This window comes from Ipomoea nil, unplaced genomic scaffold (assembly GCF_001879475.1).
Source record: "Ipomoea nil cultivar Tokyo-kokei standard unplaced genomic scaffold, Asagao_1.1 scaffold2921, whole genome shotgun sequence".
NCBI lineage: Eukaryota > Viridiplantae > Streptophyta > Magnoliopsida > Solanales > Convolvulaceae > Ipomoea > Ipomoea nil.
Window position 1 is genome coordinate 1,377,259 of NW_017619349.1, and position 102,576 is coordinate 1,479,834.

At 33.2% G+C, this 102,576-nt stretch overlaps 10 protein-coding genes and 1 long non-coding RNA gene across 11 annotated transcripts in view; 6 read left to right on the plus strand and 5 right to left on the minus strand.

The window, feature by feature from the left end:
• LOC109160919 (homeobox-leucine zipper protein ATHB-13-like) overlaps nt 1–2,298 on the minus strand; it is a 2,514-nt gene extending 216 nt beyond the window's left edge. The window contains exons 1-3 of the mRNA XM_019309181.1: nt 1,929–2,298; nt 1,162–1,550; nt 1–356 (exon numbers count right to left, since the gene is read on the minus strand). The exon at nt 1–356 is cut by the window's left edge and continues 216 nt beyond it. Of these exons, the coding sequence (XP_019164726.1) occupies nt 1–356; nt 1,162–1,550; nt 1,929–2,058 (875 nt within the window). The 5' untranslated portion in view covers nt 2,059–2,298. The remainder of the gene's footprint in view (nt 357–1,161; nt 1,551–1,928) is intronic.
• A 14,379-nt stretch (nt 2,299–16,677) lies between these two features.
• Nucleotides 16,678–21,084, minus strand: LOC109160802 (cytochrome P450 82A4-like). Its single transcript, XM_019309048.1, has 2 exons — nt 20,326–21,084; nt 16,678–17,514 (listed from the first exon to the last, which is right to left on the minus strand). The coding sequence occupies exons 1-2, from the start codon at nt 21,082–21,084 to the stop codon at nt 16,891–16,893; spliced, it is 1,383 nt and encodes a 460-aa protein (XP_019164593.1). The 3' UTR covers nt 16,678–16,890.
• A 10,808-nt stretch (nt 21,085–31,892) lies between these two features.
• LOC109160915 (protein kinase 2B, chloroplastic-like) lies at nt 31,893–36,191 on the plus strand. Its single transcript, XM_019309176.1, has 6 exons — nt 31,893–32,224; nt 33,345–33,691; nt 33,773–33,908; nt 34,438–34,574; nt 34,671–34,794; nt 35,512–36,191. The coding sequence occupies exons 1-6, from the start codon at nt 32,161–32,163 to the stop codon at nt 35,958–35,960; spliced, it is 1,257 nt and encodes a 418-aa protein (XP_019164721.1). The 5' UTR covers nt 31,893–32,160; the 3' UTR covers nt 35,961–36,191.
• On the minus strand, nt 34,978–35,315 carry LOC109160922. Its single transcript, XR_002050832.1, has 2 exons — nt 35,267–35,315; nt 34,978–35,029 (listed from the first exon to the last, which is right to left on the minus strand). It is a non-coding gene; the product is annotated as an uncharacterized LOC109160922 (long non-coding RNA).
• A 4,222-nt stretch (nt 36,192–40,413) lies between the features above and the next one.
• On the plus strand, nt 40,414–50,441 carry LOC109160918 (methylecgonone reductase-like). Its single transcript, XM_019309180.1, has 5 exons — nt 40,414–40,852; nt 43,072–43,315; nt 44,498–44,677; nt 44,795–45,022; nt 50,222–50,441. The coding sequence occupies exons 1-4, from the start codon at nt 40,533–40,535 to the stop codon at nt 45,017–45,019; spliced, it is 969 nt and encodes a 322-aa protein (XP_019164725.1). The 5' UTR covers nt 40,414–40,532; the 3' UTR covers nt 45,020–45,022; nt 50,222–50,441.
• LOC109160920 (methylecgonone reductase-like) lies at nt 47,688–50,397 on the plus strand. The gene is made up of 4 exons (XM_019309182.1): nt 47,688–47,906; nt 48,772–49,015; nt 49,154–49,333; nt 49,986–50,397. Exons 1-4 carry the CDS (start codon nt 47,722–47,724, stop codon nt 50,208–50,210), a joined length of 834 nt encoding a protein of 277 aa, XP_019164727.1. The 5' UTR covers nt 47,688–47,721; the 3' UTR covers nt 50,211–50,397.
• Nucleotides 50,442–51,727: 1,286 nt separating the features above from the next.
• On the plus strand, nt 51,728–79,694 carry LOC109160917 (methylecgonone reductase-like). Its single transcript, XM_019309178.1, has 7 exons — nt 51,728–51,885; nt 58,059–58,351; nt 59,427–59,670; nt 60,475–60,654; nt 60,903–61,149; nt 76,290–76,296; nt 79,684–79,694. The coding sequence occupies exons 1-5, from the start codon at nt 51,859–51,861 to the stop codon at nt 61,125–61,127; spliced, it is 969 nt and encodes a 322-aa protein (XP_019164723.1). The 5' UTR covers nt 51,728–51,858; the 3' UTR covers nt 61,128–61,149; nt 76,290–76,296; nt 79,684–79,694.
• LOC109160803 (oxysterol-binding protein-related protein 2A-like) lies at nt 64,459–66,906 on the minus strand. The gene is made up of 6 exons (XM_019309049.1): nt 66,865–66,906; nt 66,584–66,739; nt 65,699–65,866; nt 65,432–65,572; nt 65,032–65,247; nt 64,459–64,915 (listed from the first exon to the last, which is right to left on the minus strand). The coding sequence occupies exons 1-6, from the start codon at nt 66,904–66,906 to the stop codon at nt 64,823–64,825; spliced, it is 816 nt and encodes a 271-aa protein (XP_019164594.1). The 3' UTR covers nt 64,459–64,822.
• LOC109160916 (methylecgonone reductase-like) lies at nt 68,600–73,551 on the plus strand. The gene is made up of 4 exons (XM_019309177.1): nt 68,600–68,994; nt 71,204–71,447; nt 72,484–72,666; nt 73,173–73,551. The coding sequence occupies exons 1-4, from the start codon at nt 68,675–68,677 to the stop codon at nt 73,401–73,403; spliced, it is 978 nt and encodes a 325-aa protein (XP_019164722.1). The 5' UTR covers nt 68,600–68,674; the 3' UTR covers nt 73,404–73,551.
• A 7,375-nt stretch (nt 79,695–87,069) lies between the features above and the next one.
• LOC109160921 (methylecgonone reductase-like) lies at nt 87,070–90,671 on the plus strand. The gene is made up of 4 exons (XM_019309183.1): nt 87,070–87,433; nt 88,073–88,316; nt 89,561–89,743; nt 90,362–90,671. Exons 1-4 carry the CDS (start codon nt 87,114–87,116, stop codon nt 90,590–90,592), a joined length of 978 nt encoding a protein of 325 aa, XP_019164728.1. The 5' UTR covers nt 87,070–87,113; the 3' UTR covers nt 90,593–90,671.
• Nucleotides 90,672–92,420: 1,749 nt separating this feature from the next.
• LOC109161144 (intracellular ribonuclease LX-like) lies at nt 92,421–96,317 on the minus strand. Its single transcript, XM_019309494.1, has 4 exons — nt 96,135–96,317; nt 95,724–95,879; nt 93,751–93,943; nt 92,421–92,851 (listed from the first exon to the last, which is right to left on the minus strand). The coding sequence occupies exons 1-4, from the start codon at nt 96,231–96,233 to the stop codon at nt 92,592–92,594; spliced, it is 708 nt and encodes a 235-aa protein (XP_019165039.1). The 5' UTR covers nt 96,234–96,317; the 3' UTR covers nt 92,421–92,591.
• Between the last annotated feature and the right edge of the window lie 6,259 nt (nt 96,318–102,576).

Genomic DNA, 102,576 nt, shown 5'->3' on the forward strand with positions numbered 1-102,576 from the left:
CAGAACCCGGACTGGTCATCAATGCCACAGAACATGGTGGATAGGGTTTCTTCTTTGACAGATTGAGGGTGGAGATCTGAGGAAGAAGAAGGGGGCCTTGAGGAAGAAGATGGGTTACTGTGAAAGAGGTGGTGGGGCATCCCAGCTGGCCTCATAGTGTTGGGTGGGAAGAGAGATCTGCTGCCATTGCCAGTTAATGGAGGGTGGCTATCAATGGCTGTTGCTGTTGTTCTTGAGATGTCCAGCTTGATCTCTGAGCTGTTCTCACTTCTATTGCTGCATGATCCTTCTGTTTCTTTGTTCAGGTTTATGGACTCTGTGGGCTGATGATCCCTGCTGTTCTTCAGTGCCATTATCTGAGGAGGCCCAGGCCACCACTTTTGTATTATTTCTCAATTCACAAATTAACCATACATCATGTCAAAATTTAATTAAACAATACATACAAACCCCAAGTTGCGGTTCTGTATTTTATCAGCTTTAGAATTCCCGCCCACTCCATCTTTGTAATTTCTAAACGCGCCATTGATCAATAATAAAAACGTACTCTCTCTAGGAATTATTATTCTCTACAGAAGGGGGTAACCCTAGCCAAGATCGAAAAAGATCCACAGTTGTAACCATAAGGTCACGAGTTTGAATCTTTATCCTTACCGTCTTGATTTGAGCTGGTCAGCTATGCTTGTATTTCTCATTCACAAATCCATCTTTGTTTATGCTGCTAACTCTCAGGTAACCTAGGCTGGTTTACTTCTTTATGATCTTTTGACGACTGGAGTCACAAGTCAAGGTGTATATACACCCAAAAAGGGAAGAAAAAAAAAAAACTCTAGAGACAGCCCATCACTTTATCCCCTCAACTTACCTCTTATGATCAATTACTTTTAAATTAAACACAAGCTAGCTAACTAAGCTAGAATGGGATTGAACAGCCAAAAGATGTTATGATAACTCAATGATTATCATATTATGATTATTGATGATATGATGAGACTAATTATCATGAACAGTGTGGTCTAAGAATACTACAAATTATGTGACTTGAATTGATGTTTTAACCAACCCATCCAGGGCAATTAAATATTATAGAATTGATATATGCATAGATGGATAGATACCAATTAAGATGGTTTCAAGATCCAGAAAATGGGGATACCATACCTCTGCATGAAGCTTCTGGTTCTGGGCTTGGAGGGCATCATTTTCAGATTTGATGGCATCAAACTGTCTCTTAAGAACCTCATAATCTTTCTCCAACTGCTTAGTTTTCCACCTAGCCCTCCTATTCTGAAACCAAATGGCAATCTGCCTAGGCTGCAGCCCAAGAGCCCTGGCTAGCTGCATTTTCCTCTCAGGCTCAAGCTTGTTTCCCAGCTCAAAGTTCTTCTCAAGAGTCTTCACTTGCTCCATGTTCAATCTCCTCTTCTTCTCCCCTGCCTGTGACCCATCATCTGACAGATCATCCTCTCCACCATGCCCACCTTCTTCGCAATTCCCCGTCTCCACCCCCGAAAATGACATAGATCTCTTCCCTAGAAATGATGCCACTCCTACAACACAAAGAAAACAGATGTAAATCGTGAGATGTGCCTCAGTAACACAGTGATCTGAGTGCTGACTACCACAGTCACACTCAGTCTTTTGCCACTGAGCTATGCCCCGGGAGCTTTTACGCGTGACACTACTGAAAATTATGGAATTTCCGACTACCTGAAAATGATCTAGTCGAAAGCCTGATTCCGACCACTTTTGGTATCCGGAAAAATCTTTGTTGCTATTTCCGACCACTTTTTGCTTTCAGGTGGTCGGAAAATCATTTTCAGGTGATCAGAAAATTTCCAGTAGTGTGTGTACACACACACACACACATATATATATATATATATATATATATAGAGAGAGAGAGAGAGGAGTGAGAGAGAACTAACCATGGAAATCTTGAGGAGTGCAAGAGGGGAGGAGGGGGTTGAGAGAAGTGGAGGGTTGATGGTCATCTTCATGGGGAGTTTGGAGCATGAAATTGGTGGGGAAGAAAGCCATTTCAATGCAAGTACTCATGATAATCTTTGGCTTTGATTCATGCTTGGAAGAGTGATCAAAGAATCGAAGATAGGCTTATATACATACAGGGAACTTTGATCTCTTAGTTGCGGAAGCAAATAGAGAAGAGTAGTTTTCAAGAATATTTCTTTCAGTTAACATCAAAGAAAAGAAAAGAGAAAAAAAAATAATAATAATGGTGTTTGGGAATTGATTGGGAGCGGAGGAGAGAGTATGGATGGATTCAAGTTTTGGGTGGTGGATGGTTTGCTTATATACCTTATCAGCTTCAACAAAGACTTTTTCCCATTTCTTTACCTATATATATTTGGGTGTATATCTGTTTCTAGAGAGAGGTGAGTGAATTATATATTAATTTTAATTATTACCATTTTTACCATGCAGCCTAAAAGTAATTTTAGATAAGTTATGTTGTAGAGTAGGTATAGTATAAAACATAAAATATTGCAATATTATATTATAAAAATGTTTGTTTCTTTTGACGTCAGTACAATTTGGTTTTGTTTGTAATGACTCTGTGATGTGTTTCATCTCAATCAATTAAAAGTTATAATGAGAGTTAAATTGTATATTTATGTTATATAATTCATAATTAAGTGTAAATTGATCTTAACGTGCAAACATGCGAACTTCTGAAAGATTGCACTGCAGTTATTATATAATTGTACCACACCCGAATACGATTGCACTGCATCCGAATACGATTGCCCGCAAGGTCATCTAGGCATGTCTGGGAGTCATAGTGGTGCAATTTTGTAGTAGTTGCGGTGCAATCCTTTAGATTTCGCATGTTTGCAAGTTAAGATTGGTTTTCACCTTATTATGATTATATAATTGTTGAAACTTAAAATCTGTGAGTTAATATATTAAAGTGCGTGGGGTTTGTGCTTAATGTGCGTGAGGTTGTGCTTAATGTGTGTGAGGTTTGTACTTAATGTGCGTGAGGTTGTGCTTAATGTCAATAGTTGTTGAAACTTAAAATCTGTGAGTTAATATTTAAAGTGCGTGGGGTTTGTGCTTAATGTGCGTGAGGCTGTGCTTAATGTGTGGGGGGTTTGTACTTAATGTGCGTGAGGTTGTGCAGACGCTATCATTTATGTAGACGCTACTCATTTGTGTAGACGCTAACATTAGTGTAGACGCTATCATTTGTGTAGACGATGTGTAGGCGCTATCTTCTTCCCGACACGCGTTTTTTTTTTTTTTTAAATTTTTATTGATTTGAGCCGTTGATCTAAATTTGATCAACAGCTCAGATCTAACCGCACAACCGCACGGGAAGCTATACCCGCACCTGAACCCTTCCCTATATATATATATATATATATATATATATATATATATATATATATCCACCGATCAAATCCTAGTCTTCATATGCACACAAGTGATTCAATCCAGACCATCTAGCATCTTTACCCTCCCCCACACACTGTCGCCTCCAATCATGACTTTTAATTAAGTTAGGTGACGAACCAACTACGCTAAGTCCCAAAGGGCATGTTTTATATATTATATGTTCAACATACAGTCTCTCATGTGTGTGTATCGATTACCTTTTGATGGACTTCATATCAACATGTAAACTTTAGTTTTTAACATTTTGCAGGTGTATGACTTTGGTAGAAAATTGAATGATGTGTTTCGTCACACTTAAAATTAAAGTTTAAGTTGATAGTTGAATTTCATTTTTATATTTTATATATCAACATATATAGCTATTTATTTTACCAACATACATGCTTCAATTTTTTTATTTTCATTTCATATGATTTTATTTTATTCACTCATGAAAAGATTGAAAAAGTTCATATATAGTGAATAAATTCAAAAGACTGTGACAATGTAACATATGTCGTATGCTAATTGAAATACATTTTGATATAAAAATATATGATATATTTCATTTTTAGCGCTTGTTTAATTGTTTGAGAAAAAAATGGTAAAAATTATTATTATTGATCTAAATGGAATTTTAAAATGTCTTTATTTTTATTTTGGTTCAGTGACAAAAGTGGGCAGTGTGTAGGTTTCTGCATTGACAGTTGTCTTGACATTAAGATTAGGAGGGCAATTGATTCTTTGGTAACAGGGAGAGGAAAATGGTTTCATAAAATATGATTTTACAAGCAAAGTGGGTAAAACTAATTTTCCCTAATGATTTTTAAACTGAATTACATTTTTTTAATTAAGGTAATCCCAGTTTCGTCAGACTAATTCTAAACTCACAACTTTCTCTTAAAATTACTGCAAAGATAAATCGCGAGTCACGCAATTAACCACCGATTAGACCCTAATCTTCATCTGCGTATAAGGGATTCAATTCACACATTCTATGATCATGGATTTTAAATTATTAAAGTAAATAAATGTTTTAGAAGACTCATTAAGATAGTGTTTGCATGTATACTATGATGCATTATTATATGTATGTATAGCTTTTTCAATGTAATAGGTTTCTTAACAAGATTGAAAAATGAGTTGTCCATACCATCCATTTGCTAATAAGTTTATTCATTTAGTTATATATGATTGGTTACTCATTTAAATATATTTAAATCTAATTTTTGTTACTACTAGTGTTTTATGTTTTAATATAATAATGTTTTGATCCATTATATCTTGATCCCATCCTTATACAGCTACTCCTTTTTTATTTTTCTGTTTATTTTCCTATTGTTTTCCGATCCCATCCTTTTACACTTACCCTGCCCTTCATACTCTTATTTTACCCATGATTTAAGATATTGACCATGTTTGGTAACATAATTAATTTATCTGGTAACATAATTGATCACTATTAGCTGCTTGACTTGGTTAAACAATCAATATGAGTGTTTGATGAATTAGCTTTTTGTAACAGCTTATTGCTCTAAAATGCTAAAATTCAAAAAGTTGCTCAAGTCATTTTGCATGTAATCAGCTATCAGCTAACAACTAATTTACTAAACACTTTTGTACAACCAGTTAATATTATCAACTAGTTAAACTCATTAATCCAATCAGCTAACAGCTATCACTACTGGAAATTATGGAATTTCCGACCATCTGAAAGTGATCTTAAATCAAGTTGATACCAAAAAGTGGTCGGAAATAGCAACAAAGTTTTTCCGGATACCAAAAGTGGTCGGAACAAGACTTTCGACTTGATTTAAAATTATTTTCAGGTGGTCGGAAATTCCATAATTTCCAGTAGTGTATTTACCAAATACCCCATTGTCCACCAATTATAATTATTATAACTAGTTTAGTTGAACTCATAATCCTTCATAGATGTACCTATAATTCAGTGAGAGGATCAGTTATTGTGTTCGACAGTGAAAATTCTTAGTAAACAAAAAAAAAAAAAAAAAAAAAAATCCTTCATAGAAAATGAAAAATAAAAAAGAGAGAGAAAAGTTTCTTGAAGTCTCTAATTTTTTAAACAGAGAGAATGGTCAGGAATCTTGGGAATGGGTCCTATGGAGGGGGCAGGGGTTGCCAGCTAACCCACCAACAAGTATCATGCATTTAGACTTAGCCCTTTCCCACCCTTAGCTTTCCCCTTTCACCACCCAGTCATTCATTCACAAGGAAAAAAGGAATAGAAGCTAATCAACAAGGGGAAATAGGGAGAGGGGTTTTTGTGTTCTTGGAAAATGCCCAAACAACCAACCAACCATCCATCTTTCATTTCTTTCATAACCCTACAAACCTAGTCTCTTTTGTCTTTTTGCCCCCCTCCCAACTCTATCTCTTCTCTTTTTTTGAGTCCTCATTTTATATGTCATATCTTCAATTCCTCTCTCTAAATATTAATCTTCATCTTCAACTATTTATTTATTACTCCCTTCTCCCAATTTGTAAGAGATAATACTATTTTCAAATTTATCCTAGTGATTGAATAGTGATCCACATGAAAAAAAAAAATTAAAAGAATAGCATATTTGGTTTGCATAATAGGTCTCAAATGGAATATATGACATTCTCGAGAACAGGTCTATTATGTTGTTTGTTAATGTCTTTTATTTCTGGGAATAAATTATTTCACTTAAACCAATCAAATACTGAAATAATATTCTTAAAATCTATTCTCTCAACGAACTAAACAATAGATACAATTTATGTTATATTTATTGTCTATTTCATTCCTTATGGAATAGTGTTTCGATCTATTTCCTTAAAATTCGTTCCTTGAACCAAACCTGCTTAAAAGGTAAATTGTGAAAGTAAAATGTTAGTTGTTTTTAAGTAGGGAAGTGAACATTACTATTTTTTTTTTATATCAATTGCAAAGATTAAACTAATGCTTATAATTACACTAGAAATTATAACTAATAGCGAGTGTGCAATTTTATTTCATTATAGACACGTAGCAATTAGTACTATGTTTCGATGGCGGGATACTGAGTTTAGCCATCTGAAGCTTCACCCATAAATTACTTTGGGTTGGATTAAGATGGGGAGTAGGACATATTAAATGTGAGGACTGAGGAATCAAACTATATTTCTCAAATATGAACTAATTATCCACTCAAATTTATGAATATGAACTCGTGATACACAAGCAAGGAAATTTTGCATAACGTGTTATAAAGTGATTGTTCACCACACTATAAATTTGAAAATTGAAAAAAAAAAATGAGACTCTCCTATTATTGTTCCCAAAAGGTTTAAGTCCAACTCTAGGTTTCGACAGAACATCTGAGAGAAGATGTAAATTATGGTAACTCAGCTAAGCATAGAGACTAGACTTTTGCCCTCACTTTGAGAGGTTACCATTTGTGAGACTCAATCCTGATCATTATTTTCAAACAGTATTTCTGTGACCAACTAAGTTGTCTATGCGGAGGATACTCTCCTATTATTATTCAATTAATTGACTGACACGTACGCGGAATTGAATGAAAGTGAAACACATCAATTAAGCAAGCAAAATTTCTCGTAGTAGAAGAATACATATTAGCTATAGCCCCACTCTCTCTTCTACCACAAAATCAACTTTTTGAATGCCACAGCTTTGGACATGTCCTTTCCTTCCCTCTCCTTCCTCTCTCTTTCCTATCCTGCTGCACCTTTTTCTCTACTCCATTTCATTTTTTTATTAAATTCAATTTATTTCAATAAGGCAAAAAACTAGTGCGTCTCACGAATCTTTATCTATGAAATGGGTAGGATTGTAGACAACTGAGTGTGTAAGAATTACAATTTCAATTATAGGTATTAGTAACAATCAGTTTTACCATAAATAGTTACTCTATATCACAATTTCACATATAAGTATTATAATAATATTTTTTTTTTGAGTCCTCATTTTCTATATCACAGTTTTCACATATAAATATTACAATACCTATCATAAGTAACTGTTTGTTTATTTCAAATTGATATTTAATTTACTGTAATAAATATTATGATTCTATCATAAATAACAAGCAACTGTCTTATATTCCTATATTCGATTCGTCTCATACAAGTGTGACTGTTCAATATATATATATATATATATATATATATATATATATATATATATATATATATATATGCTTTAGCTCCCATATATTTCTACTAGCTACCACTATACATATATTGTTGTTGGTGTGACTTGTATCTAATCTAGTTCCCTAGCCTACAAACATGAGCAAAATTGGTTTTATCAAATCACTATCCATGTTAATTGACAACTGACTAAACTATTGATCAATAATTTGGAGGAAACAAAGATCAATTGCTTTCACAGTGCAACTGTCAAGAACAAGTGCTTGTGCTTGTGCTTGTGCATGGAGGAGAGGCCATGGGGATATGATAGCGAATTGAAGCACTCAATTTGTTCACTCAAGGTAGTGGGTGAGGTGATGAATGAATTGTCTTGTGGATGGGAATTGGCTAAATTCTTTGGATGAATTTTGCCCCATTTACAACAAATTAAATTTCCATTTACTATACGTGCACCATATATTTGCATTTTTTGCGTGTTAGGATTTTAGAACATGTATTTTCACAAACTAACTTTGTGTTACACTAATGCTCTAAAATCTAAATCACCGTGGAATGCTCAGATATGTATTTTATAATTATTAAATTCAGTTACCGAGAATTTCTTGCGTGAGGCATCCTCAAATATATATATATATATATATATATATATATATATATATATATGTGTGTGTGTGTGTGTGTGTGTGTGTGTGTGTGTGTGTGTGTGTGTGTGTGTGTGTGTGTGTGTACTTTGCCTCAAGTACGTCTCAGAGGTCCTTTGAGAACTCCTCATACTAATTTTTGGCGTAGTGGTAATTAAGTGATTAATTTTAATATTTGTGGCAAAAGGTATACATTTGGAGATTTTATTTTAATAATACCAAATAATCTGATACTATATTGTGTAGTTTAATTTTATTGATTTGTAATTAGAGCAACTAGTTCACATATAAACAATACATATAGAAATAATAGAGTATAATAGTCCATAAATATCATTTTTGCAATAGAATTGTGCCATGCATTACTCTTCCTTTCACTTCAAACTCATTTCAAAATTCAAATTTAAGTTGACCGGGGTGCATTTGGTAAAAATCATGTTATCACAATCTTTAAAATTTTGTATTACCTAATTTTTTGGATGATGAAAAAACCGTGCAATCACTACTCGAAAATGTATACTAAGTAAATTCGCTTTGTGATCCTTTTTTTTTTTTTTTTTTTTTTGAAAGCCCGCTTTGTGATCCTAGTTGACTTGAAAATTTAGATAAATGGGATACCAGGTAAGTGTGGGTAAAATGAACTATAAAATCAATTTTAAGAATCTCATGATATTACTTTACCTCTTAATAATTTTATACTCTCACAAACCAAAGAATGGTATATATATATAGCATTCCTTTATATGACATATTGACATGAGACCCTTAAACATATAATGTCAACTAAGCAGCCTCTTAGAGTATCTCCAACCAACACAACAAAATGTCAAAATGACAAAAAAATAATAATAATAATAAATAAATAAAGTATTTTTCACCTCCAATGAACACGCTAAAGCGTCATTTATTTTTAGCGGAGTGAAAAGTATTGCGCCAGATTTCGTGCTACATTCATTAAACAACAAATATTTAGATGTTTTAATTTCTGTTTTGCCCTTATTCTTTTCTATCATGTATACTTTTTTAACATTTTAAAAAAACACACACAAAAATCAAGAGTATAATAACCTTATGTTACACTAATACAAATTTTAGATATACATCCTCTTCACTCTTCCCTAGCTACACTTAATTAAATAAACTGTGGACAAACCTTCACTCTTCCCTCTTCACTCTTCACTCTTCCCTAGCTACACAAACCTTTTCGTATAAATTTAATGATTGATTTTTACTATTTATTTTTAATATTACATTCTTAATTAGCTTAATTGCGGCTGATTGGAGAGTTACCTTCACGTGAATGAATAGAACAATTGGCAACCTTAAAATGAGCAAAAAACATAGTAAAAGTTGGGGGAAATACAAAATAATGAAAAACCACGTCCCATGCCATAAGTAAACCCAATAGCCCAAGCAAGGTAAAGTTTTATTGAAGAGGTTGCATTACTCAAAGTGACAATTGATGTGCACCATTGCCATTAAAATTCAAGGTGGAGGTTACATGTCTCCATCACCACCCTCAATTTACGCCTAATGCTTTCTACCCTAATCTTCTTAGACTCCAATTTTTTATAAACTCTTCGAAAGGTTATGAACTGAACAAGTTTATTGATGAAAACGTACAATCAGACTTAAATAACATACGAGGGAGAGAGGATAGCAGGAAGTTAGCAGGATGTTGTAACAACCAGTCCGACACTGCTAGTCAATAGGAGCATAACTAGAACTAAAACAGAAATAAAAGATGCCAGCCACAGATATGCTTAACACCCTTGGCTTATACTATCTAGCTAGTTAAATAAAACTCTTCGGCTACGGCTCAGAGAGGCGAGTTCAGTAGGATCGGATTGTGGCGCTAACTACTACGCAAATATAAGGAAATAAAATTGTGTATGCATTCGTTACTAGCTATACCTTTTGATCGACGTAGTGATAAGTGCTTGATCTTACAATTGGTATCAGAGCCAACAGGTGCTGGGGGATTGTTGAGCTGAAACTCGAAGAGTCGAGTTTTGCTATGCAAGATACTACAAAAATTGTCTTCCAATAAAGTTGTGAATTCCAAATTTCTTAAATAGATAAAAGACATTAAAGAGCTCCTTCATATAAAATCTAGTTGTAGTTTGACGACATATTAGTTATTTAAAACCTAATTTGATTAATTATTGGATATAAAAAGTCCATACGCATTAAAATGGAATTTCAAAACCATTCTAAACTTTTAATTCTCAATTGCTTTATATATATATTTGGAGTGTTTCGTGTTTTGGATTTTGTTAAAAGTCGTAACGGACATAGGAATTAGGACCCATGAATGAAAATGAAAATTATTCGTATCCAACAAGGTGTCCCCAGTACAAAATTGGCCATCAGCATATGCTGCCAGAATTTTGTTGTTGATTTTAAGGGCTCGGCCATTATCCTATCAACCTTTTAGTTAATTGATAATTCAATATCCATTTTTACTAATTAAAATTTTAATTTTCCTATATATATAACTGGTGTAGTAGCCTCCCCAAGTGCGAATGTGCGGACATATTTAGTACGTCCATCTAAACATGATCAATGACTGAAAATCAATAAAAATAGGGAAAACGAAGTGACATTTTTTAAAAAATGGTCAAATAAGTCATTAAACTTTATTCAAAAGTGTAATTAAGTCTCTGAACTTCAAAAAAGTGCAATTAAACACTAAAATTTGTCAGAATGAGTCAATTAAGTCTAATTTACCAGTAACCTAGGTAAAATTCTGACAATTGACCACTATTCACGACCGCTAAAAAAAATAAATAAATTTGTCAACACCTTTTTTGGGTCTTCTCCACCGGATGACCGACTGGTCGTCGACAAGATCTTGTCGTCTTCTTCGACCGGTCACGGTTGCCGATTTTTTTTTTTTTTTTTTAATTCAAAGAGTCGCTGAAAATTTTTATCGCCAGAATCTTGATTATAACTGGTTATTCAGGTAAATTACTTGTGATTGTGTTTAGATGCACTAAAATGATAAGTTTGAGTGTTTAATTGCACTTTGTTAAAGTTCAGGGGTCTAATTACACTTTCGAGTAAAGTTCAAGGGCATATTTGATTCTTTCCCGACATTTTTATAATTTTCTGTAATGCTGGTGCATTTAGAAATGCTTGATGGTGAATTTGCATATAATTCAAAGTGCATTTAGAAATGTTTGACGGTGCATTTAGAAATCCTTGACAGTTCACTTGAAAATGCTTCGAGTGCACGGAAGGCGCTACGTGATTCCCATCACCTTCCTCCCTCGTGTTATTACGATATGATTGTGCATCTAAAAATACTTGACGGCGCATTTAGAAATGGTTGGTGTTGCATTTGAAAATGCTTTGAGTGCGCGGAAGGCACTACCTGGTTCCTATCACCTTCCTCCTCTGTGTTATCACAAGAGTTTCTAAATGCACGGTCAAGCATTTCTAAATGCACCGTTAAGCATTTCCAAATGCCCAATACTGATTCTCATCAACTTCATCTCTCGTATCATTAGAAGAGTTTCTAAATGCACCATCAAATATTTCCAAATGCATTGTCAAGCATTTCCACATGCATCGTAAATTCAATCATAATTATGAAAAATTACAAACCTACCACCACGTTTTCTCCCATTTTATTGAATTTCAACCTTTGATCATGTTTTAGATGGACGAATCATATTTGTCTACACGTCCACACCAGGAAGTCTGTCCCCAGTCCCAAATCTCTCTGTGTGTATGTGTGTGTCTATATATATATATATATTATGGCATAGCTCTAGTGAGAACGGGCGCATATGAGAGAAATTTGAATCAATCATAGTCATCCCTCTAGAAAGATCTAACAGATCATATCTAATTTTTATTTTTAAAAAATGTGATGACATTTTTGCAAAAAAACTTGAAGTTTGAAGTGTAAGTAACACGCGTTAAAAGTGCAAGTGTGCAAGTAAAAGGTACAAGTAAAATCACTTAAAAGTGCATCAATTTACACTTAATAGTGCAAGTAATTTATCTTTCACATTGGTGCACTTAATGATAACCATTGGTGCAACTAATGATAACGTTTGGTGTACATTAGATTGTTGTACATTTAATACATTTTACTTGCACTATTGTTGCATTTTATGAAACTGTTATTTGCACTTTTATCACAATTTACTTGCATTTCAAAGTTTAAATTATTTACAAATTAAAAATGTTACCGCATTTTTTTTTTAAATTGTTTTCTGGTCTCTTCCATATGGATAGTTGTGATTAATTCCTAGTTCTGTCATATGTGCGCATTCTCATTTGATCTATTTCCTCTGTGTGTGTGTGTGTATGGGAGGGTTGAGGGAAAAATATACTCTCACGTAAAATGTGTAAACTTATCAAATATAATTCATCAATTTGATTTTCAAAAAAAAAAAAAAATTCATCAATTTGAATAGTTCAACGAGTGAGTTGCTTTTCTTCTTCCTAACTGAGAGTGTTTATTGTCCTTTTATTTAGCGTTTATTATAATATAATAGATTTTAAAAGAGGAAAAAAAAAAACTAAAAGTAGAATAAAAATAGCAGTAAAATATAAATATTGGAGTAGTGTATCTAGGGGAGGGAAATGAAATGAAATGAAATGCAGGCTAGGCTAACTAATAAATGGAGTAAACAAGTAACTAGGAGTAGGAATACTAGGTAAATTATACGGTGGACCACTCACATATGATAAATTTTCAATATACTCAAAATACATGACTTGTGTATTGAAAGTTCATTATTATTTGATAATATACTAAATTATAAACTTTCAGTACTTAAATAATGAATATTCAGTAATAAATAATGTATATTCAATATATTAAAAATATAAATTATATCAGTAATTTACTTTACAAGATGGATCTTACTCCATATTATAATGATTAGAGTATCTATCCGATCCGCATGGACAGCTCAGTTGGTCACATAGATGATGTATAAAAACAATGATTCGGATTGAATCTCACCAGTAATAGAGTGGGAGCAACATATCAAAATGAATAGGGTTCATTTTACATAATAAGCAAATGTGGCTCAGATCGAGACGTGGAGGTCATTGTGATTAAGAATTTAACCTTTTAGATACAATGATTGTAGCATCTACATAAAATTTCCATCTGAACACAAATGAATGGTGGGACCCACCAACCTGATGGGGAGAGTGGTGTGGGTCCACCCAAGTACCAATTTTATACAACCCCAAGACAAGGCAGTATCGCAGCATCACATGACTTTATTAGTTGGAAGATGAAGCCATGTTCTGCTATCCTCCTTACACTCCTTGGATTTATTTTATTTTATTTTATTTTATTTTTTAAAATTTTATATAATATTTGTCTTTTATTTTCTGAAAAGAAATCTCTTTATTGGATAATAATAATAATAATAACAAATAAATAGAATTATTTTAATTAAACAATATTTTTTTGGTATAAAGAAAAAGAAAATTAAAGAAAGTGGATGGCTGAATCTTCTTCTCCACATGCCTTCATGTTTCTGGTGCGTTCAGCTTAGGAAACTGATCTCCATGTGGCCCTTATATGCTTCACGTCACTCTTTTTCTTCTTTTTTTCTTTTTATTCCTCTTTTGAAAGTGATTTGTCAACCACTTGGCTTAATATTTATAATTTTAGAGTGCGTTTACTAACTTCATTTTTTAAAAAAATTAACTTTATTTTTTTATTTTATTTTTCATTTAAAAAAAAATAAGTGCAAATTCTTTTAGAACTATTTTTTCGTCTAATTTTTTTTTTCTAAAAGTTTCAAAATGAAAAACTATACAAAACGTTATCTATAATCAAGTAGTCATCATTGTGATTATTCTCAAATTTTAACTTCACTTAATTATCTATCAACAACTTTAACCATCCAATTATCCGGACTACCTCTAGTCCGTCCATCGACCGGGCACGCGAGAAATGCTAGAGATTTTATGTGAAAAACTGTTTTCCTTTCTAGTTTCTACCTTTAAAATCTATTATATATCATCATTTTTTTTTAAGAAATATGGCAAGCCTATTATTGTATTGGGCCCAAAGGTGCTAGTCTTTAAAAAACCCAAAACTACCCAATATTCATTTATCAACTATTAATGTATTAATTCAATATCGATAACTCTTTATTGATTTCTTTTAAAATTCTCAACATCATCAGGAACCATTAAGTGTGACCTTCTAGGTTAATAGTCAAACGAGCAACGAGTAATATTTAATAAACTCATTATTAAATAATTAGTAAGTCATGAGTTACACCAGTATCTCATGACTACCTAATTGACAATGAAATATATATATATATATATATATATATATATATATATATATATATATATATATATATATATATATATATATATATATATATATATATGAACATTTTCATTACAAATATCATGCAACATTCCTTCCACATAATACTTGTTCCGGACCAGGTAAAGATCATGGTCGAACTTATCAAATTCATAAATCTGATTTAAAATGCCTATTCAATATTCTTAACTTGAAGTCCAACTTCATTATATTCTGGCCAAAGATTCTCATTGTAAGATTATTGAATAGACTATAACAATCTTGTTACCTCAAGGCAGTAGATCTTGTATTGAGCACACACATGTCTCCTTACAATACTAAACTAGGCCATCAAGTACACTGAAATATGAGCGCTTTGTTTTGACTGACATAAGCATAAATGGATACTTTTTCCACCTTCATCAAGCACTTTGTCATTCATTTAAAAATTTAAGCACAATCATAATCTCTTCACTTTTTTTTTAATCATCTCATGATCATATCTCTCCCCATTTGAATATTGTTTATTATACCCTCCCCTGTTAACATCATAAAAAAAGAATTCCAAAAAATAAAACATAGATGACGTAGATGGACAAAAAAAAAAAATGGATATGATATGATACTAATGTCATAAAAATTGATATTAATTGAAAGAAGTATATTTAAGGCAAAAGATACCAATTGAAATATTTGTCCTCCCTTAAGCATGATGATCATAAGATTTAACAATAATTGAAAACTAACTATGCCATATGGAATTTCTTGCAACGAAGCACATAAGGATAGAACAAATTAGGCATCAAATGGGCTTTTGCATCCATATTCTTTGGAAGTGGTAGATTGAGAGTGTTAGTAGAATTTAGAAGAGGAAGTTACAAAGTTGCTCCCAAACAATCAATGTGAGAATCCTTATATGACCAATGCTATCTATGAGACTGTAGTTCTAAAAATGCAAGAGAAGTAAGGGATGAGCAGAAAAGAAACACTAACTACAAAATTATGGACATTTAGCGGCATTTAGTTAGCGGCGACATGACAGAACCCTCGGTTCTCGCTAAATAAGTGTATTTAATGACGGCTATATCAACCGCTGCTATTTTAAAGATGAAACTTAAATCATAAAATGTTATTAGCAACAGTTTTGATTGATTCCCTTTTTTGAAAAAAATAAAAATAAAAAGTTAAGTGTATCTCGAGATTATTCCTTTAAATTTTGATCTAAGAAAGATGTCAATGGTTACCACGGTTCACCATCAATGTAAGGATGAGAATGACATAGCTTGAATTCCTTGTACATAACCACCTTCATGTAATCCATTGGGGAATGTTGTCACTTTCTTGATCTATCCTTACCTTGATTGAGGACAAGCAAGTTCTAAAGTGTGTAAAAGTTTGATAGGTGTTTATTTGTTATACTTTGTAATGTATATTTTGGTCAATTTGGATATGAATTGCTTTAATATTGTCTGAATAGACCAATTATGTGATTCATTGTATATGAAGAAGTAAGGTTTTGGTTATGTATCAAGGTTTGAAAAAAAAAAAAAAAAAAGAGAGGATAAAATTTAGGGCAATTTGGACTCAAATTGGACAAAGTAGGATGGAAGCCAAATGAGGAGTACTATTGTCACAAAGGTTGTCACGCCTATGAGGCTTGGCGTGAAACACAATTTCAAAAAGTAGATTCTGCTACTACGAAGGGTATCATATATGTGAGAAATTTTGTGAGGCCAATTTCAGAACACGGACTTTGCTATCATGTTGGATGCCACACATGTGAATGCTTTCATGAGAAGAGACATCATAGAAGTAATCCAATTCATCACGAGGCCTGTCACGCTCGTGAGATGCTTTGTGATATGCCAAAGTCAAGAGTATATATAATGGAGAAAGTTAGACATTAATTTGAGTTGGTAAACTAAAAGCCTTAGCAACCATCTATATATTACTTTGCGTCGTCGTGATTTAATTTTAGTAGTTTAGTCTTTATATTTTTAAAGACATTTAAAATTTCATTATTTTAATAATTTTTTTCAAATTAATCCTCTCATGGGACGAGGCAAATTATTCTGTGGACCCGGAATTGCAAGCTAAGGTGGATCCGAGTCCAAAGATACACAATTTACATACTAAATGTTTACAATTTACCTTTTAAAATTTATAATTTATAATGAGTATTGTATTCACAAATTTCCAAAACTTATAAACACAATTTATATTTTAGAAGTTCACAATTCCAATACTAAAAATACAACATTTAAAACCAAGGTGCACCTTGCAAGGGGACCATCGTCCATGGTATAACAACTGATGGGACGCTACATGGACTCAACTCCTATATATTACTTTTACTTATATGACTGGTGCACTTGTCAACATATATCATATTTCTTTCTTATATGTTCAACCATATAAATTTGAAGCCAAGCGTGGTATGAGGAGGGCTTGTAGTGGAGTGGCTTTGATATTAGTCACTCCACTACTTTCAGTCATCTCAATTGGCTCATTTGACAACCTTCTTGTATCAAAGCTGTGAAATAGGCTAGCTAGTGTCAATTGCATAGTTTGTAACCCTAGAGAAACTCCTGGGCATATCCTCCGTCCACTACTAAATGGAATCAACTCGAAATTATTGCCCTTAACGTCAATATCTTTGTGACTAGTTAAAAATCTCTCAGGTTTAAACTTATCTGGCTCTACCCACACCTTTGGGTCACGATGGATCTTTGCAATGTTAAACAATATTTGTGTACCCTTCTGGATGTGGTAACCTTCGATAGTGCAATCTTCCATGGCTTCATGTGGTACCAAGAGTGGGGCTGGCGAATATAAACGCAATGTTTCTTTAATGACAGCTTGTAGGTAAATCAATTGACTTAGGTCAGATTCCTCAACGCATCTTTGCTTTCCAACATGGGTGTTTAGCTCATCTTGAATCCTCTCCAACACATTGTAATTATTTAATATTAAGCAGAGAGCCCATGTCAATGTTACAATACTTGTTTCTGCGGCTCCAATCAAGATGCTCTGCAAAATGTATTACCACTATTTAGGAAAGGCAAAAATTTGTGTGAGACCGTACTTCATACCATGAGGTGGGTCGGGCCAAGATGAAAATGTAATACTTATACTCACGAATGTAATCTGTACTAATTAGAAATAGAATGTTTATTACTTATTTAAAAGTATTACATTTTTCTCAAAAGATATTTTTCTTTATAAGTAACGAACACTTGCCAACATTACTTATTAGGCAAAATGTAATACTTTTTATGAAAAATATAATACTTTTATATCAAAATGTAAAGGTATTACATTTTTCCTTATAAGTAACAAACACTTTATTGTTGATTAGTGTTACATTTGACCATATAAGTATGACATTTGCACGTTGACCCAACTCGACCTGACCCGACTCACAAATAAGGATCCATGAGACGGTCTCACACAAGTGTGATTCAAGTATTACATCTCATTTTGATCCGACCCGTCTCACGGACAAAGATCCATGAGACGGTCTCACACAAGTTTTTACCTAACTAAAAATATCTAAACCATAAACCTATGAAGTTTAACCAAAATCTAGAAAGTAATTTATATTTCAAGTTTTAACTCAAATATTACAAATAATATAATGTTAACATTAAAAAATATAAAAGTAGAGTATATTGAGATAAATATATGGCCGGGCAAAAGAGAAACCGATGATGGTGGGTCGATTAAGAAAAAATTGGCAATAAATGTAGCTATAGGAGTGGTATGGGGGTGGTACGAATACATAGATAGATAGTAATGATAGATAGGGGTTGGTGGGGTAGATAGACATGTAAAATTAGTAGATAATGAAATTTGTGATTACATGCATATAAAAATTGAATTTAAATGTAGCACGTTAGCACTACTCTAAATTGTTCCGTTTTGTATTGTGAATTCTAATCTAAAATGACATTCAGATTATATATATATATATATATATATATATATATATATATATATATATATTTTGGTAGTATATGTTTAAACATACTTTCTTAACTTAATGAAGCCCAAAGAGTCAACAACGCCTTTATTGAGGCTCAATCTCATAACCTCCCACATGGGAGAGGTCACTACATGACATCTGAGCACAAGGTGTTTGGCTAACGTATTATGTATTTGTAGTTGACTGATTATGTGTTTGTAAAATAAATTGAAAGCACACAATAGGTTAACTACAACATATAATATATAAACTGCAAACACGCCATCTAAATGTCATTTTGGACCAAGATCACAATGCAAGGTGGACCCTAGTTAATGATATAATTTGCCAAATGAATAAATCTTATAGTGTAATAGCCCGCAAAAATATACAGGAAAGACAAATTGCAATAATAAGAACCTATGAGTTTTTTTCCAATCATATATGTTGGGTGGAAGTCGATAAGGGTCAAGTCCAGCACTATGTGGCTAGGGAATTGCTAGGAGGAGGCTAATAACATGTAGCTCTTGAAAATGTGTGGGGTATAAGGAAATGAACATTCACTACTAACTATAATTTTGGCTAGGAAAGGAGATAGGAGAGACCAGTATACACTATTAAGTAAAGCTAGCCAAAGTCCAGGCCCAGTCCGTAATTTATTATATTGTTTCTTTTGTTTTAAATATATAATTTTTTTTTTATAAATTGATATATATATATATATATATATATATATATATATATATATATATATATATATATATATATATATTTAGAAATGAGATTTGAAACCTTAACCTCCTAGTCTTAATCTTAGTTATCAATTTAAGTTTTTTCCAATTAAGCTACTACAACCTCTTAATACATTAATAATAATTAATGTATATATACACATTACACACAGTCACACACTTTTCTAAAATTAATAGTTTTGTTATTAATCTCAAAATTTAAAATTAACATGATTTTTTACTAAATTAAAATTTATAAATGACGTTAAATAAATTTTAACTTGTAGTCTTGTACTATTAAAACTTTATATAAGACTTATTGACTTAATATTATTTGATAACTTATAAATATTATAAAATGTAGTATAGTTTATAAAGTTCATTTGATTTTTACTCACAAAATTATGTTAGATGATAAATTAAAAATTTATAAAAGACTTTTAAATTGGGTTTGCTTTTAATTTATGGAGAATTGTTGTGAGTAGAAGTAAGAAAGTGTCGGATTAAGAATTTTTGTGTGATAAAAATAAATTGGATAAAGAGTATTTATAGGGTAAAATGGTAAATAAAAAGAAGAAAAACAAAAATATTTATTTGTTGCACTGGCTAAGAAGCGAGAACATGAGTAGCCTCTACCAAAGGCCAAGCCTAGTCTAGCCTCCGATAGAGGCTACATGCAACGGCCAAATATATTTGGCAGTTTCACGTTGCAGGGATGAGTAATAAATCTAGCTGCCACAATCAAAATTAGTAATTTTTTTTTAGAATTTTAGGCATTTAGCCATGGAACCAAAGCTGACATGCTTTAATGCCATGGCTATGTTTGCCCAGGCCTAGTCGGGCTCGTGCCTGGGCAGGTTAGGGGCTTGGGTCATGGGCCGATTCCGTGTTAGTCCTTGAATTTTTTTTAAAAGAACCTGAAAACTGGCCCTTAACAAGGCAATTCCGATTCAAGCTAAACTCAGCTCAGGCCCAATGAGAACCAGACCCACTTTTTTTCGGGCCGATTCAAGGTTGGTTCGACCTTGAACCGGACCGTGACCACCTCAACTACTAAGCCATACTAACAAAATCTATAACTAATATATAAAGAAAATTAAAAGTAAATAGTACGCGCTTTCAAAAAAAAAAGTAAATAGTACGTACCAGACAAGTAGATTTGATTACAACATCAGTATCATATCCATTGGGAAGACTTTGATTGGATGCACCATCAAATAAGGATAACATGATGCCCATGAAATCTTCTTCCTTAGCATTAAAACTATTCCTTTTTCTTCTGTGCTCCTCTATACACCTCTGTGCGAAGCTATCCATTTCCATGGCGGTCTGCTTCATAGCTTTCTCATGTCCCCCGATGTCCAACCATCTCAGCCACGGGAAAAAATCCGCAACCACGGGCTCCGCGAACAGCTCCATCATTCTCCGAATGCCCTCATGAACTTTGCTTTCTTCTTCTTCAACTTCTTGCTCGCCAAAAATCAACGATATTGTTAGGTTCATGATCAGCCTTCCGAACCACTGCTTCATCTCCACCGTCACGCCGCCGCCGCCGACGGCGGCGGCGGCGGCGTCCTTGTTCTTCAGCCAGTGGGCAAAAGTTTGTTTGATGGATTTTCTCACGTGGGATTCCCTTGTGGGTCTTAGCAGCTCGATTCTAGAACTCGACAGCAATTCCTGGAAAAGTATCTTTCTTATCTCGCGCAAATACGGGCCGTAAGGTGCGACGGCGAGAATGGTGTAGTTGAAGCCGATGATTTGAGAGGCTAGTGATTTGGGGCGAGTTGCTAGGACCTTGTCGTTTGTTGTGAAGCATTCCTTTGCTATTTCCGAGCTGCTCACGACCAGGGTTTGGTGCGTTGTTCCCAGTCTGATTCGGAAGATAGGGCCGAACTTGTCCGCCATGGATGCGAAGATCAAGTGCGCAGGCTTTCCGCCGCCCATGAGAAGGTGGAGATGGCCGATTAGTGGTCGGGAAGGGAACCCGGTAGCTCCAGTGGCTGCGGGCTTGCGTTATGTCCATGGCGTTTGTGTTTTGCAAGCGACAACTTGTATAGAAAGAAGAGAAGCACAAAGGTGCATGCTAAAGTAGAGGATGTGATATTATTGCACATGGAGAAAGGAAATCCATGGCTTGGTATTCACAAAATATTAGCATACCTCTTGTTTTATAAGCAAATTGGATAGACTTGGACTATTAAATGGACAAAGACCCGGACCACATTGTAATTTACATAAAATAAAAAATAAAAAAGCAAAATACTAGTTGAATTTTCACCAAAAAAAAAAAGTACTAGTTGAATTTCCAACTCATCTTTTTTTTTTTTTTTTTAATACAAAAGTCAAATAGGTCCTAAACTTTATAGGAGAAGTCAATTAAACACCTAAACTTTTAAAAGTTGCAATTAAATCTATCAACATGTTATTTTCATCGTGGGAAATTACTCCCCCGGTGTGTATCCAAACTCTTCTTATTTTGCCAGTTTAATATTTTTGTAAGTGTACAAATGATACGCATGTTTCTAGTATTAGATTGACAAATTATTTGTCAAAACATACTTTGTTTATTTAGACTGTTTTAGGATCAGTCTTACAGTCTTGACCTACGATAGAAGCTGTTATAGTTAAGCCTGGATCTACGTTAGAAGAAACTATCTCTGAGTCAGTGTGTACATCAGTTTGGGCGAAATTTTCTAACACATTTCAGTTAAGTGGACAGAGTTTTCCGGCCGTTTATAAATTGAATTGCAGTCCACATTATAAGGATTTTCAACTGCTAAAGTTTTGAGTTGATGGTTAGAGCTCTTACACTATAAAAAGGCATGAAAGGAAGCTTTGGAAATTGAACACTCATGCTCAAAATATGCTATATTAAGACCATCCACACTAGAAGTTAATGGAGAGTTATTTCTACATTAATTTTTTTCAGAGCAAAGCTAATATAAGAGTGAATTATTTGAGAAAGAGTTGGCCTTCAACAGCCCCAAATAATGTCAGAAATTTTTTATTTTTTATTTTTTTTTTAAAAAAAAAAAGAGAAAGGAAATTGATTTGAAATTGTATTACTAATTAAAGATAAATTGATTGCTACTTATGTGACAAATTGTAATACTTATGAAAAAATGTGATGTTTTTAAGGAAAAATGTAATATTTTTAAATCAAAATATAATATTTAGGTGTTCAAAAGTTACTTACCAGAAAAAAATGTAATACTAATGAGGGATAAATTGATTGAATGTTACTTATGAGGAAAAGTGCAATACTAAATATGGATAAATTGATTCTTCCTTAGGAGAGAAAGTGTAATACTTATGAGAAAATATGTGATACTTTCGAAAAAAAATGTAATACTTTTAAATCAAAATGTAAAGTATAAGAGTTGAAGAGTTATTTATAATTAAAAAATGTAATATTTATGGTAAAAAAAAAATATAATACTTATAAGAAACCCTACCAATTTGAAGGATGAAAATTTGTGAGATAGTCTCATATAAATTTTTGTTTTATATCTTATATATTATTTAACTAAATATGTACTTGTATATTCATATTTTTTAATTTAAATTATAATTGAGTATTAGCAAGGGCGGAGCTAGAAATTTTTTTCAACGTGGACAAATATTAAAACAAAATAGATGATTTTTAAAAAATAAATAAAACATATAGGAAGCATAGTTATAAATATTGTTGGATATGGACAAAAAAATAAAATACATCAAAACTTTATAAAAATAATCATAATAAAATATTAAACATAATTACTTTGATAAAATTATTCGAATATAAAACACGTTATAAATCACACATCTCATTATTAATATAAATATATTTAAAAAAATAATAATTGTTGAATATGGTGAAAAAAAATATCATTGTTGGATATGGGTGAAAAATAAAATAGTTAATAAGTAAACTCAAAACCTCTATCAAATTACATGCATGCCTTACCAACTGACCACCTCATCTTTTATTTACATTTATCTATATTTTATAGTTATACCTAAACATGTACTATATATATGAGGTGGCGTGGAGGGATGTGGGTGACTGTCCCCACTATATCTCCGCCCCAGAGTATTAGGTTGGTTTCTTGTGCTTTACCTTATGCATTATTTAAATAAATTTGTACTACTATATTATTTCTATTTTTTTTATTTAAATAAGAAAGCAATGTTAGTTTCCCTTATATATTTTTTTTATTTGAATAATAAGCTAGTATTAGGTTGGTTTCTTGTTCTACGTACACCTTATGTATTATTTAACTAAATATGTAAAAAATATTATTTAGTTTTTTATTTAAATAATAAATTAGTATTAGGTTGGTTTCTTGTGATTTACCTTGTGGGTGACTCTCTTTTAAGACCGTCTCACGCATCATTATCTGTGAGATGGGTCGGGTTCGAATGCATTTTTTTTACTTTCAAGTGTACATTTTTGTTCTTCAAGTGCACATTTTGTATAGAATTTTTTTAAAAGAGCCATTGATCATGTTTATCCACACTTTCGCACCTGATCATCCTATAAGTCAAGCAAGCTTAACTACAAAGTTTTTTTTGTTATCTGGTTGCCATATCCTTTTTAAAACCAATTGGTGATAAGTAGGTAGACATTAACCATTTAATCACATTCCTCCCTGGTAAGCCAAACGCCACGTATCAAATCGAGTAGGGGTTGAACTCGGGCGGCCCGACTCACACCCAACATTGTACACTTGTGCAGAAGTTTACAAGTTCTCACCTAACACATAGTTCTAATACAGTAATATGAAAGCAATCCGTACTATATATATATATATATATATATATATATATATATATATATATATATATATTCAAAATTCATATTGATTACAATCGATTTGAAATTCAAAATGCGAGTACAAAAATAACTATCAGAGAATGCTTGAATATTTGAATATTTAAATAAAGGACTTAAATTTGTTGCTTAATCTTCATTAGTATGGACTGTCTCAACCTAATTATGCACAAAAAGTCAACAACGTCTACATAGGAGAAGTTACTACATGTATGTCATCTAAGCACAAGGTACTTAGTTATTTAAATTCGTTATTTAAATTAAATTATATAAGTTAAATATATGAATATCCATCAATTGTTATGTCATGGACCCTGTCCACCTTGCAAGGTGGACCCGGGTCCAAAACAGTGTCGCTTTGCTTCAAAACGACGCTGTTTGAATTTTTATTTTTTGAAGAATTGGTTCCTTCCTTGCCGTTTGTCTTCAGAATTTGTTCCTTTATATTCATAATTTTTGAACTCTATATTCACAAATTTAGAACTGAATATTCACAGTTTTAGATCTCAATATACAAAATTACAGAACTCAATATTCACAATTGCAGAACTCTATATTCACAATTACAGAACTCTATATTCAACAATATAATACAATTTTTGAATCTATATTCACAAAAAAAAATATCATTAGTTGAGCAAATGGTGCCACTAACGGCACCGTTACTCTAGACGCGCGTCCATAGCATAATTTGCCAATCGTTATACAATGCACCAGGGCGCACATAGCAATGTGCGCCCTGTGCCTCCCAAAACGACGTCGTTTTGATGCATTGTTCAAAAAAAATTCTCTGTTTCGAATACACATAAACTCATAACAGAATACACAGAAACTCATAACTGAACACACATAATCTAACATGATACATAATATACGGAAACTCTTAACTGAATAATACACAAACTTTTAACTGAATACACAGAAACTCTTAACTAAATACACAGAAACTCTAAACTGAATACACAGAAACTCTTAACTAAATACACAAAAACTCTTTACTGAATATACAAAAATTCATAACACAATACACAAAATTTTTAACTGAATACACATAATGGAATTTTGGCCGTTTGGATAGACGGAGTGATGTCAGCAATTGAAACGATATAAATAATATCCACTTGTTGGGCCAAGCATGACTTTAAACCAATTGGACATTAGCCCATTAATCCATTATTTATTGGGCTTCAGCTAGCAATTCCAATCAACATAATTTGAGCCCATCAGTCTAATTTAATTGGACAATTTAGCCAATCTAATTGGGCAGTTCAATTAATCCCAATAAATCCATTTTTTTTACAACTTCTACATACAAATTAATTCATTCTTCGCCATTAAATTCCCACTTTCTACCGCTTCTTCTCAGCCTCAACCTCCTGAGCAACAGGAGCAGGTGGTTGTTTGGTGTGAGGATAAGAAAAATAAATGCCATCAACTTTAATTGGCACCAGTAAACAGTCTTGATATTTTATTATTTTTATTATATATTGAATGAATAAGTCTTATATAAGAGATATTTAATATTTTTAGTCAAAATATTAATACTTAATTATTTCATTATATTCTATTTTTATATCTTGTTCAGTTAAAAAGGTCTGAAGTTATTTATAATTTAATTTTTTTATAATATTAAAATTTTTTAAGAATAATATTAAGGTTAGTATTAATATATAAAATTTATACATTTAAAAATATTATTAAAAGTACTATTAAATATAAAAAAAATAAAAATAATAAGAAAATATTAAAGAAAATAAGTGAAGAAGAAAAAGTTGTTATCCTTTGCCAGCTGTAATCCGAAGAAGATCCAATGCACATCTTTGATAGTAGCGCTAGTTTTTCTCGTCATCCAAAAACCAATTATTTTACTCTGAAAAAATGGATTTACCCAGAATTTCTATCGTCGGACAGTGACTAATCCCTACAGATTTAAGGCTACTCCATTCCCAGGGATTGTTTATTGTCCCATGCATTGGTTGAAATCTAATTCAACTTTAGAGTTTTTTTTTTTTTTTGAAATACTTATGATTCTCTACAAGATAGTATATATACTTTCTCAAACATTTTCAGTTCAAAGGATCTAAACTCCACTATCGAAACTTGAACCTTTGATCATTCACTTGAATAGATAATCAGGATGTTATCACATAAATGGTAGTTGACAACTTTAGCGTTTCTTTCCATCAAAAAAACTGTATATCGAGTCAACCATCTTTTTACTTAGAATTTAAGCAACTTTATGATGGAATAAAAGCCCTAAAACGTGATACAGGGAAAAAAAAAAAAATCTAAAATATGATATACACCTTCGGGGAAATGTATGTTGACTAGGTTGAAGGAAAAGTGTCTTTTCTTTTTCTGGAAGCAAGGTGTCGGCCGGCCTACTTTAATTCTATCCTTTGTCCATCTTTATTTTATTTTATTTAAAAATTATAGGTTATTTTTTAAAAGAAAAAAACAATCATTGAGCAATAAACTGTTGTGACAACTAGCAAGACTAAAGCCTTTTCTTTTTTCATTTAAAAAAAAAAAGGCCTTTTCTTTAGAATATTTTCCCAAAATAAACGACTGGTATTTTGATATTTAATTATCAATTTTTGTAAATATAATTATCATTATGTTATACAATTGCATATTTAGTTCTCAATATTACACTTTGCATATTTCTATGACTGTTTTATAATGTCTCTCATATGTCTTTGGATTAACATTTGTAAAATCACACTTAACCTAGACGGATTTAAGGAATAGTTTATGAAGCAAGCAAATTAAATGACAGGCATATGCAATAAATTCCAAACCGATAGATTTAGAAAATGATTAATGAAAATAACTGAAGATGTTAGAATAAATGACAAAAATGAAGAAAATTTGTAATATCGTCATACAACAAAGAATTTAAAATCATTATTTTTCTTACTAAACTTTTGTAAATGTTGTATACTTCATTTTTATTAGACAATTTTTCTTACTAAACTTTTGTTAAACAAAACTATTATTACAGCATTATACCTCTATTTAATATATAATAAATTCTAACATAAATGACTTTATTATCACTATTTCCATATACTACTTCATATACATACCTATATCTTTTTCCTATTCTTTGATTAACATTTTACTAAAATCTTCAATCATATAACAATTAATTTTATTTTATAGTAGATTATTCAATAATTAAATATCTATAATTGTTAAATCATATGTTTGTGTATGTGAGTGTTAGCTTAGTATTATATATACTTGTTAAATGTAATATTTGTTTGAAAATATAAATTTTTATGATAATTGTTATATTATATATTATTATTATTATTAAACAAAAATATAAATTCTTTCCTCTTTTGCTCTATTTTTATCAAAAATGATAATTAAAATTTACCACTTTAAAGAATTATGAAATATAATTTGAACTAAAATTTTATAATTATTTTTATTTATCAATATTTTAATATTAGGCATCAATTTTCACCATCACGTACAAAATACTTGTTGTATTTATAAACGTAGACAATCACTTAATTAAGTACTAAAATAACAAATCGTGCACAATATAGTGATAAAAGAAATATACAATTCTTATTATTATTATTAGGAGAAATTTCACTTCATCCACTTGATAAGGTTGGCCTACCTATTGAACTTCTGGCTTGCTACTTGATAATGGAACTAATTGATTGATTGATAAAGGGTTAGTGGCAAAGTTGGCTTTTTTTACTTCATATAATTCAATAATCTATTGTGACTTATAAACATAGTTATTCCATCATCTATTCTAACTTATATATACATGCGACAGTAAAGATTAATTATTTCATTATAAAATAGATCATATGTTAATTATGGATTCAATTTAGTTTCAAAGTATTAGGACAATTGTTGCAAAAATCGGCCTAGACAATTTCAGCCCTAGGCGGCTTTTAGTCAGCCGACCGACTAACTGGCTGACTAGGCGCCTAACTTGGCCGATTTGAGCGCATAATTCGGTCAAGTCAGGCGCCTAACTCGACCGAATCGGTGCCCAATTCAGCCGAGTTGGCGCTCAACTCGGCCGAGTGGTTTTTTTGTCAACTCGGCTACTCCTCTTCTAAATTTCTTCAATCATGTACTCAACTAACCATCTAACATATGCATTTGACTGGTTTGGAAAATTATAACAAACAGTCTAATAACTCCTAGCCCTGAGTGGGAAAAGTAAAGACAATATATTCGAATTACTTGACCGCCTAGGCGCCCCTGAAACGCCCGACTAACGCCTTCTGCAACATCGACATGTTAAGCATATATAGTGTATAAAATATAAAAATGCAATGCAATTATCAGTTTAAATTTTTTTTGTTGAAATAGAACCACGAACACAACTTTTAATTTAGTATCGGAAATAGATTCATGTGAGAGATCAGATGAAACATATGATATGATCCCTGTGATATTAAATATCTCTTTTCCAATGACGAAGACATTTCCCTATCACAATTCAAATAAACATGAAATTTGATTAAAACTCCAATCCTTTTCATTGAAAGACTTCTTTAATTTGGTCTCCGGCAAAAGGATCCAATGTTTTCTTCATTGCTATCTTCTCGTGACTCAATCACTTAATTCATGTGGCCCAGCACTGTGCTTCAATTTACGACTTGTACTTCACGTTCTCTGTTTTATTTTTATTAATTTTAAGGTTCATTTATTTTCACTATTACAAAATGCAACGTCAACTTTACACGTCTATAGTAACTAGACACATAAATTATTGTTAAAAAACAAATCTTGATAATAGCCATATGTTCTAACTCAAGTACAAACGCCTATTGTATTTATTTATTTGTTATTAACATTGATAATATGTTTGTACCCATTAGATACAAACGCCTATTTTATACCAAATAAAGGAATAGATATTTTTATTAAATAAATGAAAGATTTATTATTGAGTTAGTCCGTACATTGATAGCTTGTTGGTCAACCTGAGAATAATTTGGCAAAATTAATTGACTTTTTAGCACCTCAGTGTGAATATGTCACTGCGCATGCGGAAAAATATTAGGTCTACTTGCGCATTATTGTATATAGTTCATGTCTCTCTCTGCCCTGTCTCTTCTTATTTATATAATAATAATTTAAAATTTACCCAATAAATATTTATAAAAGGAATTAATTCTATTTTTTTTTATCATAGATTTATAGGTTCTACACACTCCTACTTTTATCATTCAGAAATCACCACTCCATTAGGGGAAGTAGTATTTTTCTATTTTTATCATAGATTTATTGGTCCTACACACTCCTAATTCTTTTTTTTTTTTTCTTTTTTTTTTTTTTTTTGGTGAGTGGCAAAATTATGTGAATTAGCATTTTTCTTTTGTTAGGGTGTATAAAGCTAAGTATATATTTTGATACTTTTATTTTTTTAAAATGTAATTTACATGCAAACTCAAAGAAATCCTGGTTAGATTAGAATATTTCTTCTTGCATTGAAAATTATAATTGTTAAAAAATATAAATATTTGATATTATTTTGTCAAGTTTTAAAGGTTTTAATATAATTGTTATGCATAGTTGTGTATAATTATCACAAAACATAAAAGTTTAAGTGGGTGTTTGGTAAATAGATGTTAGTGGATAACAATTAGCTGATTGGGTTAGTGTGTTTGACTAGTTAATATTATTAGCTGATTGTAGGAAAGTGTTTGGCAAATTAGCTAATAGCTGATTACGTATAAAAATAAAAATAAAAAAATAAAAAAAATAAAAAAACTTATCGAAAAAGCTACTTTGAGCAGCTTTTGAATTTTAGCATTTTAGAGCAATAGGTTGTTACAAATAGCTAATTGATCAAACACTCATATTAATTGTTTAATCAAGTCAAACAGCTAATAGTGGTCAAATAAGCCAAATTTGATTAATAAGCTAACTATATTACCAAACATGTCCTAATTCTTTTTCCCCATTTTAAGGTTTAGATATAATTGTCTTAAAGCACAAATGTTTAATTTTTTTATGCCAATAAGCCTTTATAAAATAATAATAAATACACTCCAAAAAGGATTATTGAGTAGATGAAGCGTGATTCTCATACCTAAATGTAACGGGTTCAATTCTTGCAGACACACCCTTCTTAGTTGAGTCATCTAATGCATATCCTCAAGTAGTGAGTGCATATTTCTTTTGTCATCCAATAATAATAAAAGTACGTGCAGTGATAGTTTTTTAAAATAATTCCTTAGCGATTAATATTTGATCCACATGTTTTTTTTTTGCCAAATATAAGAGAGAGGAAAATGAGGAAAAATAATAATAAATAAAATTAAAAATTGATAAGTTAAAGTATTTAATTGGAGTTTTTCTTATTTTAAGGGTTTAATTGCACTTTGACTTATAGTTGAAATGGTTTATTTGACGCTTATCCCAATTAAAATGACAGGGTAGGAAAAAAAACGGCGTTAGTTATCATTTAAGCACCTAAAGGGTGCGTGCATTACACGTGCCTGTTGAGTATAATTGGTGTGCGTTAAACGTGCACTAATAGAAAATTTTAAAAAATTTATTGTTTGGGATTTAAACTTGTAACATCCTGTTTAAAAGAATCACGTCTATGCCGCTTGATCAGAAAGTCTTTTACTCTGCTCTCTCCTCTATCCCATCTAAAAATTCACACCAAAAAAAAAACACTATCAATATGAATGGTCTAAAATATTATAGAGCTGCTTAAGTCAACTTGCCAGTCTTGCTTTCTTTTTGGAAGTAAAGATATTGGCGATATAAATAATGGGCTAAGTGTAACTTCCACTCATATATGGATAGGTTCAATGCACGAAATATGATTACGTCATTGCTAGAACATGATACATGTGAACGCTAGAAATTTTAACTATGCTTTAATTTCCACATTTAATAATTGAATGCTTATTTATATTAAAATAACATGAAATGCAAAAAGGGAAACTATGTGCCTTGACTTATTGAGTGGTAGCTGGTGATGATAAAAGATCCTTTTCCTAGTAGTTGTGACTTTGGGCAACAAAACATTCACCTGATCTTTACTTTTCTATTTCTATTTTGATAAATCATTAATAATTTCCGATGGAAATATTATTCAAATTAACTATTTCATTATGTAGTTTTAACTAAATATTTAACTTTTTATATTTATTGATTAACTATAAATTAGATAGAAAGTTAATATAAGATAGAGAGATGTCAAAAAATTTCATACAGAATATGTCCTTATAGGTAGCTTAGTTGATTTTCAGATAAAGATTGCACCCAAAGACGAAAGTCCAAATCTTGATAGTGGCACTGTGGCAGTATGGAGTTTCACCCTCTTATAAGGGTATCTTCTTTTGTGCATCAGATACTAATTGTCTCACTTGAAGAGAGGTTAAGTCATCATGATTTAACCTTTTCAAAAGAAATTATGCATTTTTCACCCGGAAAGAAAGAGTATCCCCAAGAGATTTTTTTTTTTTTTTTTTTTTTTTTTGCTGAAAAAATGATTTTTTGTAAGGCCCACTCCAGCGGGTCGCATTTAGAATATAATTTTCTTCTTTTTTTATTTCTTGACAATCTTTTTTTTTTTTTTCTCCTAATCATCCTATATGAAGCAAAAAAAAAAAAAAAAAAAAAAAAAAAAAAACCCACTCTTAGAATTTAGAAATGCTCTAAAAATCCAACAAAAATAGACTAAATCTCACCGTTCAATTATCTAAAAAAGGTGTAACCGTTAATTTCTGGTGTTGCCATGTTTGACTTGTCAGAGGAAGAGTGCGATAAATTCACGTGGCCGAGTGAAAACTGCAGAAATGGGTCACCTATGGTTGCGAACACGTTTTCACAAAGGACACAACTTTGTCATTTTCTGGCTCCTTTCCATTATCCCTTAACCAAACCAGAAAAATTTCAACAAAAAAATCACAAAGTAAATGTGTAAGGGAAGGCCAGAGGAAGCTAGCTAGCTAGTCTTCCATTTCCTTTTAGCCACTGCTGTGGGCTTTGTTTCCTCTCTTATCTTTCTGTTTTCCATCTCAGTTTACACCAAGAACCTAGCTTTTCTTCTAGATTTCAGTTTATGCTTATTTTCTTGAGACCTTCATATTTATTGCTAGATTTTTGTGGGTCTTCAAGGCTTGGGTTTTTCTTGGTTGGTGTGTTATTGTGTTTTCTTGATGGGTAATTGCGTTGGTTCCTCTGCTAAAGTTGATGCCACTTTGAGCTCTCACACCCCCTCTGGTACTTCTCATTTCTCCCCTTCTCTCTCTCCCAGTTATCTATCTCAAATTTATTCTTCTTTTTTCCTTTTAATTGTGTGAAAGGAACTTAGATTTATTACTGGCATTACTTGCTTTGCTCTATGCTTGGCGTTAATTGAATTGGTTTTCTGTTTTTTTCTCAATTTAGTTTATAGAGTTGAGATCTTCGTTGGCTTAAAGTTGATGTCTTTGAGCTTGGAAGTAACATTTAGAGGGTCTGGGTTGTAATTAGAAGATGAAATTTCTTGGTGGAACTATGTCAATTTTATTTTTTTTTTAAATTTTTGATGTCTGTTAATAATTCATGTATTCTGGGTTCTATTTGGATGGTTTGGTTCAGAGTTGGGGCTTGTGTTTGGATATCTCTCTTTTCTTTCATTGTGATTCTGCCCACCATTAATAAGTACTAAGGTCTGATCTTGGAATGAATTGTTGAGTTCAATCACTTTTTCATTCATACAATATAATCTTTCTATAGGGCTTGTCTAGTTTTTCTTTGTTGGGCGGAGGTCGGTGAAGGGCCAAGTCCAGGACCAGGTGGCTAGGGGATTGTTGGGCGGAGGTCTGAAGGGCCAAGTCCAGCACTCTCCTCTCGATTCTCTAAAATGTGGCGGATCAAGGAAATACGCACGGCTAAAAATTATGGAATTTCCGACCACATGAAAATGATCTTAAATCAAGTCGAAAGCAAAAAGTGGTCGGAAATAGCAACAAAGGTTTTTCCCGATACCAAAAGTGGTGGACTTGATTTAAGATCACTTTCATTTGGAAATTTCATAATTTCCAGCAGTGACGGTTGCACCTTCTATAGCTTTTGGCGTAGTGGTAAACGATTGATCCTAACAAGTGGTTCCAGAACCGGGACTAGTTACAGCTTTAGCACATTGTTTTACTTTATGTATTCTGAAAGAAAATTGATTAGCTTTCTCTACCCATTTCCTAATGAGTGTTTGCATGAATCTGAATCTATTTTGGTCACTGTTCTTGGCTTTTCTTCAATTTTAGGTATAACACATTGTACATATTGACGGGCACTTGAAACCCCTACTGTATCAAGCAAACAACTAATCCTTTCGTTTCTGTTTTTCTTCTTCTTCCAGCTGCTGAAGTGGCAAGAGTTGCCAGCAAAACGAGCAGCTATTCTGTCCCTTCCTCCTTAAGTATTCCGTCAAATGGTAGAAAAAGCAGTGTCGATAGCCTCCCGACTCCACGTTCCGAAAGTGAAATATTATTATCGCCTCATGTTAAAGCCTTTCAATTTAGTGAACTGAGGAATGCAACGAGGAACTTCAGACCCGACAGTCTTCTCGGGGAGGGAGGGTTTGGGTATGTATTCAAAGGGTGGATAGACGAGCATACTCTTAGTGCTGCAAAGCCTGGATTTGGGATGGTTGTTGCTGTCAAGAGGCTAAAGCCCGAAGGTTTTCAAGGTCACAAGGAGTGGCTGGTATGCTTCATCTCGATCTCCCCTGTTAATGGGTAATTTTTGTTTTTTGGTTCGTTTTTATTTATAGCCGATGCCTTGCAGACCGAAGTTAATTATCTTGGGCAACTTCATCATCCGAACCTGGTTAAACTTATTGGTTACTGCACTGAAGGTGAAAATCGACTTTTGGTGTATGAGTTCATGCCTAAAGGCAGCTTGGAGAATCATCTGTTTAGAAGTAAATTTTCATCTATACAACTCCGTCATTTCAATTTGCTCAATTTCTTTGAGTGGCAGGGATAACCCGTAGCCACTACCCTGCCTTGTGACCTTAGTCGGCAGAGGGCCACAAGGAGGTAAACCAGTCTAAGTTGTCTATAGCTGAGTAGCTGACTGACATAAACCAAAAAGGCCAATAGGACGCTCCCACTGGGAGTCGAACTTGGAACTTGTGGTTACCCAGCCAACAGCTGGGCTAACTCGGCTGGGGTTGCCTCTTTTGTAGGTTTCTTTTTTTTGGGTGACAGGGGAAACCCGTAGCCACTACCCTGTCTTGTGACCTTAGTCGGCAAAGGGCCATAAGGAGGTAAACGAGTCTAAGTTGTCTATAACTGACCGATATAAACCAAAAAGGCCAATAGGACGCTCCCACTGGGAGTCGAATTTGGAACTTGTGGTTACCCAGCCAACAACTGGACTAACTCGGCTGGGGTTGCCCCGTTCTTTGTAGGTTTCTTACTCATTGTATATGTGGCTTTGCTTCACAGGAGGGCCACAGCCTCTTAATTGGGCTACGAGAATCAAAGTTGCTATTGGTGCTGCCAGGGGCCTTGCTTTCCTGCATGACGCTAAAGAACAAGTTATATATCGGGATTTTAAGGCTTCAAATATTCTCCTAGATGCGGTATAGCTTATAAACCGACAAGCTTTCTAGTTTGTTAAAACTTAAAATTCCATCTTCTTAAGTGCTCATAAGGTTGAATTGCTCCTGGAAATGCAGGAATTCAATGCAAAGTTGTCCGATTTCGGTTTGGCTAAGGCAGGACCTACTGGCGATCGTACTCACGTGTCCACTCAAGTAATGGGTACACATGGCTATGCTGCCCCAGAATATGTAGCTACAGGTTAGTTCTTTTTTCCATTCTTTTACCAGATTTTAGTACTATTTTCTGTACAAAGACCGTGTTATTAAAAACGATACGCCCACTAATAATGGTGTTATGTTAGGATCTAGCGCTTACCACTACGCTAAAAGCTATAGTTTGTAGGGAAGGCGCAACATTGTTTCCTTATACTGTCACATTTTCGAGAGGCAGGGTGCTGGACTTGGCCCTTCAGGCCCCTCCGCCCAACAATTCCCTTAGCCACTTGGTGCTAGACTTGACCCTTCAAGCCCCTCTGCCCAACAATTCCCCTAGCCACTTGGTGCTGGACCCTCCGCCTAACAATACCCCTAGCCACCTGGTGCTGGACCCTTTGCTCAACAATACCCCTAACCACCTAGTGCAAGAGTTGGCCCTTCAGGCCCCTCCGCCAACAATACCCCTAGCCACCTAGTGCTAGACTTGGCCCTTCAGGCCCCTCCGCCAACAATACCCCTAGCCACCTGGTGCTAGACTTGGCCCTTCAGGCCCCTCCGCCCAACAATACCTTAGCCACCTAGTGCTAGATTTGACCCTTCAGGCCCCTCCGCCCAACAATTCCCCTAGCCACCTGGTGCTGGACTTGACCCTTTACTGGCCTCCGCCCAACATGTTATTTTTGCAACTATAGTTTTTAGAATGTCTAAAATTCCATTATTGCACTAAGGTTTGTGACTAATTCGCCTGCCAATTTAACAGGACGCCTGAGTGCAAAGAGCGATGTATATAGCTTTGGAGTTGTTCTGCTCGAGCTATTGTCAGGGCGTCGCGCAGTTGATAACACGAATGTGGGCGTGGAGCAGAACCTCGTGGACTGGGCTAGACCGTATTTAGGGGACAAGCGGAGGCTATTTCGCATAATGGACACCAAACTCGGGGGGCAGTACCCTCAGAAAGGAGCATTCACAGCTGCCAGCCTCGCAGTGCAGTGCTTAAGCCCCGAGCCTAAGCTCAGGCCATGCATGTCCGACGTCTTGGCTGCACTCGAGGAGCTCCAAGCCCCGAAAGGGTCTTCCAAACTCTTGCAACCGGAGCAACAACGCACTCCCAACCATCCTAGAATGTCGCCACTGAAGCAGCCGCCCCGATCACCCATGACTCCAACCCCCTCGGCCTCTCCACTGCTAAAGTCCCCGCGGGCAAGGTAGACAGACATTTTGTGCAAGCTAAGGGGTTTTTTTTCTATGTAAATTCCTGAGATTACATCAAATTTTACTATAACAACATGCTTCAATAAAGCATCATTTGGATTATTGTGTAGAATGTAGTGGATGATAAGTGAGTTATATTGAGATGGGTTTTTATAGCCTATTCAGCTTCTATCTGTAAATAAATATATAGCTTATCTTTCATGTAATCTGATGTTGCATTCCCTGTCATTCTAACTAGGTTAAGAATTTTTTTTATTTTATTTTTATTTTTTTATTACAAGGGAAACCCAAACTACTAATCGCCTTGATTGAGGCTTGGACCACAAGGTCCTTGGTGAATTAATTTATTTTTATCAACATATTTAGTTTTTGACTAAATAAAGTTCACGACTATTTATTGTGAGGGAAAATATCATTTTTAGTCCCTCGATTATAATACATGTATCAATTTTAGTCCTTGACTATTAACATTTTCAATTTAGGTGCATGTCTATTCTATTTTGTATTACATTTGTCCTTGACTATTAACATTTTCAAATTAGGTGCATGACTATAAGACTATTCAACATGTATCACATTTAGTCCTGCCGTTAAATTTTTCTGTCAAGTCACCGGTGACCGGCAAATTTATTTAATTTTTATTTTAAAAATTATTTTAATAATTTTTAAATTAAAAAAAAAAACTTAAAAAAAACAAGTCAGCCACCCCTGCACCTAAATTGTAAATGTTAATAGTGAAGGACTAAAATTGATACATGTATTATACTCATGAATTAAAAATGATATTTTCCCTTATTCGGTGACAATCCAAATTGTATTTTTTTTTTTTTTTGGTAAGAATCCAAATTGTATTCTTTCGTTGACTATTGTGCCCAAGGGCAGATTTAGAGGGGGCAATGTGGGTAGTTGCTGTTGAAGGTTGATGGGGCTTAGTTGGTAGTTATTTTTCTTTTTAATTATTATGACTTTCAATTTTAATTTCATCCCCGCTAGACACTTTAAATATATGTTTATTAATGTGAATGATGTGATAAAAATTATTTTAATTAATTAATTCAATTATGAAAATGTATTTTTTTTTTTTAAATGTACTTTTATGAGTTACTTAGTCAATTATACATTATACATCGTTTAGAAATTAGAACCATGGTCCACCTTAGTTATGGTATAACTGTCTGGCCAGATTCAATGGCCATGTTTGTCCTATCATTTTTTAGTGCCGTGATAGTAAAAAAAAAAAAAAAAGGTCCATTTTATCGTTAATTTTCATAATAAAAAATATTGAACCAGCAAGAAGCAAGTGTAATTATAAAGTGTTTTAACAGTAAAAGGATGAGAGAAAACCTTCAAATCTTTAATTGACCTGGAGAGATGTGTTTCAACTGACCTACACGTAAATAGAAAAATGTGTGTCAAGTCTTTAACGGTAGAAAATATATGCACACAATTATTCACAACAAAATCAAATTCATACCTCCTTTGCACTATATAGCAACTATCAAATCAAAATTTCTCAACTTATTTTAAGTTATGTTATCTGACCAGTTGAGATGCGCCTAGCATTACAAATAACCATTCTATTTCACACATTTCTTGTTTAGGTTATTATTGTTCTCAATCCCTGCACAAAAGAAATAGTGACTCTTAGAATGGATCAAAATACTTTTTTTTTTTTTAATGTTAAAACAAATAATAATAAAAAATCAATGTTACATCAATCTCTCCATCATGAACAGAAAGTGGTTACGTTGTGAAAGCAATGTGAAACCAATTCCAACAAAATTCATGGTGAACACGGTCCCAACGGTGTTAATGCACCATTATCTTTTTTTTTTCCTTAATTAATCGCGTGATTTTTCTTCTTCATTTTCACATTTCGCGGTTTCACTTTAATTTGAGGTGAGCGATGATTTCGGACATTCATAAATTATGAATCCATACCTGCACATTCACTTTGGACCCGTGCCTACACATTCCCGTCCGAAACCATGACTGCTGCCTGCACATTCACTTTGGACCCGTGCCTACACATTCCCGTCCGAAACCATGACTGCTCCTCTGTAGTGCAAGCTTCTTCAACATTCATAAATTATGAATTTTCTGTTATGAGATTATGAATTTTATGTTATGAGTAAATTCATAATCTCATAACAGAAAATTCATAATTTAATAAATGTTTTTCTTTTATGCGATTATGAATTTTCTGTTATGAGATTATGAATTTACAGTACATTCATAATCTCATAACAGAAAATTCATAATCTGATCAAATGCACGCCATTAACACCACATCCGCGAATTTTTTTTTATTTTTTTTTTACGTAAAAACGGTGTCGTTTGGACCCGTGTTCACCATTCACGTTTCCAGGGCATAATTTGGGCTGGGCTGGCATCATTCTAAATTCTAACTGAATGTGAAATATATCAAATCTTACAGAAAGCTATTCAGCATATATAGTAACCAGAGCCCCAAGGACCATGCTTAAATTGCTTATGTACCATCATTATAAACAAGTTAGTTGACTGAAAAATATTACTGGCCTTAATTAATATTAGCGGATGACTTATACGTGGCAGCTGATGAACCGTTTGATAAATTAATTATCTAGTGTTATTATGTAACATGTAAAATGGCTTGAAATGACACCAATATATTATATTATTATTGAGTGATGTCCAAATTATTTTTAATTTTACAAATAATATTCAAAATGTGTTGATTTTAATTTTTTTTATTATTGTTGTTGTTTATTATCATGCTTACTATTGTTTTTTGTTAATAATAATAATAATAATAATATGATGGTGATGGTGATGGCGATAGGAATGGTGAAGTTATTAATGAATCTACCATCTACTAATAATATAATTTAATAAGAACCAATAAAGTTAGGCTTATAACAAGAACTAAACAACTGTTTGTCCAATTGTTTGTTGAAATGATGAATGGTTTATATTATTTTGATTTTAATATTTTCTTTTTAATTTTCCTACTTTACTTTCAATTATATCATTTACTTTTTCTAAATATCTCTACATTCCGCGTAAACTTTAGTAATGGAATAATTTGATAACTATTTGCCAAGGACCTTGTGGTCTAATGGTACCAAGTTGCACTCCTATGTGGGAGGTAATGACACTGCTGGAAATTATGGAATTTCCGACCACCTGAAAGTGATCTTAAATCAAGTCGAAAGCAAAAAGTAGTCGGAAATAGCAACAAAGGTTTTTCCGGATACCAAAAGTGGTCGGAACAAGGCTTTCGACTTGATTTAAGATCACTTTCAGGTGGTCGGAAATTACATAATTTTCAGTAGTGTGAGTTTGAGCTAGCCTTGGTGGAGGTGTAATAGCTTGTATATTTGGGTATCTCCTTCCCTTGTAACAAAAAAGAGTTAATACCCAAAATCGTCCTCGACTATAATGGTTTTTCTCAATTTCGTCCTAAACGGCTTTGGTGACCTAATATCGTCCTAGACTTTTGTGTTTCGCTCAATTTAGTCCTCCATTTGTTATTTCGTCAAATTGGTGTTCAATAAAGAGATAATTCAGTAATGTCAATATTGATCTCTCTTTACTTTCAACTTGTGAAGTGCGAAATTCCTTTTTCTTGTACGAATTACACCCAGAATTACTCCCGGACCTGCAAATCAAATTTTATATTCGCAGTTTTAGGAGTAATTCTGGGAGTAATTCATAAAAAAAAAAGGATTTCGCAGTTCACATGTCTATGAGTAAAGAGATGCCAATATTAAAATTACTGAATTGTCTATTTATTTAACACCAAATGGACAGAATAACAAATGAGGGACTAAATTGAGCAAAAACACAAAAGTCTGGGACTAAATTGAGCGAAACACAAAAGTCTGGGACGATATTAGGTCACCAAAGTCGTTTAGGACGAAATTGAGAAAAATCACTATAGTCGAGGACGATTTTGGGTATTAACTCTAACAAAAAACTTAATAACTATTTATTATTCTTAACTTACTCATTGATTTTCATAAGGAGGGTCTTATTAGGTTCGAATCTTATCCCAATTAGAGTTGCATAATTGTTGAACATTTTACTATGAATATGTTAAATTGTATTAAAACAATATAATATAAATTTTAACATGAAATTTAATCAATTAATTAGCCAAACTATATACATAACATTCAAATTGACCATCAAACTTATGAATAAGAAACCTTGAAAATCATTTTCTTTCATTTTCTTTAAAAAACAAATTTATTGGGAATGACTTATGTCATTATGATACTAATAATTTTTGTCCGTATTTGTATAAAATGATACATAAATACCTATCCCTTTTGCACATAACCCAATCTTCTCTCACTTCCACAAGGAACTCCGAACCTCAAAAATCACCTCAAACACATGGTTGACCTGACTTGTTCTAACTTCTAACAAAAGCAAGATTTATCCCTATTAATTAAAGGTTGCATTATATTATATATTCATACCTATTAAGCAATAACATAACATACAGCTTCATAATTATATTATATAAATCAGTTTAGGAAGAAGAAGATGAGACCAGACCAAAACTAAGATCAGAGAGACATGGAGGAAGTGATTCAAGTCCCAAAAGCGAAGCTTAATTCGGGTCACGAAATGCCTCTTTTAGGCATGGGAAGTGGGTCTTCCTCGCTTCCAGAGCCGGAGCAGTTGACGTCGATCTTTATCGACGCCATAGAGATGGGGTACCGTCACTTCGACACCGCCGCCATCTACGGCAGCGAGGTGGCGCTGGGCCGTGCCGTGGCCGCAGCAGTCCGGCAGGGACTTGTTGCCAGCCGAGACCAACTGTTCATCACTACCAAGCTATGGTGCTCGGAGACTGACCGTCATCTTGTCGTTCCAGCCCTTCGGAGATCGTTGGGGTAATATTTCATCGAGTTAATTCCACCGGAAATTCCTTGTCTTTAATGACAATTAATCAATTATATGATTAGTCCCATACTATCGTTTTTACCATTTAATATCCCAAACTAATATTTTTTTTTGGACATTTTTAGTCATTCTCGTGATTTTTCTTATTTTTAAGAAGGGTATTTTTGTCTTTTTCTATTTTTGTATTTTTATGCTCTTGCTGAAAATAGAAAAGTCATGATAAAGACTAAAAGTGTCCAAAAATAATAGTCTAGAATACTAAATTACAAAAATGATAATTTGAAACTAAATTCAGAATTGATACCAAAGACAAGGAATCTCCGGTGAAATTAATTATATTTCATCCCTCTTGTTTTTCTTTTGCTTTTACTGTTTTTGTTTAGCAAAATGTTATTTTGACATTTGACCCGGCATTTGTAAACTTTTAATCATTCGTTACTTGCAATATGTTCCAAATAATTTGATTTTTTTTACTCTTTTTTTTATGCACCTCGCCACTTTTTTGAAAGATCCTCCTTGGTTAATATGTCAATGTCCAGGATTAATATTGAGATATCTTGTATGCTAGTTATCGTTTTTGAGAATGTCTTTGGTATCTTCTTGATTTGATTCCCTTGAGCATCCATACTAGTTTTGATTTTTTATTTTATTTATTTTTTTGATTTTTTAGATGACACCTAGGATAGAGAAGGGAGTGAAAGAAAAAAAGAAAAAAAAAACAAAAAAAAAAAACAAAAACAAAAAGCTGACTTATTTTTTTTTTTAAAAAAGGAAATATGTTTTGGCGTCAGAGTGGTCGCCAGCTGGGGCGTGCAGTGCGCGCCAAGCATGCCTGCTCTGTTTTGTTTTGTTTTTTTGTTTTTTTTTTTTTTTCTGACAAAATCTCAAGTTTTGCAAGAGAAAAAAATATCCCCAAAAACTACCTTCCACATATAAAAAATCAACTCCAAATTTTTTGACTGACAAAAATCATCTAAAAACCTTTGGTGTAGATGCTCGAGCATTCATACTAGTTTTGTTTTGTTTTGTTTTGTTTTGTTTTTTTTTTTTTTTTTTTTTTTTTTTGTGATTTTTTAGATAACACCTAGGATAAAGAAGGTGGAGAAAAAAAAATAAAAACAAAAACAAAAAGCTGACAAACTTTTTTTAAAAAAAGGAAATATATATGTTTTGGCGGCTACTTTGACGCAAACATGCGCCCGCTGGGGCGGGTAGTGCATGACAAACGCGCCTGCTTTGTTTCTTTTTTATTTTTTATTTTTTAATTGTTGACAAAATTTCAAGTTTTCCAAGAGAAAAAACATCCCAAAAACTACCTTTCACATCAGTAAAAAACAATAACTCCAAATTTTTGGTTGACAAAAACCATCTAAAAACTTTTGGTGTAGATGCTCGGCCATCCACATCTGTGGATGATGCATAAATTCTAAGAAAAAGATAGTCAAGTTGGCGGAGAGAGAGGGTTGAGGTTCATCTGCAAGAGAGGAAAATAATGGCAGAAAAATGGAACCCGCCAGAGAAATGGAGCAGTCGTGACAGCCTCGTGGCTGTCACAAGTGCGCCAAGCAGGCGTGTGCACTGCACGCGGGCGCATCAGGCACGTTGATAGCGCACCAGTGTTTATTTTATTTTATTTTTTTAAGATTCAATTTTTTTTCCTTTTCTCTATCCTCTCGCATATTCTCTTTCCTAATCACACTTACAAAAACCATAAAAAAACCCCACTATTATAGATGCTCTTGTTTGTGCTTTACTGTTGGCCTAGTCTACTGTCTTGATTCATTGTCTTCTTAATCAGTCTCTTCACGTGCTTTCGTAAGAATTACATCACCTTCTATGTCCTACTATTTCCTTTGTAATCTTAAGGTTAGCATACTACTTTTACTGCCTTTGCTTTTTTTTTTTGCCTTACTACTTATTTTGAGATACCCTTATTGTAGGACTTCTTAACTATATTTCTCAAATATGTCTTACTATAATACTACACATACTCTCATATTTTACTTCATTTTTTACTCCCAGCTTATGTGTCATATACTGAGAATACTTTTTACAAAGGGAATTTTGAGGGTTCTAAAATGCTGATGTAATTACAGTGCTACTTATCATCAAAATTTAATTTATACTTTATTCCTAGCAAAGAAAATATCCATATAAAAGACTTCTTTATGATTTATATATTTAACTTTAATTTTTATTTTTCATATAGGAGGTTGGGGCTAGATTATGTGGATTTATATCTAATACATTGGCCAGTGAGATTGAAAGATTCTGTAGAGGATGCAACGATGAAAACAGAAAATGTTGTTCCTTTTGATATGAAAGGGACATGGGAAGGAATGGAAGAGTGTTGCAACTTAGGTTTGGCTAAGTCTATCGGTGTGTCTAATTTCACATCAACAAAGATTTTACAGCTTCTCCAGAATGCCACCATTCCTCCTGCAGTTAATCAGGTATGTGTATGTGTGTGTATATATATTAGGAATTACTATCTTAGTGAGGGTATGATAGATCTTCTTAGGGCACTAGATCTAAGATCTATTGACAAAAATACAATTGATAGATATCAGTACGATGAATAATGAATGTCTTTTGAGAAAAAGAGATGTTGGGGACACTTCTCAAGGACTCTTAAGATCAAATTAAAGGTATGTTCAAAAAAGTTGTAGGGCGATTTTAGGGACAAATGATCTATTTCACTTAAAAGGTATCGGAGGAAGTCCGAAGATTAATCGCGTGTAGCAGAAAAGGAGGGGTTTGGATGACAGGTTTTTGGACACTTATTCCATCTCATAGGGCGCCAACAGAAAAATTCAAAATCGTTTGAATTTTGACTCCTCAACTAGCTCTATAAATAGGGCATTTCTTGAAGCTTTGAAAAAAGAGAAAACATTATCGAGTTGTTAAGTGAAAATTTATCTTTGAGCTAAAAGTCATTCTAAGTAATCCATGTTAAGCCTATATTTGCTTATTTATCAATTCTATTTACATTTCTGTAGACTAACTTAGTTGTCACATTATGCTATTCTCCTCCCTTGTACACTATTTATAGTGTGTAATTTCTTCTTCATTGAATACAATTAATACAAGTTCTCATAACCTTACATGGTATCAAGAGCCACTATCTCGTACAAAAGTGTTTTTTATTCTCTCCCTTTTCTTATCAATGGCTTCTCCTTTATTGTCTAGTGTTGTTGTTGCCACCAACGACATTGTTCATCTTACTACTACATTACACTTTCCTGTTAAACTCACCACCACAAACTTCCCAATCTGGTGACGCCAAGTTCAGTCTACACTAATTTGTTTCAACCTGCTTGGTTATATTGATGGTACTGTTAAAGAACCAGCCAAGTTTACCAACCATGCACAAACCACCACAAACCCAGCACATCTAATTTGGTTTCGTCAAGACCAAATCATTATTAGTGCTCTTCTAGGGAATTGTTCTAACACAGTTCAATCACTCACAGCTTCGGCTGCAACAGCTCATGACGCGTGGCAACGACTAGTTGCAAGTTATGCTAGTGCCTCCCGAGGTCGAATCATTTCCCTCAAGGCTAAGCTCACCGAAACCTTACAATCCAAACTCTAAGCAATTACCTTTAATTTTGTTGATACTATAATTTTGACAGGTGGAGATGAGTGTTGCATGGCAGCAACCTAAACTCTTAGAGTTTTGTAGAGAAAAAGGAGTTCAAGTTAGTGCATGGAGTCCTCTGGGAGCTAATGATGCCCCATGGGGAAACCCTGGCTTATTGGAGATCCCACAACTTAAGGATATTGCGATTGCCAAGCACAAAACCACTGCACAAGTAAATATTCTTTCTTATTGCTTCACTTGTTTATATATATATATATATATATATATATATATATTGGACTGTACATTTGTGATATTTTTAATTTATTCAAAACCTATATGTATATAGATTGCATTGAGGTGGATATATGAAGAAGGAGCATGTCCAATTGTAAAGAGTTTTAACAAAGAAAGGATGAAACAAAACCTTCAAATCTTCAATTGGGAACTTGGAGAAGAAGAAATTGGCAAGATTCAACAAATACCACAGCGCAGAGGATTTAGAGCACATATTTTCGTTCATCCAAATGGACCATACAAATCAGTAGAGGAACTCTGGGATGGAGACATCTGAAAAATATATATATGGCATCTTTCAATCATAATCAATAATGATTATATTATTATATATAAGTATACAAAGCTTAGATAAATTAAATTTAGTACATGATTAATACATAAAACATTTTCATGATTTTATGATTTCATGAAGCTTTTGTTACATAAACTTGGCTTTAATCTACACATATTGCCAACGAGCAACAAATAAAAGCCAACATTATGTAGAACAAGAGTACTTACTCCACTGGAATCGATGCCACTATCAAACGCATTCAAGTTTAAAATTGATTCTTTCATGATGAAGTCACCAACTGCATCTAATTGGTCAGCATCAGCTGTGACTTCATCAACCTTGTGGAGTGTTGAAGCAAACGTATGAGATGAGGGAGTGGCAGCAATTAGTTGAACCTCACCAACCAAGATCTTTATTTCCTAAGACATTTAATTGGATTGTAGTGTTTACCTCTTCAACCGATTCTATCACGATAAGTGGTGGCTCTTGCTTAATAACAACAATGTTTCTGGTTCAATCCCGGCCCCTCAGTTCTGTCAAATGCAAAAAGTTTAGTACAATTGCAGCTTCATTCAAACCAACTTTCAAGATTGATTCCTCTAGAGTTGGGGAATTTGTCGAGCCTTCAAGTGTTTTTTTAATTGGCCAAATAAGATTGAAGGTAGTGTGCATCGTTGGCTCCCTTTAGCTTATATTAGCTCTCTCGTGAATAATAAATGAAAGAGATACGTCGATGATATGATTTTTCACATTCTCTATCACTTCTTATGATATATTTTCAATATTATTCTATTTGTGCAAATAATACAAACTCATTCTTCTAACACTATTCATGTTTGTAACTCATACAACAAAACCACACCTTTAAATCTAGTATAATATCCAAAAATAAGGCATGCCAACTTGACCATTTGACATCACTCAGAGAGAGAGAGAGAGAGAGAGAGAGAGGAGAGAGAGAGAGAGAGAGAGAGAGAGAGAGAGAGAGAGAACTGAGTGTGATAAAATAATCTAAATAACATCTTCCAAATAAAAATCTTTGAAGACATTTTCCTCCAAAATGTGTAGTTTTGTTAAATTTATTTTATATTATGGCCCTGTTTGGTAAAATATCACTATTAATTGTTTGAGTTAGTTAAAATATCAATATAAATGTTTGGTTAATTAGCTTTTTGCAACTCCAAAATGCTAAAATTCAAAAAGCTACTCTAAGCAACTTTTTCAATTAGCTTTTTTAGAAAAGAAATTATACCAAACAGCTATCAGCTAACAGCTAATTTACCAAACACTTTTCTACAACAGCTAATGTTATCAACTAGTTATACCCTCTAATTAACACAATCAGCTAAAAGCTAACAGCTATCAGCAAACAACCATTTACCAAACAGAGCCTATATTCAAACATTGAAAAATATGAAAAATAAATTTTGAGGAGTCCTTTTTAAAATTTCTAAATTGACCATAGTTTGCCTGGAGTGGTTCACCATTAATTTCAATTCCCTCCAACTTATTGTGGATTTCAATATGAATTAATGAAACTAAATGTTTTTCTATAAAAACAAATTAAAAAAAAAAAAGAAAAAAAAAAGTGCCTAGTTTTATTAGGTTCTATCTAAGTTCCTTAATATAATTTATTTAAAGAAGTGTTAGTACACGTTGTACTGGATTAGTTAAATATAATATTGTAATAAGTATACAAAGCTTGATAAATTAAATTTAGTACATGATTAATACATAAAAAAAAAAATTAATGATTAATTTATGAAGCTTTTGCTAGGCTTTAATCCACATACAGATTGTCACTGAGCAACAAAGCCAACATTATGTAAAACAAGAATACTTACTCAGCTGGAATCGATACCACTGTAAAATTGATTCTTGCATGATAAAGTCACCAATTACATCTAATTGGCCCATATCTGCTGTGACTTCATCAACCTTGTGGAGTATTGAAACAAACTTATGAGACAAGAGAGTGGTTGCAATTTGTTGAGTATCACCAGCCAAGATCTTTGTTAGTTCCTAAGACATTCAATTGGCTTGTACTGTTGTACAGCTTACCTCTCCAACTAATTCAATCACGATAAGTGGTGGCTCCCGCTTAAAGAAGTGTTAGTAATACATGTTGTACTGGATTAGTTAAATCTAATATTATTATGAGTATACAAAGATTAGATAAATTAAATTTAGTACATGGTGGTCCACATGTTTCTGTCTAACATATAAGAGTAATAATAAACTAAAAGAGATCGAAGCGCATAGTTGACTTGAAATTGTTCTAACAAAAGCAAGATTTATCCCTATAAATTAAGCAATAATATAACAGCTTCATTCATTCATAATTATCTAATAAACCAAGCTAAGAAAACTATAATCAGAGACATGGAGGAAGTGATTCAAGTCCCAAAGGTGAAGCTTAATTCCGGTCACCAAATGCCTCTTTTAGGCATGGGAAGTGGGTCAACCTCGCTTCCAGACACTACTGGAAATTATGAAATTTCCGACGACCTGAAAGTGATCTTAAATCAAGTTGATATCAAAAAGTGGTCGGAAATAGCAACAAAGGTTTTTCCGGATACCAAAAGTGGTCGGAACCAGGCTTTTGACTTGATTTTTGATCACTTTCAGGTGGTCGGAAATTCCATAATTTCCAGTAGTGAGACCCGGACCGGTTGACGTCGATCTTTATCGACGCCATAGAGATGGGCTACCGCCACTTCGACACCGCCACCGTCTACGGCACCGAGGTGGCGCTGGGCCGTGCCGTGGCCGCAGCAGTCCGGCAGGGACTTGTTGCCAGCCGCGACCAACTGTTCATCACTACCAAGCTATGGTGCTCGGAGAATGACCGTCATCTTGTCGTTCCAGCCCTTCGGAGATCATTGGGGTAATATTTTATCGAGTCCCTTGTCTTTGGTGACAACTCCAAGTTTAGTGGCAGACTATGGTTTTTGTTATTTAACATCTCAAACTATTATTTTTAGGATATTTTTAGTTTTTTAGTAAGGGTGTTTTTGTCTTTTCATATTTTTCTTCTGTTATCTTGTTGGTTTCAACCAATTTAATTTGTTTAAGACTTTATGTAATCTCTGATTTTAAAAACCATATTTTTTAGAGTTAATGAACGATTTGGTCTCTCAATTATTAGCGAACTGTCAATGTAATCCCTCAATCGGTTATTCATCGATTTGGTCCTGGAAAATAATTAGTTTTAATCGATTTAGTCCCTCAGACCGTCTTCTGTCGTCGGCTGGATGGACTAAATCGACAAAAAATAATTATTTTCGGGGATCAAATCGGCGGCCGGACGGACTAAATCGACTAAAAATAATTGTTTTCGGGGACCAAATCGATGAATTAGCAATTGAGGCTACATTGGCAGTTTGCTAATAATTGAGGGACCAAATCGTTAATTAACTCTATTTTTTAACTTGTTTTTAGTAAAGTCCTAAACAAATTAAACCGGTTGAAATCAGAAAAAAATAACAAAATAAAAATATGAAGAGACAAAAATGCCCTTACTAAAAATAGAAAAAAATCGTGAGAATGGCTAAAAGTGTCAAAAAATAATAATAGTCTGGGATGTTGAAATGTTGAATGATAAAAACAATAGTCTGAGACTAAATTTAGAATTGACAACTAAGACATGGGATTAAGTCTATTTCATCCCTAGCTAGCTGTTTTTCTTTTGCTTTTACTATTTTTGTTTATGATTTATATATATTTAACTTTAATTTTTATTTTTCATATAGGAGGTTGGGGCTAGATTATGTGGATCTATATCTAATACATTGGCCACTGAGATTGAAAGATTCTGTAGAGGATGCAAACATCAAAACAGAAAATGTTGTTCCTTTTGATATGAAAGGGACATGGGAAGGAATGGAAGAATGTTACAACTTAGGTTTGGCTAAGTCTATCGGTGTGTCTAATTTCACATCAACAAAGATTTTACAGCTTCTCCAGAATGCTACCATTCCTCCTGCAGTTAATCAGGTATATATACATATATATATTATTTTTGGTGTATCTACTTATTCACCACTAACATATAATACTTCATATATTGAAGATTCATGTAATTCCATTCTAGTTTATACTTTAATTTTTTTGATAATACTATAATTTTGACAGGTGGAGATGAGTGTTGCATGGCAGCAATCTAAACTCTTAGAGTTTTGTAGAGAAAAAGGAGTTCAAGTTAGTGCATGGAGTCCTCTGGGAGCTAATGATGCCCCATGGGGAAACCCTGGCTTATTGGAGATCCCACAACTTAAGGATATTGCAATCACTAAGCACAAGACCACTGCACAGGTAATTTTTCATTTTTTTTTTTGAGTGTTACTGACCCTGTTACGTACAAGACCACCGCACAGGTAATTCTTTCTTGCTTGAGTTCAAATGAGGATCACTATATTATAGAGGACTGTGCGAACTGGTGTAGTCGTGTGCCATTAGTCTGTATATCGTGTGTCTGGCCTAATATAGTCGTGTGCATAGGTTTGTTAATTAATAGAGCCTAGGTTTGAAACCTGATATTTACATGTATTCTTATGTGTCATTGTGTATTAAATTGTGTGCATGATACTAATTTGTTGTGTGCCCGTAATCAATTCGCACAGTCCTCTATATATTGTGGTTCTCATGTGAACTCAACCCTATATATATATATATATATATATATATATATATATATATATATATATATATATATATATATATATATATATTCGAGCTGTCACCCTCAATTTTCTAAAATAGTACATATATTGTCTCTCCCGTACTGTACGAGCTGAGAGGAAAATTGAACGGCAACATTTACACTACGGGAGGAACAATATATGTATCATATTGAAAATTGAGGGGCAGCATTTACACGTATACTACTAATAATTCAGGAGTGATATTGATAATTGGCATATTACGATAGTGCATAAATTACAATATTCGAAACCTATGTATATAGGTTGCATTGAGGTGGATATATGAAGAAGGAGCATGTCCAATTGTAAAGAGTTTTAACAAAGAAAGGATGAAACAAAACCTTCAAATCTTCAATTGGGAACTTGGAGAAGAAGAAATTGGCAAGATTCAACAAATACCACAGCGCAGAGGATTTAGAGCACATATTTTCGTTCATCCAAATGGACCATACAAATCAGTAGAGGAACTCTGGGATGGAGACATCTGAAAAATATATATATGGCATCTTTAAATCATAATCAATAATGATTATTGGAAGAATAATAATTTTATATTTATATCTTGTTGTTTGTTAAATTGAACCACAATAGTGTTGTTTTCTTCTTCCAATGTCAGATGTATTAGCTAGGCGACAAGCCTAGCTACAAGGTGTTTATGGAGTTTATTTATTACTATAAATAATCTTTTTTAATGTTTTTTAAATTCAACCTTTTTAAAATCTTGAGAAACATTTTTTAATTGTTAAACAGTTACTACGTACGTACACTGATATGATCACATATTGGCTCCACAAGAGATTGTGGAGTGGTACTTTAAGCTTGGATCAAATTCTACTCTTGAGTTAACTTTTGTGGTAGAGTTAGGGTCTTGGCTTGAGTGCTGTATCATTTGATGCTCTTATTGAGAAGCCGAAATGTGGTCGGAAAGGGCTAAAGTCCACAATGAAGTCATCCAAAGGAGAAAAGAGCTACTTGGTACATGACCTAATTTTTGTGGTGGAGTTAGGTATTGGCTTAAGTGCCATATTATACACTTCTTATTTAGACAAAAGTTAATACGGAGTAACATTTTTTATTTTATTTTTATCAAACTGATGGAGAAGCCTAATTGAAAAAAAAAAAAAAAAAAAAAAAAACCCTCTTATTGGTCATATATTGGAACTTTTCTAGATAGAAAATATGGCAAGTATATTCTCCATTATTATTATTATTATTATTATTATTAAAACAATTTTTTTTAAACAACAACAACAACAACATAATATTTTAAAATTGATATCTAAAACAAAATTAATTAAAGAATAAATTAAGTATAGTTCAATAAATAAATAATAAATTTATGTTTTTTAAAGTCATTTTACATGTTATTCATCAAACATTTTTTTTTTTTAAAGAAAAGCTAATACCATCTACTTGTCAAAATAACTAATACAATTAACTTTTTGTTATATGCTAACATAATTAGCTATTTGTTATCAACTAATAGTTAGTTGCCAAATGCTGGTATCATATTTTGTTGGAATTTGTCAACTATGAGCTGCGTAGTACTTAGAGACAATTCAAATCAGCCAATAATGCATTTACTCATAATTGTCATAATACACTTTGAATTTAGAAATTGTAATGTTCTGTTATATAATCTAAACATATGACAACCCTTCGGTGAGAATTTGTAGACAAATTTAAACCTTTGATCAGCAAGATTTTATGAATGGAAAATCTAAGTAAAAAATGAACGGTATTATTTTCATAATCATAATTATTACAAAAATTTAAAATGAACGGGGATATTTTCATAAATATTACAAAGTTTGTTTATATATTCTCAACCGTTAGATTTACTACATCAATGGTTTGGATTTGTCCGCATGTTATTGCCTGAAACATAGTTCTCACCTGATTATGATATAATATAATTTTATTAATAAAAATGGTGACATTTCATCCTTATCATTAAAGATTACTAACTAATAAAAGAGAAGCACGTATATAGTTCATTTGACTGGGAGACCATTAAAGGTTGAATTCGCATAGTTCAAAGCTCCATTATCTGCAGCAGAAGAGAAGACTTTCTTATCTATCCCCTTCAGGCTTCAGTTTAGGCAGAAGATCAGACCAAAACCCAAAAGCAGAGAAATGGAGGAAGTGATTCAAGTCCCAAAGGTGAAGCTTAATTCTGGTCACCAAATGCCCCTTTTAGCCATGGGAACTTCTTCTACCTCACCTCAAGACCCAGAAAAGTTGACATCAACCCTTATTCGCGCCATAGAGATCGGCTACCGTCACTTCGACACCGCCGTCGTCTACGGCTCCGAGGAGGCCCTGGGCCGGGCCGTAGCCGCCGCAGTCGAGCGTGGACTGGTTGCGAGTCGTGATGAGCTTTTCATCACTACTAAGCTGTGGTGCACAGAGACTGATCATCATCTTGTTGTTCCAGCCCTCAAGAGATCGCTTGGGTAAATTAAATTTCCTTGCAAATTTTTTTTTTCTACTCCCTGCAAATTAGTTTTCGATTAGTTATATTCAAATTGTGAAGCTTTAGTAGTGTAAATTGTGTACATTCAGTATGTAAATTGTGAACATTCAGTATGTAAATTGCGAACATTTAGTATATAAAAATTATGAACATTCAGTATGCAAATTATGAATATTCAGTATATAAATTGTGTATTTTTATATCCGAGTCCACAAAATAATTTGCTTGCCCTTTTGACCCCCTTAGGAAACATTATTAAATTTATATAGAAATGTCAAAAATGAGTTCAACTCAACGAGTTGGATCCATCTAGCCCGCTTTAAGGTGGGTTGGGCTTGAGTAAATTTCGGCCCGACCCATTTAGCCTCAATTATAATTGTGTGGACCATCTTTTGTATACTGTAAAATAATGTACATTCAGTTCAAAAATAATGTATATTGTATTCAGGGGATTTACATTATTTTTGTATCGAGTGTACATTATATTTTATTATGTACGTTTAGTACAAAAATAATGTACATTTAGTATATTAAAAATGTACTTTTTGTTATGCTCCACATAACACTGTATGGACCATGGTTCACACAATAATTTGCGGTTTAGCGTGGGATTGAACTCACATAACTCGCCCCCATGCTATCTCCATTCTCCACTCAGGAATGTCAATTTTAGCCCAAAATCAATATGCTAACTTTTGCTAGTTTTGTTTTATAAAAAAAAAAAAAAAATTGAATGTTGTATATTTATTTAAACATTGAATTATTTATTTCTTTTAGGTGATTAAATGAAAGAACTATATAAAAAATATTTATCGTGAGTTATATGTAATAATTTGTATTTTTGTTTTAATACAGGAGGTTGGGACTAGATTATGTGGATTTATATCTGATACATCTTCCATTCAGAGTAAAGGATAGTATTGAGGGCTTGGACTTCAAAACAGAAAATGTTGTTCCTTTTGATATGAAAGGGACATGGGAAGGAATGGAAAATTGTTGCAAGTTAGGTTTGGCCAAGTCTATTGGTGTTTCTAATTTTACTTCAAAAAAGATTTCACAACTTCTTCACAATGCTACCATTCCTCCTGCTGTTAATCAGGTAATTATTACTTAATTAATTTGCATGTTCATCAATTTCACACACACACACACACACACACATATATATATATATATAGACCTTAGTTCAAGTGCAGCCGCGTCTTAACATGCGGTCAGTGCGCCGTACCAATAATTATACAAATATGCACAACAATGTTAGGAAATGCAAAAAAAAAAAATGCACCATTAGGTATGCATCACCAAAAACACATCATCATTGCTAGAAATTATGGAATTTCCGACCACCTGAAAGTGATCTTAAATCAAGTCGAAAGCAAAAAGTGGTCGAAAATAGTCGCAAAGGTTTTTCCAGATACCAAAAGTGGTCGGAATAAGGCTTTTGACTTGATTTAAGATCACTTTTGGTCGAAAATTCCATAATTTCCAGCAGTGATTAGGTATGCATAAAAGTATCACACAGTGTTCGGAGATGCACAATTAGGTGTGGGGAGGTATGGTGCATTTTTTTGGGTGTGTTGTGTGTTTTGTGGGGTATTTATGCATTTCATAGTTGTGTATTTTCCTAATACTATTGGTACCTTTTTTTAAGCAGCCGCACCGACAGTACGTTAAGGTGCAACCGCATTTGAGCAGAAGTATATAATTTTATTGACGGTGCACCGAAAATGATCAAAATATAATAATACTATGACCAACAAGGAATGTTCTTTAAAAAAAAAAAAAAAAAAAAAAAGATTAAAAGTAGAATCTCATCTATAATTTAGGGCAAAAATAGAATTAACTCTTTTTTTTTTTTTTTTTTGATAATATATAATTTTGACAGGTGGAGCTGAGTGTTGCATGGCAGCAATCTAAACTCTTAGAGTTTTGTAGAGAAAAAGGAATTCAAGTTAGTGCATGGAGTCCTCTGGGAGCTAATAATGCCCCATGGGGCAACCCTGGCTTATTGGAGATCCCACAACTTAAGGATATTGCAATGGCCAAGCACAAAACCACTGCACAGGTAATTCTTTCTCCTTCTCACACGCATAGAGTTTCTTTATAATTAATAATTTTGTTTAGGACACCATTTTTTTTGGTCAAGACCTGAAGTATCCTGAGCAAGTCCTAACTGTACGAGACACCTTTAAATCCGTATCATACTCAAATTAATCCCCAATCACATCTGACCGGCTCAATTAAGGGGCAAAGTGCTGGCTAGATTGATTTTTTCATACCAAAGAGGACACGGCCACTCACGCCAACCAAACTTGGTTTGGCTAGGACATCATTAGATACTAATATTATCTATCAAAATATCATGGTTGAAAAATTGCTAGGCGCTCCTCGAGCGTTTGAGGAACGCCTAGCGCCTAGGGCGCCAAGGCCCTCGTTTTTTTATTTTTATTTTTATTTTAAATTTGTTTTGTTTTTTATATTTTTTAAAGACTTGATAATTATAAAATATTTAATACTTTAATAGTTAATATTAAAATATTAAATATTAACCTAAAAAATATTTATAGTTTAAAAAATTTAAGGTTATATATTTCGCTCAAAATGACATCGTTTTGAGCGAAATAGCTTCTTTTAAAAAAAAAACAAAAGAAAATGGAACAATAACTAAGTGGCAATTAGGTGACCTACTCAGCTGCCTAGACTACCGATCATGATAATACATTAGGCAGTTGACCAGCGCGTAACACTTAGGCGTGATTTTTACAACACTGTAAAAACATTGGGAGTGTATTTTTAAAGTAAAATGCGCTAGAATCATTAGAAATTTAATGTATCTAATGAGTTTTACTAGGATAGACACTGCCTACGTGGTCTAGCAAGCTTAGTAGATATCCTAGTAATCTTGGTGAGATCACTAGAAGAGTAGAAGGGAATTGTAAGGGTGATGAGATAGTAAAGGTATAATTGTGACATTGGGTTGTACTATACTAGGAATCTAGCTATACTAGAAGGGTATATTGATGCTAATTAGATATCTGACATTAAGGAGTTTAAGTTCATATGTGGCTATGTATTTACATTAATCGATGCAAATTAAATGTGTCATAGAAATTCTCAAAACAAATCGTGATTATTAGATCTACAATAGAATTTAGGTTGATAACATTGGACAAATGTAGTGAAGAGGTTGAATGACTATACCATTTTTAGAGTATATTTTTAGATGGAAAAAAATTTGTACTTCCAATTTGTATACATTGCAATAGTTAATTGGCAATGTACAATTTGTATACAGCATACTTATGCATAGCTCAAAAGCCTATGATGCACTCTCTTAAAATCACAGATTTATCAACAAATCTAATTAATTAAAAGCATACTCCAACGAATAAAAAAAAAAAAAAAGAATAAACATGAAGTCATACTGAACAATTACCACCCTCGACAGAAAAAACCAAAAGATGAAAACGAAGTAATAATACCTCTTAATTCATTGTTTGACTTAGCTTGTTATACATTTTTCTCTTAATCCTTCAATTTTGTCTGTTTTTTTATATACATTTTTCATGTTTTGTTTAAGTACTACTTATATATTATATATTCTTCAAATTAAAACCCATGTACGTATGTATGTATAGGTTGCATTGAGGTGGGTACATCAAGAAGGAGCATGTGTAATTGTGAAGAGTTTTAACAATGAAAGGATGAAAGAAAATCTTAAAATCTTTAATTGGAAACTTGAAGAAGATGAAATTGCTAAGATTCAACAAATACCTCAGCGAAGAGGATTTAAAGGAGATGAGTTTGTTCATTCCAATGGTCCATACAAATCTGTGGAGGAATTATGGGATGGAGACATCTAAATAATCATTTCTCTACCAACCATGGCTAGCTGGAAGAACACTATATTTACATGTTTGTCAAGTTGAACTACAATACTTTTTATTTTATATTTTGAGTTAATACCCAAAATCATCCTCGACTATAGTGGTTTTTCTCAATTTCGTCCTAAACGACTTTGGTGACCTAATATCGTCCCAGACTTTTGTATTTTTGCTCAATTTAGTCCCTCATTTGTTATTCTGTCCATTTGGTGTTAAATAAATAAACAATTCAGTAATTTTAATATTGGCATCATAGACATGTGAACTGCGAAATCCCTTTTTTTACGAATTACTCCCAGAATTACTCCTAAAACTGCGAATATAAAATTTGATTTGCAGGTCCGGGAGTAATTCTGGGTGTAATTCGTACAAGAAAGAGGAATTTTGCACTTCATAAGTTGAAAGTAAAGAGAGATCAATATTGACATTACTGAATTGTCCCTTTATTTAACACCAATTTGACGGAATAACAAATGGAGGACTAAATTGAGCGAAACACAAAAGTCTGGGACGATATTAGGTCACCAAAGTCGTTTAGGACGAAATTGAGAAAAACCACTATAGTTGAGGACAATTTTGGGTATTAACTCTTTATATTTTGATATTGTAAGATCTTGAATTGTGAACCCTGATATACTTTTTCAACCTACACCTACTGAAACACAAAGAGTCAATAAAGCCTCCACCGAAGCTCAAACTCACAACCTTTGAAATGGAAGTCCAACTCAGATACCATTAGACCACATAATCTTGGTTGTAGTTTTTGTTTATAATACTTTAATGCTCATACTGGAGGTAAAAATTTATAACCTCCTATTTAGGAGAGCTACAGTTATGCTGTTTGCTCACAAAGTTTTTAACAAATTAGTACTATTATATTTTATATTTTTCCTGTTCATTTCGATCATTGCATAAAAGTAATAGTGAACTAGTGATACATTAATTGATTAAAATTAATACTTCAAGGTGGAACCACCCACCTTTGCGTGGATCCACGGGATTGTAAAGGTCTTATGATGACTCAATTGATTTATAGAGACAAGATTTTTAATCACTATGCACAAGGTCTCGATCTTAGTTCTTTTGATAAATTTTATTGTGTGACCCGTTGAGCGGTCTATACAAACAACGGTACGAATAATAACTGCGAGTTCTCTTGTAAAAAAAAAAAAGAAAAAGAAAAAACTCCTTAATAAATAAATAAATAAAAGTATATATTATAAGTGATAATTAGGGGGCATTTGGTTCAGGTCATTTTAGATTACCTAGGTAATCTGAGTCTGGTAATGTTATATTACCTTGTTTGGTTCAAGTTATAAGATTACATGGTAATGTTATATTACCTGAAAGCTGATGTGGCGGTAATGTTTCAAGGTAATGTGATTACCCCCATTTTTTTAGGTAATCTTAGATTACCTTGAATTATTCCAACTTTGCCATTGTTAACTAATCCTTATATAATAATAATAATAATAATAATAATAATGAAATTAATATATGTTTATATAATCAAATATACATATATATATATATATATATATATATATATATATATATATATATATTTTAATATTTAAGCATTGATATACATTTATACATATAAATAAACACACACACATTATATAAATTGAGGACATTATTGTAAATTGGTCTATATAACCTAAAATATAACATTGAACCAACAAGGTAATATTATATTACCCATCCAAACCAAACACACAAGGTAATCTTACATTCCCAACATCTCACATTATCTTCCTAGAGGTAATCCTATTACCTAGGGTAATCCAAAATTCCGTGAACCAAGCGCCCCCTTAAAGATTTAAAAATGGTCCACAAACTTGACTTATTCTACAAAGCAAGATTTCCCATCTGCAAGATCTACTAGGCTGAAGATAGATCAGACCCAAAAGTAAAAAGCAGAGACACCATTTTTGAATTTTGAAGATATGGAGGAAGTGATTCAAGTCCCAAAGGCGAAGCTTAATTCCGGTCACCAAATGCCCCTTTTAGCCATGGGAACTGCGTCTCCCTCGCTTCCAGACCCGGACCAGTTGACATCCATCTTTATTCACGCCATAGAGATGGGGTATCGCCACTTCGACACCGCCCCCATCTACGGCTCCGAGGAGGCCCTGGGCCGTGCCGTAGCCACCGCGCTCCACCGTGGACTTGTTCCCAGCCGTGACCATCTCTTCATCAGTACTAAGCTATGGTGCTCAGAGACTGACCCTCATCTTGTAGTTCCAGCCCTTCGGAGATCATTGGAGTAAATTTCCTTCAATTCTCTTTTTTCCTTTTTATTTGAGATATGAATTAGAGGTGACCAGGGACTGGTCAATCATCATGGTCCATACAAATTGTGTGGATCATATTCTGTCTACTGTAAAATAATGTACATTCAGTATAAAAAATGTACATTTAGTACAAAAATAATATACATTGTATTTAGGGGATGTACATTATTTTTGTTCTGATTGTACATTATATTGTGTAATATAGATTCAGTACAAAAATAATGTACATTTAGTATATCAAAAATGTACTTTTTGTTATGGTTCACATAACATTGTGTAGACCATGGCCCACACAATAATTTGCCGGGACTGGTTCAAGGTCGGACCAGGCAACCTTGAACTGGGTCGAAAAAATAAAGAGCGAATTTGAGTTTCATTGGGTCTAAGTTTGGCTTAGTCCAAACTTGAACCGACTTAAAGAGGGCCGGTTTAAGTTCTATAAAAAAAAAAAAAAACCTGGAGTCCAGCTCAAAATCAGCCCAGGCCCATGCCTGTGCATGACCCAGATCTCTAACCTAACCGACCCAGGTCTGAGTCTAGGGCCTCTAGGCAATTGTTATATCATGGACCTGGTTCAATACACAGAATTCATGTTCATAATACACATATACATAAACACGATATAATGAACATGAATTCTGTGTATTACGAACATGAATTCTGTGTATTATATAATTGAGAATAGATAAACATTTAACATAATACACCCACATTTCATATTCATAATGCATAAAATTCATATTCATTATATCGTGTTTATATGTATGTGTATTATGAACATGAATTCTGTGCATTATGAACATGAATTCTGGACATTATGAAATCAAATTCTGTGTATTGAATTAGGGTCCAGAATGCCTGGTTCACAATATAATTTGTCGAGTCTAAGTTGTCTTGGACCCGGGTTTATCTTGCATTATAGAGTCCGGTCTAAAACTGATGTGCTTGCATTTAATATACTATGTGCCTGCAACTAAAAGAAGTAGTTATATCTAAACTACTTCTTTGTGGTTTATATATCAAAACTTCCATTTTCTTTTAATATAGGAGGCTGGGGCTAGATTATGTGGATTTATATCTAATACATTGGCCACTAAGAGTGAAGGATGCTGCGGAGAGCTTTGAGATTAAAACAGAAAATGTTGTTCCTTTTGACATGAAAGGGACATGGGAAGAAATGGAAGAGTGTTGCAACTTAAATTTAGCTAAGTCTATTGGTGTGTCTAATTTCACATCAACAAAGATCTCACAGCTTCTCCAGAATGCTACCATTCCTCCGGCTGTTAATCAGGTATAGAAAGCGGTGTTTGGTTGGCATGAATTGCATTGGCATTGAATTGTAATTCAATGAAATGATAACCGACATTGTTTGGTTGGAGGGAATTGCAATTCCCTAAATTCATGGAACTGCAATTCATAGGCCCCCTGTGAATTGCAATTCAATGAATTCATCCATACAATGACAAGGGAAAAAGGAAGGAAATAACATGTTTGTCCTTAAATGTTATTATTAATATATTATTACACAAGGGTATTTTAGTCTTTATATCACTTCTCCCATTTTCATTATCCTTCTTACCAAACAATATAATTGTAATTTCTACTTTATTCTCACATTATTCTTTTCCAACCGAATTACAATTCATTTCCCCTTTATATCTAATAAAACCTTGTAGGTATTCCAAACCAACATGACTAGGTACAACTCAACGTTAGAGTATCCTCATCAATTGAGTTTTTTTGGGTTTCTTTTATCTGCCATGTAAGATAAAGGGATGAAAAAAAAAATTTGTCAGACATAATTATGCACTTAGCTGGCGCGTGCAATGCACGTGCCTGCTAGGCGTGGTAGGAACATGCACCTCAGTCCGCAGCATTCTGTTATACTTTTTTCTCATTCAATGGGTCCCACGAAAATCTTTAATTTGAGAAAACAATTTTTTTAAAAATTCCACCCTATAATTGTTAGACAAAATTATATATACAGTCAAATGTAATACTTTGTGTATCAAAGATACATGTAGTAATATACTAATATATCAAAGTCCAATTTGAATTTCTACCTTTTTCATTTCATACTCTATATTTTGGGCAGGTGGAGATGAGTGTTGCATGGCAGCAAGCTAAACTATTAGAGTTTTGTAGAGAAAAAGGAGTTTATGTTAGTGCTTGGAGTCCTCTAGGAGCTAATGATGCCATATGGGGAAATCCTGGGTTATTGGAGATCCCACAACTTAAAGACATTGCAATGGCTAAGCACAAGACCACTGCACAGGTAATTCTTTCTTGCTGCACTTGTCATGCAATAGTGATGAGAGAATGTTTGTCTGATGAGAGGGGAGGTAAATTGCGAGATTTGTCTCAGTGATGCAATATTCTAAGTGTTGCACGGACCCCGGAGTCCCACCCTTTGCGGGATTTGACCCTGAGTACTCGCGGGATATTATACACACTCATCAGTCTTTCAACCACTGAGCTATGTTCCGGCGGTAAATATTAATTTTCTTTATCCTATGTATGTAGGTTGCACTAAGATGGGTATATGAACAAGGAGCATGTGTAATTGTAAGGAGTTTTAACCAAGAAAGGATGAAGCAAAACCTTCAAATCTTTAATTGGGAACTTGAAGAGGAAGAAATTGCTAAGATTCAACAAATACCTCAGCGTAGAGGATGTAGAGGAGATGTTTTCATTCATTCAAATGGACCATACAAATCAGTGGAGGAACTTTGGGATGGAGACATCTGAAAAAATGACTTCTTTAGATCATATAACCAATTCACAATGGTTGGAAAAACATTGTATTTGAATACATGTTTGTATATTTCTCTACTACAAAAACACTTTTAACGTCAGTTATTTTTGACATACAACGTCAGTTATTTAATTTTGTGACGTCGCTCTCTCCGACCACGTTATAAATAAATGATACGATGTCGGTTGTCGAAAATCAACCAAACGTGAATATATATATATATATATATATATATATATATATATATATATATATATATATATATATATATATATATATATATATATATAGTCAATTAGGTCCTTGAACTTTCAAAAGGTGCAATTAAGCCCTTAAACATATTATTTTAGAGTAATGAGGTCCAAAAACTGGTTGGTGACCTACAAATCTACAATTATAGTTCAAAAGGGTTCCGGCGAGATTTCGATAACATTCCGGCAAAAAAACCGGCGAAACGTTCACCCGTATGATTTGGCTGCTTTCTCCGGCAACTGGAGAAGGCGACCCAGAAGCCTTCTCTTTCACGGCAGGTCGCCTTCTCCTGTGACTGGAGAAGGCGACCCAGTTTGTGGGAAAAATTTCGAGATAACCCAGGTTCGATTTCCACAAGTGACGATTCCATTTGGGCCAACTCCTGTGCTTCTCAGAGCGAACGGAGATTTAGTCGGGTGCAGGCAAAAAAATAAAAAATAACTGCAAATCTATTGTCATCTTTCTCCTCTCTCCTCCACATCATATTCTCTCTTTTCCATCTCATACAAAAAACTCATTAAAATGCACTAATGGTGTTGCTCTAAGTTGGTTTACCTTCTTGTAATTCTTTGCCAATTAAGATCATAAAGCGAAATTTAGTCAGTACACATCCTCACGTAGTAGTTGTGATTTTTTCTCATTACACAAAAAAAAAATTACAAAAATTAAATTGATAAATAATATTCTGTAAATAAGCTAAAAAATAAAACAAAAAATAGATGGCCGGCCGGTTGGCCATCTTTTTTGACATTTCTTTTTAAAATTTAAAACTTATTTTACTATTTATTGTTTAATACTAATTTATTTTAACGAGTACTAATAATATATAAGATGACATGGAATTGCAATATCAATTTTATGGCTGTCAACACTCAACAACACATCATCAATGGTGCAGGCCGAGTAGTTTGCTTTTGGGGCTGAACCCCTCCGTCTCTATTAAAAAGAACAAAAAGAAAACACATCATTAATGATGTTAATGTTTTTTACTGGATGCGAATGGTAAGTGGGGAGCCTATTTTATAAGAGTAAGTCTTATGTGACTATATAAGAAAGAGTATTTTGTTTTAGGAAAAAGGGTTAAAGTGACCTTAAGTCAAACGGATAGTGTAATCGAGCCCTTAAGTAAAAAGAAAAACAAATCTTCGTTCAAATTCCTTGAACGGTTAAAATATTTAATTGAATCTTAAATTAACCTGTTTAGCATGTTGCTGCTTCTTGTGTTGACACGTGTTTTTTTTTTTTAAATACATTTTTTTTTATTTTTTTTTTGAATTCTTTTTTTAATTAATACAACCAAAATTGTCTACAATGACACCCATGGCCATCTCGTGAGACAACCATAGCCGTTTCAAAAATTCGATTTTTTTTAGACTGTCATGGTTGTCTTCTTTCACAAACAATGGTGGTTGTATGACGACAATCACGACTATCTACAATAACATCCATGGTCATTAGGTGAGAGAGCCATTGCTATCTTCTTTCACAGACAATAGCAGTTGTCCGGCAACAGTCATGAATGTTTATAATGACAACCATGCCCGTGACATTCAATTTTTTTTTTAGACAACCATAGATGCATGTCTTCTTTCACAGATAGTCGTGACCGCTTAGCGACAACCACAGCTATTTACAATGCATGCGGTTGTATTCATTTAAAAAAAAAAAGAATTCAAAATTTTAAAATATTTTTTTTTTTTAAAAAAGTAAGAAAAAAACTTCTAAAAACAAAAATAAAAAAAATGAGACACGTGTCAAAGCCAGAAGCCACCAACCTTCTAAACATATTAACCCCACAAAAAAACCTAATTCATGGGCATCCGTTTTTCTTCTATCTCTTTCCTTCTCTTCTTTCCACCTCACACTCTCCCTCTACCCAAGGAAAACACATACCCAAAAACTCTATTGTGATTGTTCTTAGCAGGTGTTGAGTATTTATAAACAATACAAGTACATTTCTTGTATATGTGTTACCAAATTAGATCATGTGTCCAAGCACTAAGTGTGAAAATAGAGTACACCCAGATATATTCTCAAATAGTGATTGGAGAACTCTATTTTCTATCAAAAAAAAAAAATAAAAATAATAGAGTGAACTTCTCCATAGATGATGTCCATGTCCATTTGTGATTACTTTTATTATAATTATGTTCATGTTTATTAGTAATTTGAAAATTAGCATCTTGTATCCACTATATATTACTCTCTCCGTCTCATTTTATGTATTTGGTTCGGTTAATGAGACTTGACAAAAGTTATTTTAATATTATTATATAAAAGAGTTAATTCTCAAAATATCCTTCGACTATAGCATTTTCTCGAATTGGTCCCTTGACTTTTAATTTCTCCAAAGTGGTCATCCGACTTTTGAATTTTAAACCAAAATGGTCCTCCGTTAGCTTTGGCGTTAATTTGGTGTTAAAATGAAGGGTAAAACTGGAAATTTAGTTTCTGCACTCCAATTTAAAGTAATTTGTGATTCCTTTTAGCAATCTGCGCACATATTTCTTCAAATTAGGTTTTTGCTCTCCTAAATTTGCAATCAAAATGTGGGATAATATCTTTGACTTGGGAAGTTTGTGGATGACTTGGGAAGTTTGTGGATAAAGTTGAAGATGAACTTTGTACGGCAAGGCAATATAAGTACCGTTTTGAAAATTGTGGGGTAACATTTATACCCACTAGTACAAAAAAAGGTTTTAGAGTCTCCCATAAAACACTTTCCGAGTCACCTGTACAGGTGACTCGGATCTTGGAGACTATGAAAGTCCTCCGCTTTCCAGTCACCCGTAAAGGGTAACTCGGAAAGCGGAGGATGATTTTTTTTAATTTTTTAATATGGACTTTCCAAGGCATCTGCTTCGCTGCAAGTGCCTCAGATAGTCCTTTATTATTATTTTATTAATTTGTTTCCGAGACACCCACTTACAGGTGGGTGCCTCGGAAAGTTACAATTTTTTTTAAGAATAAATTAATAAATAAATAAATATATATATATATATATATATATATATATATATATATATATATATATATATATATAAAAGAAAAAATTACAGCCAAAAGGAAACGTTTAATAAAAAAATATTTTTTTAAGGAGCTATTCATTGCCACCAAAACAATGTTTTACATGTGACCCAAAAGTGGTCACCCCACAAGGGCATAATGCCTATACAAACCACTAACTACTCCATAATGTCGCATTGCCTTAGTGCAAACCAATACTAACCAATTAGCACCTTCAGACCAAGAACTTCATGGTCCTTTGTTTAAGGGACCACCGGGACCTTCCTGGAACTTTTATTCAGGTGAGTTAAGGGCTTCCCATCTTCATCTTTATGCTTCATGGTCTTTTGTTTAATCAACTGTTTCTTCACAAATAAAACAATCTACGAATCATTAAACTTTACCAATCAGTAAATAAATTGAGATACAGTTAAGAAAAACTGATCTGGTCTAAGTCATATTCCCCATTCTCCAGATATCGCTGATCTGGTCTAAGTCTTGAATCTGTAGGTGGGAGCTTCTCCTTTATCCGTGATTAAATACCAATGATCAGATATATAGCTATAAAAGATAACTAGTTCTATATATGTATTGAGGAAGCTACATTGCAGATAATAACTAGTTACAGCATCATTATACCTGCAATCCTGGTGTTAACTCATTCAGAGTAATTGCAAAAGCGGACATGTTGTATCGAGTGAGATTCGGGGGAGGCTGATTGCTTTTCCAGGATGCATCAGACAATTCTTTTGGCTTGCTATTCCACTCTCCATTTAAATAATACATGCTCTCGTCCCACTTGCCAAATAGTGTAGCTACTTTTTTGCCCGCATTATCTTCAACAAATCCATGAACCTGTAAACTTATTGTTTGTTTAAGTTACTCTGATTACAAGATAAATTAAATGCAGATAAACTCACCCAAAGAAAAAGTACTTTAGTTAAAGTGGTATTCGATCAAAATTAACACCCTGTGAATATGCACATATACTCAAAGAAAACCAGTTGAATCAATTATTTTAATGAATCTCCACCCTTACCTGATGGGGGTTGTGTTCAAGAAGAGATTGCTCCTTGAATTTGAGTTTGCATGAGTATTGGCGATTACCATGTATATGCATTGTTCCATGGTGGTCAAAGTATATCTTGCCAAGGATAAGGTTATATATGCTTGTTGTGACCTGAACACAACATCAATATTACAAATTATTTTAAGGAGCACTGTGTGAAAAAAAATAAGTAATCCAATCAAGTGTTTACTTTCAACAGAATAAGCCATACAGTGCAAGAATGCACTCTATGCATACCTTACTCCACTGAAATATCTCCCCATCATCAAATTCTAAAGTTAGAGTTCCAACCGGATCAAGTTGAATTGATCTCCCCCAAAACTTAGATTTAAGATTACTGTCACCCCAGAACTTCCAGCCTCTACCTTCACAATGACAGGCAATAAGTGTTGGGTGGTGGCTAACCTGTTTCAATATTTTGACAATTCACTAGCATGAATATAGACACCAAGAGTAAGTGTACTAATATAAAATGCAATTCAAAGTCTAATCCTCTTATCAGTTATCCCAGTTACTTTGCTCACCCTTTCATTTTCTGGATGTTCAATTGTTCAAATCAAACTATCTTTCAGTTGATGCATTAAAGGTAATGTAATATCTAATTTCTGATGGCCATTTTTACTCGTAATATTAATTCAACGCAAATATGCATTACTCAACATACAGCCTTTATATGTAACAAAAACCCCCCACAGAAGCCTCCCACAAATGAAAAAGATACTAGAAAAAAAGAGACCAACACAAGATGACTCCTAGCAGGGAAACATAATGCGTGAAATATAAGTTTGGAGGAGGGATTGGAAGAGTAAAGAAATAGATAGAGGGGAAATTAATGAAAAGCTGACAAGCTGCTGCCATCATAAGGAAATTACATTGAAGTTGTAAACCAGATGGCTCAAACAGAAATAGTAGCATTAGGGAACCAAACAAATTCATTTTCTATCCATATTCCATCATGTAAGTCAAGTATTTTTGTATTACCCAAATTTTTATGGTAAAGAAGTCAGAACATCATGAAGAGATAGCATATTGTGAAAACAGGAAATCTCTAGATATTCCAAAACTGGTTTGCTCAGACATGTTTTATTTACTCAGTAGTCCAAGAATTCTCAACGAAGATACCTTCTCAGAGAAGAACCGGATTCCCTTCTCTGGATAATCTGCTTCATAGGTTTCTCCTAGCAAAGGATTGAAGGGTTTGCAGTGCTGACCTTCTGTGGAAGCATATCCAGACACCGCAAAAGCAGCAACATTCAAAATCCTTAGGAGGCTGTTTCCCTAAGGTTATAAATGCTTGTTGTGACCTGAACACAACATCAATATTACAAATTATTTTAAGGAGCACTGTGTGAAAAAATGAATAATCCAATCAAGTGTTTACTTTTCAACAGAATAAGCCATACAGTGCAAGAATGCACTCTATCTCCACTGAAATATCTCCCCATCATCAAATTCTAAAGTTAGAGTTCCAACCGGATCTAGTTGAATATAGACAACAAAAGTAAGTATATATACTAATATAAAATGCAATTCAAAGTCTAATCTCTTATCAGTTATCCCAGTTTCTTTGCTCACCTTTCATTTTCTGGATGTTCAATTGTTCAAATCAAACTATCTTTCAGTTGATGAATTCAAGGTAATGTACTATCTAATTTCTGATGGCCATACAATAATATTCAAAATAGATAGGAGAAAAATCAAATAATTAAAATTCGAAATAAATTCAAAAAAAAAAAAAAAAAAACGCAGTACTTACCGTCGACGCTGCTGTGGCGGTTAGCGGCGAGCGGCGAAGCGGTGAGGCGGCGAAGATGTGGCGAGCCGGACGGAGGGCGTGCACGGAGAGCGTGGCGGACGGAGTGGGAAATGCTAGAGTTTTTTTATTTTACGGAGTGTGAATTCTTTTTTACATCTCAGATCTCAGATCTAGATCTACCATACCCTGATAAATTTTGAGTGGACATTCGAGACTCCGGTTTAAGCGGGTGCCTCGGATTCTAATATATTATATATTATATATTATTATAATAATAATATTATTATTATTATATTCGCGACTCCGGTCTAAGCGGGTGTCTCGGATTCCAATATATTATTATAATAATAATATTATATTCGCGGCTCTGGTCTAAGCAAGTGTCTTGAATTCCAAAATTATTATTATAATAATAATATATTCGGAGCACCTTTTCTCACTGGGTGACGCGGATGTGTATATTATTATTATAATAATAATATTACCGAGGCACCTCTTTGTAATTGGTGTTTCGGAAAATTCTCTTTTTTTTTTCAAGAAAGGTGTAGTGCAAAGTATTACTTATATTTCCAATTTTGTAGTAGTGACCACTAATAATTTACTAATTTAGGAGTAAAAAATTCTCCAACTTAAATCATTAAATCATTAAAAAAAATCCTTAATTTCATTAACAAAGTACAAAAAGTTGAATAAAGTGATAATATTGGACAGAACTCTCACAGAAGTTCCTGCAACTTTATAAATAATATTGGACTGATATTGGACAGTGGTTTGGAGGTATTGGCCTGGCTTTGTTTAGCGGATCTGTCATTTACCAAACAAGCCCTCTACAGTGGACGTCCTTTTCGCGGTGGTCATTACCTTGGGATAGTTATACTGTGCATCTGTATGCACCATGCATGGTGCATACGGATGTAAAAACGACGTCGTTTTATTAAAAACGCGTGTCTCCTTTAAAAAAAAAAAATCAGGTTCGATTCCCAGCAACAGCATTATGTTGTTCATTCATTTTGGAATTTTAGTTCATAGATTATGGAATTTTAGTTCATTGATTATGGAATTATAGTTCATCGATTCTGGAATTGTAGTTCATCGATTCTGAAATTTTAGTTCATCGATTCTGGAATTTTAGTTCATTCATTTTGGAATTTTTAGTTTATAGATTAGATTCTGGAATTATAGTTCATCGATTCTGGAATTATAGTTTACCGATTCTGGAATTTTAGTTCATATGTTGTTGCTGAGAATCGAACCTGAATTTTTTTTTTTATTAAAGAGAGACGCGCGTTTTTAATGAAACGACGTCGTTTTTGCATGGTGCATACGGATGCACAGCATAATTTGCCATCACCTTGGCTGTATATATGCCTATATTCATCCCTCTGAAAAGCAACAGATTCTTAATTATAAACAAGAAGCATAGGTAATTATCATTTAGAAGCTAGCTAAGATCAGATATGGAGGGAGTGATTGAAGTCCCAAAAGTGAAGCTTAACTCCGGCCATGAAATGCCTGTTTTAGCTATGGGAACTGCGTTTCCCTCACTTCCAGACCAGGACGAGTTGATATCATCTCTCATTCATGCCATTGAGATCGGGTACCGTCACTTTGACACCGCCGCCGCTTACGGCTCCGAGGAGGCCCTGGGCCGTGCGGTGGCCGCTGCAATCCAACGCCGCCTTGTTTCCGGCCGCGACCAACTCTTCATCACCTCTAAGCTTTGGATCACCGAAACGGACCGTCATCTTGTCCTTCCGGCACTCAAGAGATCGCTGGGGTATGTACTTTTTGATTTTGGAGTTTTTCATTAAGGGTGTGTTTTTCGAAAGCATGAAAATAATTTTTGGGAAATGAGTCATTTTTCAGAAAATATTTTTATTTTCAATGTTTGGTTGTATTCTAAAAAATCGTTTTGGTGTGTTTGGTTCATTTTCTTATTAGTATAATTATTTTTAATTTTAAATATTTAAAATATACAATGATTGTGGTGGTGGTGGTGGCGGCGGTGAGTGTTTGCTTGCTACTCTGCTTCAAACGAAAAATAACCTCCCAAAAAAAAAATCATTTTCAAGAAAATCGCCTCTATTTTCTATTAACCACACTCTTATTTTTCATTGACTTCTATTTTTCTCCTCTTTCCCCTATAGCCCAAACACTGGAAACCTAAAAAATGATTTCAAAAATCATCTTCCGATTTCTAAAAATCAATTTCCGAATTTTCAAATGCACCCTAATATTAAAGTTGCATTTGAATGATATATGTTACATAATATTTGATCCATGTTATTTGAAAAAGTTCTATTACAAGATATAGATAAGTTATCTTCATGTAGGTCTCAAGGATATCAATTGGACGCTCAGGTTCTACTCCATATTTTTACTCCTCAGTAAAAATAGAGTGTAGAACTTGAGAGTCCAAACAAGTAGTATTTTCTTATTTGAATTTAGATGGAAGTGTTATATCTGTCACATTAATTATTTATTTGCTTGTCTAATTTTCATGATTTTAATTAGTATGAATTAATCCATCTCACCCATCGATTGTCCCTAGTACATAGCTCAGTGGTCAAAATGTAAAGTGTGGGTAATGACTTAATAAATATCTGGATTTGAATCCCCAATAGAAGAGGATCTAAGTCTTGAGATTTACTTATTCTTCTGTTAGGGGGTGAGGGGTCCTTAGATTTAGGAATTAAACATATAATAGATACTTTAACTTTTTTGCCTGTAAAAACAAAATTTCCTTACCTTTAAAGACTCTCACACCCTAACCCGACAAGATGATAGCACGGTATTTCAGCCACTTATTAAGTGGGCGTATGCGGACCAGTGTATGGTATCCACAAGAGCTCATCACATTGAGTGTAACTCGACTGTCAGGGCTCAATCTGTGTCTTTGTTCACATTTATCACCAAGAACCAACTGAGCTGCTCACGCAGTCAGATCCATTATTATGTTTTTTAAAAAAAAAAAAAATTCAATTATAGTTCCCTTTCATTTGCTGGAAAAAAAAAAAAAAAAGGTTGCGTTGCGTATATACCAGGAGATAAAAAGGATTCAAGCAAACTATGAGAGTTAGATTAGGAGTTTAACTTTAATGGCTAAATGAGAATATATACTAATATGAAAAATGACAATCAAGTGCATTTTTAGTATATAAACCTTTTAGTACATGTCTTGATTTATTAGAAGAAAAGTAAAGTTAAAAAATAAAATTACTGGTAAATTTTCTAGATCAACCAAGGTATTTAACATCAAAAAGGATAAAAATAGAATAAAAGTAAAACTACATGTAGTATTATTCATTAAATTATACTATGTTTGAGTTCGAGCCTTAGTGAAGGCGTTATTGGTTCTTTGTGTTTCAGTAGGTTGAGAAAGTATATGAACAGATATTACAATGTAATAGAGCCAGTAACTTTCAAAAAAATATACTATGTGCATATTTGTTGAAATGTTCAAAAATTTGATTGTTAAATTAGGAATTACTTGTTGAAGTTTATTACTCCCTCAGCTCCGTCCCATTTTGTAACCATTACATATCATTAATTTTGTGATGAGTTAAAGTACTAAAAGAAATGTATTATGACTTTTCTTTTTTAAATTTCTTGTAAGAGTTAATGTCATATGAGGTCCTCTGAGTATAGTGATTTTGCCACATGTATATAGTTCTAAAATTTCAAATTGACTACCCGTGGTGGTCCTTCGACTTTTAAATTGTTACTATTAGTAGTCCAAGTTTACCACCCATGGTCCTTCAACTTTTAAATTTTAACTAGTACAATTGTGGTCTTCCTGGAATGACCATGAGTGGTTAAAATTTGATAGTTGAAGGACCATGGGTGATTAACATTGGATCACAAATGGTAACAATTTAAAAGTCGAAAGATCAATTGTGGTCAATTAGAAAGTTTAGAATTAAATGTGGTAGAACACTATACTCAGAAGACCCCAGATGGTGTTAACTCTTTCTTGTAATATGTAGGAGGTTGGGACTAGATTATGTGGATTTATATTTAGTACATTGGCCACTAAGGATGAAGGATGCCAAAGAGAGCTTGGAGATTAAAACAGAAAACATCATTCCTTTTGACATGAAAGGGACATGGGAAGGGATGGAAGAGTGTCACAACTTGGGCTTGGCTAAGTCCATTGGTGTGTCTAACTTCACTTCAACTAAGATTTCTAAACTCCTCCACAATGCTACCATTCCTCCTGCTGTTAATCAGGTATTTATTTATTTATTTGGTAGGCACAGAGTATTGTTATATTGTAACTTTGAATACACAAAAGTTAACGAGAATGTTTGGTAAATAGATGTTAGCTAATTGAGTTAGTGAGTTTGATTAGTTAATAACATTAGCTGATTGTAGAAAAGTGTTTGATAAATTTGTTGATAGCTGATAGCTGATTACATGCAAAATGACTTTTTTTTTTTAAAAAAAAGCTGATCAAAAAAGCTGTTTTGAACAACATTTTGAATTTTAGCATTTTGGAGCAATAAGTTGTTACAAAAAACTAATTAATCAAACACTCATATTAATTGTTTAACCAAGTCAAACAATTAATAGTGGTTAAATAAGTCAAAATTAGTTGATAAGCTGTTATGTTACCAAACATGGTCAATATTTAATGGATTAAGACTTGAAAAATGATACTTTTTTCCCTTTGAATTATATGTTGCTCTTTCACCCTTAAATTATTGATGTAGTCACCCCTTTTTTTGTTAAATGGATATTTTTTTTTCCTTAAAAATAAGGGCAATGTAGGTATTTTATTTTATTTTTTTTCAATAAATTATTAATTATGTGAGAATAATAATAAATGAAAAAAACAACAACAACATTTGTAAATATTATAATTATCAATTTAAGCTAATGCTAGTAACAGAATTAAGACTTAAACACAAACAATTCATTAATGCTAAATAGCATTAATGAATTGTTTGTGTTTAAGTCTTAATTCTGTTACTAGCATTAACTTAAAATTATAATTATAATATTTGAAAATAGTTTTTTTTTTCCTTTTAGCATTTATTTTGATTATCACATATAAACAATAATTTGTTGGAGAAGAAAAATAAATGAAATATTTATTTTATCATTATTTTTAAAGGTAAAAATGTTCATTTTTACATAAAAGGAAAAAAAAAATCATAACATTTAAATAATTGAGGGGACTGATGTGAATATATGAATACTCTTTACCTGCCCATTTTATTGTTATAGAAAAAAGTGAATAATATAATATATATATATTTGGCAGGTAGAGATGAGTGTTGCATGGCAGCAAGGAGGCTTATTAAAGTTTTGCGGAGAGAAAGGAATTCATATTAGCGCATGGAGTCCTCTAGGGAATTTAGGTGCTGGGTTTTGGGGCTCCCATGGGATATTGGAAATCCCACTACTTAAGGATATTGCACAAGCTAAGCACAACACCATTGCACAGGTAAATACTTCTTAATCTTGACTATATATATATATATATATATATATATATATATATATATATATAATCCAACTATCAGCATAGTCTTTTGGTTGAGATGGAACACATGCTTTAATTTTTAATCTCATTTTTATGGAATATATAGTCCAGTTTGGTAACGGAGTTAGCTTATCAGTAAATTTTAACTTATTTAATGATCACTATTAGTTGTTTAACTTGGTTAAATAGCCAATATGAGTACGTGTTTGATTAATTAGCTTTTTGTGACAATTTATTGTTTCAAAATGCTAAAATTCAAAAAGTTGTTAAAGCAGTTTTTTCGAACAACTTTTTGAAAAAAATCATTTTTGCATATAATCAACTATCAGCTAATTTACCAAACATCTTTCTGCAATTTCTACATTCAACTAATGCTAGCTATTAGCTAGTCAAACCTATTAACCAAATCAGCTAACAACTAACCGTTATTTACCAAACACTTTATCTATATAATTTTGATATTTTAGGTCGCTTTGAGATGGGTATATCAACAAGGAGCAAGTGTGATTGTGAAGAGTTTTAACAAAGAAAGGATGAAGGAAAACCTTCATATCTTTGATGATGAGTGTGAACTGAATGATGAAGAAATTGATAAGATTGAACAACTACCACAGTGCAGAGGATTTAAAGGAGAGGAGTTTGTTCATTCAAATGGACCATACAAATCTGTTGAGGAATTGTGGGATGGGGATATATAATTAAGCAACTATGATTGGAAGATATATATTATGTTGATGAGTGTGCTAATAATTAAGTTGGAGTACATCAACTTTCATCATTATTGATATTCTAAGAAAGCTAGCTTGTATTCTCAACTTTAATTTTCAATGTATTAAATAATTTAAAGAGATTGTGATTTTGTTGGGTACAAAAGTTGGAGCTAAATAGCAATTAAGATTTTCGTTTTTTCCATGCTTTTAGTATGTATTTGTTGTAAATTAATTAAGGTGTTTCTTTGCATGATTCTTTGTCTCGTTCTCGTTTCATGAGTGCAATAGATATAAATATATAATGGTATGTAATAAAGTAAGGGAGAAGACAAGCAATAGAGAGAGGAAACCAATCAATCTTATTATTCTTCATCATTCAATCTTTTATGTATACAAGATATATAAAGAGTTCTTGTAAATCTAATGTGTATAAAGGATGAAGCTAAGAGATTTGAAAAATAAGTAAATATATAACATACATGTGTATGTATTTTGTGTTGTGATTTTTTATGTCTTGTGTTATAATATTCTGTACCTTACAATTATGAATTTCTTACCTCGTCGTTTTGATTCAGAGTCCACAATGATATGTGGACCCTGGTCCGTGATATAAATTGCTCTTATTTTTATGGTGGGCCACGAATACGAAGAATATGTTTGGGCTTCTAATTTTTATTGGGCCTAAAACCTGGTTTAAGAGATGCAATTAATTACATTGAAGGAAAATGGCAATTTATATCGTGCACCATGGCGCACATAGCAATGTGCGTCCAGGCACAAAACGCACGCTTTTCATACTGACATCACTTCGTCCATCCGAACAGATCAAACCTCATTATATGTATTCAGTTAAAATTTTATGCGTATTGTGTTATTAGTTTATGTGTATTATGTTAACCAAACTCATTATGTGTATTCAGTTAAAAGTTTATGTGTATTATGTTAACCAAACCCATTATGTGTATTCAATTAAAAGTTTATGTGTATTGTGTTATGAGTTTATGTGTATTATGTATTATGTTAGATTATGTGTATTCTGTTATAAGATTATGTATATTCTATTATGAGTTTATGTGCATTCGGAACAGGGGATTTTTTTTAACAACATAACAAAACGACGTCGTTTTGAGAGGCGCGGTGCGCACAGTGCTCTGTGCACCCTGTTGCACGGTATAACGATTGAAGGAAAATAAATATACCAATAATCTTTTGGGTCCGTTTGGAAAGCAGGAAAATGACTTGTGGAAAATGTTTTCTGGAAAATGAGTTATTTTCCAGAAAACATTTTCCTTTCGCGTGTTTGGCTGCACAACGGAAAACTGTCTTTTGTTTGTTTGGTTCATTTTATGAAAAATGAGGTAGAATTATATAATTAATTAATTATTTTGTTTAAAATATAAAAATATTTATTTTTTTGAAATCAAATAATATTATCTATTAAAAAGTTATATATATATATATATATATATATATATATATATATATATATATATATATATATATATATATATATAAGAAAGAAACGGCGGAAACCAGAGAGCACCGCCCGTCTTCTCTGGTTTCCAGGAAACCAGAGAGCAGGTGCTCTCTCGTTTCAGCCAGAAACCAGAGAGAATCTCTCTCTGGTTTCCGGCTAGAAATCAAAGGAGCACGGCTCTCTAGTGTCCGGTCGGACACCAGAGAGCAGTAGATAAAACTCTGTTCGTCAAAAAACGTACAGCCACAAATTGGAAACTAAATCCGAAGAGGAGAGAACAATGCGCAATAGGTGTTGGTGAAAGTCGCGGAAATTTTCTGGCCAGAAGATGAGAGAACAAAGAATGGAAAATGACTTCTCCCAAAAAAAAAAAAGGGGAAGTCATTTTCCGGAAAAGAGGCCTCATTATCCATTGACTATGTGACATTTTCCTTTGACTTTCATTTTCCTTGCACAGCCAAACACCAAAAACCCAGAAAATGATTTCCAGAAATCATTTTTCAGGTTTCCAAACACACCCTTATATCTCATCTCAAATCTAAAAATTTAATTCAATTTCATGGTTGAAAATTTTGCTAGACAGACGCCCGTGTATTTATCTTTTATTTTTTATTTTTAAAAAAATTGTTTATATATTTTTTATTTTTAAATTTTTTTAAGACTTGATAATTATAAATTATTAAATGTTTTAATAGTTAATACTAAAATATTAAATATTAACTTATAAAATATTTAGAGTTTGAACAATTTAAGTTATTTCACTCAAAATGATGTCATTTTTAGTGAAATAATTCTTTAAAAAAAAAAAGGGAAAATAGCATTTTTTCCCCCTGTGTTATATGCTTATAGCACTTTTTCCTCTTGAGTTATTCATGCATTCACATTTGCCCCCTCAATTATTATAGAAGTGGTGGTTTTTCCCCCTGATAATATTAAATGGACATTTCTACCCTTAAAACAAATATTTTATTTATTTCTCTTCTTCAACAAATTATTGCTTATACGTAGGGATGACCACGGTTCGGTTCGAACTGAACCAAACACTATAGCAATCAAATTAAAAAACTTCGGTTATGAACTTATGATTCATAACATAACCCAATATTTGGGTTTCCGTTTATTAAAATCGTGAACTGGATAAAAATGGATCCTGAACCGTGAACCGGAGGTTCAAATCGGAACAACTACTAGCAATAGCTTAAATTAGAATTATAATATTTGTAAATAGTGTATATTTTTTTCCGCATTTATATTGACTCTCACATATAAGTATATATAATCGCGATTTGATTTTATTTTGAACCGTCGGTTCACGATTTTGGATTCTATTTGAACGGTTGGTTCAAACTTTTTTTGAAAATTTTATTTTTTTATTTTTAAAATATTATAAATTCAACACTTAATGTATTTTATTTTTTCAAATCGTGGTTATAATTTGTTGGAGAAGAAAAATAAATGAAATATTTATTTTAAGGGTAAATATGTCCATTTAATATATCAGGGGAAAAACTGCCACTTAAATAATTTAGGGGGAAAAAGTGCTATAAGTATATAACAAAGGGGGAAAAAGTGCCATTTTCCCAAAAAAAAACAATAGCTAATTCTTCGACTAGACAGCTGCTTAGACCACCAACTATGGTGATACGTTTGGCGGCCGGCCAGCGCCTAGCGTCTAAGCGCGATTTTTGCAACACTATCCAATTCCCAAAAAAAAAAAAAAAAAAAAAAAAAAAAACACATTAATAAAAGTAAAAAGGGTGTGTCCTTCAATCGTGATATAAATTAGGCGGCAAACCATTATCCTGAGCTTTGAGGGCAGCATTTATTTAATAAGTTTTACTACTATACAAACACGGTTTCTAGAATGAAAAAAAATCTTAAAATATATTCATATAAACATGGTTTGCTTCATGTATACACAATTTATTCCTTCAAGTTACAACCAAAGAAAAACAACATCAAGTATATATATCACCAAAAGGCCAAATCAAGAATCAGAAAAAGAATAATAATACAATGAAGTTTATTAATTCTTAAAATTCATCATGGGAAGATGGGGATGATGAGAAAGGTGGAAATTCAATCTTGGAACCACATCTTCCTCCACGTGGCAGAATTGGGCAGTCAATGAAATTTTCTGCAGAAGAGTCCACACAAAGGTAAACCTGGTACACCTGGTGGTTCCCCATTGGATCAACATTGCACTCTATGAATGGACTGAACCCAATTCCTTCCTCAATCGCACTTTTTATTTCCTCTATTGTGTAATGTTCTCCTTCCCGAGGTTCAATTCCTATAACAAAACAATATTGGGTTATTATATGGAATTTATTAATGTTACATATAAAATACACATTGGCCCTGTTTGGTAAAATGACTGGCTGATAGCTGTTAGTTGTTAGTTGATTGTGTTAATTTGAGGGTATAAATAGTTGATAACATTAGCTGATTGTAAAAAAATGTTTGGTAAATTAGCTATTAGCTAATAGCTGTTTGGTATAATTTATTTTCTTAAAAAGCTAATTGAAAAAGTTGTTTGGAGTAGCTTTTTAAATTTTATCCTTTTGGAGTTGCAAAAAGCTAATTAACCAAACATTTATATTGATATTTTAACTAAATCAAACAATTAATAGTGGTCAAATAAGTCAAAATTGACCTATAGGCCAATTTTTTACCAAACAGGGCCATTATATTGCACTACCCCTATTCCCCTAATAATTTAAATCAATATATCATGAATCATGGTCTGCTCCGTAATATAGACTACTAACATAAGGTACAATAAAATCAACATGTTGGTCCCTCAATTGTTTCCCAACTGTTAATATAATTCGTAGTTTTCAATTTCAATCAATTTTGATCATTGAATTGTTTAAAATTTCGTCAATTAAACTATTTTAAGGGATCAAATTGACGAAATTTTAAAAATGTGAAAATTACCATTTTGATCCCTGAAATGGTTTAATTGGCGAAATTTTAAACAATTCGATGATCGAATTGGTTGAAATTGAAAACTAGAGACTACATTGACATTTAGGAAACAATTGGGGGACCAAAATGTTGATTAACTACATAAGGTACATTTTTAATATATTGAATGTACATTATTTTTGTATTGTAGATTCATTGAGTTTTTTCCCATTTTGGTCCCTTGACTATCGCTCATTCTCAATTTTGCATTTCGACTTTTAATTGCACCCAATGTGATCCCTTGACTTTAAAAAATTACCCCAATTTAGTCCTCCGTTACATTTTCCATCAACCAGCTGTTAAGTTCAGGGGTATTTTGGTCCATTCATCTGCTGCTCGCCTAAACCAACTGTTGTTCGTCCCTCCATCGTCATCCTATTGCTTGACGTTCAGAAAAAACTCCAAATAAAAGTCCAAATGCAAACCAAAAAAATCCCCAGCTTATATGATAAACCAAAAAGAATAAAGGAATACATATTTCAGTCAACCATTCCCACTGCTCAACTATTGGCTCCCAAGATTCAAGTAGGAAGGGCATTAACTCCCAAAATCCCAGATTTTTCATCCAGATGACCAAGCTCCTTTGCGGCGGCTATCATGAAGCCTGACATTGCAGCGCCTGGAGAAAGAATCATCTGCGCCGATCCAACTTCAGTGGGGGGATTCAAGATCTTGTCAGGAACATCGCACGCCGCGCCTCACGTTTCAACCATTGTTGCGCTTCTCAGACTATCGCATCCCGAGTGGTCGCCGTCGGCCATCAAATCGGCGATGGTCACCACCGCCTGGAATTCTGACATATATGTTACTCCCATCTTTGCCGAAGGGAAATAGAATGCTCCTCCCTTCACTTCCTCACAAACCGAAAAAACCCACAAAAATTCTAGCACTCTACAGCGACGGCGGCGGCCCATCAACCTGTTTTGCAACGGGAAATAAACTGCGAAATCGAGTGGAATGATGGCATGTCATCAAACCGCCGCAATCCCTTCAAGAACCGGAGATTTATCCCCATCTTCTCCTCCCTTCATCTCCTCACAAACCGAAAAATCGCCAGAAATTCTGGCACTCTACGCCGGCGCCGGCCCATCAACCTAGTTTGCAACTGGAAACGGAAAAATCGAGTGAAACATATGGAAACGAGACGAGGAACTCATTGTTGTTGTTGTTGTGCAGAAAACTCAGAGAGAGACAACAAGCAAATTGTTTGATTTGGGGTGAATTTGTGACCGGAAGAGAAAAGGAATGAAGAGCAGTTGCAATTTCCCTAGAAGGGTGCGAATGGACCAAAATAACCCCAAACTTAACAGTTGGTTGATGGAAAATGTAACGGAGGATCAAATTGGGGTAATTTTTTAAAATCAAAGGACCACATTGGGTGCAATTAAAAGTCGGAATGCAAAATTGAGAATGGGCTATAGTCAAGGGACCAAAATGGGAAAAAACTCTAGATTCATTATTTGAAGGTACATTACTTGAGTATTAAAGGTTCATGAACATTCAGTACTCAAATAATGTATGTTCAGTATATTAAAAATGTATTTTATGTCTTTGGTCCATCTTACAATGTGGATCTTGGTCCACGGTATAATTTGCCTAATAATGTAGGATTAGAAGTTGGGCGGAGGCCGGTAAATGGCCAAAGTCCAACAATTGATAGTTGGGGAATTGTTGGGCGTGTAAAGGCTATGTGAGCATTAATCAGTTGTGATTATTGATGTGAAATACAGTCTATATATAGTGCACAGGAGAGAAAATAGTTGGAAGTTGTGACCACTATTCAATCATGACTAATCTATAGGAGCACAAATAGAAAGAAAGAATAATTGAATATTATCCTAGCCACATGTTGGCTTAACACGCCCCCGCAAGATGGGGGATCCGTCGGAGACTCCAATCTTAGACCGAAGCTGGAGGAACTGGCGACTACCAAGCGGCTTGATAAGTAGATCAGCAAGCTGAGCAGAAAACGGGACATGCTGCACAACCAGCGTACCATTAGCGACCAAATCCCGAACAAAGAAGTAATCTAGTGCCAGATGTTTCATGGGTGAGTGAAAAACAGGATTTTTACAAACGTATGTGGCGCTGAGGTTGTTACAAAATATCACCGGCGGTTTAACCAAACTCAACCTGAGTTCGAACAACAGATGCTTAACCCAAAGTACTTCAGCTGCTGCACTCGCCATGGCACGATATTCAGCATTTGTCGATGAGCGAGAGACAGACTTCTGACGAACGAATTTCCAGGAAACGAGATTACCACCTAGATACACTAAGTACGTGGTAGTGGACCGGCTGGCAGTGGTGCAGCCTCCCCAATCAGAATCAGTAAACACACGCAGCGACAATGGTTGTCCAACCCGGAGGAACAAGCCATGACAGACGGTTCCTTTGAAATAACGAAGTAGCCGCTTAGCAGCCTGCCAGTGATGTTTCGTCGGCGCCTGCATGAACTGCAACAGCCGATTAACCGCAAACGTCATATCCAGACGCGTAATCACCAAATACTGTAAGGGTCTAAGGAGGCGTTGAAACTGAGTAACATCAGTCAAAGTATATATTGTTTAATACTAATTTATTTTAATGAGTACAAAAAATATATAAGATGACATGGAATTGCAATATCAATTTTATGGCTGTCAGCACTCAACAACACATCATCAATGGTGCTGGCCGAGTAGTTTGCTTTTGGGGCTGAACCCCTCCGTCTCTATTAAAAAGAACAAAAAGAAAACACATCATTAATGATGTTAATGTTTTTTACTGGAAGCGAATGGTAAGTGGGGAGCCTATTTTATAAGAGTAAATCTTATGTGACTATATAAGAAAGAGTATTTTGTTTTAGGAAAAAGGGTTAAATTCACCCTTAAGTCAAACGTATAGTGTAATTGAGCATTCTAAGTATAAAGAAAAACAAATTTCCGTTCAAATTCCTTAAACTGGTTAAAATATTCAATTGAATTTTAAATTAACCTGTGTAGCATGTTTTTGTTTTTTGTGTTGACATGTGTCTCTTTTTTTTTTTTTTTTTTTTTTTTAGTTTTTATATTTTTTTAAAAAATATTTGACTTCTTTTTTTAATTAATACAACCAAAATTGTCTACAATGACACCCATGGCCATCTGATGAGATAGCCATAGCCGTTTCAAAAATTTAATTTTTTTTTTTAGACTGTCATGGTTGTCTTCTTTCTCAAACAATGGTGGATGTATGATGACAACCACGACTATCTACAATAACATCCATAGTCATTAAGTGACAGAGCCATGGCTATCCTCTTTCGTAGACAACAGTGGCTGTCCGGCAACCGCCATAAATGTTTATAATGACGACGACCATGCCCATCTAAAAGACATTCAATTTCTTTAGACAACCATAGATGTTTTCTTTCACAGATAGTGGTGGCCGCTTAGTGACAGCCACAACTATTTACAATGCATGTGGTTGTATTAATTTTAAAAATAGAATTCAAAATTTTAAAATATTAAAAAAAAGAAAAACAAAAAGTAAGAAAAAAACTATTAAAAAAATTTGAGACACGTGTCAAAGCCCGAAGCCACCAACCTTCTAAACATATTAACCCCACAAAAAACCTAATTCATGGGCATCCGTTTTGAGTTTTTTACACTTTTGGTATCACGACTATGATGTCACTAACAACTTTGATCTACGACATTTAAAATTTTTAGAATTGGTCCACGACTATGACTTTCTTAGCAAATTTGATCCTTTCGGTGTATTTTTCGTTCTATTTTTGCCAGAAAATTTTACTCCACATTTTAACATGGGTAAAAGAAAGTCATTTTACTCCACATTTTGGCAAATTTACTCCCATGCTAAAATAGGAGTAAAATTTTTCTGCAAAATTAAATGAAAAATGCACCGAAATGACCAAATTTGCTAAGAAAGTCATAGTCATTAACTAATTCTACAAATTTTAAAAGTCATGGATTAAAATTGTTAGTGACACCATAATCTTGAAACTAAAAGTGTAAAAATCTCCATCCGTTTTTCTTCTATCTCTTTCCTTCTCTCTCCACCTCACACTCTCTCCCTCTACCCAAGGAAAACACCTACCCCAAAAACTCTATTGTAATTGTTTTTAGCAGGTGTTAAGTATTTACAAACAATACAAGTACACTTCTTGTATATGTGTTACCAAATTAGATCATGTGTACAAGTAGTAAGTGTAAAAACAGAGTACATTCAGACACATTATTCTCAAACATTGATTGAAGGACTCTATTGTATACCCAAAAAAAAAAAAAAATAATAATAAAACTCAATGAATAGAGTGCACTTCTCCATAGATGATGTCCATGTCCATTTGTGATTACTTTTATTATTATGTTCATGGTTATTAGTAATTTGAAAATTAGCATCTTGTATCCATTATATGTTACTCCCTTCGTCCCATTTTATGTGTCTGATTCAATTAATGAGACTTGACAAAAGTTATTTTAATATTATTATATAAAAGAGTTAATTTTCAAAATGGTCTTCCGACTATGGCCTTTTATCAAGAGTAAATACCAAAAATGGTCCCTCGACTATAGCTAAATTCACAAATTGGTCCTCGACTTTCAATTTCAACCAATTAAGTCCTTAACTTTGTAATTTTAACACAATTTGGTCCTCTGTCTATTTGACCGTTTGTTGACTGTGATTTTTGAGGATATATATGTAATTTCATGGTCCATCGTCGGTTTTTTAAGGTTCCGGTTGCATTTTCAGACTGCACTATTACATTTGAATCCACTGCCGAAAGCAATCTACTAAATTCGGTCGCCTTTCTTCATCCTCCCTTTGGATTCAATGTAGTTGAGTTCGAACCAGAGCGAAGAAGACGACGTGTTTCCGAACCGGTGCAACGTCATCCTGGAGGCTTCCACATGCTCCGACGAGAGCTGAAGGTTCTTCTGGAGATTGTCGATCACGGTCAACGAACGGTCAAATAGATGGAGGACCAAATCGTGTCAAAATTGCAAGGACTTAATTGGTTGAAATTGAAAATCGAGGACCAATTTGTGAATTTAGCTATAGTCGAGGGACCATTTTGGGTATTTACACTTTTATCAAATTAGTCCCTTGACTTTTAATTTCCCCAAAGTGGTACTTTTGAATTTTAAGCCAAAATGGTCATCTGTTAGCTTTGGCGTTACGTTGGTGTTAAAATGAAAGGTAAAATTAGAAATTTAGGTTTTGCACTCCAATTTAAAGTAATTTGTGATTCCTTTTAGCAATCTGCGCACATATTTCTTCAATTTATGTTTTTGCTCTCTTAAATCTGCAATCAAAATGTGGGATAATCAACTAGAATGCCATAAATCTTTGACTTGGAAAGTTTGTGGATGAAGTTGAAGATGAACTTTGTACGGCATGGCAATATATGTACCGTTTTGAAAATTGAGAGGTAACATTTACACCACTAATAATTTACTAATTTAGGAGTGACATTAATAATTAGCATATTATGGAGGGGGCATAAATTACAATTTTCTATTATTATTATTATTATTATTATTATTATTATTTTGATATAATAATTTCTTATTTGATTGAGTAAAAAAAAAAATATAAATACATTAAATCATTAACACAAAATTTCCTTAATCTATACTCTATACTATATATAAAAACAAAATCCTGATATTTAACTTCCCGCCCAATTCCTAAAACATCTCTTTTCAGATAAAAATATATTATTTTCTACTTTCCTATTCGTACTATAATTCTAGGTTAAAATTTATATTTTAATATTATAAAATAGTGTAATACAATTCTATTCTAATCTATAATATATATAAAAAACAAAATCCTGAACTTTAACCTCCCGTCCAATTCCTAAAAAATAACTCTTTCTATTAAAATATATTGTTTTATGTTTTCCTATCCGTTGTATAATCTATACTATTATTAAAAACAAAATTCTCCTTTATTGCAATTCCGTTCAAACACTTCCGCCCAAATAATAGAAAATAAATAATAATAATAATAATAATAATAATAATAATAATAATAATAATAATAAGTAATACTTTTTAAGTAATTTTTGTTTCCTTTTGTATAATAATCGGTACTACTTATTAAGGAATAATAATAGTTAGTCAATTAGGGAATAATAATACTCATTAAAGAATAATAATAATAATCATTCAATAAAAAACATAATCAGTAATACTTATTAAGGAATAATAATCATTAAATAAAAAAATAATCAGTACTACTTAAGGAATAAAAATAGTTACTCAATTTGGGAATAATAATACTCATTAAATAATAATAATAATAATAATAATAATAATAATAATAATAATAATCATTCAATAAAAAACATAATCAGTAATACTTATTAAGGAATAATAATCATCAGCCGATTAGGAAATAATAATACATATTAATGAATAATAATAATCATTCAGTAGAAAAGAAATAATAATCAGTAATACATATTAATGAATAATAATAATCATTCAATTAGAAAATATCTAAAAACATAATAAGTGTGAATGAAAGTTATACCCCTGATTTATGTCCGTTTTTTCGGTTAAGTTTTTTTTTTTTTGTACATTATGCTATAAAGGTTGTACATTAAAATATTTTGGACAAACATACCCCTATCGTTATAACTTCCGTTATCTTTTCCACTATTGTTACCATGCACATGCATCCACCATATATTTTCTTATCTTCTTCATTAATAATAATATATACACATTATATATTTGAGTTATATGTTAATTATTACATAAAATATAAATATCAAATTTATAAAAATGATTTACATTATTATTATTATTTAAAATAATTTAAATATCTAAAATCTAGATAAATTTAAAATTTTAATATAATGTATTAATATTTGGCACCTATTTTTTGCGCATCTCGCATAAAAAATACTAATATAATAATACGTATTAAGGAATAATAATAATCATTCAATAGAAAAAATAATAATAATCAGTAATACATATTACAGAATAATAATAATAAGTCAATTAGGGAATAATAATACTTATTAAGGAATAAATAATCATTCAATATAAAAAATAAATAATACTTATTAAGTGATTTTCGTTTTCTTTTGTATAATAATAATCAGTAATACTTATTAAGGAATTCATAATAATTAATTAATTAAGAAATAATAATAATCATTCAATAGAAAAGGAATAATAATTGATAATAGTTCTTTAAGGAATAATAATCATTAGTCATTATGGAATTAAAATCCCATGTCCCCCTGAGATTTTAATTCTTGAGAAAAAAATAGTGATGAGTCAAAATTACCCCTTTTTTTTTTAACTTAAAATTAATGTCTAACAACAATAATGGACATTTTTGACTTTATACTACTTATTCCCCTTCAATTCCCATGTATACCAAATATTGGAATTGAAATTTCCAATAATTCTATTCCTGTCAACCAAACACTGGAATTTAAATTCTCACTTTATCCTAGTAATTCAACTCCCATGGAATTACAATTTCTTTCCCACATATATAATTCCCCCCTCCAACCAAACGCCCTGTTAGGGAATACCAATACTTTTTTTTTGAATACCAATACTTATTATTAAGGAATAATAATAATCACTCAATAGAAAATAAATAATAATATATCAGTAATACTTAAGGAATAATAATAATCAGCCAATTAGGAAATTATAATACTTATTAAGGAATAATAATAATCATTCAATAGAAAAAGAATAATAATCACTAACACTTATTAAGGAATATAATAATCAATAATATTTCCCTTTTTTCATTTTTAGTCAATTAGGGATCCTTTTCCGTTTTATTTTCTATAGACAGGGCGTTTGGTTGGAGGGGGGAAATTATGTGGGAAAGGAATTGTAATTCCATGGGAGGTGATTTACTGGGAATAAAGTGGAATTTAAATTCCAGAGTTTGGTTGATAGGAATAGAATTACTGGGAATTTTAATTCCAATGTTTGGTATACATGGGAATTGAAAGGGAATAAGTAGTATAAAGTCAAAAATGTTCATTATTGTTGTTAGACATTAATTTTAGGTTAAAAAATGAAGGGGTAGTTTTGACTCATCACTATTTTTTTTTGCCAGGAATTAAAATCCCAGGGGGGACATGGGATTTTAATTCCATGAAAATTGGGGAATTGCAATTCCATAGAATTGCAATTCCCTCCAACCAAACTACGGAATTTAATGGCCTTTGGAATTAGGTGGGAATTAAGTGGGAAGGGAATTTAAAATCCCTCCAACCAAACGCCCTGTAATAATCTGTAATTGGACAATTATTTGCTGGAATTCAATAAAGGATAATATCTATTAGAAAACTTAATCGGTTGCACTATATAATATTTGTTGTTATAATTTATATAATTGTATATTGATCCAAATATTTTTTAAATATTATAACAAATCCATTTCGTGCAACGTACGGGTAAAAATACGAGTGTCATTAACAAAGTAGAAAAAGTTGAATAAAGTGATAATATTGGACAGAGCTCTCACAGAAGTTCATGCAACTTTCATTAAATAATATTGGACAGCGGTTTGGAGGTATTGGCCTTGTTTGGCGGATCCGCCATTTACCAAAGATCCATTTACCAAACAAGCTCTTGACAGTGGACCTCCTTTTCGCGGTGGTCATCACCTTGGCTGTTGGCAAATTATGCTGTGCATCCGTATGCACCATGCAAAAACGACGTCGTTTTAATAAAACGCGCGTCTCTCCTTAAAAAAAAAAAAAAAAAAAAAAATCAGGTTCGATTCCCAGCAACAACATATGAACTAAAATTTCATAATCGATGAACTATAATTCCATAATCTAATCTATGAACTAAAAATTCCAGAATGAATGAACTAAAATTCCATAATCTATAAACTAAAATTTCAGAATCGATGAACTACAATTCCATAATCGATGAACTATAATTCCAGAATGAATGAACAATATAATGTTGTTGCTGGGAATCGAACCTGGATTTTTTTTAAAGGGGAGACGCGCGTTTTTAAATAAAACGTCGTCGTTTTAGCATCCGTATGCACAGCATAACTATTGTTGGCTATATATATATATATATATATATATATATATATATATATATATATATATATATATATATATATATATATATATATATATATATATATATATATATATATATATATATGCATATATTCATCCATCTGAAAATCAACACATTCTTATAAACAATTAAGAAGCATACATAATTCTCATTTAGATTAGAAGATCAGATATGGAGGGAGTGATTGAAGTCCCAAAAGTGAAGCTTAACTCCGGCCATGAAATGCCTGTTTTAGCCATGGGAACTGGGTTTCACTCATTTCCCCACCAGGACGAGTTGGTATCATCTCTGATTCATGCCATTGAGATCGGCTACCGTCACTTTGACACCGCCGCCGCCTACGGCTCCGAGGAGGCCCTCGGCCGTGCGGTGGCCGCTGCAATCCAACGCGGCCTTGTTTCCGGCCGCGACCAACTCTTCATCACTTCTAAGCTTTGGATCACCGAAACGGACCGTCATCTTGTCCTTCCGGCACTCAAGAGATCGCTGGGGTATGTACTTTTTGCTTTTGAAGCTTTTCATTAATTAATATTAAGGTTGCATTTGAATGTTATGTTACATAATATTTAATCCTATGTTATTTGAAGAGTTCTACTACATCTACTCCTAAAAGGTGGAGTGTGGATGTAATGATTTAATAAATATCTGGATTTGAATTGTCAATGGGAGAAGATCTAAGTCTTTGGATTGACTTATTCTTCTCACAATCCTCAATAGTAGGAGGTGAGGACTCTTTCGGTTTAGGATTTAAACATATAATAGATACATTAACTTTTTTGCCCATAAAAGCAAAATTTTCTTACCCCTAAGGGCTGTAACACCCTAACCCGATGATAGCACAGTATCTCATACACCTATTAGGTGGGAGGACCAATGTCTGGTATCCAGAAGAGCTCACCACATTGGTGTAACTCGGCTGCCAGGGTTCAATCTGTATCTTTGTTCACCACATTGGTCTTTCAACTTTTAAATTTTAACCAGTAGAGTTGTGGTTAACTTGGATCACAAATGGTAACAATTTGAATGTCGAAAGACCAAGAGTGGTCAATTAGAAAGTTTAGAACTAAACGTGACAAAACACTATACTCGGAAGATCCCAGATGATATTAACTCTTTCTTGTAATATGTAGGAGGTTGGGACTAGATTATGTGGATTTATATTTAGTTCATTGGCCACTAAGAATGAAGGATGCCAAAGAGAGCTTGGAGATTAAAACAGAAAACATCATTCCTTTTGACATGAAAGGGACATGGGAAGGGATGGAAGAGTGTCACAACTTGGGCTTGGCTAAGTCCATTGGTGTGTCTAACTTCACTTCCACTAAGATTTCTAAACTCCTCCAGAATGCTACCATTCCTCCTGCTGTTAATCAGGTATTTATTTATTTATTTGGAATAGGCAAAAGGTAATATTTAATGGATTAAGACTTGAAAAATGATACTTTTTCCCTCTGAATTATATGTTATTCTTTCACCCTGAATTATTGATGTAGTCATATTAGCTCCTCAATTCTTTTAAAAGTGGTGATTTTCTCTTCCTTTTGTTAAACGGATATTTTTTCCCTTAAAAATAAGGGCAATGTAGGTATAGCATTTTATTTATTTTTATTTTCTAACAAATTACTACTTATGTGAGAATCAGAATTAAAAAAAAAAAAAAACAATATTTGCAAATATTATGATTACATGTATTTTTTATGCGGGATGCGCAAAAAATAGGTGTCCAATATTAGTACTTTATATTAAAATTTTAAATTTATTTAGATTTTAGATATTTAAATTATTGTAAATAATAATAATGTAAAATATTTTTATAAATTTGATATTTATATTTTAGGAAATAACTAATATATAACCCAAATATATAATGTGTATATTATTATTATTATTATTATTATTATTATTATTATTATTATTATTATTATTATTATTATTGAAGAATATAAGAAAATATATGGTGGATGCATGTGCATAGTAACAATAGTGGAAAAGATAATGGAAGTTATAACGGTAGGGGTATGTTTGTCGAAAATACTATATAGTACAACTTTTATAGCATAATGTATCTAAAAAAAAAACTTAACGAAAAACACAGGCATAAATGAAGGGTATAACCTTCATTCACACTAATTATGTTTTTAGATAAATTTAAGCTAATGCTAGTAACATAATTAAGACTTAAACACATAATTCATTAATGCTAAATTAGCATTAATGAAATATTTGTGTTTAACTCTTAATTTTGTTACTAGCTAGCATTAGTTTAAAATTATAATTATAATATTTGTAAATAGTATTTGTTTTTATTTTTTATTTTTTGCATTTATTTTGATTATCACATAGAAAAAATAAATGAAATATTTATTTTGTCATTATTTTTAAGGATAAAAATGTTCATTTTACATGCATAAAAGGGGGGAAATCGCAACCTTTAAAATAATTGAGGAGACTGATGTGAATATATGAATAATTCAACCGATAAAAACACTATAAACGTATAATTCAATGAAAAAATGTCATTTTCCCTAAAAAAAATTGTGTAGAAAAACTCTTACCGATTGCCCATTTTATTGGTATAGAAAACAAATCAAAGTGAATGTACTATATATTTTTGGCAGGTAGAGATGAGTGTTACATGGCAGCAAGGAGGCCTATTAAAGTTCTGCGGAGAAAAAGGAATTCATGTTAGCGCATGGAGTCCTCTAGGGAATTTAGGTGCTGGCTTTTGGGGCTCCCATGGGATATTGGAAATCCCCCTACTTAAGGATATTGCACAAGCTAAGCACCACACCGTTGCGCAGGTAAATACTTCTTAATCTTGAGTATGTTAGATACTTACATCTAAATATACTATAACGATATTGAATAGAATCTACCAGAAACCTAACCCTGTAGTAATGGGAGCGGAAGTAATGTGGATCTTGTTGTGTTATCTAGACCTACAGAGTGCGTGTTAACTATTTTGTGTTGTTGTTCTGAGCAGTATGACTACCATAACTTATGGTGCTATATAAATATATAATGCATGTTCTGTATCCCATAAATACAGACTTATATATAGGCATAGAGGTGAAATACAGACTAGCCCTAGATGTCCAGTCCAACCAAACTATTTAATGGGCCTAGTCCACTCACACCACATAATTAAGGTCCACAATATATAATATATTATAGGGAAAAATCTTACCGAGTATATATATATATATATATATATATATATATATATATATATATATATATATATATAAACATAAATATAAACATAAATATACAATCCAACTATCAACTTAGTCTTTTGGTTGAGATGTGAGATATGCTTTAATTCTCAATATCATTTCTATGGAATATATATAATATATTATTTATATAATTTTGATATTTTTAAACCTCAATAATATATATATACCCTTGGGGTGTAGGTCGCGTTGAGATGGGTATATCAACAAGGAGCAAGTGTGATTGTGAGGAGTTTTAACAAAGAAAGGATGAAGGAAAACCTTCATATCTTTGATGATGAGTGTGAACTGAATGATGAAGAAATTGTTAAGATTGAACAACTACCACAGTGCAGAGGATTTAAAGGAGAGCTGTTTGTTCATTCAAATGGACCATACAAATCTGTTGAGGAATTGTGGGATGGGGATATATAATTAAGCAACTATGATTGGAAGATATATATTATGTTGATGAGTGTGCTAATAATTAAGTTGGAGTACATCAACTTTCATCATATCATTATTGATATTCTAAGAAAGCTAGCTTGTATTCTCAACTTTTATTTTCAATGTCTTAAATAAAGAGATTATGATTTTGTTGGGAACAAAAGTTGGAGCTAAATAGCAATTAAGATTTTCGTTTTTTTCCATGCTTTTATTATGTATTTGTTGTAAATTAAGGTGTTTCAATTCCTTGCATGAATCGTTGTCTCGTTCTCGTTTCATGAGTGCAATAGATATAATGGTATGTAATAAAGTAAGGGAGAAGACAAGCAATAGAGAGAGGTGTTGGAGAATTATTTAAGCTGTAACAATGCCAACGAGAAGTTTGAACAGGAAGGTGGTGTGCTACGACGGAACACCAGGAATTTGAAGTGCTACGACGGAACACCAGGAATTTGAAATAGATAGGAACAGAACTCTGTGCCGTGTTTATAAAAACACTACCTTAAAAGCGTTAATTGCCGGTGACGAGGCCGGAACGCTCTCAACCGGTAAACACAGTATATTATGCTCGGACTTTGGAAAAGAAGAGAAGCTCTTAATCTACCGGTTTTTAATTGATCGTCTGGTGCTAGTGGGATGGTGGTGGAGGCGGTGCTGGTGGCGGTAGCGGCGACGATGGTGGCGGTGGTGGTGGTGGTGGTGGTGGTGATGTTGGTGGCAGTGCTGGTGGTAGTAGCGGCGACGACGGCGGTGACAATAGTGATGGTGGTAGCGGTGGTGGAATAGGAAATAAATTTAATTGGGGGGTAAAATAGGAAGTAGAAACTGTAGGCTATTCCTGAGAACTCGGGAATAGCCTAATACTAGGGGGGCCCAGGAATCTCTATTCACCTTGCAAGGGGAATAGGTCATTCCTGGGAATACAAGTGGTTACTAAACAGAGGAATGTGCCTATTACTGGGAATGCTATGCCATTTCAGGCCTATTCCGTGAACCAAATAACCCATTACAGGCTGTTTGGTTGGAGAGGGGGAATTACGTGGGAAAGGAATTGCAATTCCATGAGAGATGAATTACTGGGAATAAAGTGGGAATTTAAATTCCAGTGTTTGGTTTACGGGAATAGAATTACTGAGAATTTCAATTCCAATGTTTGGTATACATGAGAATTGAAAGGGAATAAGTAGTATAAAGTCTAAAATGTCTATTGTTGTTGTTAGGCATTAATTTTAAGTTACAAAAGGGAGGGGTAGTTTTGACTCATCACTGTCTTTTTTTCTTCCTAAAATCCCAGGAATTAAAATACCAGGGGGGACACGGAATTTTAATTCCATGAAAATGGGGGAATTGCAATTCCTTTCAACCAAACAAGGAAATTTTGTGGCCTTTGGAATTAGGTGGGAATTAAGTGGGAAGGAAATTTAAATTCCCTTCAACCAAACGCCCTGTTAGAGTTTGAACAATTTAGGTTATTTCACTCAAAATAATGTTATTTTGAATGAAATAATTCTCTAAAAACAAAACAAAACAAAAAAAAAAAAAAAGCAATAAACAATAGCTAATCCGTCGACTAGGCGGCCGCCTAGACCACCAATTATGGTGATACGCTAGGTGACCGGCTGGCCACCTAGCTCCTAAGCGCGATTTTTGCAACACTATCCAATCCCAAAAAAAAAAAAAAAAAACATTAATAAAAGTGAAAGAAGGTGTGTACCCTATAATTGTGATATCAAGTTAGGCAACAAACCACTACCCTAAGCCATCAATGCAACACTTAATTAATAAGTTTTACCACAAACAATGTTTCTGGAATTAGAAAATCAATGATTTTTCTTAAAATATATTCATATAAACATGTTTTGTTTCATGTATACACAATTTATTCCTTCAAGTTACAAACAAAGAAAAACAACATCAAGTTATTATCACCAAAAGGCCAAATCAAGAATCCGAAAAAGAATAATAATACAATGAAGTTAATTAATTCTTAAAATTCATCATGGGAAGATGGGGATGATGAGAAAGGTGGAAATTCAATCTTGGAACCACATCTTCCTCCACGTGGCAGAATTGGGCAGTCAATGAAATTTTCTGCAGAAGAGTCCACACAAAGGTAAACCTGGTACACCTGGCGGTTCCCCATTGGATCAACATTGCACTCTATGAATGGACTGAACCCAACTCCTTCCTCAATCGCACTTTTTATTTCCTCTATTGTGTAATGTTCTCCCTCCCGAGGTTCAATTCCTATAACAAAACAATATTGGGTTATTATATGGTATTTATTAATTAATGCACATTATATTGCACTACCCCTAATAATGTAAATCATTATATCATGAATCATGGTCTGCTCAGTAATGTGGACTGCAAACATAAGGTACAGAAAAATCAATATTTTAGTTTCTCAATTGTTTTCGAACTATTAATGTTGCCTGTAGTTTTCAATTCCAATTAATTTGATCATTGAATTGTTTAAAATTTCGTCAATTAAATTATTTTTAGTGATTAAATTGACGAAATTTTAAAAATATGAAAATCACCAATTTGATCCCTGAAATGGTTTAATTGACGAAATTTTAAACAATTCGATGATTGAATTGGTTGAAATTGAAAACTAGAGACTACATTGACAGTTGGGAAATAATTGAGGGACCAAAATGTTGATTAACTCCATAAGGTACATTTTTAATATATTGAATGTACATTATTTGTGTATTGTAGATTCATTATTTGAAGGTACATTACTTGAGTATTAAAGGTTCATTATTTGGTAGTATACCAAGTAATGAACATTCAGTATTCAAATAATGTACGTTCAGTGTATTAAAATGTATTTTATATTTTTATGTCAGTGGTCCATCTTACAATGTGGACCTTGGTCCACAGTGTAATTTGCCTAATAATGTAGGATTAGATGTTGGGTGGAGGCCGGTAAATGGTCAAGTCCAACAATTGATAGCTGGGGAATCGTTGGGCGGAGTATGGTAAAGGGTCAAGTCTAGCACCCTATCTCTCGAAAATATGCTGGTGAAATAAAGTTGTGCCTTCGTTATGAGATATAGTTTTTGGCTTAGTGGTATTGGAAATAGGATTATTGAGATGATATTGAAGGGTATATAAGGAGATGACATATATGTATATACCTGCATTCTTAAGGTTTTGGAGAAGATTTGCTTTAGTTTTGAATTGGAGAGCTTTTTGGAAATAGTCATGTTGGTTAAGGCCAGAACATGTTCCATGTTTCTCCCATTCATGGCTCCAAAACCTTACGCCGTCGCTGCTTGGGCAGGCAAGTGACGGCCAATCTCTCTCCATTCTGCTTATCAGATCTGAGACCTGCACATATATACCAATCACTTCAACATTAATTACCTAACTAATTAGTTTTAATTAATTAATAGTTTAACACATTTAAGATGCATCATATCACAATTGCCTGCAATATATACACTATACAACAAATGTTAAGATGTCTAGTTCGCACCTGCTCAGGACACCTCATGGCTTGACCAAAAAAAAAAAAAAATGTTAAGATGCTTGAGTGTGTGAATATATATTAAGCAATCATTCTCACGCATCGCTTCTGCCGTTACTAATGAAAGTCTTGTTTAGTAACATAGTTAGCTTAATTATCAGTCATTTTTGATTTATTTGACAACTATTAGTTGTTTGACTTGGTTAACAGTCAATACAAGTGTTTGATTATTAATTAGTTTTTTGTAACAACTTATTGCTCCAAAGCGCTAAAATTCAAAAAGCTGCTAAAAACACTTTTTTCGAACAATTTTTTTTTTTAGAAAATCATTTTGCATGTAATAAGCTATTAGCTAACAACTAATTTACCAAACATCTTTCTACAACCAGCTAATGCTATCAACTAGTCAAGCCCACTAACTCAATCAGCTAACAGTTATTTACCAAACACACTCGAAATGACATCATGTATTGTTGGGCAGAGGCCAATGAAGGGTCAAGTCCAGCTTCAGGTGGCTAGCTAGGAGAATTATTTGACAAAAGCTTGAATGGTCAAGTCAAACACCTTGACTCTTAAAAATGTGACAATATAAAAATTAAAGTTGCGTCTTCACTACAAGCAATAGCTTTTGGTGTAATATAATAGTAAGCATTTGATCTTAACATGTTACTAGTGCTAATTTATCATAATAAAGGTGAAATGACATCACACGTGAATTGTGGACAAACTATATTTAGTTATTTACTAAGGCAATATAATCTTTTTTATTGACCTTACTTTTGTCAAAATTCCTTTAAATTGTATAACATTTTTTTCGGTTAAGGAGTTACGTTGATGATTGAATTTGTAACTTTATCTATTGGCTTAGTGTCAATATCAAGCTTTTTCTTAATAAAACTGTCCTTTTACATATATCTTAGGACGGAGATGAAAATTAAATAATGTATGCTATTTTTCTTAAAGTCACAGATTAATTAATGACACTTGATTACGAAATAGTTAAATAGTTGTTGAAATTTAGTACTTCTCAAATATATATTGTATTTTATTTTTTTTTGGGTGGTTGAGCATTAGATTGCGTATGTAGAATTAGTCAGATATATTGTTGGAGAGGAAAACAATAGCATGAAGTCAAGATAATTAATGGCCGGCCATAGTGTCTAACAAACAAAACTGACCAGTTAGGCTTAGATATCATTGGCTAGCAAAAATAATGTCTATCGCAATAAACATAAATGTGCAATTCAACTATTAGCTTAATTTTTTAATTGAAACTGAACACATACTTTAATTTGGTATTAGAGTCAACATCATATCAAAGGTCATATGGTTCAATTCACGGGTTACTTGGAACCCGTCAAAAGTAACCGACTCGCACACGTGAGGGGCAGCGTCACCTAATAAAAAGAGACTATGATTCACGTGTTACTTAGAGCCCGTTAGAAATAGTCGGCTCGCACATGGCACACGTGAGAGGGCGGTGTCACCCTATCAAAGGAAATTGTGGTCTACGCGTTGCTTAGAGACTGTGGTTTACGTGTTTCTTAGAGCCCGTCAGAAGTAGTGGGCTCGTAAAACTATCAGCTTAGGCTTTGAATTACTAAATTTTAATCTATAGTAAGATAAATTGTTACCACTTACCAGTGATTCGTCCAAAGAGCTTTGACGATCACAGTTTTGAGGCCATTTGCCACTAAGGTAGTTAGGCCAGAGGCCGTGGATGCTGAAATCCTCCGCAGGTTTTCCGGTGGTCGGATAACAACAACTCCGTCTCGTATCGCAGTATGATGCCGGCCACTATACAACATAAACAAATTAATAATAATTTTTTTTTTCATATATTATGACTACAATTGCATTTAAAACTAAAACATCATAGATTTTTTATTAAATATTTAACAAGACCAGCTTAAGTACAACTCTCGTATATATGAAAAAAAAATAATTAATATGACCAGCACGCTGTCCATTAATTAGGTCGGTCCAGTATAAACAAGGATTAATCTGAGTATGGAGTTGAAAATCTAAAATACATACACGATACATACATACCTGTTGAACAAAGTAGAAGAAATCAAAGTGTTGTGAAGCAGACAAGACCACCAGACATTGTAGAACCAAAAGCTTGATCAACGTTGTTGATTTCTTCATGTTTCTTTTCCAACTTTCTTTAAGGTGTGGGGATTGCTAATTCAATTATAAGATGATATATCCATATATATAGTAAGCATTTGCTTCATGTGGTTGGTTCCCTATCAATTTCTTTAAGGGATATGCCATGATGCTTTTACGTAAACCTATAATTTTTATTGTAATTAATATTGTACGGATCGGAGTATATATCGAAATTTTATAGGGTGCCATACTTCAAAAACAATTTATGCTTTGTGACCTTAGGGTGGATGTATTTGACAGGCTAACTTTTTCTTTAAATGAGTTGCGTTATTATATCCAAGAAAAAAAATAATTTCCTACTAATATATGCTAGTTTAACGTGATTAAAAATTAGTTTTTATTTCAAAAGTCATATAATAATTCTTCTAATATTTGATTATAATAGCATTTCTAACTTTTTGTCTCACTAGATATAAATTTTAATTACTTTTGAACTATGAACTTTTCCATATTTAATTCGGAATATCCTTACTTTTCTCAAACTTCACCTTCTTCATATATATAATTAAGGACATTTTGAACTGAAAGTGGATTAATTGAAAAAGTAAACAATAAAAAATAATATAATAATAATAAAACAGAAACGTTGCTTGTAGTACAACGTTACACAATTGCTACACCATAGAAATTTATAAATTGATAATTGATTGGGCCCCAGTTCCTAGGGCCCCAGTTCCTAGGTCCAGTTGTTTGTGAGCAAGACTGCGGGGTGAAAGGCAATGAGTCGAAATAAAGGGCGTGGTAGTGGGCTAGACGTTGGTCGTGGGGTGCAGTGTGGGGAGCGACTGCCCTTCCTGGCTGACCGCCTAGCTGGCAAGGTGCACGGTGTAGTTGGGGCTCCCCCGGTGCCTCGTTGGTGTGGTTTGGTGGTGGTGGTGTTGTGGTGTTAACGTGCCAAGGCTGGCGAGGGGTGCGGCCAGCTTGCGTTGGGGCTTGTTGGACTGCTCTCGTTGTGGCTTGGCTGGTGCGCCCCTTGTCGCGGTGCTGACGCGTCATCGACCCGGGGGAGGTGGGGGGGGGGGGGGAGTTGGTGATTGCAGAAGCGTGTGTTCTAGGCGTGGGGGTGGTAGTTGTGGCACGTGTTAGACAGGAGAGACGCGTGTTGTGCCATACACATGTCTAGTAGTTGTGGCTTGATTGTAGTGCACTATAAAATTGTGGGGGGTGGGAGGTGGTGGGGGGGGGGGGGGGGGGGGTTTACCTTGCCCTTCTAGACATCTTTGTCTGAGCATTACAGTTCTCCTGGTCCAGTGGTCTCTAGTCTACAGTTCTAGTCCATTCTTCCATATATGTTCAATTCTCAGTGGCCGCGTACTAGTTCCAATTCATTGTTTGGATTATACTTGCATTATTCGCTAATTATTCGGACCACCAGTTTGGGTCAATATTTTGGGCTTCATACATACATCTTGGATCTAGCACCCTTAGCAATAAAGTTACTATTTTCTTAGCTACCTCCGATTCTGTACATTAATACCCGATTTATAGTGAACTCGATCCTGAAAGAATAATAATAATAATAATAATAATAATAATAATAATAATAATAATAATAATAATACCCGCATGGGCAGTTCAACTGGTCACAGATGTGAAACTTTGGAATAATGACCCGGGATTGGGTCTCCTTGTGTGCGTTACAAGATGATTTACATAATGCTCTGTTGGGTCAGGGTCAGTAACATGCGCCAACAGCATACATTAAGTTATTTTTTTCTTTTTATTTTATAAAGGAAAAACAGTAAATTAAATGAAACTAGACATATTTGAACAAGTCACACCTACAACATCCAAAAAAGTTGAGGACGGAAAATCGCTGGAGAGAGTTTCAAAAACACGAAATTCACAGTAAAAAAAATGAAAAAAAAAAAAAAAAAGATGAAGAAACTAAAATAGGAAAACTTTTGAACCCAAGAAATAGCTCTTTTTGTCCAGCACGTTTTTATAAATATCAACTTCACGCAAACCTCTGTGTCCATTATATTCTGTTTTTAGATCTAACCATACCAAACAGGCTGACCTAAGAGTATAAGTAATTTGTATTCAGACATTATATTGCTTCAAGTTGTCCATTGCGAGACAACCTTGTACTCAACATATACATTTGTTCTCGTTGCTTACACGCCACTGTATAGCTGTTCCGAACTCTTAAACGCCAAGTGCGATTAGTTCCCTTTTCATTTTTTTAAACATTTTTTTTTCAGTCTCCTTTAATTTTATCGTCAGAAAAAAAAAAAAAAATTATCAGCATATGTTTTCAGGGAAGTAATTGACCCGTGGTATATACGAATCAATAAGTCAACAGGGAAGTAATTGACCCGTGGTATGTTCGTAAGTCAACATAAATAATAAAGGAAAATAATGGTAATAATTTTTTGTAGATTAATGCCAAAGTATTACAAGTAATGTTTTATAATAGAATAGGACATGATTTGTCTTCGCCTAGACAAAGTCATTTATGAGTTCTATTATGCGTACTCCCAAATTCTACTCCCTTACTTATACTTTCTGAGGTGACAAACAAGGATTGGTTATTTTTATTATGTGGGTTCACAGAAAAATGTCTATATCAAGAATATGTGAGAGGGAGTACAAATTGAGAGTAAAAAATGAGAGTACACCAAATATTTTCTGTCATTTATACAAGGAAAAAGGCCCAATAATGGTCCTTCATCACCTATATCACCATGCAACTGCCTTCACTATCCATTGCTCCACTACAAGGATCTTCCACCAAGTCCCCTTAATATAATGTAGCTAGAATCTTGGGATCAAATCAAGAATAATTAAGAAAAAAGAGATGCAATATAATCCAATAAATCTAAAATTGGCATCTGCAAGGAATAAGCAATGACCCACGTGCCAACCCCCCACCTATGCTAAGAAATTGTGTCATTTATTTCCACAAAACATTTCACCGAAAGGAGTTCCAAATGTTTGGGTGGTTACGGAGCCTATCCTATTAACATATTGTAAAGGCAACCCAATTATAATAAAGTTTTGTCCAACAATCACTTTTGGATTTAGAATACGTCTAGACATGGATTCCCATTCTTTCTCTATCTCTAGCTTTCAATAAAAAATTAAAAAGATCAAATTAAGGCGATAATGTGAGGTTCGAACCCATTGAAAACATAAATGGGAGAAGTTAAAGGTCCAAAACGATGGAAGACGTAGATTGAATCCTTTGTGCGCACATGAAAATTAGGGTTTGACGGGTGGGCTGTTGTGACTCGCGATTTACCTCTGCAGTGGCTCTAGAGGCAAGGTCCTGTTGACTTATGATTAATTCACCGAAGTTAGAATCACCTAAGTATAAAATAAATAAATAAATAAATAAATAAATGCCCTCTGGGGATTGGCGTAGTTGGTTCGTCGCCTGACTTAAATGTCATGACTGGAGGCGGTGGTGTGGAGGTTCGAATAGGATCTGACCGGTGGACTGATTGCGCAACTTGTGATTTACCTCCACAATATAATGACTCTAGAGGTGGGGTCCTGTACACTTAGGATTAGTTCGACAAAGCTGAGATCATCTAAGTTAAATAAATAAATAAAAAGCCAGATTAATGATAAATACGTTACATGAATTAAATGAGTTAATTATTATATAGGAAAATGGTCACATAGGCCCCTGAACTTTTCACGAAAAGTTAATTAGCCTCATAAACTTTTAAAAAAGTGTAATTAAATACACAACTCACGATTGCAGCCCTAATTCCTAATCTTCATCTGCGTTTTTCAACCATTGCTTCGTCTTCTTCACTGTTTGCAACTTCTTCTTCTCAATTTCTTCTTCCTCCTCCTCCTCTTCTTCTTCTTCTTCTTCTTCTTCTTCTTCTTCTTCTTCTTTCTTCTCCATTGCCAGTCAACGCTTCATCAGGACCACAGTACCCAAAATGTCTCCATTATTGACAACATAATGGGACCCAATCCATAAAATAAACACATAAGCATATCAAAAAGCATATTTTGAACTACATGATATAAAAGGCTATTGCCCATTCACTATAAAAAGCTTTGTTTTTCTATACCCATAAACAAATTCCTATATCTACTGCTAGCATATAAAAAAAGGTCATATATCTAGCCCATTAATAAGAAGACGATGAGGAAGAACAAGAAAAAGAAAAAGAAAAATAAAACCTTCAACTTCTGGTGGAGAGTGGAGCGACGAAGTGCGATTAGAGATGGACGATTGATTTTGATAATCAGGGCTAATAAGGGACGGGACGCTTGACAATTCTTATTTCAATTTATTTTATTTTATTTTATTTTATTTTTACTTATGCTTATGTGGCGTGCCAAATATCCAAAACAAAGCTTATACTGGAACTTACCGGAAAGGTAACTGGCTAACGGGGTTGGATGCCTTAAAATTGTGAATTGATGTGTTTAATTACACGTTTTTAAAGTTCATGTATTTAATTGGCTTTTCATTGAAAGTTCTGGAACTTATTTGACCATTTTTTCTTATTATATTAATGATTAATCTGTTATGTTAGTTATCTGAGTTAATTTCACGTTCCATGTCCTATCGTTATAGGGAAAGTATGGATGAAATTCTTGATCAAAGTTTCACGCTTCTGATTATGTTTGGATATATTATTTCCTGCCTAACAATAATATCTTATATGTGATATCAGAGCTTGGTTTAGGCATAATGATTTATCATAATTTCATATGTATGATCCAGGTCCACATTGTATTGTGAAATTCAAGTCGTCCAAAATCAGATTATGTACTTATAATTAATATATTATATTGTTTCTGTTAATTGATAATGTGTCTATAAATAAATTGAAGGTACATAACATATTAACAACAACATGCAATTTATCGAACTTTACAGCATACATATATATCAACACATCACTTAATTTACAAGCCAAGTTTCAAGTTTTCATTCATAATTTTGAGTTCTTCCAATCTAAGACGCTCTTTAACCTGGAAAATATAGCTTGTAGCCTTGACATCCACATTCTTGTCGCCGGAACCACCATCGGCTCCATGAATGTAGCCGTCGGAGCCGCCGGAAAATCCACTCTGCGCCACCTTTTTCCTTGATGGTGGTGGCACAATCTTAGCATTATCTTGGCCAGCCAAAGAAGGGGAGAGTGGCTTGGGAGACTTATAAAAAGACATAACAAAATTTGCAACCTCCATTGATATGATGATATGTTATCCAAAAGAAAAAGGAGTGAAAGGAAGCTAAGTCATGTGAATGGCTTGGAAGCAGGTGACCATTTTATAGTTAGGGACTAGGGAGTTCAATAATTCAACAACAGCATCGCCACGTACTATATGCTTTCAGATAGAAATGAATCATTTTGGGTACGTGGATCGGATAGTGGTCCCTTAATTATTGAAGGTATGATGTATAAATTATATTGTACATATAATAATATTGAATTCCTTGTAACTTGGGAATTATATATCCCCGGATTTCTTTTTTCCTTTATCATTATATATTTAATTAGAGATTTTGAAGATTTGTTTGGGATATAGCTGGGAGAAGGTTTATGATATGATGCATTATATATATTGGAATTGTATTCGGTTTGAAATTAGCTTCCAAAATCTGATTACAATAACTCCACTCAAATTAGTTTCCAAAATCTCATTACAATAAATAGAATATGACAACTAGATAGTCAAAGAATTTCGTAGTTAAACGTGCTTGACTTACCACATTTACAAGATAGGTGGCTTACAGCATTTACAGAATGGGTGACCCACTGAGTAGTAAATGTAGTGTAGCACTAAGATCCAACACCTTTAGTACACAAGATGAGAGTAGCTTGGTTGGTTGGTGGGTGTGTTGCCTAGAGGGAGGTTGCGGGTTGAAACTCGATCAGTTGGCAGTACCTCTTTACCATTTTGCTCCCTCCTTTTGGACTCTTTTCCTTCCTAGCCTATCAAGACGTACTTTTATTCTTCTTGGGTCAAAACCTCACTAATAAAAATGGACCCCCTTGAGTCATCAAGATCTTACTAATAAAATAGCCTCGGGGACCTGTGGCCCCATCATTAGAAATACTTCGTTTGTTACATTTTGTTTTTGACTCCTTATTAATTGCTTTCACTTTTGAAAATTTGATCACTAGCCATTAATTTAAGCAAATTCGATCTTTTAATTATCCACAATATTGTACTTTTAGTCATTGTTGTTATATAATTGTCCAGCTCTATTAACAAAACCTTTTGATGAGATTATTTTGGTCAATTAGATTCATATGTGTAGATTGAAGCTTTAATTGTGGATATTGATTCTAAATGACAAAAGTAAACTAATAAAAAAGAGTTTGTCAATCACATT

Coding starts and splice junctions, on each gene's coding strand:
- LOC109160802 (XM_019309048.1), bottom strand. CDS start 21,084: ATGGCGGACAAGTTCGGCCCTATCTTCCGAATCAGACTGGGAACAACG. Junction 17,515..20,325: donor TAATCAAATCTACTTGTCTG/GTACGTACTATT, acceptor TACATTTTGCAG/AGCATCTTGATTGGAGCCGC.
- LOC109160915 (XM_019309176.1), top strand. CDS start 32,161: ATGGGTAATTGCGTTGGTTCCTCTGCTAAAGTTGATGCCACTTTGAGC. Junction 33,692..33,772: donor AAGGTCACAAGGAGTGGCTG/GTATGCTTCATC, acceptor GATGCCTTGCAG/ACCGAAGTTAATTATCTTGG. Junction 34,795..35,511: donor CCCAGAATATGTAGCTACAG/GTTAGTTCTTTT, acceptor CCAATTTAACAG/GACGCCTGAGTGCAAAGAGC.
- LOC109160918 (XM_019309180.1), top strand. CDS start 40,533: ATGGAGGAAGTGATTCAAGTCCCAAAAGCGAAGCTTAATTCGGGTCAC. Junction 40,853..43,071: donor GCCCTTCGGAGATCGTTGGG/GTAATATTTCAT, acceptor TTTTTCATATAG/GAGGTTGGGGCTAGATTATG. Junction 44,678..44,794: donor AGCACAAAACCACTGCACAA/GTAAATATTCTT, acceptor ATATGTATATAG/ATTGCATTGAGGTGGATATA.
- LOC109160920 (XM_019309182.1), top strand. CDS start 47,722: ATGGGCTACCGCCACTTCGACACCGCCACCGTCTACGGCACCGAGGTG. Junction 47,907..48,771: donor GCCCTTCGGAGATCATTGGG/GTAATATTTTAT, acceptor TTTTTCATATAG/GAGGTTGGGGCTAGATTATG. Junction 49,016..49,153: donor TTCCTCCTGCAGTTAATCAG/GTATATATACAT, acceptor TAATTTTGACAG/GTGGAGATGAGTGTTGCATG.
- LOC109160917 (XM_019309178.1), top strand. CDS start 51,859: ATGGAGGAAGTGATTCAAGTCCCAAAG. Junction 58,352..59,426: donor GCCCTTCGGAGATCATTGGA/GTAAATTTCCTT, acceptor CTTTTAATATAG/GAGGCTGGGGCTAGATTATG. Junction 59,671..60,474: donor TTCCTCCGGCTGTTAATCAG/GTATAGAAAGCG, acceptor TATTTTGGGCAG/GTGGAGATGAGTGTTGCATG.
- LOC109160803 (XM_019309049.1), bottom strand. CDS start 66,906: ATGGGGAGATATTTCAGTGGAGATAGAGTGCATTCTTGCACT. Junction 65,573..65,698: donor AGATATTTCAGTGGAGTAAG/GTATGCATAGAG, acceptor TGTTGTGTTCAG/GTCACAACAAGCATATATAA. Junction 64,916..65,031: donor AGTTAACACCAGGATTGCAG/GTATAATGATGC, acceptor TCACGGATAAAG/GAGAAGCTCCCACCTACAGA.
- LOC109160916 (XM_019309177.1), top strand. CDS start 68,675: ATGGAGGGAGTGATTGAAGTCCCAAAAGTGAAGCTTAACTCCGGCCAT. Junction 68,995..71,203: donor GCACTCAAGAGATCGCTGGG/GTATGTACTTTT, acceptor TGTAATATGTAG/GAGGTTGGGACTAGATTATG. Junction 71,448..72,483: donor TTCCTCCTGCTGTTAATCAG/GTATTTATTTAT, acceptor TATATTTGGCAG/GTAGAGATGAGTGTTGCATG.
- LOC109160921 (XM_019309183.1), top strand. CDS start 87,114: ATGGAGGGAGTGATTGAAGTCCCAAAAGTGAAGCTTAACTCCGGCCAT. Junction 87,434..88,072: donor GCACTCAAGAGATCGCTGGG/GTATGTACTTTT, acceptor TGTAATATGTAG/GAGGTTGGGACTAGATTATG. Junction 89,744..90,361: donor AGCACCACACCGTTGCGCAG/GTAAATACTTCT, acceptor CTTGGGGTGTAG/GTCGCGTTGAGATGGGTATA.
- LOC109161144 (XM_019309494.1), bottom strand. CDS start 96,233: ATGAAGAAATCAACAACGTTGATCAAGCTTTTGGTTCTACAATGTCTG. Junction 93,944..95,723: donor GCTCTTTGGACGAATCACTG/GTAAGTGGTAAC, acceptor ATATATGTGCAG/GTCTCAGATCTGATAAGCAG. Junction 92,852..93,750: donor CCAAAACCTTAAGAATGCAG/GTATATACATAT, acceptor GTTTTGTTATAG/GAATTGAACCTCGGGAGGGA.